The 144,179-nt window shown below is 35.2% G+C and overlaps 2 protein-coding genes across 3 annotated transcripts; one reads left to right on the top strand and one right to left on the bottom strand.

Annotated features, from left to right (window-relative positions):
- The first annotated feature begins 28,815 nt into the window (after positions 1-28,815).
- Positions 28,816-110,815, top strand: LOC149551075 (protein ARABIDILLO 1-like). Of its 2 annotated transcripts, XM_089786657.1 has the most exons (12): positions 28,816-31,083; positions 31,206-31,364; positions 31,468-31,548; positions 31,673-31,804; positions 41,429-41,556; positions 44,299-44,386; positions 57,882-57,976; positions 69,690-69,753; positions 73,798-73,973; positions 88,256-88,477; positions 110,163-110,247; positions 110,343-110,815. In XM_089786657.1, exons 1-12 carry the CDS (start codon positions 29,647-29,649, stop codon positions 110,517-110,519), a joined length of 2,844 nt encoding a protein of 947 aa, XP_089642783.1. In that variant the 5' UTR covers positions 28,816-29,646; the 3' UTR covers positions 110,520-110,815. The 2 variants fall into 2 exon arrangements, with proteins under 2 accessions (XP_089642783.1, XP_089642784.1); XM_089786658.1 differs by lacking the exon at positions 88,256-88,477 and having other exon boundaries at positions 29,135-31,083.
- A 29,903-nt stretch (positions 110,816-140,718) lies between these two features.
- Positions 140,719-142,383, bottom strand: LOC149551076 (uncharacterized). The gene has a single exon (XM_089786659.1). The coding sequence runs from the start codon at positions 142,054-142,056 to the stop codon at positions 140,821-140,823; it is 1,236 nt and encodes a 411-aa protein (XP_089642785.1). The 5' UTR covers positions 142,057-142,383; the 3' UTR covers positions 140,719-140,820.
- Positions 142,384-144,179: the final 1,796 nt, after the last annotated feature.

Raw genomic sequence — 144,179 nt, forward strand, 5'->3', positions numbered from 1 at the left:
TACGAAATTTTCCATGATGGTTTCCTTGTTTCAGTCTATGATGGCATTAACAATGGTGGCATGGCCAGGTTGGTTCATGAAAGCATCAATGTCTATGGAGGAACCTGTTTCTTCGGGGATTTGTGGTTATGGATCTGGTGGCATCATGGAAACTACGGGGTATGGTTGAGCTCGAGATGTGTTATTACTATGACTAGGATCCATGTCCTTTTTCCTTGTGTTCTACCAAAATAAGTGGTGGGTGGCATGAAAGGATGACTTTCCTAATGATGAAAATGCAAAGAGGGATGGATGATGCTAAGTGTATATGATACTTTTAGGAATCTAGATGATATGGTGTTACATGGAGGAGATTGTGTTTCCCTTAAGTGTGAACTTGAATATGTGGTAGCGATATCAAACCCTAAGGTAGCCTTGTGATCATTGGGAAGAAAAATGGGATCAAGTGTGTAGCCCAACCTTTTGCTTAAGGTGATGTGGGACACAAATGATAGTTTATCCTAAACAATGCTTAGTTTAAGTACAACTATGATGGTGAGATGGATGGAGATTTCTTTAGGGAGACAAAGCTTAATGAGGTGATGCAATAAATGTTTCTAAGTGTGGAGCAACTAATGGAGGATTCTAGGGTTTAGTGATGCTTGATTTGGAGGATTTCTAAAAAACTAAGGTTTGATGACAAAAAGTGGAGGAGATGATTATACCAAATGTTTAAATGGGATGATGAATTAACAGAGAGACTAAACCTACAAGGAGACAAGTGCATAAGTGTGTGTGGAAAAAGATGGACCTAATCAAAGTAGTTAACATGAGAGTTATTAATAAAGCGATGGTTGACACCTCGTCGAAGAGTTAGGTTTTGAATCTTGTAATCCCATTTGGTTTGTAATGCAACATCTGCTCTGTCTTTCTTAATTTGGTCTAGCTTGGAAATCCTTGGGTTGGGGGTATGTTTTTGATGTTCGACTTCTATCTCTGTGTAAACTGGTATTTGTGGAAGTTTAGCCTTTTTGAACTTAGCCTTAGGTTGGCCTGACATGAGATATTTCCAAGGGATTTTGATCACAACTATGGGGTTTTGGAGGTAGTGACTATGCTAATTATACCTTCTAGACCTTGGGTTGGAACATAAATCAATTAAGAAATAGCAAGTTTTGGATTCTTTCAAGATTAATTTGGCTAACTATCTTCTAGTCAGGGAAAACAATATGTCATTTTTAGTCAAGTAGATTGGTAGCAAAAAGGTATTTTGAAAAGAGCAACTTTTGGATCTTTTTAGAGAAAAAAAGGGTTTGTTGGTAACTAGACTTTTGTGGGGTATTTTCTAGGTAATAAGTGTAGGTGAAAGGTAAACTAAAAGTACGGTGTTGCGAGTGGGCTTGCTAACAACCGTTTCTTATATATTGAAGGTAAGGTCTCTCAAAGATAAGATTTGTGATATTTTTCGATCAAGTAGGGTAAATGGCAAAGTATTTTGAAAAAGAACAAGACTTTGGGCCAACAAAGGATTTATAACTTTAGGTTCTGCTTAGTGATTCTTGTGTTTTTTAGGGAATAAGTCAATCACTTTGAGACAAATGGACAAATTGGACCAGCGAGACAAGCAGTTGTTGCAAATGGACTTGCTAACAACCGTTTTTTTGAGATGACAAAGGTGAAACTTTCTTTCTTCTGATACGGGGATAAATGAGCAAACAATTTCTCAAAGGACAAAGCAACTTTGAGAAATACAAATAGTTGATATCTTTAGCAAAAGGATTTTTTTGATAGTAACCACTGAATTGTGTATGTTCAACAAATGTTTTTCACAAGTCTTGAGCATAATTTAAGACAGTTCAAACACACACTTTATCCCTACAGTCAGAATTTGATTGTCATATGCTATTCAATGACCCATAGCTTGATGTCTCCTGGTTCTAGTGCAATATTTCCCTCTAATTGAAGAGGTGAGTCGATACAAGAGTCGATTGACAAAGGATACACATCAGAGAACCTTCAAGGCATGACAAATAGAAGTTCCCTTTCTGCGAGAACAATGGCCCTTGGAGATGAAACCCAAGTGGCCTTATGCCTCTACCAGTGGAGCACAATGGTGAGTAATCTTGAGGGATGCTATTTCCCTTACACCGTGAATAACATACCATGAAAGAAAAGCAAGATACTTTAGACTAAGAGGGTTGTAAATGGGTCTGTGGAGTCTCCGCAACAGTTTAAAACTGTGGGAAAGTTTTCCCACCTCAGGCTACCCTTAGAAACATGTTGCCCAAACTAAAGAGATGGAGCAAGAAGGTTTACCCTTCCCCTCATTTATATACCGGCCAGACCATTTACCGATTTGAGCTTCTCACTAATGGGGACGCGCTTCCTAGAGGTGGATGCAGATGATCTTGCTAACAACTTTCAGTACATGCGTCACGTATTTTAATGGTCTTACTTTGCATGAAAAGAGAGAAGTCTAAGATGCGCTAAAATGCACAATCTCAAAACACACAAGACATGGGGTTCATTTCTATTTTGACACTTTAATGCTCTATTTTATGACTTTTTGAAAACAAACGTGTTTAGAATATAAGATTCATTCCAACTTCACAACGTCATCAACAAAAGTAAATCGAGTCAACAAAGGGAAATTGAGCGCCAAAGCTTTAAAGAGGAGGGAATAAGAACAAATTTGTCTTTAAAGCATTCGAGATTTGATGAATTTATTTTAAGCTCCAAAATTGAAGTGTTTGCACATAATGTTCATTTGCACCTTAAATAAAGTGTTCATCGCAATCATTCTTTTTAATCTTTAGCATTCAAGAGTTGTGTTTATCATGCATTCCATTGAAAATGTTTAGATTTTAGTCCATGGCATTCAAGATTGATTTTAGCGACATGCATTCAAACACAAGTGTTTAAACATTCAAGTTCATTTTCCAAGAGCATTAAACCATGTAAGGAGAACCTGCAAGAAACATGGTTAGTGGTTTCATAGATGCTCCAATCTACAAAGCTACAAAAGCCAATTTGATTAGTCACCAAAAATCCCAAAAATCAAAGCTTAACTATGGGAAAAATAAAATCAAATTTTTTTGTTCTTTTTCATAGGCGTAAAAATGCTTAGAAAAACCTCTACTCTATGGAACCACCAAAAGTTAAAATTTGATCTATACTCTTTTTTTTTCTTTTTCTTTTTTAAATAAAAATAAATAAAAAAATTCAAACGACAATTAACAGGCGTAGATGCCAAAACTCAGAATTATTAAAAAAAGGGCAGGGATTACCAAATCGTAGCGGAGACGACAAATGCGGAGACGCTAAACTTCAGAGACGCTAAACTGCAGAGACGTCAAAATTGTAGAAACAACAGAGACACCAAAATTGTGGAGACATCAAACTATTGAGATGCCAAAACTGTGGAGACAATAGAGATGCTAAAATTGTGGAGATGCCAACTACAAAGGTGTTAAACTACGGAGACGCCAAAATTGCGAAAACAACAAAAACAGTCAGAGACAACACTGCGCGCAAACAAAACATATGAGAGCGGTTTTTTTTTTCAAATTTTTTTTTATTCTTTTGGTATTTCAGGATATGCTTTTTTCCTAAATGCGTCCTTCAACTTGCACAAACAAGCAAAACGCCTTGCAACACCCTCAAATAACAACAAACGTTAGATCGTTCATTTGTAAAAAACAAAAATGAATTGAATATGGATTGAAATGGATGAATGAATGACCCATAGTAGGGTCCCACCGGGCATGCCAAAATGTATCACCTAATTTAGCGTTGTAATATGAATACTAACTATTAAATGAAAGCATTAACAATACTAAGCAAGCTAACACTTAAGATAGGACCGAGGGTTATCACCACAAAAGGAAGCAAACCAAGAATGGTAGGCTCCTAATGGCATAACACATGATACGAAGGATTTGTCCCTAATTAAGATATGTATGCTCACATGTACACTCAAGTTTTAGATGGATGGATGGAGTGGATGAGGCAAGGTTTCAACAATGGATTCATGGAGGTATTTCAACATTATAATAGTATTTTGGTAGTTTTTAGGCTCTCAAAATAGCATTATAAGTTTGCTTGAAAAGTGGATGATGTTTGTGAAGGGAGAGGCTTCTATTTATAGGCCAAGGGGTAGAGGGATGGATGGTCAAGATGCAAGGATGGCAAGATGATGAGGGAAGGCTAGGATGCACTCAAAGGGGAGCACATGGATTGTGCTTGTTTGAAGCCAATTAGGAGGTGACACATGTCACAGGGTGATTGAATGTGAGAGGGTAGGATATGGGTTGGTCAAAGGAGTAATGAAGGAGGTTGAGCCATAAATGGGGATGGTTGGGTCATAAATAGAGATGGTTGGGAGGAGAATGAGATTGTTGACTTTGGCTTGGGTCATAAATGTTGGAGGGTGAGGGGAGAATGAGATTGTTGACTTTGGCTTGGGTTAGAAAGTCTTAACCCATGTTTATGATTGTGCACATGATTAGTAGAGGATTAGGTTTGGATTAGAGGGGGATTAGGGGGTAAGTGGCTTAGATTTGATGGGATGGGTTAGTTAGGTGGCTAAGTGAGGTTAGTATGTGTGAATGGGTTGGAGTAGGGGTTAGGACAGGGTTTAGGGAGGCTCTTAGCATTTTAGATATTTTATTAAATGATTTATTTAATAAAATGGGGATATAGAATTAAATTGAATAGATTTGAGGATTTATTCAATTTAATAGAGGAATAGGGATTTAATTGATAAATTGATTTTGGGTGATCTTTTAATTTTATCAATTGGACTATAGTTAATTAAATTAACTAATTAACTAGGGGATGACAATAGATTAATTGAATATTAAATACTTAATTAATGATGCCTTAGGAGATGACTAAATAGGATTACTTAAGTGATGTAATCAGATTTAGGTGTCTACAATAAGTACATTATGTTATTTGTTGATGGCTATTTTAGGCTGATGATAGTTATGTTTCTAAAACAAAAATCTGATGCTTTTCAAATGTTTAAGTTAGCAAGAGTTGAGAAGGAAACGTGTAAAAGTTTGAAATGTTTGAGATCTGACAAAGGAGGAGAATTTACATCAAATGAGTTTAAAATGCTTTTTAATGACAGAGGAATCAAAAGACATACATCTGCCCCTGGAACCCCTCCACAAAATGGAATTGTTGAAAGGAGGAACAGATCTATAATGGATTGTGCTAGGACACTCATGATGGAGAAAAATATTGCTTCGAAATATTGGAGAGAGGTTGTAAGTACAATTTTATATACCTTGAATCGTGTGCAAGTTAAGAAAGGTAGTCATTCAACACCTTTTGAAGTATGGTATGGATACTCACCCAATGTAAAATATTTTAAGGTATTTAGAAGCAAGTGTTATATTCTCAAACATTTCAGGAATGGTAAATTAGATGCAAAAAGTGAAGAAGGTATATTCCTTGGGTATTCCACAAGAAGTAAAGCTTGTAAGTGTTTAAATACTAACACTAACAAAGTTGTGAAAAGTGCAAATGTGAAATTTGATGAATATATAGAAGTGCACGAGGCTGAACCTATGAAGAAACCAAAGGAATACAAATCATTTGTATACTTTTACGAAGGTATGCTTATTGATGAAGATGTTGTAAATCAAGTTGCAAATCAACAAGTTTTAGTGACTGTCGAGTTACATACAATGAATGTCGAGTTGCATTCATAAACTGAGGTACAATCAGGTGCTGAGTTACAAAATGAAGTTGAGGCAAATTATGATTATGAGATTAATATATACGAAAGATATGTTGAGTTGCCTGATAGAGAAGTACATAGTGATTCAAAAGTTGAGAGATCAAATGAGGAAAACATAGCAAAACCAAGATTAACAAATTATGTCAAGAGACATCACCCTGCTACACAAATTATTGGAGATACAAATGCAAGACCAATGACAAAGAATAAGTTGAGAAATGATACATGTTTGCTTAGCATGCATGAACCTAAAATAGTGAAAGACGCCTTACAAGATGTGGACTAGAGTAGAGCTATGAGATAAGAGATTGAACGGATTGAGAAAAATAAGACATGGACTCTAGTTCCTAGACTAGAAGATAAATGTGATTGGCACCAAGTGGGTGTACAAAAACAAGTTAGATGAAAATGGTGAAATCACAAGGAATAAGGAAAGATTAGTCTACAAGGGGTATGTACACGAAGAAGGGATAGACTATGGAGAAACATTTGCTCCTGTTGCAAGATTGGAAGGAGTAAGAACTTTGCTTGCTTACTCTGCATACAAAGGTTTCAAAGTTTATCAAATGGATGTTAAATATGCATTTCTCAATGACATATTGGTTGAAGAGGTCTATATAGAACAACCAGAAGGATTTGTTGATGCTAACAATAAAAACATGGTATGTAGACTACACAAAGCTTTATATGGTTTGAAGCAAGCACCAAGAGCATGGTATGAAAGGCTTCACAATTATCTTGTGGAGATTGGATTTGAGAGAATTTATGATAACAACAATCTGTACTTGAAGATAGAGAAAGGGAAAGGTATTTTACTATCTAAATTTTTTGTTGATGATATCATATTTGGAGGTGAATATACTATTAATCTCATATTAGTTTTGACATATGAGTGACAACATATGTAAGTCATTTACTTAGTTCATGTTGAACAATTAATACATCTGAGCATAAGTTATCAGATGGTATATGCCGAGCAACAAATATTTAGTATGAGTCGAGTAACTAGTAAGTGTTGAGTCACTCAAGTGTCGAGAAGATGGTATGTGTCGAGTTATTTAGATGTTGGGTGATCAGTGGATGTCGAGTTGTTCAGAGGTCAAATTATAGCATTGAAGTTGTAGTTGATGCCGAGCATCAAGGACTTCAAGTACCGAGTTGCACAGTTTTGACATAGATGTTTGTAATGGCACGAACTTCTATGTAAACCATTTTTGGGCTGACTTAAAGACTATTTTATGATCTTAGATGATAAGGATGAATCTTAATTATGAATCCCTATGCATTACATGCATCCAATTAGAAAAAGAGAAGGATTAAGTGACAATGTGGGTGAATCACTATTGTTGATTCATACATAACCCTAAGTCACTTAGGTCTTCTTAAGGAAGACAAACCATAAACTTTTTATGAATGCTTAAGGAGAATTGAAGAGAGTTTGCATGCACAAACAGAGTATTCATGGTGAGTAAGGTGTTATGATTTGAGTTACATTGCAAAATCAGTTAAAGGAGAACGGAGGAGAGGAATCAAAAGACAATAGATATACATCTAATCAGAAAGGATCAAGTATACATTAGGATAGAGGTGATTTGACATCAAGCAATAGAGTGCTAACCAAAGTATCATTGTTGAGACATTCTAATAGGTGAATCAGTTAAATCTCTTATTAGAGTAGTCTTGACAAGCTGTTGCAAATCTTTTAAGGGTGTTCACTTCATTATAAGTTAAAGTCCTTTTACCAGGCACACTTCTAATAGGGTGTTCAAATCCTTTAATAGGGTAAGATCTAACAATCTTGTAAGCCTTTAACATGGTAGACCTTTCATAGGGTAGATCACGTTTCATGATCAAACATTGTAACCTTCATTGGATAAACTTTATTACTACAGTAATGAAGATTTGTGGGTGTCATCCCCACCCTAGTTTTACCTTCTCCTTGGAGGGTTTCTGGGTAACCAAGTATCTTGTGTCATACATGTGTTGAATATTTTACTTTCATGTTATGGATTTATATGCTTAATTTTGTATTTCAGTTTATATGCATAGATTGTGAGATGGATGTGCGGTGAATAGTTTTTGAGGTTGAAAGTTTTAAGTGCTAATTCACCCTCCCCCCTCCCGCCACCCTCCAAGTTTACTTCCCTATTGTATTTAAAACAATTAGTATCAAAGTTGAGTTCTCTAGAAAGTAAAGCTTTGTGGCTTTGAGGAAAGATTTTGGAGACGACAGTCTACAAGTTGGGAAAGACTATTGAGAACTAGAAGATTGAAATACAACTTGCCCTACAATAGCTAAATGAAGCAAGAAATGAGTTAAAGCAATTATTGAAAAGAAGGAAGGAAATTGATATTGAAGATAATGACACACAATACCAGGGGATAAATACTACTAAATTGTTTGCAGATGGAAACACCAATAAATTTGATGCAACATTTGCAGATCTAATGGAAAAGAATGGAACCCTAACTGAAGAGGTAAACAATCTCAAGAGAGAACAAGAAGTCCAATCAATATTGATATGTGAGGTGACTAAGCAAAAGAAGAAAGTTGAAGAGGACAAAGTCACAATTGAAAATGACAAAAGGATTTTGACCAACAAACTAGAAGAGAAAACATCAAAGGTAACTAGGATTGCTAACATGCAATTCGAAACTTTGAGTCAAATGATAATTACAAATCATGAACTGAATGTAGAGGATATTGAGATCAGAACACTACAAATTTATCTAAAAAGAGAAAATGAGTTTGTTAAAAGTTTCAATGAACCTAGTGAAGCCATCAAGTGCTTTGAACAATTGATGAGATCTTGTAGGTCCAACAGTGACACTTCTAGATTGGGTTACACTAGTACTAAAGAAGGAGAATCATCCAAAAGTGGTGAAGAAAGAAATAACAAAGGTAAGAACTCCAAACCTATTTTTCATAATTGTGGTAAGATAGGTCATACTACTAATGTTTGTAAGAGCAAGAGTGCAAATTAGAATCCTAAGTAGAAGTTCATGGGTAATTGCCACAAATGCAACAAACAAGGAAATCGGGCACATGAATGCAAAATTAAGACCATAAGTACACAAAGATTTGAAGGATGCTGCTATAATTGTTAGAAGTATGGACATAGAGTATATGAGTGCAGATCCAAGTCTAAATGGTCATCAAACAAGTAGACAAAGGTAAAACACAATGAAAACTATTATAATTGGGATTATAATACTAGGTATAGGTGTGACTACTATCAAGAGTATGGAAATGTTGCTGAAAATTGCATAATAACACATTTTAGAAGTAACTACAAAAGATGGTTGGGTTAAACCACATGTTTGAGTTGTTTGAAGACTGGTCACATAAGTAGAAATTGTCCAACAAGGTCAAAGGCACTGAGCAGTGAGTTCAACAAAGAAAAAGGAAAGCAAATGTTGAAAATGTCAGAGATAAGATGAACAAGACATGGAAGAGAAAGGAAGATTACAGCACATCAAGTGCAGATGGGATCATTTCTCCCAATGGGTTAGGTGATCACACCACCTCCAACTAAGAAATCAAGAAGTATGTGGGACTGATATTTAAAAAGATATACTATACATCAGTTTGAAGGATTTAGTTCTGAAAAGATTACATATGCATGAATAAAGATGTAAGGTGTTGATTATTACCTGGAAGAAATCTTTAAGTTTTGTTAGTTTTCATGTCATTGTTGGGTATGAAAAGTTACACTATGGTTGTCGAGTGAAATGTTAAGTTGATGCCGAGCTATCAAAGGTGATAGTGTTAACCAATCTCCTAGTGGTTGCTGAGTTGAAAAGGAAACTTCATGGAAACCGAGGAAGTCAAAATCCTTATTGAAGTCAAGCCTACAACTGTGTAAGCACTAAGCATTAAATGTGAGGTTTTAAGGTCTATATGATCGATTTCTACTCATCTAACATCATTTGAATTTGAAGGAGAGCACGAAGAGTGAAAGGTGAATTGAAGAAATCATTCCAGTGTTTGCAAGCAGGATTCAACAGTCACTTAACACCATACAACAAATTTACAAAGGTATTTATCATGTTTTGAGCTACGCAACTTGAATTTTTGCAAACCTTGGTTTACATAATGGTGTCTAGTTCTTCAGCTCTTGAGGTTGAAGAGGGTAAAGAAGTTTTGAATTTGCAATTGATAAGCAAGGAGATCAGACAACCAAACTTTAGAACTATTCCTAATATTGCTTACAAGCAAGATCCATCTGGTGCATTGTTGATGATACCACCTCGAGTTTTGATGATTCAAGATGTAAGATGTTGCTACACATGTAAGGTGGGTGGCATAGGAGACATGGAGATTAGGGAAACCTATGGAAAATTATGTGAAACTAGAGCATTGAAGGATGAATTCAAAATCGTAGAGAGAAAAGGGTTGACCTATGCCCTAGATTTTCCAAATGTTTTCAAGATTGAATGGAAAAGGATAGTTTTGAGTAGAATTCATGATAATTCTATATGGTTGGATAATGGATCGGTGAAAATCATAAAGAAAATTATACATAGAGTAACAAGGTATCCAACACTTGACTGACCTAAAACCATGAGGAGTGAATCTAAAGAGGTCATTAAGAAGAATACGGGGGCAATGTGGAATAAATGAGGCATGACAATTGATACTATCTTAGATCCTCTAATTGTATTTGTAATTTGAGGATAATAGCACATAAATTCTACCAATCAAGCATGCTCAACAATGTACTATGTATTGTTGTTGACATGGACTATAAGATAGTTAAGAAGGATCATACCTATGACCTTGTCGAGTTGTAGATGCAAAAATTGTCAGAAAATTTGGGAGCAATAAGGCAGACCAAAAGTGTACAATATAAATTTGGTTCAATTCTTGTATGCATATTCTTTATATACAAAATACATTCCCTACATTTGGTAAAGTTGCCTGGAAAACAAACAAATCCATTGCAATACATATAGGTGAATTTATTGAGCAACTTGGAAACAATTTTGAGTCAGTTATAACCAGCTACTTTGAGGATTTCAAACAGTCAATGAAGAAAAGATTGAGGATACCAATTTCACTAGTTGATAAACATTTCAATGATGTTTTCTTTCTAGTTGACACTGATTTTACATATGTTCAAGCTGTTGTTCCAAGGGTAAGGTGGTTAAGACCACTAGGCTATGAGATTAATGTTGATGAAGCCTTTGCAACAATAACAACACTACTTGCAGAAGATGTAGATGCAAAGGTTACTACCTTTGGGAACTATGATGTGGCTAAATCTAAGATAACTATGGATTTGAAGACATCCTCAGTCATTAGAGAGAATAACACAATTGTTAAGAAGCTAAAGCATAAATTTGGTGAAGGAGCGGATGAAGAAGAAGAAGAGGAAGATGATGATGATGAAGAAGAAGATATACCTGTTCAGGCACCACTGGCCTTAACTCAAGGTCAAGGAGAAAATCAAGAAGAAGAAGTAGAAATTTAAGAAGGTGTCGAGGGAGAAGAAGCTAGTGAAGCACCTGAGAAAAAGAAGAAGAAAGCTAGGACCCTAATTATTAGCAAACCAAGGAAGGTTGCAAAACCTAAGCCTATTGTTCCCTCTACAAAAGCGAGCACAAGGGCTACTACCAAGAAGGCTTAAGAAGTAGTTAAGCCAAAAGAGAAGAGGGCTAGATCAGCTAGCAATGAAGAGGAGCTTGAGAAGAGATCAAGGAGAGAGTACATAGCTCCAATTGAATTTGATGAAGAGAGGACTAAATTTGATGAGAAAAGCCAATTTCAAGTGGTAAGTCACCATCCTTCTCCAAATATAGACAATATATGTAAGAACATAAGGAATAATGCTGATTTATCTGGTCTCGCACATATTGAATTTGATAAACTTGGAAACGTTGAAATGAACCAAGTAGAGGAGTCAATATATGTCATGATGGCAACATTCAAACAAACTCCAATTGAGATTGCCAACTCTTTACCAAAGGAATTATCTAATAGAGTTGAACAAAAGTGGCAATATAGTCTCAATATAGAAAGACAAATCAAAGAGACTACACTTGTACAAGTGATGCCAAAATTGGATAGGGAAACAATGGCTAAGGCATTGAAGAAGCATACTGGAAAATTTGTACTAAAATACATGGCATTCAAAATATTGTAGAACAAGGCTGAGGATGTTGTCCAAAAGACCACTTTGATTTGGAAATCATTATATGGTTTGACAACACCCAAGGCAACAATGTGGGCACCTATTGAGGCCGGTGAGGATGAAGATGAGAAACAATAGGTAACTAAGGTAATCACAATTGACATTGAGATAGTTACATAGGAGGAAGGCGCTAAAACACATGAAGATACGCAAGCACCAGCTCAGGATGTACAACAGATAGAACAAAGTGTACTAGATACACTAATGTTAAGTGTCAATCCTCAATATGAGGTGAATATAGAAAGTGATATTGTAAAGATTAAGGATGTTTCTGATACAATCACTCGAAACATCAATCCCCTTACAGAGGATGACTTGAAGAACATACTGGTATAATCCACTACCCAGACTAAAGTTTGTGAAAATCCTATACTGGTGAGTATTGATGAGATTGAGAAGGCAGACAAGGTATCTGCAGGGGAGGAAGTACAGAAACAAGTGACATCTACAACCCCTCCTCAATTTACCTCGATACAACCTACATTACCCCTTGTGGTGTATCAAAGGAAGGAAACAACAATTTCTACCATTAGTATATTGGCATAAAGTACTCCAGTCTCAGTCAATATAATGGAAAATGAAAATGATAAGGATGAGATTGTTAGAGAGCATAAATCTGAGATAGAAAAGAATGAAGAAAGAAAAGTTCCAATAGGTCAGGTAGATACTCCTGCATCTACAACACAAGATCAAGGTGGAAGGCAAAGGATAAGACTGAAGAGCTAGGTATGACTACCAAACCTGAGGAGAAATTAGCAATACAAACACTGGTGACTTTACTAGAAACTGCTACTCCTCCTAGTTAAGTTCTTTATAGGCCAAGTATAAAAGCTATACTCCTATAATCATCATGGTTGAGTCCAAGAACATCTAAGGTAGATTAAGTCACATCATTTGTTAATGTGAACTTGGATGAAGTGATTGAGTTGCCCAAGTTTGATTTTGCAACCATCACTATTGAATAGATGAGCATACTCTAGGATGCTCTTACAAAGAAGAAGAATCAAGAAATGCTCAAACATGAGCATAGGAAAAAACAAGCTTTGATAGATATCAAGGACATTTTTCTTGATGCATTTAGCCTGCCAGCACCAGAAGCAAAAAAAGCCAATCATAGAGCATCTAACCAGCTTAGTGGAGAAGCTAAATGACACAGACCTAGATTCAAATGTGAAATTACTTAAATGGCCTGAAAGGAAGTTTCAAACTAAGTTTGAAGAAAAGATATCAAGTGTTATTACACTATCACAGGTTGAGTTAGCAACCAAAATTGATAGTGTGAAGAAGGTACTAGAGAATATTTTCCCTTTGTACACCAAATTGTGTAATCTCACACTCTTCACACAAGAAATAAGAAGTCACATACTAAATTTGGAGAGTCATATACAGTCATCTGGTATAACTCTGCCAAAGTCTCCAGCCCAGAGTGAGAAGCATTTAAGGAATTTCCTGAACTCCTAGAGTTAGTTAGTAGTATTACATACAGATGAAGTAAATATCAAGGCTAAATTGATCAGCATCCAATCTATTTTGACTCCACATATGGAGATATTGCACAAAGAACTAGCCTTTGTTGAAACATGCATGAAGAAAGATCTAAATCTTTCTACACATGACAACTTAGTTCACCTTGTTGCCAAGCTAGCCATCTAGATCAAATCATGGGAGGTCGCTTGTGATAATTGGGATGCTACTTTGAAAATCATGCTTGAGGTCCACAAATTATTTTTGGATAAACACATTATAAGTGGATAACCCTTTGACATACTTGTATCAAAATGGGGGAACAATAAGAGATACAGGGGGAGATAAGTATGGGGGAAGATATGATGGAGAGATAATCTTTTAAGAGGAGATACCATTTTTGAGAAAACTTTAGCTATGACAGAAATAGAGTACACAGATCAACTAATACAAATCTACTCAACAGGAGGAATCATTTTGATTCAGATAGAAAATAGTACAATCAACTCAGAGGGAGTTATTGAATTTTGAGGTATGACTGATGAGTCATAAGCTTTTGCAAAATTTTGAAGCTTTTAAAATTTGGTAAGTGGATATTATCTGAGTTATGCATGAAAGGCTAAAGGTTATTCATACATGACCAAGTATTTTTCCACTCATGTCAAAGGGGGAGATTGTTAATCTCAAATTGGTTTTGACATATGAGTGACAATATAGTTAAGTCATTTACTTAGTTCATGCCAAACAAGTAATACATGCCAAGCATAAGTTATCAAATAGTATATGTCGAGCGACAAATATTTAGTATGAGTCAAGTAACTAGTAAGTGTCAAGTCACTCAAGTGTTGAGAAAATGGTATGTGGCGAGCTATTCAGATGCTGAGTGATCAGTGGATGTCAAGTCATTTAGAGGTCGAGTTACAGTATTGAAATTGTAGTTGATGCCGAGCATCAAGGACTTCAAGTGCTGAGTTACACTATTTTGACATAGATGTTTGTAATAGCACAAAATTCTATGTAAACCATTTTTTGGGCCGACTTAAGGACTATTTTACGATCTTAGATGATAAGGACCTATCTTAATTGTGAATCCCTATGCATTACATGCATCCAATTAGAAAAAAGGGAAGGATTAACCAGCAATATGGGTGAATTACTACCGTTGATTCATACCTAACCCTAAGTCACCTAGGTCTTCTTAAGGAAGACAGACCCTAAAATTTTTATGAATGCTTAAGGAGAATTGAAGAGAATTTGCATGTACAAACAGAGTATTCATGGTGACTAAGGTGTTATGATTTGAGTTACATTGCACAATCAGTTAATGGAGAATAAAGGAAAGGAATCAAAAGACAACAAATATACATATGATCATAAAGGATGAAGTATACATTAGGATAGAGGTGATCTAACATCAAGAAACAGAGTGCTAACCAAAAGATCATTGCTGAGACATTCTACTAGTAGAATTAGTTAAATCTCTTAACAAAGTAGTCTTGATAGGTTGTTGTAAATCCTTTAACAAGGTTCTTACTTCATTATAAGCTAAAGTCCTTTTACCATGCACACTTTTAATAGGGTGTTGAAATCCTTTAACAAGGTAAGATCTAACAATCTTGTAAACCTTTAACAGGGCAGACCTTTCATAGGCTAGATCATGTTTCATGTTCAAACATTGTAACCTTCATTGGATACACTTTATTACTGCAGTAGTGAAGATTTGTGGGTGTCACCCCCACCCCAATTTTACCTTCTCCTCAGAGGGTTTCTAGGTAACCAAATATCTTGTGTCATATATGTGTTGAATATTTTACTTTTATGTTATGGATGTATATGCTTAATTTGGTATTTCAGTTTATATGCATAGATTGTGAGATGGGTGTGTGGTTAATAGTTTTTGAGGTGAAAGTTTTAAGTGTTGGTTCACAAACCCACCCCACCAACCCCCCCCCCCCCCCCCCCGCCTCCTTCCCTCAATCTCAAAGTTTACTTCCATATTGTATTTACAACAGATACTCTATGTAAATGAAGATTTTGCAAATGAAATGAAGAAAGAATTTGAGAAATCTATATTTGAGAGATCAAGTTCTTTGTGGGTTTGCAAAAACATTAGATGAAATATGGTATATTCATCACTCAGTCAAAATATGTAAAGGAGATACTGAAATTTTTTTGATTGGAAGATTCCAAGGCAATAAGCACATCTATGGTGACAAGACATAAATTGTCAAAGAATGATGATTCAGCTAAGGTGAATCAAACATTGTACATGTCTATGATTGACAAATTATAATATGTAGTACATAACAGACCTGATATTGTATTATTTGATGGGATATTGCAAGATTATCTGCTTATCCTAGGGAGAATCATTTGATGGTTGTTAAAAGAATAATGAGATGTCTCAAAGGAACAAAGGACTATGGTCTATACTACGAGAAAAATGAAAATTTTGACTTGAGAGCCTACACTGATGTTGATTGGATGACAGAAAGAGCACTAGTGGAGGAGCATTTTTTTTTAGGAAAAAGGCTAGTTACATGGACTAGCAAGAAACAAAACTGCATATCTCAATCTACTACTGAAGCTAAATATGTTACTACTATAGTAAATTGTACAAACATTGTATGGATTAAACCGCTACTCAAAGGTATTGAGGAAATCACTGAACCTATGATACTTTATTGTGATAACCCAAGTGCTATAAATATATCAAAGAACCCTATGATGCATACAAAGACAAAGCACATTGCAATCAATTATCATTACTTGAGAGATTAGTTCAAGACAATGATGTGAAGATGGAATATGTGAATACAAAAAAGCAAATAGTTGATATCTTCACAAAAGAATTACCTAGGGATGCTCATGAGTATCTAAGAGGTAAACTAGGGGTGATACCCCTATTTGAGGCTATTTAAGAAGAATGAGAAGTGCCCTACATCAACTGAGATAATTGACATATGTTACACATTGATGCAGTGGATCTTACTTTAGGGGCTCCCTAAAGTAATCAAAGAGTTAGAGCTATGAATCAATCAAAAGTTAGGTGACAGAGGGAGAAACTGAAAATGTTCATATCTACATATTAAGATGACAAGTCTTTGGCTTTGTTGTCAAAGAGGGAGAAATATAGAAAGAAATAGAAGGAATAAACATGGAATATCTACTCAGAGGGAGATAGTGTACCTGATGATTACTATAGAGAGAGAGAGAGAGAGAGAGAGAGAGAGAGAGAGAGAGAGAGAGAGAGAGAGAGAGAGAAATGATTACATCTACCTAGTAAGAGGGAGATGAGGGAGATAGTACTGAGGAAGAGATAAGAACTGAATAGACAGAGACAAATACTTGAATAAAGAGAAAGTGATCAAGAGGGAGTCATAAGGATGAGTTGATTTTCTATTGATCAGAACAAAATTTTGTAACCTATATAGAAGATGAAAGCTGGTAGAGGGAGAGATTTCAATAGAAGGAATTATTTTCTTTTTCGTGTTGTTGTTGGTACTGGTTTGCCATCAATGCCAAAGAGGGAGATTGTTGAAAATAAATTGCTACAAGTATGAGAATGTGTTTCAATCATTGTTTTGTCGCTGATGTCAAACCTGCTACTTGTTGGTAAGACAACTGCTTAGTTGATTTATCATTTATTTGATTGATGATGAGGATTTGATCAAATGAGATAACAAAAGCACTTATAGAAAAGGTTGAATTATGGTATGTAAAAGAAAGTACAATGATTAGTTAAGAAAATGATGATATAGTGCATTGATTATCTACTTAAGGTTACAAAGGTTGGATACACTGACATAGTCTACAAGAACAAGTAAGAAGAATTGAGTCTGCCAAGCTTGACCAAGTTAACAGTAGGTCTCGAGCAAAGTTAGTGCAAGTCAATCATACAATTAATTGGAGTTGAGCAAAGTAAAATTTTAGTGTATGTTGAGTACTATAGTGTAAGCCGAGTAAAGTTTAGTTGATTCCGAGCACCACTAAACTTTAGTGTTTGCCAAGCGATCTAGTTGAAGACAAGTGGAAAAATAGTATGGAAGCCAAGTGACAACATATTAATGTTGAGTGCTAGCATTCATTCTAAATCATGGATTTGATGAATTTGAGCTAACTATTTTATTTTCTTGAATTTTGTGAAGCACATAGAAGATAACTATGATGAGTTGGTGGCACAAAATTCATGGTAAATCATTTTGAGGCGAATTCAAAGAGGATTGAAGAAGTTTCTAGAAGGGACTAAAATGAAAAGGTGGGTAGATTCATTGAATCCTACATAATCCTACCTAACCCTAAAATGGACGATAAAGATCTTAATTTTCTCTTTATAGAAATGGTTGGTCAGAAGCAAGTTTGATCTATATTGGAGAACTTGGTTAGATAAGAGGTCTAAGGTATTGCTTCATCAGAGACCGAACAAAAGAGACTGCTATTGGAAAGAAAAGCAAGAAGGATTAAGAGTATGAATGCTTGAAGGGTGAACAAGCTATCAAAGTTGAAGTGTGTGAAAGCCAAGCAGAATGAAGGACTGAAATAAAGATTTGTAATCTCCAAGTGTGTTGTAAGTTGTTATTAGATAAAGCCTTACTATTACTTTCAAATCATTGTACTAGTCTAGGGTAAATCCTTTGGATTAAGGTTGACTTAGTAGTCATTTTTAAATCCTTTAACTATGTGACATTCCAAGTGAATGATCTAAAGTCCTCTAAAAAGGCCCACTTCTAACATGGTGATTGAAATCCTCTAACCAGGTCACATTTAATAGTGTATATTGTAACCTTTAATAGGGTTTGCCTTTCACAAGGCATCACTTCATAAGAGTGAGAATGAGTGGCATGTTACTTGTGGTTTTTCCCAAATTGGGTTTCCATGTAAAATCATTGTGTCAAATGTGTTATTGATTATGTTATGTTTCATGCTTACATTTCTGTAAAGTTGATTTGACAATAACCTACAAGTTTAAGTGATTGTATGATCCAATGGATGCATGTATGAATATGTTTTATGGATATGGATTCACTTAGTTGTGAAAAGTTTTATTTGTACATCTAGACCTTAGATAACTAATTCAAACCTCCCCCAATTATTCTAAAGAATTCCAACAACAGAGATGCTAAATAGATGGTAAATAAACATAGTTGACAACATTCAAAAAATTTAGACTAATAAAAAAATAAAAAAATGTTATAGTCACTTGAAATAAGATCCAAAATACTCTACTAAATTATAGTTTAAATTTGAAGTGATTTTATTGGGTACAAATTAAAGCAGACATTTTGTTCTTTGAAACAATTTTCAAAATTTTCTTGTGTTTCATATTTTTTTGCTTGGAGTTTCAATAGTCACTTTGATATGACCCAAACTTTTAATAATAGTTCCACCTATTGTGCCACCTATTCCCACACATAAAAAATTGGAAAAGGTTGCGAAAGTTGGTTTACATTGGGAAAATCCTATTTGGGAATCAACCTTGAAAATGAAATGGAATTACATAAAGGAAAGTAAATATAAAATAAAATATTAGAGCTACCGTGTAAACATCTTCATGGATGGATATTGAGATCACAAATATTCATGAAGGTGGTTGTATGTTTCTTAAATTGCAGTTGTTAACCTTGGAACTTACAAAGGAATCAAGGATGCCCTCATACATTCATTAATCCATGAATGTCACTTGTAGATCGTCAATATTGTTATGCTCGATGAACATTTTCCATGAATGAAGAATTCATACATGTAGATGAATGGTCTTATTTCTTGGTCAATGACCCCTCTATTTGGCCATAATGGTAGAGAATCTTGTTATAATGGAGAGGATTGCCTTCAAAATGCCCTAGACATTCAGAGAACTACTAGATCTCGGATGCTTTTCTTCAAATCTTAACTTTGTTGGATTTGTTTATGGATGTAAAGTAATACTCAATTTTCATTACCAAAATGAATTGAAATAGGGCATTAATATAATTCTCACACATTCGAGGATTCAAAATTAACCCAAACTGATCACAATAACTAATTTCCAACTAAACTATTTTAAGAGGGCCATAATCTCAATTTGAGGTCAAACCTAAGGGGAATACAATGCCTTGGTCGTTATGTTCCTACGAACACAATGCCCAAGGCATTATGTACCTAGGAGAAAGAACCAAAATAAAATGGCGAGCTAGTAAGAAAGGACATGTGTAAGACGAGTAGGTAGATCAAGCATAATAGATATGGAATCTCAAAATTGCCAAAATGGTGTCTAAGCGAGCATCCAATTATGAGTGCTAACTTGTTAGGGCGGTATATAAACATATCTCTAATTATCAAGCTGAATAGAGGATGTATTATGTATAACAATAATGAAATTCCCCTAACTAGCTTCCAACATCATCAACAATACTCTTAACTTGGCATCAAAATTGAACCAAGACCAATACTAAGTTTGAAAACATACTATATCTCAATAAAGGTTAAAAAACATCTATTAAAAGTAATAACCACTACCTTTTTTTGTTAGAGTAATAAAGTATTTTCTTATTAATTAAATCATATTGATTTAATTATTAAGTCACTTATTATCTCTAGTTTACTTAACTCAAACTTTGGGCATATAATAATTAATTGTTTTATTAATTATTATCATGCAACCTAGGTTAGTTACCTGTTAGGGTTTTGATCTCTTTTTTAAGGATTGAACTCTTTGTAATTTATTCAATTCACTTTTGATAATAACAATTTCTCTTTTTCCTCATCAAGAATGTCTCACACGTGTATTTGGGAATTCCAACCTCTATAGTTTTTGCTTCCTTCTTTCTATGACATGTGTTTGCATGCAGGTGATTCTTAGGAGTTGTGGGTTGAGCTTTCGTCAACTTCAATATATATTTTATAACATGTATTTATATGGGTAAAATGAACCTAGAGTATATAAACCTTGAAAATTAATTATTTCCTTCTAAGTTATCATCACTATAATCCTTAATTCATCATCTTTTTTTGTCTAGTTTCAACATGAATAAACTAAAAACCACTCCAAAGGGAAGTGACTAAGTCTCTGAGTTTACACACTATTTCAGAACATTGATGTGGCTTGACATAAGGTATAGTTCTTCATATATTGATTATAGCTGATAACAACTTAAAACCATAGCAAAAAAACATCTTACTAAAAGCAAATGATATGCACAATATTTAATGATTTCAAACCTTATCTCAACTTCTTCTAACATAAAATGTATGGTGCAACTAATAATAACCCACTACAAGCACTTTTTCCAAACAATCCAAAAATACTCCAAAACTATCTCACCTAAAAAAATGCATATCAAAATACTTCAAAATCTTATTTCTAAAATTCTAGAAATATATGTTTGTTGAATCACAATGATGATTTCTGATTAGAACCATCCAAACTAGCTAGAGATTGTATTCCGAAATTTAAACTAGTAATCAAATGAGGGCCTAACAAGATTGAAGAGAGAACCTACGAGTTTTATCCCAAATCGTAATGAAATATGTAATCTTCTAAATATCTAAAATCAGATCCCAAACATTCTTTTGTACACATGAAGGATATCAGAGAATTCAAAGCCTTCAATTAATTAATTTCCCAAGAAAAATATATTTTCAAATATATTTAAAATGACATTCACGTGAAGTCCTCTTTTGATAGGGATCTATTTGAGGGGATATATTATGGCTTATAAAATATATAGTTAAGAATATAGTATCACTGAACTTAAAATTTAATTGTATATTTAAATACTTCTATTCAAGTTGCAAAAGCCATTACCAAGGCATTAGAAACCAAATATGAGCACAACAAGATGTAATTGAAGTTGTAAGATAATGAATAACCAAATCAAATAATTACAAATAAATAGATGCACTCTCCAAGAAGTTTAGAGAATAACCAAGTGTGAAAATAATTTGGGAAGTGTTAGAACAATCCATAATTCCAATTAAGATATGTTAGCATTGTGATTTGTATTGTCATTAATGTCAACCACCTCTATTGTGGCATTAATGTTAGTCTACAAAGTATTTACCTGTTGAGGTTATGATTGATTAAGAATATTTGTAAAGAGGATCTAGAAAGTTATTGAGGCTATGCCATTGATTAATTAAGGAGATTAAATATGGAAGAACGACATGTGTAAGAAAGAGTATTTGGAGATTTTATTAAATAATGCATTTAAATGATGGATTCTTATGGCTCTAGAATCAATGAATGATTTTTGCAAACATTGCATTATCATGTGTACAAGTACCCAAGCTAATTATTTGCTCAAGATACAACGTACTATTTGGCTAATAGTAAGCTTTTCTATCAAGATAGTTTAAAGAAAATTGAAGAATAAGTTTCATTGTTTCGCATAGGAATTTTAGGGTATGCAATTTAATGAACTTAGTTAGATGGTTTATTTGGTGTTTCAATTCAAATATCTTTCGTTAATTTTCTCTGCATGAGTACAAATTCATTGATACATGCACTATTTTGTTTTTTGTGGTGGCTCAACTATTTGTGGTGATTTGATTCATGTTAGTTAGGTATATATATATAGGTCTAGGAAAATATAAGAGTATTAAGATGCTTTTTTTGGTGCGTCGTGCTTTAGATGACATTTCATCCATTGGACAACATTTTTGGTGTCAATGAATAACCTATTTGTAATGCATTTTCACATGTTGCCTTTGGGTATGACTTAATAAGTAGTTGCAGTGCTTATGGATTGATTATATTATTTGAAAAAAGTTTTTTTGGGATATAATTGGGTCCTCTCTACTTGAAGTGAACTACATTGAACAAAGTGTTTGACCTTGTACTAATAATGCCTTTTTTTTTTTTTTTTTTGTGGTCAGTCTTAGTAATATTTAAGATGGATAAATAACTATGTATTTTGATGAAAATGATTGCAAATGATATGAGGCCATGTGAGAAAAATGTAACGTCCCACCAAGGGATCCAAAAGAATTAACCTAAAGTTTTACTAAGTTTGCCAAACACTTTTTTTTTTTGGAAAGAATAACATACACATCAAACATAAAGTAGCGGAAGCAATAACATACAATCATACAAGCAAACATAACATATTACATTCCTTAAGGATCCAAAGACGTTGAATTACACTTAAATTTAATTAATACTAAGTCTAACAATTACCACATCCACATGAAAGAATAATTAAAAGTCCAAAGTTCATTTAAATAATATACATTTGTTCTGAATGCCACTTGGCAATAAAATTTAGAATGCTCAATCATCCACTATACATGTCACAGGGTATGAAAAGCTAAAAGAATATACATTTATAAAAATAGACTCATCATCCTTTTCGGATCCATGAAACAAAGTATAATACAATAAATGAAATCATCCATCATAAAGATATAACCATCCATCATAATACACAAGAATAGAATGAAAGGAAATGTAGACAAAGAACTCCAGCCACAACAACAACAGGTGAATCTCAATGGTAAGAGTAAAAAGAACTACCATCCAACCACATGGTAACCCAAAAAGGCCCACTCCCACTGCGTTAAGGAGATAGTCTCAAGTCCTAAACATGATATCAATCCAAAAAAATTAAAAGTAATATCTAAGTCCAGGAAACCCTAGAAGTAATCTAGCTCAAAGGTTCCAAGATAAATCAACATCTAGACCCAGAGGCAAACACACACACACACACACACATAGGAAATCTATATAGCTAGTGGGCAAGTGTCATTGCACGAACCAACTCTAGGGTTACCTAGCTAGTCTTTTAATCCTCCAACCCCCTAATGCGGCACTAGTATCCTTTCGTACTAACAAGGCATACTAATAAGTCAACTCTAAGGTTACCCGGCTAGTCTTTTAATCCTCTAGCCCCTTAGTGACTTTTTATGGTACTAATATCTTGTTAATTTATTTTAAACCCATTTAATGAAATGTTATCATTTATTAAACAACTTACAATGGGTTACCGTGGCAGCCACTTTGGGCCCTGGCCTCCGTTGCAAGCGACTTCCCAACTTAACATACAGATTACGTACCTTAGGCTCATAAAAGTACAAATCAAAGAATCACAAATTTCACCTCAACCCTATACAAGTGACTGGAAAGCATCAAAAGATAATTCACAATAACACATAAGTTCTCTACGAGCAACTAGAAAGCATCCCAAAAATACTGATCAAAGACTCAAAATGGTTAAGTCAAATATGTCATAACATTCACCTCAGCTTCACTCAAGAACACTAGAAAGTGATAACAAACAATAACTACAACCTCATCACAGAGCTTACTAGACACATTATCATGGTTGAGTTTAAAAGATCAAGATCAATTCATCATAACATCATAATCACATAACTCCCAAGCCTCTAGTAGACGTCCTAGAACTGGTCAACACTCTAGTCAACCCAAACCTAAAACAGAGACAACACACAGAAGACAGAGTGGTCTTATAGTTTGGTTTGATTTGAAAACACGTAGTTGAGTTAAACAATATGGTTTCCAGTTTCCAATTTAATATATGTTTCAAGTAAATAAGTTTCATAGTTCACCCTTACAATTAACCCATTCTTATGTTCGAATAAAAATATAAAATTACCCCTATTTGAATTTAAGTCAATTTTCTAAAATAATCCAGGGGTAATTATTTATTTAAATTATTAAAATAATACTTGTTGATTTTCAAATAAAATAATCTACAATTTTATTAAAATTAGTATTATAATAATTAAATAAATTTAAAACTTCATTTAATAGTATTCATTATTTATTACATTTAATTAAACTAAATTTAATTAAATTAATTGATAAAAAATATATTAATAAATTAATAATTAATTAAAACTTATTATTAATAGTATTAATAATTAATATTTAAATGTTATTAAATTAATATTTAATTAAAACTTATTATTAAAATTATTAATAATCAATATTTAAATTTTATTAAATTAATAATTAATTAAAACTTATTATTGAAATTATTAATAATAAATATTTAAATTTTTGTAATAATAAAATAAAATAAAAAAACAAAAAAAACAAAACTCCATTTGCAATTAAGCTCGCAAGCTATCTTGCTACCACGACAGCCCTGCTACTGTGATAGCCTTGCTATCCACGACAACAGGTCTGTTGTGGTAGCCGTGGGTCTGCCATGTAGACCTTTGATGGCTACTGGCATTCGAACGTTGGCCATGGGAAGAAAGGTGGGGGGGGCGGGGGGGGTGGGGGTGTCACAACCTCGCCTCCCCTCCAAAATTATTTTTTTCTTTTATAAATAAATAACAAAAAGATGTTTTATTAAACAACTCTCCTCAAAGTTTATTTTTTATTATATATATATATATATATATATATATATAGTTTTATAAACATTGCAAATACAGTCAGATAAGAAAAGCACGATCAACCATTCACATTTCCAAATTAAAATTTTCTTTTCTTTCAAAACCCCTCCTAATTTAATTTCCAAATTTTGATTCTACTCAAGGAGGATTGTAATGATATTTTAATCTTCCCATATATAGACGAAATCAACATGCATACCAAAATTTTTAAAATAAAATATTATAAGATTCATCGTAATGAAATTTGGATGAATGATTCATCAACCACAAAGAAGACATGATTCAACAATCACGAAGAAGACAAAAAAGAAGAAATAACATAATTATTTATGTGAATCAAAACATAAAAAATCTACTTGAATTTTGATGATAAAATTGCACACACCAAAAAGATTTGTGAGAGAGATTTCTTCTCTCGAGACCACCTCTCTTCCAAAATTCCTTCTCCCCAAAATTTGCGGTTCCTTCCCAAAACTTTGGTACTTTGAAAATGAACCCTCTAATGTTGGTAAGGAGTTCTCTCCTAAGTTCGAGGCACTAATTGTGCGATCACCCGAGAGGACTCCTTGCTTACAACTCCCTAACTCTTTATTAACTTTTCTTTTATGTTTTCATGCAAGTTTATAAAATATAAAATAACTTTATTTAATTTCACTAGACTTCTTTTTTATTTAATTAATTTATTAAATTTTAATCTCATGCACACTTTATGCAATCTTAAAACTTTTAATAAATTAATATCTTTTCACTTTTTAATTTATTTTCAAAACATTAATTGATAAAATATTTATTAACTTGAATAATAATAGTATTTAGCATTTGTTTAAAAATAAACTCTAAATTTATTATTATTAAATTAAATAAATATTATCACATACTAAAATTAAACTTATAACTTTTATCTTTAAATTTAATTATTTTTATTTAATTAATTTTCCAATTAATTAAATATTAAAAATACCATAAATTTTTCTATTAAATTAAGTCATTTAATTTGACTTAATTAATAAAAAAATACCAAAGACTTAAAGGACGAAATACGAAAACCCATCAAGAAAAAAACACATACAAGATCAAACTAAAGGGTTATAATCATGAACTTACATCATATGATGCATTTAGAAGGTACTCAACTCATATAGTTGTCCTAATTTTCTAGGACAAATGGGCTTAAAGGCTAGGATTTGGACTTAAGAATTTATCTCCTCTCTCTTACCATTAAGATAATGCGATAGGGTATGCTCATCCTGGCAATTTAGGGAAGTCGATACCCAGTCTCTGCAATCTGCATAAAATCCACGCATGTACAAACACATATATACTAAGCTAAATAGGCAATGGCAGGAAGTGATGCATCATGTAGACCAGCAGGTGACTACAACTCCCTTCCTTAACCACATCAGAAACGTCATACATAAAGAAAATATACATGCACACCATACACATGTAGTATGGGGTAAGTATCCATAAGAAAACACATATGATAATCTATCTAACTAATCATCATCAATAACTGAAATCACTATAATAATCATCATGCATTCATGAAGTATAGAGTACTAAGTAGTCTCATCATAAAATCAACTGAATATGAAACAATATTTGATAATCTCAAAATTAATGCTACTAATCATCAAGCATAAAATTGGCCTAAAAGAGTTCGGCAATAATAATAAAATGTAAACTAGGGGTAGGCACTACAAAAAACTTTAATGTTTGTGTGATTCAAGTGCAAAGATACGATTGACCAGACTAGGAAAAACTAAGAAGTTGTTTGCAGGATTAGATTGGAGGTCATTACTGTAGATAAGAAGATTAGTTATATCACGTTGAATCAATGAGTTCCCATTTTTTCTTATTAAGGATTAGTATAATCCTTAGCAGTGTGCCTAATTGGTAGGAACAATGAGTTCCTTGGCATATGACCTAAAATAGTATAATTGTATGTTTGGATATAGTGAGTACATTTATTTTTTCCATATTCAGCTTTCCACATAAATTAGGTATTATTATGTGTTCATGTGTATATGAAATTTCCAATTTATCTTTTGCTAATTGTCATTCAAGTTATTTAAGATATGGGATAATATTGTTAAAATTTTATTTGTGTTGATTCACCCCTTTCTCAGCACTGAATTGTGCTCAACAAGTTCAATGCCATCAATAGAAACCAAGAAAGACTTAGATGGCACACTCTTATATTTGCAAAGTCCCATTACAAAAGAAGATTAACCTACATGAACTTATGAAATGGAGGATCAACCATGTTGAACAAACATAAGAAGGGAACATTACATTAATATGTTACTAGATTTTCATCATAAATTTATGTGTTCTTAGTTTTTTCCTTTTTGTTTATTTATTTAAAAATTATCATTATCTCAATATTGTCACCATTCGCTAATATTTAGAAGTTATACCATTGTAATTTGACCATCTAATTGCAAGGAAACCATCTCATGCCCATCAAAAGATTGTGAGGTGAAATAACTTATCAAGCACAACATCCCTTTTAAAATGGGTGGTTAAGAGATGCTTAGCCACAAAACATATATCAAGAAAAATATTTCCAAATTTTCAACATCACAAAACCCAAATTAAGTTAGAGAACCACTTATAGAAGTCTATAAAATCCAAACTAAAATTTCATAATTCAATTATATTAAAATCAAGAATAAACCACCTACTGATGTATTCCACATAAGGATACCTAATTCCACAATCCTAAAAAATGACCTACATGCACAATTATTTAGATTTCTATAAATTTCTATTACCTTGTTTGTCAAACTTAGAAATATTTAACAAAATTATAAGTGACAACATCTACTTTGGTGGTAGGGATCACGATGGTTAGAAGCATTCCTTTTCTTGCTTGTCAACCAAAGCTTCAAATGATGCCACAAGGTTCCAAATATTGATTTGAGAGAATTAAATAGACAATCACAAGCCAAGGCACTTCTATGGCATACATAATTGACATACATCAATAAAATCAACACCACACTTGATTAAAGACATGTGAGAACTGAAGAGAGTACAACATGAATTCTCAACAAGAAAGAATGAAGACAAGATTCTATCATAGAAAACCACTCACACACTCATGCAGGAAACATCCACTAGAAAATAAGCTTCCACATGTCTTTGTGACTACTAATCAAAGTTATAAAGGGTTTTTGAGTCATACCAAAATTCACTTAAAAAATCAACAATCCACTACATTCTTGAAAGTATGAGAAGAAGCTAATGTAAAGATTTTTTTTTTGATGAATAGTCCGTTCCTTATATTAAAAAAATACAATAAAGTTACATATTCACAAAAAAAGAAGCTAATGTAAAGAATTTTGGAATACAAGCTCTAGCTTTATCTAACAAACTAATCAACCAATTTGTACACGATCAACAAGAAAGACTTTTGATGATAAGTGATAATTTTCTTCAAACTAAAACAATAAGTTTCTTTATGATACAATCAATAAAAGGCCACAAATAACTATCGCCCATTCCACTACATTACTTATTTTATCACGGAAGAAGATATTTCCTTTAACAAATTACTCCTCAAAATCATAAACCCACATATAGTCTCAAATCATATAATTGAAATTTAATTCGAAGAAATCTTTGAAAAGAACAATCCACTCAATTGATGCAGTCACAACCATGAAATTTAATTCGAAGAAATCTTTGAAAAGAACAATCCACTCAATTGATGCAGTCACAACCATTATTAAAACCTATGTCAAATTTCTCCTTAAAATTGCAAACTACAGACCCACACATTATCCCATAACGCCATTTATTTTTTATTTTTTGGAAAAAGTCTTCAAAAGAACTTAAAAAACTATTTGTCAAAATCACAATCTAAAAACCTTGATATTATCCCAAACCATCCAACACAAGTTTAATTTAGAAAAATCAACCATTGATCTAATTCGTAGCGATCACTCTTATAACGGTATCAAAAAGTCAAAGAAACCAAACGCATCACTTTTTTATTAATTATTAATTATTATTAATACATTTATGTGGTTGAATTTATTAAATTTAGGTATACATAGCTTTTAAATTCATCGACCTTTTTTGTGCTACTTATCAACATTAGAAAAATGAAATTATAAAAAATGAATAAAATAGAACCCAATTCATTGTCCACGATAATACTTAAGCATAAATTAATTAAATAGAAAAATTTCGTATTCCAGGGATCTGATATAACACAGAGTTTTACAAGCCTAAGATTTTCCTCTTGCAATGTAAATTTTTTGTTGTCTTAATAAGAAATAACGAGTAAATTAATCGTAAAGAAATAATAAAAAAAAATTTATGAATCCAGCGCAGTAAAAACATATGAACAACAGTGTTTTCAGGCGACGTATCGCGTAATTCCAAAACACAAAAACGCAATTCTAAACGAACAAAATCTAAATTTCCAATATCCCGACAGAAAATCCACATAACCTAAATTGTAATTTACACCCTTCTAAAATCTAAGAAACGCAGAACTTTTAAATGCTTTTACAGACATTTCTGATCTAAGCAGAATTTATTTGTACTACGCCACATGCTACGAAGTTTCTTATAATTCTGCCGTCCGGCTCTGCAATTTTAAAAAATTGCATTGTCTCTTTCGACACGAAATTCACCTTACCTCGACCCATGAATTTGCAGGTTTCCTACGTCCTCATATAAAATTGGAGTGAATTGCATCAAAATCTCAGGTCCTGAACTGCTCACCCACAGGTACCTCAAATTGCTTCTCAATTTAGTTGCCCTCGTTTGCTGTTTTTTAGTTGGAGAGAAAATGTAAATATATATGGATGGCGGCGTCAAATAGGGTTTTTACATTGGTTCTTCCCTTAGGGTTTGAGCATTAGGGTTTGTTGGCTGTAAATAATTTAATCCAAGGAAAGCGCAATGATTCGGACGGTTCGGAGAAAGGCTGTACATGTGAAGGAGAAGAAAAAGGGGAAGGCTATACATAGCAATTGCGTTGGTAATAGTGCTAATGATAATAATGAGGTATTTGATGAGGAGGAGGTTGTTTACGTTGATAGAAAACAGGAGGAGGTTGATTGGACAACTCTCCCAGATGACACTGTAGTCGCGGTTTTTCATCTTTTGAATTACAGGGATAGGGCAAGCCTTGCTTCTGTGTGTAAGACATTTAGAGCAGTAGGGCATTATCCATGCCTATGGAATTCACTGGATGTGAGGGCTCACAAATTGGATGAGCAAGCCGCTGCTTCCCTGGCTGGTCGTTGTGGGGAATTGCAGCGGCTAAGGTTTCGAGGTGCCGATACGGCTAGCGTGATTGTGAACCTTGAGGCTAGGAATCTTAGGGATTTGAGCGGGGATGTGTGCAGAGAACTTACCGATGCAACGCTTTCTATGGTGGCCGCCCGGCACGGGGGCCTGGAGAGCCTTCAGCTGGGGCCAGATTATTGTGATAGGATTACAAGTGATGCGATCAGGGTTGTGGCTCTGTGTTGCCCCAGGCTAAAGAGGCTTAGGCTGTCTGGGGTTAGGGATGTTGATGGGGAAGCCATCGGTGCACTTGTGAAGTATTGCTCAGAGCTGGTGGAGCTTGGGCTGTTGGATTGCATGAGTATTGATGAGGGGGCGCTGGGGAATGCAGTGTCATTGAGGTTTCTGTCTGTTGCTGGATCGAGAAATATTAAGTGGAGCACTGTGTTGCAGCTCTGGAGTAAGTTGCCGAAATTGGTTGCATTGGATGTTTCTCGGACAGATGTGACACCTAGTGCAGCATTTCGGTTGCTTTCATCGCAGAGTTTGAGGGTCTTATGTGCATTGCATTGTCCTCTGCTGGAGGAGAACCGCAGTTATGCAAATTACAATTCAAAGGCAAAGCTGCTGTTGGCCCGGTTCACTGATGTTCTTGCAGGGCTTGATTCAATGAATCAATTGAATTTGTTTTCAAGGGGCTTTAAGAAGCAGACATTGTCTGCTGTAACAATTGAGAAGGAGGAAATGATTAAGTTTTGGAACAGGCAGAACCTGAGAAGTGGGGATAAGAGTCTTATAGAGTTGACTGAATGGCTTGAATGGGTCCTTTCTCATGCACTGCTGCGGATTGCTGAGACTAATCCCCCTGGGTTAGATAGTTTTTGGCTTAAACAGGGAACCCCAATATTATTGAGTTTATTGAGAAGCTTGCAGGAAGAGGTCCAGGAAAGGGCGGCAACTGGTCTTGCAACATTTGTTGTTGTTGATGATGAAAATGCAACTGTTGACCCATCAAGGGCAGAAGCAGTGATGCGTGGTGGTGGGATTCAGTTCCTTTTGGGAATTGCAAAGTCTTGTTGTGAGGGTGTACAATCAGAAGCCGCTAAGGTGAAATTTTAGTTGGAACGGTGCTTGACTATATTATAAAAGCTGGCATCACATGGCCATGATCAGTTTTATCTTCACTTAATTCACTTAATATAACCAAAATGTATAATCTGGTAGTGCAGGCTATAGCAAACTTGTCTGTCAATGCCGATGTTGCAAAATCAGTGGCAATAGAAGGAGGAATTGGCATTTTGGCATCCCTTGCAAGGTCCCCAAACAGATTGGTTGCTGAGGAGGCTGCAGGTGGTTTATGGAATCTATCTGTTGGTGAAGAACACAAGGTTATGGTTGTAACATATTCAGTTCTAGCTTGCATTTTGTAGATTACAAGGTTTTAATTTCAGAATTGTGATGACTTTTGGGTTGTAATTTTTTAAATTTCAGAGCGCCATTGCAGTAGCAGGTGGTGTAAAGGCACTTGTGGATCTTATATTTAAGTGGGCCTCTGGTGGTGACGGAGTTTTGGTAATGCAATCCAGTATAGCTAACAAATTGTCTTAGCCTTACTCATGGTATTTTAATATTGAAGCTCTAAACTCTTTGTAAAGAAAGGTATTGCCATTTAACTAGCTTTGATTTGCGGTTGCAGGAACGTGCTGCAGGCGCACTTGCTAACTTGGCTGCTGATGACAAGTGCAGTATGGAAGTTGCACTGGCTGGTGGCGTTCATGCTTTAGTCATGCTTGCTTGTTCCTGCAAAGTGGAGGGTGTCCAAGAACAGGTACCTGAAAATTTTGTATCTTCTTAGGTTTCCATAAGTTTGAACTCAAGTGTTTGGCAGCAGTGAAAAGCTCCTTTAAACTCAGGTTTCAATCACGAAAAGGTCTTCAATTTTGAGAAGTGTAATTCTTTAGCACAAGGAAATAAAGGTCACAATCCATAAGAAATAATGGGATCAAACAATAGGGAAAGTTTTGTAATAAATATAATTAATTGAAATTATTGCTTCTTGCTGTTAAGTTATGTAAACTCTAAATGAGAATGAAGCATGAAAGCAATCCTGCAAAGATCACTGTATTCATAATCCCAAGTGTCCTGTTCCAAGCCATCTTGGAAGTCCATGGTTGTTTCAGAGCCATTCTGAAGGGTATTGCCATGGTTGTTGTTTGAATGATCAGTACTAGAGGCTTTCATTGTCTGTTGAGGCTGACAGGGGCCACCCTGTTTCCAAACTTTTTGCTCTCGATGCTCCCAATTTGAACCAATTTGAAGGAACTGAAATTACCTGCTGAGCTGGTTATTGCAGGCAGTTGTGATCATTTGCTAAATGGAGAGATCAAGTATTCAGAGAAGTTGGAGGAGTATGAGAAACAGATGGAGTTGGTTGTGTATGAGGGGAAGCAACAAGGTTTCTTTTCACTTACGCCCAATTCCCCTGCTTCCAATGATCTCATGGACCAGATTATTGCTTATGGAGGCCCATCAGTAGCTTGTGTGAGGCTATTTTTTATGCCAGGACTCATGGTCTGCAAAGTGGAGTTCGGGCCCTCAGAGGGAAGTTTCTTTATAATAAATTTCTAGTGAGAATACGAAGGAATAACCTAACCAGATTTTCTGATTCTGTCTTGCTTCCAGTTTCTAGAAATCTGAACTTATACTTTGTTCTAGTTCAAATTATATTTGCCTTGTGATGCATAGGTTAGTTTTCTAATTTGGGTTGCAAGAGGGCAAATGAAGTGGAACAAATTCTGCTCATTTCTGGATAGAGACATTTGTGGGAAATAATATTGAAAAATCAAACAATTAAGATCTGTGTACAACGGCTCTTTCATTGGTGGCTTCAAATCTGAATGACATTTAAAATTAAATCAAATTTTCTCCTGCTGCGTGGGAGCAGGCAACGGAAGGAAGTACAAGTTCATTGAAATATCTGTACATGCTGGCTTCATCAATGCCATGTGTGGTTGAATCACTTGATTTAACCATATGCGGCTTCTCATTTCCTCATGTGAATGGTGAGTAATGTTTGTAATGTTTGGCAAGGATGCTGGCCATTGCTGTAAGAATGGACAGGGATTTTGCAGATGATTGCTTTAGTTCTGGTTCGTGTCATATGTGTTGCTATCAAGTCCAACAATGTGGCACAGATTTCAAATTCGACAAATGAACTTCATATAAGATTAGTTGAGTTGAATGATTAGAGCTACTTGTAGACTCACTGGAACATGTTTAAGAATCTATGTATACGATTCACTTAGTTTACTGATCTTGGCTCTCTAAAGGAATATAAAGCTTCAATTCAATCTTTGATTCTTTATCATCCAATCGAACAGGTTGAGTCTATAAGTTGCTGCTGGTGTCAGTGTGATGCAGAGCATCAGAGAGCTCCAGATCTGCATATTTGAACGCCATTCTTTGTTAATATCATTTGATTAGAGGCAAAAGAAAACATTCTTCCACTTAACATCCCAGACACAATTGGCTAACTAGTCACTTAGAATTCTGGGTCCAATTTATTCTTCTATCATATTAATGCCTCAATCATTAAAATTTGCTAATGATCCTTCATAAACAATGACTTGTATTTCTACCTATCGGTCACTTTCAGAACACAGTTATCATTTTAACACCAAATCCTTTTTCAAAAACAAACTGATGGTACATTCCAACTGGAATCCCAAGTTCGAATCCAACTTAACAAATGCCAAGCTTTAATTGGTTCTTTCCAGATTAAATGTTCATATGCATTCAATGTTTTACAAAGTTTCAAAGTGGGTTAATTCCATTACACTCAATAACCCATATCAAATTGGTCGAAAGAGATAATTGAGCGATTTCCGACTCTAATCCATCACAGAACAAATTCACCAGTGTTTGCATTATTGCCTGGACATAATCATTTTGAATCCATTGTCACAATGTTAAAATGTTGATCTCTTTCATACTGTTAATACTTCCTTTAAAAAAAACCCGACAGAACATGATAAAATCAGACTATTAAAAGGGATAAGTCATTTCATAATCAGAGAATTAGGATCGGAAGCAAATCGGGGTCTCTTCCAAACCCAAAAACATTAAGCATGAATACAACAAGAGTCCTAAACTTACGTAACCGATTCTTGAAATCAGGTCTGTCGCAGACAAGAACTGATTACACATTAAAGATCCAATACTATGAGATATTAAAAACACCCCAAAATGTAGTTTTCTAATGGGAATAATAAATCAATTTGGAACTGCATCTTCCAGCCCAATACCATATTTGCTTAAATCAACCAAATGCAAACATATTGAATCTTGTGTCTTCCCATAACCGATGATTCATGTTCGGTTTGAAATCCTATTACAAACAGTAGTTACATTAGAAATAGGCAATAAATCAATAACAAATCAGCATTCATATTTGCTAAATCCAAATAATATTGAAAAAAAAACTATGCATTTGAACCCAATACACCAAATTGCATCTAATTAAGTCTCTTGATCTGTACCTGCAGGACAGACAGAGGCTTTTCATTCATTACATTTCCTCTCCTCGGCTGTGCTCTTCAAATCATTCCAGCCCCTTTTTAAACAATTAGTGGACAGTTACCAATCTGTTCAACTACTATGACTCATCGAATTCCTTATAGCATAATTTTACAACTTGCAAAATGTTTTACTTACATTTAAGTATAACACAATTTTTTGACATTTGGCCATAATACAAATAAATGACCAAAATTACATGGTATGTGATATATTCGTCTGATGTTAAGGTGCATCTACACCACAGTGGAGTTTTATGAAGTCTGGAGGATGCTCTGTATTTCAAATTGGCTGAAACTCCACATACAGATATTCAGAGGCTGTATGACCAATAAAGTTGTGATTTGGAAGGGCTCTAGAGCGAAGGAAATGAAGTGACTGGATCTTATTTGAGCTGCTTACTAATTCAACTGTGCAAATACTCTGCAACGACTCATCCTTCATATCGGGTTAGAGATTCAGAGGGAGTTTGAGGGGCAGATGGATAATGCCGAGTCCTTCGTAGAGGATCAACAAGCTCGTGAAGTAGTGTGGCTTTGAATGCTCTTTGTTTGGTCAAACATTGGAGTCGACTGTAATTTAATTTGATAATCTAATCTGTGAGAATGCTGCCTTTGCTGAGAGGGAGTCTTAGCATCAATTGCTCATATTGCTTGCTAATAATGCATTTTTCTCTGAGATGGAGAAATTTGAGGGGAAAGCCTTTGTAATGTATTTTTCTGTGAGATGGAGAAATTTGAGGTGAAAGCCCTTGCAATGCATTTTTATCTAGAGGTAAATTTGAGGTGAAAATTCTTGTAATGCATTTTTCTCTAAGAATGAGAAATTTGAGATGAAAACCCTTATTTGCATCTGAAACAGAGGTATTGCTTTTTCCACTCATGAGAGTAGCTATAGTGGATGTCATGTTGAGAGACTCCAGAACATCATATTCAGTGAAATTTTGATGAGAGCTTGTGTTTACATTTATTGCAGTAGCTATGGTGAACATCATGTTGAGTGACTCCATCATGCTATCAAGTTGAGAGATTCTGTGATATGTTTTTTTCTGCAAATGAGCTGAGTAGTGTTGAAGATTGGTATTTGCATGAGCTATCCTATATATACTTGCGATGGTTGCATCAGCGCACAAGTGACTTAAGACTGTGAAGAGTCCACAACACTGTACTGTTTTTTGTATGAATAATCACACCCTTTGAAGAGTCAAGACAATGAAAAGTCAAGACAACAAAATGATCTTTACTTTATAACAACAAGATATTTGAAGGTCAAGCCTATTGTTAGGTGGAGCCTAATCAGACTCAAAGTTTAATGTTTCCCACTTCATTTGGCGCGGCTTCCCCCCAGATTTCTTCTACGGGGGTTTGGGGGCAGCGCCCAAGGCGGGGTCCTAGGGTAGTGCCCTAGGCACACTCCTTGTCGTGATATAGGGTGGGGTTGATAGGAAGCATCCTTGAAGCCAAAAATGAATTTACTATTGTAAAAGGCATAGAGAGTTATTTTTCTATTGGACAACATATTCTAGTCCTAATTTTGTAAGCGACATAATTCTTGTATAAAATGGCTTAGGGTTAGGGATTTTATGATAGATGATGATTTAGTAGCTTCTTATGGCGGTATTGAGTTGCAAGGGATTGTAGATTGTAATCAGGTTGAAAGCACTAGATAATAATATTGGACTGGCTGTTTGGTGGATGTAGCCAGGGATTGGGTAAACCATGATCTTTGTGTCTTCCATCTCTTATGTGTGCTTTATTCCTTTCTGTCTTTTGTCTCTCTAATCCTAACAAAGGCATTTTTATATATTCTTCAAGAGGAATTCATATTGTGGGGATTTTGTATTTATATTTTGTGTTTCTAAATATCACTTTAGTTTGAGCGTTGTGTTTGGGCATATTGTATTTCAGACTTCTGCTTATCCATTAGTAAAGAGATTTTTTTGTGTGGCTGGGTTTTTCTTCCTCATGTTGGAGGGTTTTCCTAGGACAAATTGTTGTGTCTTAGTATTCAGTGTTTTGTTTTTGTTGTTTATCTTCATGTCTTGTCAAATCGTTAACACAAATTGCCATTGTTATTTCCCTATTTTTGCCCTTATTCAACCATACAAAAATGCCTGAGGTCTCTTTGGAGTTCCCTTTGAAAGCTTTGCTGAAGCTTTCCTTTGCTGTTGCTTTGCAGACTGCAGTTAAATTCATGCATTGGGCCTGGGTGTGCACTAAAGACAGTTCAATGCTTTTAAAACATAGTTTTTAATTTAAATCTTTACTTCCAACTTAATTTTATATCAATAGTAAATTGCATGATATGATATGATATGATAGATTTTAATGACGTCCACGAGACTAAAGTAGTCTATGGGATCCATGCAATCGCCCTCCCGAGTCAGGAGCCAAACTAGTCAGTTGCAAAGTTTTGGTTAACTTGTCTCTTCTTCTCTGAATTTTGATAATCAACTCCGCTGTTCTCTTCACTTGATCTTCCTCAAATAAATAGTTGAAGTCCTTGTTCTGCAGAATTTTTGTATAATCAGATCTGATGTCGTTGTAAGCCAAAGCATTCCATGACAAAGTGTTGCTCTGTCTCCACTGTTCCCATATTGCAAAATAAACATGTTCTGTCTGCCCACTCTTCCTTTGGAACTTGCCATCTACCAGTTTCACATCGCAGCTGATGTGAACTAGTTCTAATTTGTGCCATCAACATTTTTGCTTTCCAGTTAATAGGTGCCCTTATATAGGCCTTTTCATCATGACTAGAAGTGGGATTAAATTCTTTAATGTAATAAGATTTTTTCCTCCCTATGTGTCTTGTCCACAGAATATTGCGAAATTTTTCATTGACAAACTTTTTTATTTCTTTAATGTTATCCGGGCAAGCTTGGATGTTGATATCCCATTTTTGCATCCATTTGTCATTTTGTTTCATCCATGTGCTTTTCCGCCTCACAAGTTTTTCCTCTATTACCAACTTGGGCCAACGATGTGTTTCTAGACCTTGGGTTTTCTTTAAATAGCTTAGCATTCGGGTCAATGCGACGGCTTCTAATGGAAAGGAACCCACCTCCGCCAAAAGGATTTCATACGGAACTGTGGTCTTGACTTTAAGATTGCATGTGATAAAGTGTTTTTGAATTCTTTCTACTTGCCGCCATTTCTGTTTGGACATACTACCGCCCCACACTTCACATCCGTATAGAATAACCGGAGTGACCAGCAAACCAAACAGAGTTTTCATGGTCGTCCAATCCCATAATTCTGCGTTCCTGCACTTGTTTTGTAAAGAGTATAATGCCTTCCAGCCCCCTTGGATTCTTTTCGATCTACAAGTATCCCAGTTGAGTTTGTTATGAAAATCGATGCCCAAGTATTTGTACTCTTCCACAATCTCAAGGGGGCTATTTTCAAACAGGAACTTGTCTTGTATGCCCCTATTCTTCTTTAGTGAGAAGATCATAATTTTGGTTTTGCTAGTGTTAACTTGCATTCCTACATCATGGCAAAAAAATTCTAGTGCTTTCAAGTGCTCTTTCAAACCTTTAGCTGTTCTAGCAAGAATTATGAGATCATCTGCATATAAGAGCAATCTTATCACGAAGTGGGCCAGCTGCACCCCCTCACCATTGGTCTTGTTTATCCACTCTTCTAACTTGTCAATATAAAGCCCGAATAGTGTGGGAGAAAGCGGACATCCTTGCTTAACCCCGATGTTGCTATCAAAATCTTCTAATAACCCTTCTGTCGTTCTGATTTTAGCTTTGACCTGCTCATATAATCTGTAAACCGCTGACGTAAGTTCTTTAGGGACATCCAGCTCTACCATTCTATCCCATAGTTTATTACGTGGCACTGTGTCGAAAGCTTTTTTAAAGTCCACGAAACAACAAAAAGCCTCGTTCCCCGGAGTGTCCCAAACTTTCTCTATCAAATGCCTGAGAGTGATGCCGTGATCTATAGTAGAGTGTTTTGGTCTAAAGCCTGCTTGCCCTTTTGCACGTTTGCCTTCTGTTTCAGCCCAGTTGCTGATTTTTTGTTCTACCAAACTACCAAATAACTTGCCAAATAGTGGATTGATCATGATGGTTCGGTAATTAGAAGGATTGTTTATATCTCCACTTTTGTGGAGTGGGATCACCACACTTGTAGTCCATTTTACAGGGAAACCCTCTCTATTGACACTGTTGAAAATCTTAGTGATGTGTGGTGTGAGGATTTCAGCACCCCATTTTAAGTATTCCGCTTGTAGCCCATCTATATCTTGCGCTTTACCAACAGCTAACATTTTGATGCCTTGAATAATATCATTTTCACTGAATAACTCCCCTGTAGTCTCTGTTTCCATGATACTATGCTCTCTTAGATCACATTCGTAGAGAGTCTTGGCATATTCCAGCCATTTGGTTCCTGTTATGTTATTCACTATCTGAGTTTTTCTCTGCTGAAGCTCTTTCCAAAATTTTCTGGGGTTGTTTTTACCAAGATTTTGATATAGACATTTTGATCTTTCTAATAAAAATGATCACGTAACATATAAACCAATGACGTAAAAATAAAAAATGAAAAGTATAAATAGGTAACACAATTGCATATATGTAAGTCAATCATTGACCATCATAACTATAAACAACATTGAAAACATGATGCACACTTTACCATGTATCCATGAGAAAGCAAAATGACACCCACTTTAAACTATGTATCCACGATAACCCAAAATATAATAAATCATTTGGAATGCAGAAAGAATGTATCTTTGTGAGCGTGTGCATCAGTTTCCATCATATAAATCTTCTCCAGGCGGATAGAACATCTCCACATTAACCATGCTCTTGTCTTCAACTTGTTCCCACATTTGCATTTGGTTTTTCATCAATACGTTAGTCTATAAAACCATAATCCCAATCATAAGTCTTCACAACCTTTAAATTCATTATTTTTTAAATTTTAATATCATGTATCGTAGATTATCTAATTACCATGTACGTGTCACACTTTTCTATAATCAAACAATCATAAGATAATTGACCAATAATGTTAACCAGCTTGTGGTATTATCAAAGAAAGCATAATTTGATCAATTTTTATTTTACTTACTTCTTTGTTCATTCTTGTGCATGATCTGTAGATGTTGATCAATTTTTATTTTACTTACTTCCTTGTTCATTCTTGTGCATGATCTGTGGGTGCCTTCTTATTTATTTTATTCATGCGAGGTATATAGATGCCTCCTTGTTTATTTAGTTGCTATTTTCAAATTTCTTAAGTCATGAGCAAGATGCTATTGTACTCTATTACAATTGCAGTTTTCATCTTATTTTTAGATAAAACTCATCACATGAAATGTATTTCACTTTCCACGTTTAAACAGTACTCCAAACATGCAAAAGATGACATTCTAAGAGTAAGAAGTATCAGATAACATTCTCAGGTTCTAACCTTGTCAGTATTTCTCAATGTTTTTATTTTTCTTGCTTCTTCTAGAGGAAATTTGATTGGATGGATATATGATCACACGTCAAATTTCTACATTACATGATATATGTTAATGATAATAAAATTAACTTTTTTTATTGGATAATTTTCTTCATTTATTACTGTATATGTTAGTACTCTATTCTAATCGAGCACTAGAGGTTGTAAGGATGGGAATGATATCTTGCTTACTATATGGTGTTTTCCCGTTTAAACTATTTATTGTTTGAATATTTTTTGGATAGAAGCTGTACCTTTTCTTAACTCGTTAGGAAGCCCAAGTGTTTGTAGGAAGTAAGCTAAACACGAAGAAGACCCATAAAATATTCTCGAAGGACATATCTATGTTATTTCTGAAGAGATAGAATTTCAAAAAATTGTTCAGGTGATTTTTGTAAGTTGGAGTATTCCAAGCAAGTGCTACACTATCTTTCAGTTCCCAACTTAGTGGTTGTTATGGATGACAACTCAAGTTTAGGGGGATAAACATATGGAAAGGAAAAATGATGAAGGTTAGAATAAGAAAGTGGTTATGTTTGAGAAGAAAGATGTCCAGAATTTGATGTCAATAATTATGTTCATGTGGTTTGTGTGATGGTGATATTTATCCCAATTGTTGCGCCTCTTTATTTGGGAGTACTATATATTACACTGTTCCTCCGTGCTTGAGGTCATCACCTCTATATTTTATTGGATAATTTTAGTCAATGATTTATTGTATGCAGAAGTACAAAAGTAAATCTTAAAGAAGAGAAAAAAAATCTCTTTTGTTGCAACATTATGTGCTTATCATTTGATGTGTGTTTTTCCTAAATTACATTTGTGCACATTTTTTGAGGATTTGTGTGATGATTGGGCAATGTGCCTCTTAAGACAACAAAGCAAGCAAGGAATGCCCAGCCACAAGCGAAAAATATCTGATCTAACAGCATGGCATTATCTAAGGCATTTTGATACTTTATTTGTGCTCTTCGAAAGAGTTGACCTTGTGAATAAGAGGTCCATAAAATTTCTTTACTAAATAAAGTCTGGTGCATATGGTCTCTTTGTGAGTTTGAGACAAAATCAAGCCTTATAGACTAACCAAATTATTAACCACTTGAGATAATGTGTGCTGTGATGGAACTGATCAACTGAGGTAGGCCTAGCAAATTATTATTTTTATTCATTGGATGTTTGGAGTCTGATTTTCATCCGAAAATATATGGTGTTGTTATGATCATCTGGGAGCTACATTACGTTCTCCAGAGTAGCTTTTTCTGAAAGCAATAATAGGTTCATTGATTGCATGAATGCAATTCATGGTTGCATATTTGGATTCAATGGCCAATTTTTGTGTTTAATGATTCTGCATTAGCTAATTTAGCAGCTGAATTCTTTAAAGCTTAATTTATCTGTGTGTTATGCAGGCTGCACGTGCTTTAGCTAATTTGGCTGCTCATGGGGACAGCAATGGTAACAATGCTGCTGTAGGCCAAGAAGCAGGTGCTCTTGAAGCATTGGTGCAGCTGACATTCTCTCAAAATGAAGGTGTCAGGTACTTAAACGTCATTTTATAGGTTTGTTTTACTGAATAGAGGACATTTTATTTCTCTCAATTTTTGTCTTCAAAAAATTATATTATCCGGAAGGAATAACTGGCAGCTTATTGCCTGGTTGAGGGAGGTTGGCATGTTGGTTATCATGTGTTGCATGAATGCTCTTATGACTTGTATGTTTGTAACGAAAAGCTGTAAATAGCAAAACACAACAATTAATTGATGGAAGTGCAGTGCTTTTTATTATTTCCAAAAATGAGCTTTTTGTGCTGAAACAATTAACTGTGAGTGTTCATGTGAATTAACTAAAATGAATGCATGAGTAGTTGATCTTACCAGGTGTAACATATCTGTTTTTACTTTTACACATAAAAAATTAGCTACCAAGCAACAAAATGGAAACAAAATTGAAGCAGGTAGGAGATTAGGAAGAGATTATTGAGTGAGGAAGAGACAAGATACCTAGTTTTTACACTTAACTTTATGAAATATTTTATCCTAGCAATGTAAGAACTCTTCTTGAATGGAGGATTTACGAGAAAGCCCACTAGAATCACCAATCCCCTGGAGACCCAGAATGGATTTTAGGCTTTACAAACCTAAGGAGCTCAAATTTGAGCAAGTGAAGATTGAATTCAGACGTTGGTTATAAACAACACTGAAGAAGAAAGGGGCTACAAGATTTTGAACCATTTCTGCTGCCAGTCCATAAGGATCAGGACCCAAACAAAAATACTAATGAGAGATCAAGGTCCACACTTGGCCACATGCAGGAAATGAAAAACAATACAAACAAGTACCAAGAGGAGACATTAACAGCATTATATAATGACAAACGTAATATGTTGTTGGGTATTAAACAACATCATAATGATTAAAGTAAACTGCCATCTTACTGTGTAACACTCAAAGCAGCCTTAAGAATGACTAAACATGGGTGATGGATTGTAAATGAGAAATGGAAGAAGTTATAAAATCCTTCTGATGGATATGGCAAAGCCGCAAATGGGACCTACTAATATATAGGTCCCCAAAAAGCAGAAGAATTAAGTAGGCAAGCCCAAGATCAAAGTATTTACTAAACCAACCTAGGCCTGAACATAATCTGCCACCAAACATGAAAAAGGAGTTAAGTCTACATCATTATTAGCTAGCAGGTTCACTGCCTTGTTGCATTCTTGAAACGAGTGGAAAAAAAGTCCTTGAACTCATCATGAATAACAAGAGCCTCTTCTAACCATGCTTTTGCCTCTAAGCTAGGACAATGTTTTTTAGACAAGCCTTGAATGACAATTGAAGAGTCCTCTTCTAAATGCAGCTTCCTGCATCCCATCTCCTGTTCAAGGTTGAGACCCTCTAATAAAGCGTTCCCTTCTTTTTTTTTGTTGGAATGAATGTGTAAGAAATGTGAACCACATTTGACAAAGGTACCTCGGTCATTCCTTATGATCACACCAGCACTTACTGTGCTAAGATTTTCCTCTGACACACCATCACAGGAATACTCAATTGTTCATCTACATGTATGATAAACTCATGCATTTCTTGGGATTAATATATTCAAGCATACTCATTATTAATATTGTCATATCCAGCGTTGTTGCAGCTTGGCTGAAACATTCTAGTAGGAAATCTTTTAGAGCTGAGGTGTCAGTTTAGCTGTGAATGTTGAATATCCTTACTATAAGGCAACTCGGTAATGTGATCTTCAAAAGCTTTTCATCTGTTAATGAGAAAGCATAATATTATAGATTTAGTAGTTGCAAACAAAAAACAGTGGAAATTTAACAAAATGATTTTCAATTTGGAGTTTTTGATTTTATTTTTTAGGAAAACTCATCATATGAAATGTATTTCTGCTTTCAAACAGTACTCCAAACATGCAAAAGATGGCATTCTAAGAGTAAGAATTCCCAGGAAACCTTCTCAGGTTGAACCTCGTCAGCATTGTTCAATGTTTTTATTTAGGGGCATCCTTACTATAAGGCAACTTGGAAATGTTTAAAAAGCTTTCTATCTGTTAATGAGAAAGCATAATGTTATAGATTTGGTAGTTGAAAACAAAAACAATGCAAATTTGACAAAATGATTTTCAATTTGGAGTTTTCGATTTTATTTTTTTAGGAAAACTCATCATATGAAATGCATTTCTGTTTTCAAACAGTCTCTAAACATGCAAAAGATGACATTATAAGAGTAAGAATTACCAGAAAACCTCTCAGGTTTAATCTCCTCACTATTGTTCAATGTTTTTATTTTTCTTGCTTCTTCCAGAGAAAATTTGATTGGACATATATGATTACACGTCAATTTTTTTACAGTTCATAATATATGTTAATGATAACAAAATTAGGTATTAACTGCATGGATTATGTTTATCTGGTGAATGGTGTAGCAAAATGTGTTGTGTATCCTTATTGAGAAATGGAGCTCAAGTTAAGTTGCCTATTGACCTTGCTATCTTTATATACCCTTCTGGCAAGGTATTGAAAGAGTCATCTACTGGATTTCTCCTAATAATAATTGATAAGTTGTTAATGATCCCCAGAACATTAAACATTTATTTTTTAGGCTTTGTTCATAGTGCATCTTTTTTTGGTTTGTGCATTACCATGTAAAACAGGGGACCATATTCTGATCTTTGATTTACATGATGTATGCAGATTTTAAAGCTGTCGCATTTTCAGTAAAATGTCATTTATACCAGAGTCTTACATTAATATGTTATCCTTGTTCTTCAGGCAGGAGGCAGCTGGAGCATTGTGGAACTTGTCATTTGACGATAGAAACCGTGAAGCAATTGCTGCTGCTCGTGGTGTGGAAGCTTTGGTATCTTACCAAACACTGCTTGTTTACTTTTTCATTTATTTTCAGTAATTTTATATTCTTTGCATTAATTTATCCGATTCATAGTTGGACACTGGAATTATCAAGTTAATTTTAAAAGATTACTGGGGAAAGTTTACACTTATCATAATATTAGATTTGATAGACATATAACAAGCATACAAGAAGATATTTGTATGCTTATATTAATACTGAGATATTGAAATCCAAAGTAAATCTATAATTCATAAATAACTTGTATAAAGGGGCAACTCCTGCTGTAGACAAACAAGAATCTATAAAAGTGATATTTGTTTCAAGAACCTGTAATAAAGAAACATATTGGATACAAAGTGGTACAATCATTTCAGCCAGACCATATATAGGCTGGTAAACACTAAATACGAATGACATTGCTATTTTCATATTTGAGAGAACAACAGGTTCTATTCCATGCTTCAGAGATATCTGTTAAATTATCGTGATGCATTTCTTTGGGGCATGGCCAAGATATATGTGACCTTGTGCCATAGTCCTTATGTACTGTGTCTTAGGTGATGCTGTATATGGAGGTTTGAGTAACTCCAGTGCTCTTCTGAGCTTTGAATTCAATAACATCTGCTCAGTAGTTTGGGTCTAAGGGCAATCTTTAGTACAACCATAAAATTCAAGTTTAAAATGAGTTATGTCGTGTTATGGTTTCAAGCTATGCCAATAGCTTTTGACGCTATGATTGGAACAATTCAATGTGAAGTGCACCTGAAAGTAAGTAAGCCTGAGGGTAACAAAAGTATAAAGAAAGAAGTAGTATTAATGTCCATAAATGAAGAGTAGGTTTCTGGGAGTTGAGAATACAACAGTTTAAAATAGAAAATTCTAGGAAGAGAAACCTAGTAAGGCTACATGAAGGGATGAACGTAAGCAAAAATATTCGAAAAACAAGGGAGCACCAGCACAATTGGTTGAGAACCCCAAAGAGTAAATGCTGCACAGATCTGGAGATCGCCATGCATCATTGTTTGGACTTGAAATTGTTAAGTCATTAGTGTCTTCATTGATCACTTTGAAGGGAAGTGATAGAATATATAATAATGCTCATTGGAGATTATCAAGGTCTGGGAGGGTCAAGCATGGTACTCCTCCAAGTAGCGGATCAAACTCAAAGGCTAATCTAGAGCTACACCAATGACAAGAAGCTGATTTGTGCTGTTGGGAAGAAAGAAGACTATGATGTTGAGGCTAATATTTCGAGGCTAAAGCTATGAGAGCCGTTGTCTCAAAGGTATATCCATTTAAATAAGTGAAGAGGTTGTATCTTAAGGCCATTTATAGCTTCTAGTCTCTTGAATGTGTTGAAAGAAGGCAGTGATTGACATGTGGGCTCTTCAATTGTAATGTCCCTGCTAGGTTTAGGTCTGTTATAACCAGAATTCACCCATTTTAATATTCTTATGGCCTAATCTGATTGGACTAAGTTGCATTGAGTCAACTCTATGATATGCCATTATTCAGAGTAAGGAAAGTTATACGTTCATCAAACATAGTAAGAAATCTCACTATTAATGATCCGTAATGTCCATACTACTCTTATTATCATTTTGGTCAAAGAAGAAGCAGCTTTGGACGTAACCAAGTTGCTTAGATACCAATCATAATAGGTTCCCGCAAAGTTTGCAGATCCAAGCCCTTATCCTGCCTTTAGGCTAGCCCCTCAAGGTTTTGAAGGGACGCTGATCTCTCTCTTAGGAACCAACCTATTGGCTGGATTTAGACAGGCCTCTCCCTGGAAACACTTCAGTCCCTTACTCTTCAGGTACTAGTAGTAATAGGATCTGACCATAGGTTTATATGTTTAGTAATTATTTATATTAGATATTACTTATAGTTCATATATCTATTAAATCTTTTTGGTATATCTTATAGATCATTCAGATATATATGTTTGATCTTTCAGATATATAATCCAAACCCGTTATTATTAACTATATATATATATAACGTGACTGAGTATATCATTCTGATTTTATTATTATAAACCTCTATCTCTGTAATATATAGACATATATTAGATCATTCTCATTATATATGCATAATTCTGGTTATTATTATTATTATTTTTGGTCGGTGATAGGTTGTATTTATTACAAGGTAATTGGTAAATACTTGCTTATTAATAACAGAGACCGAAAGGTCAATTTATACAAAAGGAAGAGACGATGTTTCCTTAGGAAACGATCGTAAAGAATAGAAACATTCTATTCCAGAGAAAGCAAAAAACGAAAGCAAACTAAAGCTAAAGATATTTACAAGATAACCATTAACTAATAATAGACGTCTTATCTATTATTGTAATACCCTCCCTTAATGGTTAATCTATCTAACACACCAAGCTGTCCTCTGAATTTGACAAACTTATCAGGACCAAGAGGCTTGGTGAGAATGTCTGCAGTCTGATCTGAGGTAGGAACATACTGCAGATCTATAGTCCCGTCTTCAACCAGCTGTTGTATGTAATGACAATGAACATCCACATGTTTGGTTCGTTCATGGAAGACTGGATTCCGTGCTAACTTGATAACGCCTTCGTTATCAACAAACAGAGTAGTCGGTCCTGCTGGTGACATCTGCATATCCCCAAGCATCCGACGAAGCCAGACAGCTTCACATCCTGCCTTAACAGTCCCTCTATATTCAGCCTCTGTAGAAGAGAGAGAAACTGCCTGCTGCTTCTTGCTGGTCCATGTGACTGCACCGGATCCCAAACTGAACACATATCCAGATGTTGACTTTTTATCATCAACAGAGCCTGCCCAATCTGAATCTGTGAACCCACTAAGTTTAGGATTAGAACTCCGAGAATACAGAAGTTCATAATCAGAAGTGCCCTTCACATAACGAAGCACACGCTTTGCTGGCATCCAATGATCAGCCTTAGGAGCTGTCATAAAGCGTGAAATATAGCTGACTGCGGAGCTGATATCAGGCCTAGTAGCAGATAGGTAGATGAGGCTGCCTACTAGTTGCCTATACGTAGTATCATCAACGGAAGGAGAATCAGACTTGGCTGATAACTTGAGACCTTTCTCCATAGGTGTAGATGCAGGTTTGCAATCCTGCATTCGGAATTTGTCTAACAAGGCTCTGGCATATTTGGACTGAGAGATGAATATACCAGAAGACTGTTGCCAAACTTCAACACCTAAGCAATAATGCATGAGCCCAAGGTCAGTCATATCAAAAGACTGGCATAAGTGTTGTTTGATTCCCTGAATCAAAGATGCCGAACTGCCAGTGATGATCAGATCATCCACATAGATAACCAGAAGGATGATGTCATTGTCAGTAGTCTTGATGTACAGATTTGAGTCTGAAGAACTCCTGTTGAAGCCTTGATCACTGAGGTACGTATCAATCTTGATGTACCATGCCCGAGGGGCCTGCTTCAAACCATAGAGAGCTTTTACCAATCTGAGAACCTGATGGTCTTTACCAGCAACCTTAAAACCAGGAGGCTGCGTCATGTAGACCTCTTCATGGAGATCACCATTCAGGATAGCACTCTTTACGTCCATCTGATGGACCTTCCAGCCAAACTGTGCTGCCATGGCTAAGACTAATCTGATGGTGCTCATCTTTGCAGTAGGAGCAAAGGTCTCCTCATAATCAATGCCCTGATGCTGAGAAAAGCCCTTTGCCACTAAACGAGCTTTGTACTTATCCAAAGTACCATCTGATTTGTATTTGATTTTGTAGACCCATTTGCAGCTAATGGGTTTCTTCCCTGGGGGAAGATCAGAAAGGACCCAAGTGTTGTTCTTCAGCAGGCTCTGGTGTTCAGATTGCATGGCCTGTTCCCACTCTGGAATTCCTTTAGCCTCGGAATATGTTTGAGGTTCAAACACACTGTGAATGTTGGCCATAAGAGAAAAGTTAACAGAATCTATAGTTTTGCTCTTTTTTCGAGTAGTTCTCCCATCAATGAGCTCATCATCATGAAGATCAGCAAGTGTCTTAGCCCACCACTTAGGCCGGAGAGGAGAATGACCAACAGTAGTACTAGGAGATGCTTGATCAGCAGGATCCTGATCAGAAGAATCTGGATCAAACTAAGGTGAAGCATCTTCAAAACGAGGTGATCTTGCAGGAGAAGCCGGAGGTGGCTGTACAGGTATCACTGGTAGGACTGGAGCTGTAGGAGCTACTGGAGCCCTCCCATTAGGTGGACCTAATGGAAACCGAACTCCCAAATCATGAACCTGCATAGGCTGGTCTGCTGGATCAGGAACAGGAGAAACAGGCATGAATGGTCCTCGCTGCTCATCAAAGACTACATCGCGGCTGTATATGAGACGAGATGTCTCAACATCAATAAGGCGGTAGGCTTTGTGAAGACTGTTATATCTAGCAAGCATCAGTTTCTGACTCTTGGCATCCAACTTGGTGCGTGAAGCATCAGGGATCCAAACAAAAGCAAGAGAGCCAAAAACCTTCAGGTGACTGATTCTGGGCTTGCGACCTGACCAGGCCTCTTCCGGAGTTTTACCTTTGACCGCCACTGTGGGTGACCGGTTCAACAGATAAACTGCAGTGTTAACTGCTTCTGCCCAAAAACGCTTCGGAACATGTCTGTGTTCGAGCATGGAACGAGCCATCTCGGTGATTGTCCTGTTCCGACGTTCAACTACACTTCTCTGTTGTGGCGTGTGGGGTGTGGCGAACTGGCGTTGGATGCCATGTGTATCCAAGAAGCTGGAGAAAACATTAGAACAAAATTACCCCCCATTGTCTGATCTAAGAGTAATAATAGATTTCCCAGACTCTTTTTCAACGAAGGGTTTAAACTTCTGAAATACAATAAATGCATCGAATTTCTTTTTAAGGAAATACACCCACATTTTTCTATTGAAATCATCTACAAACAACAGAAAATACTTGTACCCAAGAACAGAAGGAGTGGCCATAGGGCCGCAGATATCAGCATGAACAAGCTGAAGTACTTGAGAAGCTCGCCAAGAATCGCCACTGGGGAAAGATGTGCGATGTTGCTTCTCAGCCTGACATGCGTCACAAACTCCAAGGTGTTGGGTTTGAATCTCTGGCAAACCAAGAACAAGCTCATCCCGAGCAAGTTGTGAGAGATAATGCACATTTAAGTGCCCATATCGCTGATGCCAAAGTGTGCTGATGGAAGATCGCAGAGCAGCCATAGCTAAGTCCTGAGAATCACCAGAATCAGTAAGTCTGAAAAGACCATGATCCTCAAGACCAACTGCAATAGTAGACTTAGTCGCCCGATCAGTGATGGTGCACTGATGTGAACTGAAGGTGACTGCCAAGTGTGGAGAATGTCGCAGCAACTGACTGATCGAGAGTAGATTTAGTTCCATCCCTGGAATGCAGTACACATCAAGGAATATGAGCTTCCTCCCAACAGACTGAATTTGAATGTTGCCTTTACCAACAACCGTGTACTCTTCTCCACCACCAAAGATAACAGAATCTGAATAAGGCTAGTAGTCAGTAAACCAGTCTCTGCGGTGAGTGAAATGTCGAGAGGCACCTGAATCAATGTACCAGGCAGATGACTGTACATGATCTGCAGGTCTTTTAGCCATGAAGGCATAAAAGGCAGATTCCACCTGCTCAGTGTGCTTTGCACTGTTCGCTTTGGGTTGCGAACCTGATTGCTTAGACTGGGCAGCTAAGCGTTTCCGACATGCAACCTTCATGTGACCATACTTGTGGCAATAGTTGCATTGAATGTTCTTCTTTTTGGTACCATCGGATGCTAGAGCAAAAGACTTCTGCTGAGATGGTTGCTGAAACTTGCCCTTATCCTTCTGAAAGGATTTCGCAGCAAAGGCTTGCTCAGTGGAGGTGGAACTGGAGCTGCTACCGAACTGTTGTTTCCACCGATCTTGCTGAAGTAGCAGGGTGCAGAGATCAGTGAACTTTAGATCAACACCAGTAGATGTGATGTTGAGAGTCTCGATAAAATGCTCATAGGAATTTGGTAAACTCCGAAGAGTGATTACCACAATATCCTCTTCCTCCATCTTGCGACCGATGGCAAGTAACTGATCACGGATTTCCTGAATCCGATTCAGGTGTGCCTGGAGCGAGGTGCGCTCATCCATGACAATAGAAAACAGAGTGTTTTTCAGAAAGAAGGCTCTGTTCTTGTCGGAAGTCTCATGAAGACCTTTTAGATGTGTCCAGATTTCAGCCGCTGTCTTGCCGGATGGAATCTGAGAAAGCTGGTCATCAGCTACGGAGAGTTTGAGAAGCATTACCGCGTCTCGATTGTTCAGATCCCATGTATCTTGATCAGGACTCGGAGAAGTCGGACGCTGCTTAACACTAAGAACAAGTTGATCGGTGTTTCGATATTCGAAGATTGCGATGATGCGCTGCTTCCAGGTTCCATAATTGCGACCATTGAATTTGGAATTATGCTCGAGCAGAATATTTGTCAGAGATGCCATGGCACGTTTTTCAATGAAAAACTGTGAAAATCTGTGAAGGCACGTTCTTTGAGGCAAAAATACGGAAGACCCAGAAGAATCAGAAAATGACCCGAAAGAGAGCTCGGAAAACCCAAAAGGAATCTGCTGGCTCGAAAATCAAGGCACAAAAATCGAGGCACCCAGAAAAAACGAACGACAACCCAGTTGAGCTCTCGAAAAACCCACCAAGAATCTGCAAACAAAAAATTTTTTCGACCCCAAAAATTAGGGTTTCGAAAAAAAACGGCCCTAGCTGAAAAAAGCTTGAAAAAACTTCAGATTTCTTGATGAAAAATGGTCGAATCTGCTTCCCAGAGCACAATGACAGACTGAGACGGCTAAGAGCATGAAGATTTGATACAAAAACATGCAGATTTTCACCCCAAAAACGCGAGTCTTCAAAAAATGGCCACGATTTCCACGCGATTTGCAGACCCGTAATTCGGGAATTTCTCCAAGCAGAAAAACCCTAGGTGGGTTTTGGAGAAATTAGCTGAAATAATTTTGGAAAAATTTAAACAAATAATTTCAAGAAGAAATTATAATTTTTTCCGAAAAAATTTAAGTATTTAGCTTTGATACCATATTACAAGGTAATTGGTAAATACTTGCTTATTAATAACAGAGACCGAAAGGTCAATTTATACAAAAGGAAGAGACGATGTTTCCTTAGGAAACGATTGTAAAGAATAGAAACATTCTATTCCAGAGAAAGCAAAAAACGAAAGCAAACTAAAGCTAAAGATATTTACAAGATAACCATTAACTAATAATAGACGTCTTATCTATTATTGTAATAGTATTTTATTAGTCCAATCGAGTTAAAGCCTGGCCCGAACCAGGGATTACTACATCTAGGAAAGCCATCTTTCCAAATAAAGAAAAAGCATAAAAATATCCAATAACATGTAGACATCAAGAGCTTCAAAACCAAATGTAGCCATGACAAATTACCCTTAACTCCTCCCTTTTTCTGAGAGTGGAGGACCATATCAAATGATTTGTTTTCACATTTCCCTTTTCTCCCTCTCACAATCTCCCAGCCGTCTTCCAACCTGGCTGCCTTCTCTTGCCATGCCATTTGATTTTTCTTTGAGCTACATCCATCATCCAAATGATCCCCATCATGCATCTGCAAATTTCTGTCTGGTTGCTCATGCTCGTTTACGTGAGATCCTACTGGTCTTTTCTTTTCCTTACCCTTCGGCGTAGCAGCAGCCTTGTTCACATTCTCCTGCACAGCAGTGATGGCTTCCTTTGTAACCAAAGGATCGTCTTGATGTTGATTTTCAGATTTCTGTTGTGAAGCCTCATCCAGCATAACTTGACAATAACTCTTTTGTTGCTTCCCTTTCTTCTCTACTGTATAGTGATGGTGTGCTACATTTTCCACCACAAGGCTGACTTAGTCAATCTGTTCCTGGAGCAATGATCTGCTCCATCCCCTGTTTGAAAGCACCACCTACATCAGAAAGGCACCCCTTCATAATCTATAGGCTGTGTCAAACACCCTTTTGCAGTTTTAAGCAAAATTTCTTCTAGAAGGCCATCATAAATATCCATCTCCACTAATATGCCCACATAAGTAGAATGGAGAAGATAGGAAGACCCTTCATCAATCATTAAAAAGTTTCCCAAAGAATTACCAATAGCTTCAAGGCAAGAATGAAACCAGTAATGTAGAGGAAGATTTGGAAGCCGCACCCATGGTGGAATCAAGTCAAAAGCTTCTGTAGTTGGGCAGAAAGCAGGGTGCCATGGTTTCAGCATTAATGGGTACATTTGCTCCAACCTCCAAATGCTGTCACAGAAAATTTTGGTTCTATCATGTGCATGTTCAAAAACTACAATAAAGATCCTCCTGCACATGGATAAATCTGGACATAGCCTTCCAAAAAAAGGTTCCCAATTTTCTGAAATACATTTGTGGAGCTCGCCAAGACTTGGCCAAAGGTCTCTAAAGTGCCCTATCAGACCTAAACCAGAAAAAACTTCAACATTGTAATTTACCTCCTCCATTTCATCTGCTATCTCCACCGTTATAGACATTGTATATGAAATCTGATTGAATCTTCCACACTCCCTCTGTCCAAGTATATCATCTTTGAAGCTCTAGTCTTTTGGTGAAGATTCACCCCACCATCAGACTCTGCAAGCATAACCCCCACTGGGGCCTTACTTCCGCCTGTCTGCGGTTCAGACCCTGCAGTAAACTGTGTTTTCTTTAACATTTTGTTTACAATGCATTAAGTCGGTCAAAAAAATTTGAGAACCAATATTGTTTTGAAATTGTAGAATGAAAGCATTAGCAAGGGGTTGAAAGGAATAAATAGAATAAGGAGGTAAAGAGCAATACCATTGCAAAGATTTGTCTGTAAAAGTACACGTGGACAACTTAGCCATGAGCCTATAGTCGTGAGCAAAATCACTACATATTGTTTGGAAAATCCTAACATGAATCACCCTTACCATTATGTCTCAAGACTGGGTATCTCAACATGTTGTGGGATAACACCATGAAGGATATCGAAGGAAAAGGGATTAACAATGTCACATGTAGGGATCTTGTATTTAGATTGGGTAAATTGAGCCACTTGTTGTTGCAAAGCGGTGACGCTTTGTACCAAGCTACTAATTGTGGGATTAGAAGACACAAAGAGGAGACATAGATATATTGGATGTACTAGCAAAGTTGTAGGAACCAGAAGGAAAATGTAAGGATGTTGATGCAGGATTGGAAGGAATGGGAAGAGGATCGGAATGTGTGAAAGGAATGACATTGTACGAGGGTAATGAAGAAGGTATGGAGGTAGGAGGAACACTCGAGGGAAGTGAAGGGTTAGGAAGACCACCACTTAGAGATTGGAGACTTGTGTGAAAGTTGTCATGAGGGGTGGTGCATTTGTAGGAATGCTAGGTATAGTAGTGGAAATAGGAATAGGATGCTCAACGGTTGTGGGAGGAGGAGTGTATTCTAACTCTTGAGCACATTCTGTCAAAGGCTTAGCATGAGTATTGGTAAGGTGAGATAGACTATGCAAGTCTTGCATAGTCTATCTCACCTTATCAATAATAGCATCTTGTCGTTTATCGGCTGTGAAGTTCGTTATAGTCATGTAAGTAAGAATGAAGTTCATAAGTAAGCTTCTTTTCCCAGGTCGAGACAAGTGAATAGTCTCCTATTTTTTGTGCTTGTTTTAGTTTATTCAACTATTTAGTATCTTGAATTTATACATTAGAAAAATAGAAAAATCAGTATTTACAAAACAAATAGAGACAATAGAGACAATGACATCAATTTAGTTAATGAAAATGATCCAATTAGAAATAGTTAAATTGTAACAACTAACTAATCATAAAATGATAGAAAAAAAAAAAGTTTTTTCCATATCAAGCGATACAAAAATCAATAAAAACTTAGATTATCGTTATCGAAAACTTACGGCAGCTTGCCAAGCAAAGGCTAATAAAAAAAAGAACAGTCTCTATCTTGCATAGTCTATCTCACCTTATCAATAATAGCATCTCTATCTTGCATAGTCTATCTCACCTTATCAATACTCATGCTAAGCCTTAATTTAACAATGTCAGTTAGATGTGATAAATTCATTACACAACCACTTTTACAATAAGCCATTCAATACAAGAGAAAGAGGCGCTTCCATACATAACTCTCAATATAATTTATGCTAGATTAGCACAATCCAAGGAGATAAAGGGATGCTATTGCCAAATCCAAATTACATCAAGGAAGTATGCAAGCAAGTCCTCATTCATGCAATGCAAATTTGATTAAAGATGTGTAAAGGTAAATGTGCAGTTGATTTAATTGATTAATGAGAAGTGTAAGATTGGTCTAAGTACAAAATGTAATTAATCAGCCCAGTTAAGATATGAAAATCAGTCTAGACTAAAGGATGAAATGAATGATAAAGTACTTGCCTTGAAATATGTAGAGAAATATGCTTTTTTGATCCAAAAATCATAGTTTCGGGACTATGAAAGAACTTCTAATTGCAGATTTGCAATCACAAAACATAAAACCCAGAAAATGGTACTTTTCTAGGGTCTCAGGAAGACACTGTGTTCCTGGAAGCATTATGACGAAGTCACTGTGTTCTCGAGAGATTATAAGAGCTTTGACCCAACTTCTTCGGAAATGGTTCGATGAATATTTTTTAGACCTGTTGTCGCAATTCGACTATCTTGCTCCGGCACACATAAAATCTTGTTTTTGTTTTGGGTGGATGAGGGCTTGCCTTGGTCAAGCCCTAGAGTGAGGAATCAACCTTGAAACTGAAATGTAAATATGTAAAGGAAAGCAAGACAATTGTAAGTATTCACTTTACTTGTAGAAACCCTTGTTAATAAGGATTTGCGATACTTGTATGTTGAACTTGCAATAAAGGATGTAGGAAATCTCTACAAATGCAATGGAACCACCAAAACCACATTGCAGAGCAATGGATGTAAATGTGCATCAATGAAGAAGATAACGAATGGCTCAATGTAGATCTCGTCTCTTGATGAGCAACAAAATGCTAGATCTTGAAGAGGAAATGCTCCCAAAGGATTCTTGAATCCTTGAATGCATTAAAATGCTTGAAGGAAATTTGCTTGAATGCTTGAGCTTGCACGTGAGATTGCTATAGTAATTGTAGATAGCTTGTGGATGTGAAAATTAGGTTGCCTAGGCTTCCTTTATACTAAATTTTGAGCACCAAAACAAAGCAAGCCCATGGAATCACTTGATTATCAAATTTAAAACCTCGAGACAAAATTGGCCTTGAGACCCAAAATACCCAAGGAAGAAGTTGACATGGTCGACGTATTCTCGGAATAGGTCGACCGGGTTGACATGTTCCTAGAATAGGTCGACCTGGGTCAAAATGTTCCATGGACGGCCCACAAGGAGCTAACCTTGAGGTTTTAGGTACCGCATTTGAGAAAGTGAAAGATATAAGGTAGAACAAGAGAATGAGGTGATTGGGCACGAATCCATCCATGGTAAATAAGGTCGCTAAAGGAAGGGAGCTAAAAGATCTTGAACGGGTGCGTCCTTTTTAAGATGGTACATGTTCTTGCAATATTCTCATTATATCTCCATGAAGGAACCATGGTTGAAAAATTGTTAGTGTGGTAGAAGAGGGGTTTGGAGCTTCGAGAGACAAGTGCAAGCACTATAAGAGGAGCTGATAATCGGGCAAGAAATGAAAGTGAGGATGAATCTAAAGAAGGATGGTTTAAAGAAGAGAAAAAAAGCCAAGAAAGTTTGACGAGGCGAAGTTTTCGAGGGCTCTTTCCACAATTGGAAAGAGACCAAAAATTGAAGTGCCCACATTTTTGAGAAATCTTAATCTAGAAGAGTTGATTGATTGGTTATCAGTGTCACAATTCCAGTTTGGGTACCATATGTTTTGGTGCATATACTTGTTTGGTGTGGGTGGGAGTCGAGATTTAGTGAGAATCCACAAAGAATTTTGACATTATTTCAGAATACCTTCATAGTAATGACACTACTTTGAATCCCTTGGTTGGGCAGCCATCATCTGAGTTCTGCATTCAAATTTTGAAGAAAAGGTTTGAATGGCGTGCCTGGGCTGGCATCACAGTTTGGGGTAACAATCAAGGAGAAGAATAATGTTGTAACTTGTGATCACCTTAGGGAGGCAATGCTTGAAATTAGATAGAATGTTTCAGTTTCCTCCTATTCCATTAGCTTGACTCTACAATTTTGGTATCAATCAATCATATATTAATACTTAACTTATTTAAAAATATGTCAATACAGACATACTCACTTTTTGTTTGACAGACAAATACACGCCCACGCCCACGCCCACGCCCACACCCACACGCACACCCACACCCACACCCACACCCACGCACACACCCACACACATGCGCACAAATGGGTAAATTATATCAACAAATCAATAGAATATCTATGTGTGTGCATTTGCATCTATGAATATGTATGTATATGTACATATATCTATATATGCTCATAGGCACACATAATGAGTATCTATCCAGCCATCGGAAACTTAAATAAACTAAGTTCCTCCTTGGTAAGATTCAGGTTTCTGATGGCTGGACAGACTTTTCACACACACATACATATTTTATTTGTATTTCTATAAATCATTATTAGATATAATTTTAAATTTTACTATGTCCATAAATTATTAATTGAAGAAAAGCCTTTTATATGTAATTTCTATACATTTTTGTATGGATGAACTCAATACAAACCCAACACCCCAAATTTCTGGCAGAACATGTGAACCAAACTGGTGAATCAGTAGCCGAACGTGTCAAAGGACTGGAAACTTAGTTTATTCTGCTGGATTTCTAATGGATTTCTTTCATTATTAATCTATATATTTTGAGCTGTTTAAAAAAACGCAAATGTCATCTCATGGAATTTGCAAGCTTTTGAGTAAAAAAAGTTCCCATGGCATTTTCTTCTTTAGAGCTTTATATGTTAATGAGGACATAAATTAGCTTAGTGGTTCAACCTTCACATGTTTTAAGTAAATGCTTTTCTTGACTTCTTCTATTCAGCTTGTATATTATTATTGTCTTGATCAATGGCAACTCCCAACAGCACAAATATAATAAGATTAGGTGTTCTCTTGCACTTTTGTAAGACTTTGTGTGAGAGGAGATGGTTCTAGATGTTTTTTCGTGATTATTTTGAAGCTGAATTTTTCTTACAGCGTCAATCTTTCTGTTCACACACCTCTGTACCTTGTCTGCTTCTCTTGCAGACATGTATATGTTCTAGTGTAAAATAGGACAGGTACAGATTGATCAACTTGTCCTGTGCATTTTGGAGCCTAGTTTAGACTGTTTTCTGTAGAGAGCATTCTATATTTGTTATTTGTACTTGCATTCAATCATTACCATTTTAAGAGTACATTTGTTATTTATGATATGTTAAACTCCACAATCCTGTTTTTGCTGATTTATTATTTCACATTTTGTAGGTTGCTCTTGCACAAAACTGTGCTACTGCATCTCAAGGTCTTCAGGAAAGGGCAGCAGGTGCATTATGGGGTTTGTCGGTATCTGAAGCTAATAGGTATATTTTGACATCTTAAAATAATCTCTTTCCTGTGATAATGCTTGTCTACTGGAGTTTTCTCCTAGATTTTTGGTGGCATATTGCAATATCTATTATAATGTGTAGTATGAAGACAACTGCTACGTATTTATATAAATACTCAAGATATGCTTTTAATTTAATTATAAAAAAAAATATTAGAGTAATATCTTATAATATCATTATTTTTCCTTATTTAATGGTCAATATTGTAGATTGTATAGATTAGAAACTTTCTAATTCACCAATTGTTTGCCTCTTTGTAATCAATAAATGATCGCTTTGATAATTCATTAATTCATTCAATGTTTTACCAATTACTTCGTAATATGGTATTAGAGCCAAAATTCAAATTTGGTTTTTTTTAAAAGCAAATTTCAGATGTAAATTTTCTAAGATTTTTGCAACGTTTTCATTTTCATCTTTTTTGGGTGGAATCCTTTCTCTTGGTTTCTGATGATGGTGTTTTTCTCTTTATTTTTTGCACAAGACAAGATTTTTTAATGTCATCAATGTCATTTTTCCTCTGTTTGTGACTCAGTTTGTAAGGGGTTTTGTTGCATGCACCTCCAATCATTATGGTTATTTTTCGACAATCATTCTGGTCATTTCTGCTAAAAACGACAAAAAATTCCAGCTTCAAAGTCTGATTCGACGTTTCGGATCAGCTAGGTTTTCGTTTCTGAATCATTTATGATATTTTATCTGAATTTCTAATCTTCTTCATACTCAAGTAGGGTTTTTTCATCACCTATGATCTGTGATTCTCCATTTCCTGCCATTGTTGGAGAGGTTGCAGACAACAGACAAGGTTTTCTTCAAAATCCTTTCTTGTTTTAGTCAGAGTCAAGTTTTGTATATATATCACTTTTGGGTTTTAGGCAAAGATTTATGGGTCTTTGACCAAACTTTATCAAAATCTGCCTCAGGATTTGTGCTAGATGCATTATGTCTTTCTTGAAGTCTGTACTTGAATCTGCCTTTGTGCATTGGATCTATGCCTCAGGTTCCCCACTATATTTGTTGTCTTTTTAAATTTTATCATTTTTGGTGCCTTGGAAAACATGCAGATGGTGTTTTTCAACAATATAATATTGGAAGGCAATCAAGGATTCAATGACAAAAATACAACACATGGAAGCAAAGGATGATGACTATTTTCGAGTATCGTCAACTTGATGAACATGTTTGAGGCACATAGTCTAATCCTATTGGAGCTGGACAAGGTTAGGATAAGTTTGACAAGTGTAATTGAGAAGTGGTCATGCTTAGGAAGTATTTTGTTACTGATGATCTGGACTATATTGAAGGATCTCCATGAGACATACAATAAGAGCCATGTGTTCTATTTGAAAAGCAGCTATTTTCTATCATGATGGATAAGTGTATGCCCTTACAAGAGCATCTGACAAAGATTAAGGACATCAAAGATCAGCTTGAGGTCATTGGTTGACAAATGGAGAAAGAGGATATGGTAGTCATAACTTAATAGAATCACTCAACAGTACTGTAACTAATGTTAACTTTAATGAATGATGCGAAACTAACATTGATGGCTATAAATGGATTACTAGATTCATGGGAAACATTCGCCCAAGGAGTAAGTACTAGAGAGTCTTCCTCACTTCAATAGGCTTAAGGGAGATTGCTTTCAGGAAGAATCTATAAAACTAATGAAACGAGGAAAATTGAAAATGAAAGATGAAGAACTTCATGTTCTTAATACAAATTCCTATAAATGCAAGAAGAAGCATTTCAAGAAGAAAAGGGGTAATCAATAGAATGACAAACCTAAGAAAGATCTATCCAAAATAAAATGCTTCAAATGTGAAAAGTTTGGACACTACAGATCTAATTACTCTAAGATTTCTAAACAAGTGAATTGTACAAATATTACTAGGGAAGAAGATAACTATGATCTTGAGAATCGAGTCTTGTATTCTGCACTATCAAATGAAGTCTCAAGTAAAACATGGGAGATTGATAGTGGATCATTTCGTCACATTACAGGGTACAAAGAAGCACTAGACTCTATATTAGAAAAGGTTAGTGGTGAAGTCACCATCGGTGATAATTTAGCACATTCCGTCAAAGGAATTGGAAATTGCACTTTGAAACTAAAGTCGGGTAGTTCTCTTCTTCTCAAAGGAGTACTCTATGTACTAGGAATAAAAATGAATCTAATTTCGGTTACAACACTTGAAGATGATGGACATAATGTTGCATTCATGGATGGTGAAGTCATAACCTGGGCTAAGGACTCCTCAATTAAGAAAACAAAATTGATTGGTCAAAGAAAAGGGTATTTGTATGAATCAAATTCAGAACCTAGTCGACCTATTCAAGCCTTAATTCATGAAGTTGCGGATATAAATGAAATATGACACAGAAGGTTAGGACATCGAAATTTTAAAACTTTGTCAACTATGGAGAAGATGGTTACTGGTTTACCTAAACTGAATAAAGATCACTCAAGCATATGCAAAGGATGCGCTTTGGGTAATAACACCAAAAGTCCATTTCATTATAGCACTAGAAAAACTAACAATGTTTTGAAATTAATCCACTCAGATTTATGTGGACCTATGTCTGTTCCTTCTCTTAGAGGATTCTGGTACTATATACTTTTTATAGATGACTTCTCTAGAAAACTTGGATTTACTTCTTAAAATGCAAAGAATCAGAAGAAATCCTGATGAGATTTAAACAATTTAAAACCTTAATTGATAACTTATTAGGACATAAAATTAAAACTCTTAGGACTGATAATGGGGGGAATATACCTCAGATTTGTTTAAAAGGTTTTGTAAAGAAACATGAATTAAGAGGGAGTATACCGTTCCTTATAACCTGCAACAAAACAGGGTAGCAGAAAGGAAGTATAGAACAATCATAGAAGCTGCAAGAGCTATGATATTTGATCAAAATCTAGAATATTATCTTTAGGCAGAAGCATCTTGTACTACTGTCTATATTCAAAATAGGAGTCCTCACTCCTACCTTAGAGATAAAACTCTTGAAAAAGTTTTTACTAAGGTTAAACTCAATATAAGTCATCTTAGGATTTTTGGGTGCCCAATATATATACATGTTTCAAAAGAAAAGAGAACTAAGTTAGAACCCTCCGAGAGGAAAGGTATTTGTGTAGGATATAGTGAAACATCTAAAGCATATAGGATTTTCATACCTGGTTAAAAAAATATTGAACTTAGTAGGGATGTAATTTTTGACGAAGATTTGGCATTCAAAAGAGCCATAAGTTTTGAAGAACCCTCTCATTTACCTAGTTCTGAAAGAAATATTGAATTTGAGTCTTAGAGGAAGAACATTGAAGAAATTGAAGATGAAATTCAAAATCTTAATCTTGGAGAAACTCAAAATTCTAAGAAAAGACTACTTTGGGCCATTAAGACAGTAGAGGAAATACAAGAGTTCACTGCACCATCTGGAACAATCAGAGAAAGCAAAAGACCCAAAAGATTTTCTAGTTATACAACAAACATGAATGATTTGTCTAAATCAGAACCAACCAATGTTTTTGATGCTATTTAACATACAGCTTGGAAGGGTGCTATGACAGAAGAATACTAATCTATTATGAAGAATAATGTTTAGGAAATTGTTCCTAGACCTGAAGGAAAATCTGTTGTTTCTTCCAAGTGGATATTTAAAATAAAGCATGCTGCTGACGGTAGCATTGAAAAATATAAAGCTAGATTTGTAGCCAGGGGATTCTCTGAAAAAGAAGTGATTGATTATGAAGAAACCTTTGCTCTTGTTGCCAGATACACTTTTGTAAGAGTAGTCCTAGCTATTGCAACATCGGAAGGATGGAAAGTACACCAGATGGATGTAAAAACAACATTCCTGAATGGAAAGATTACAGAAGAGGTATATTTGGAGCAACCTGAAGGTTTTAAAACTCATGATCCTAACATTTTTGTTTGCAAGCTCAAGAAAGCTCTCTATGGGCTTAAACAGGCTCCAAGGGTGTGGTATGAAAGAATTGATAAGTATTTCACTGGCTTAGGACTCTCCAAAAATGAAGCCGTTCCAAATCTATATTATAAAAGGGATAAATATGATATTGTAATTTTGATACTGTATGTTGATGATTTACTAATAGCAGGTGATGATTATCTCATAGATCAAGGCAAGAAAGATCTAATCAGAGAATTCAAGATGAAATATTTGGGACTCTTTCATTACTTCGAATTCTGACATCATTATACTTAATCAAGGGAAGTATACATTAGATATCTTGAGGAGATTTGGAATGTGGAACTACAAGTCTATGTCTTCTCTAGTGGAGACTAATCTACATAAACTTAAAAGAAGCAGCAACAAAATCACCTTCCATAGATTCCACCCTCTACAAATAGATGATTGGGACCCTTATGTACTTGGTAAATACAAGACTTGATATTTGCTATGCTGTTAATGCCCTAAGTCAGTTTATGTGTGAGCCAAAAGAGATTCACCTAGTTGAAGTCAAACACATTACGAGATACTTACAAGGCACTCTTAACCTTGGGCTCAAATATGAGAAAGTTGGGTTGGATTTACATGGATTCTCTGACTCAAATTGGGGTGGAAGTGTTAAAGATAGAAAAAGTACTTCAGGATGTTGTTTCAGTTTAGGATCAGCAATGATATCTTGGATATGCAGAAAACAATCTTCAGTAGCACAAAGTTCCATAGAAGCTGAATACATTGTAGCAACGATGGCCTCTCGGGAAGCAGTTTGGCTTAGAAAGTTTCTTGTGGGATTATTTGGTCAAGCCATGAATCCTACGATTATTCATTGTGATAATCAGAGTTCCATCAAGCTTTTGATGAATCCAGTTTTTCATGACACATCCAAGCATATTGAAAATCCTTACCATTATGTAAGAGATATGGTAGACAGGAATACTGTAAAATTGGAATACATTTGCACTGCAGATCAGATAGTAGATATTCTCACTAAACCTCTCTCTAGAGTGAAGATAGATTACTTTAGGAAAAGACTTGATATGGTTGAATTGTAATTCATTTGTATTCTTTAAATTATTAATAAAATAATTTTATTGTCATGCTATTGATTGTTATGGGCTCCACCATTTGTATTCATTATTTTAGAAGTGATTGATCTTTGAGATAATGAATACTTGTATAAAAAGGACATTATGAGAGACGACAATTTATCAAATAATGTGTTGAACAATAGAGAACTACTGTTAGATCTAGGCGAGTTCAAGATCATTTGTGACAAACATTTCTATGCCTATGTATCACAACTTGGATAAAGGAAGAATTTATTCCTCAGACTTTATCCTGTGTTCTTGTAGATCTTAACTCGGGATCAAGTTGTGATATATGATTGCCAGTACCTATTAGTCACAACTTGGATAAATGAAGAATTTAATCATTCTTTAGATTTTATCTTGTGTGTATTGCATTACATGCAATACTGACATCACTAGTATAAGCGATAAGTCATATCACAAGATGGTCATATGACTCAGTATCATGTGTTTCATGATACCACTTGCTCAAAAGATTCAGATAGATATAGAGTATCAATCTATGCTTATTCATCGTAAGTGGTGATGCTAGATATGTTATCTCTCAGTATGATTATCAAGTTAAGAGGGAGTGTTAAATTTCTAATAGTGATATTCATACTGGTCTGAGTGTGCAGACTGCACGTTAATCTTCTCTCCCTGTATACCAATCTAAGGCATTATATGCATTACAATTGGCAAATAGAATGGGCAATCCTTGGCAATTACCTTGTTAAAGCACTAACTATAACTATTTAGTTATGTTAGCTAATACAATAGTTATCTCATTTTAGGCGCCGATTTCTATAAGTGAAGTATGGGCCGACCTAGAGAGGGTCATGTCCCTTTGCCCTTTGGTCATGGCATAAGAGGTGGGTGTGATTGTAGTTTAAGGACACACAATACAATGAAGTCTGCTCCTTAAATCAATTCTGCCCTAAGACAAATTGTAGAAGTTATAAGCATTTCCAGAATCATATTATTTCATTCAAACAAGACTGCAGCAGACCTAAAGGGTACAATATAAGTTCGATTCACTTAAGAATTTGCAGAAACTTTACATTATTAACAGTAAAATATAGATAATCCAAAATTTGCATAGCGCATCATCCCTTCTAAACTATTGATTTCCTGGCAACTCATTACCAACCATCTGCCCTCCCAAAAATGGCCATTTCCTGACCTCAAGTTTTACTTCCCCCACCCCCTGGCAAAAACCTGCTATCTTGAGTACGTCTGATATCGACCAATTAACAGTCGTGACTTTGCTGAGTATAAACAAAATGCTATTACTTATGGTAATTAGAGTACTTTGATCAACAAACAAAAAACTGGACTAAGCATATCCTGCAAGTACTCCAGCAGACACTCCCATCCAACCTCCACTTCTGATCTGCAGTCCTCTTGAAACCCCTTCGCTCTACCTCTCTACAAAAAAAACCATTGATTCAAATTCCTTTGCCTGGAACAACACAATTCATCAGATAATTCACTCCCTCCATTCTTCTGCTAAGCATTTTTCTGCCATCTAGTTGACCTCTGCCATGGCCATGATATTGGCATTAACTTGATATTTGTGGTCAGTTTTCATATATTCATGTCCCAGAATTAAACCCACAATCTGTAGAAACAGAGAATCATGGATTTAAAACACAAACTTCGGCTGCTTCTCTTTAGTTTCACCTCTAAATGCCAATTATCGCTTGGTTGGTGAAACAACAAAGTTTGCATCCATTTGGCCTAAACACCTTCAAACACCCACACTTCTTGAAATGTAGACAATCTAGAAAAATGACTCCATGTCTCCTTTTAAGGTGGGAAATTTGGGATTTTTACTGGCCGCAATAAATGCAAATCCCCTACCTAATGTCACTTCAATTACTGACGTGCCAAGGAATGATGAAAAGCTTATTACGAAGTAATTGGAAAATATTTGTTTGATATTAACAGTGATCGAGAGGTCAATATATACAAAGGAATGCAATAATGTTTCCTTAGGAAACAATCAGAAAGAATAAACTTTCTATTCTAGCTGGTAGAAAACAAACAATTATCTACAGCCTAACTAAATATTAGAAACATTCTAATATTTACAATAAATTACAAATAGATAATTATTAACTAATAATATAAGCTATCTATTATTGTAATACCCTCCCTTAATGGTTAATCTATCCACAACACCAAGCTGTCCTCTGAATTTGACAAACTTATCAAAACCAAGAGGCTTGGTGAGACAGTCTGATCTATTGTAGAAACATATTGCAAGTCTATTGTTCCATCTTCAACCAGCTGTCGTATGTAGTGACAATGAACATTGACATGCTTGGTTCATTCATAGAAGACAGGATTACATGCTAATTTGATAACGCCTTTGTTGGCAAAAAAACAAAGTGGTCGATCTTGTTGGTGGCATCTGCATATACCCAAGCATCCAATGAAGCCAAACAACTTCACAACCTGCCTTAATTGCCCCTCTGTATTCAACCTCTGTGGAGGAGAGAGAAACGACGCGCTGCTTCTTACTGGACCATTTAACAGCATCGGATCCCAAACTAAACACATCCAAAGCCTGCCCAAACTGATTGTCAACATAGCTTTCCCAATCTGAATCTGTGAACCCAGTGAGTCTAGGATTAGAACTCCGAGAGTAAAAAAGTCCATAATTTGTAGTGCCCTTCACATAACGAAGCACACACTTTGTTGCCATCCAATGATCAGTCTTGAGAGTCGTCATAAAGCGTGAGATGTAGTTGATTGCGAAGCTAATATCAGGCCCAGTAGCAGAGAGGTCAATGAGGTTGCCTACTAGTTGCTTGTATGTCGTATCGTCAACTAGAGGAGAATCAAACTTGGCTGATAACTTGAGACCTTTCTCCATGGGTGTAGATGCAGGCTTGCAATCCCGCATACGGAATTTGTCTAACGAAGCCCTAGCATATTTGGACCGAGAGATGAATATACCAGAAGGCTGTTGCCAAACCTAAACACCTAGGCAATAATGCATGAGCCCAAGGTCTCAGTCATATCAAAAGATTGGCATAAACTCTGTTTGATGCCCTAAATTGAAGATGTCGAACTGGCAGTGATGATCAAATCATCCACATAAATAACCTGAAGGATGATGTCACTATTAGTAGTCTTGATGTATAAATATGAGTTCAAAGAGCTCCTCTAAAAGCCTTGATCACTGAGGTACTTATCAATTTTCATGTACCATGCCCGAGGGGCCTGCTTCAAGCCATAGAGAGCTTTCTCTAATCTGAGAACCTGACGTTCTTTACCGACAACATTGAAACTAGGAGGTTGCGTCATGTAGACCTCTTCATAGAGATCATCATTCAGGAAAGCACTCTTGACGTCCATTTGATGGACCTTCCAACCAAACTGTGTTGCATGGCTAGGACTAATCTGATTATGCTCATCTTTGTAGTAGGAGTAAAGGTCACATAATCAATGCTCTGATGCTGTGAAAAGCCCTTTGCAACTAAACGAGTTATGTACTTAACCAAAGTACCATCAGATTTGTATTTGATTTTGTAAGCCCATTTGCAGCCAATGGGTTTCTTCTCTTGTGGAAGATCAGAAAGGACTGAGGTGTTATTCTTCAGTAAGCTCTGGTGTTTAGATGTCATGGTTTGTTCCCACTCTGTAATTCCTTTAGTGTCAGAATATGTTTTAGGTTCAAACACATTGTGAATGTTGACCATGAGAGCAAAGTTAACGGACTTTGTAGGTTTGCTATTTTTTCGAGCAGTTCTCCCATCAATGAGCTCATCATCATGAAAATCAGCAAGTGTCTTAGCCCCCCTCTTAGGCCAGAGAGGAGAATGACCAGCATTAGTATCATGAGATGCTCTACGATCAGGTTCCTCAGTTGAAGAATTTGGATTAAAGTCAGGTGAAGCATCTACAAATTTGGGTGAATATGCAGGAGAAGTTGAAGGTGTTTGTACAGGGATCACTGGTATAATTGGAGCTGTAGGAGCTACTAGAGCCCTCCCATCAGGTGGAACTAATGGAAGTCTAACTCCCAAATCATAAGTCGTCATAGGTTGGTTTGTTGGATCAGGATTAGGAGAAACAGGCATGAATGGTCCTTGTTGCTCATCAAAGACTACATCACGATTGTATAGGAGATGAGATGGCTCAGTGTTAATCAAGCAGTAGGCTTTGTGAAGACTACTGTATCTAGTAAGCATGAGTTTCTGACTCTTGGCATCCAACTTGGTGCGTGACGCATTACGGATCCAAACAAAAGCAAGAGAGCCAAAAACCTTCATGTGACTGATTTTGGGCTTGTGACTTAGACCATGCCTCTTTTGGAGCTTGACCTTTGATAGCCACTGTGGCTGACCGGTTCAAAAGATGAACTTCAGTGTTAATTGCTTCTGCCCTGATCTTCCTCAGAACATGTTTGTGTTTGAGCATGGATCGAGCCATCTCGGTGATTGTTCTATTCCATCGTTCAACTACATTGTTCTGTTGTGGGGTGTGGTTAACTGGCACTTGATGCCATGAGTATCCAAGAAGCCAGAGAACTCATTAGAACAAAATTGCCCCCCCTCCCCAATTGTTTGACCTAAGAGTAATAATAGGTTTCCTAGATTCTTTTTCAACTAAAGGTTTAAACTTATGATATACAATAAATGCATTTGAGATATACAGTAAATGCATCTGATTTATTTTTAAGAAAATATACCCATATTTTTCTACTGAAATCATCAACAAACAACAAAAAATACCTTGACCCAAGAACAGAAGGAGTGGCCATAGGGCTGCAGATATCGGCATGAACAAGCTGAAGTACCTAAGAAGCTTGCCATGAATCGCCACTGGTGAAAGGTGTCCGATGTTGCTTCCCAGCATGGCATGCATCACAGTTTCTAAGCTGCTGAGTTTGAATATCTGGCAAACTAAGGACAAGCTCTTCCCGAGCAAGCTGAGAGAGATAATGCACATTTAAGTGCCCATATCGCTTATGCCAAAGTGTATTAACAAAAGACTGCCGAGCAGCCATAGCTAAGTCTTGAGAATCACCAAAATCAATAAGTTTGAAAAAACCATGATCCTCAAGGCCTACTGCAACACTAGACTGAGTCGCCCTATTAGTGATGGTACACTGATGTGAACTGAAGGTGACATCCAATTGTGGAGAATGTCGCAGCAATTGACTGACTAAGAGTAGATTAAGTTCCATCCCTAGAACATAGTACACATCGAGGAAGATGAGGGTCCTCCCAATAGTCCGCCTTTGCCGACAACGTGTACTCTTCTCTGCCACCAAAAATAGTAGAATCTGAATAAGGTTAGTAGTTAGTGAACTAGTCTTTGCGGTGGGTGAAATGATAGAATATTGTGGCCCTATCTATTATCGTAATAAAGCTTAGGTCTAAGATGTACTTGACAGCATATCATCTCGCTTAAAATCATTGACTCGTATGCATGGGCTTGCAGATATATTGTCATCAAAAGATATTGTCCATTTTGATAAACTATCTACCTTCTCATGGCCTGTTCAGTAATTGTGGGAGATTTTAAAATCCTTCAAAGAATAATTTTTTTTACAAATTGGTAAAATATTTTTATTAATGTTCCACGCCAGGCCTTTCTTCTGTATAAGTACATTTACAATAATCTTTAATCCCCCTCCAAACATATCATTTTGATGCCCAACATCTTCACCATTGAGACACCTTCGAGTGCAGCTTGTGCTTTGGCCATGTTATTTGTTCCATCTTGCAATTTCTTGGCTCCTATAGCAATGATATTGCTGTTTGAGTCTTCTGCCATGTAACCCGACTCTGACAGATTCAGGTTTCCCTTCAACGACCTGTCAAATTTAACCTTGAATCACCTCTCCTCATCTGAACTCCCTTCTCCATTTACTCCTTGGATTTAATGGGACTTGTATTCTTCCATACACAGTGTTGATTAGTGGAAATAACTTTCATTATCATTGATTTAAAAAGAGTGAGATTTCAAAATCTATCTATTCACAGCGGCTGCTTCACCAGACGCTCTTTAGGAAATTTTACCCTTTTAATTTCCATGCCAGGGATACTACCATCTGGCTAACTTGTATAGATTAGCAAAAATTCTGTGAAATGTCACAGTTATTTAAATATGGAAATTAGATATTGGTGGTGTTCTAATTATGGTTGCAATAGTGTACCTGAAGTTGAAGGCATGGAAAAGTGTGTGGATTTTAATTTCCAGTGAAGATCAGTTATGCAAACTAGCTGTTGAGTTATTTGTCTAGATTAAATCCTTATTTCAAGCTTTGAGCTCTTTTGATTTGTTGTCCGACACTTTGTGTAAACTCCTAAACTTGTACGCAAAATCCATTGCTATAAAAGTATTATAATTACAGAAAGCCAAATTGGAAATAATATTCTCTATCAAGGAACTCTATGTATTTCTAACCGGACTATTGCATACGATGTGGTCTACATAGCAAATCTTCAATTTTGTGTGCAGTTATAATTGCAACAGTTAATGCACTTATATGTTTTAGTTTGTATTCAATTTGATGCAATTTGCATTCCATGCTAACTAGTAACCATGCTTTTTGCAGTTTTCTAATACTAAATTTATATTCTCTTTTATTTTATTTTATTTATTTTGGTTTGTTTTGGGTTCTCCAGTATTGCTATTGGACGAGAAGGCGGCATTGCACCACTGATATCATTGGCCCGTTCAGATGTTGAAGTAAGTTTCTTCCAAGTTGACAAGACACTTTATTTGAATTAAAATTTTTATTGCAATGTCAAATAATATGTCTCAGGTATGACCTGCCAACTCTTGGAAGTTCAAGCCTGCCCATCTTTATGTTATCAAGCCATCCAAAGTAAACTAATCATTTCATCATTCATATGCAGTCTGCCTTGTTTATATTCATGTGTAATACAAATGTCAATAATTTTTTAATAAGAAAAAGAAATAACTGTAAAAGGAATAAAAATGTCAAATTTTTACCATTCCATGCCTACCTTCTACTTGATCTATTTAATATTTACCTTAATTTGAGATCATAACTGTGGGAAAGAACTTAATTTGGCTTGCTTTTTAAGATACTACCCATGTTTTTGACCAACCCAGAAGATTTCCAATCAAGTTGTGGGAAGACAAAATGAAAGGAAAGAGGATCAAAATAAATTATAACAATGGCTGTTAATAACTAGAATAAGTTAATGAGATCAGAAAGTGAAATCAGTAAAAAGTAGAGTAAGTTGATGAGTGTTTTGACTCTCTATTGTTGGAGTTTTTTCCATCATTATTGCATTTTCCTATAAACATAGTAGTAATGTGTGTTTTGATACCCTATTGTTGGAGTTTTCTCCTCATTTTTGTGGCATGCATTTGTTTTGATTCTCTGTAATTTAATTCTGCGACAATGCACAACACTTGGTGAAGGTTTTGCAAATGGGGTTGCAAGTAGAGTGGGTTTAACTATGGAGGAAAATTCCGTAGTTAATTGCGCTCATGCTGGGCTTGTATTGGGATGGGTGACTTTCTAGGAAGTCCCGGTGCTTCACTTCTGTGAGGATCACCTAGATCCAATGAATGCTAAGTGTTCCATTTATTCTCATGAGAGATGGATTTGTGTGAACCACTACTTATGAAATGTGGGTCAATGAGTCTGACTCAAAAACTACACAATTGAATCTTGATAGCAATATCGCAATTTGACTTGCTGTGGGAAATATCTCCTACTTATCAATTGACAAGCTTTAGGCTCTTTCCAATGAATGGTTCATTATGCACAACACTTGCTGAAGGTTTTGAAAATGGGGTTGCAAGCAGAGTGGGTTTAACCATGGTGGAAAACTCCGTGGTTAAGCACATTCGTGTTGGAGTAGTATTGGGATGGGTGACCTCCTAGGAAGTCCCAATGCTTCAGCCCTGTGAGCATCACCTAGATCCAATAAGTGCTAAGTTTTCCATTCATTTTTATAAGAGATGGGTTCGTGCGAATCACTATGCATGAAATATGGGTCAATGAGTTTGACTCAAAAATTACACAGTTGAATCCTGATAGCAATATCACAATTTGACTTGCTGTGGAAAATATCTAGGTACAGCTCATTTAATTTTTCCTAAGATATAATGATATTTGACAAGCAGCAAAACATAGCTTTCTCTAGTTTAAGGATGAAAAAGTTCTGAATAAAGGAAGTTAAAGCGAGAGTTATTAAATATATAAATCTCAAGCAAGGAGGCATAATATGGACATAAATTTATGCCCTGCAAGGAATAAACTGAAAAGAAACTTGAAGCTCCTGAAGATCTAGCAGGAGACTTTGATTTGAGACTTGTACTGCAACATGCCTGCAACAAGGCTTGGATGTGTTAAAGATTGGTAGCTGCAGGAGCTATCAGCTATACCTGTGATGGTTGTGTCATTTGTTTGCTGGCTGAAAGTCTTCATTCTTTTCAGTCTGGTCTTTATATTTGAGGTACTCACAGGATGATCGGAGAGTCATTGGAAAGCCAGTTGTGTGCATGGCTGTTGGCCTTGTCCTGCATGGCTTTTGGTAAGCCAAGAGTTTTCCTTCATGATCGGTCACCTACATGAAGACTCACAGTAGTCACATGACCCCTTGCTGCATAAATCTTGGTAATTGAGGAGGCACATGTACACGGCTGTTGAGTCAGACATGTCAGTTATTGTGTCACTGTTTAGGTATATTCAAGAGTCACATCTTTTGGGTGATCATTAAATACATGGAGAGTCTTCAACTCAAGCTTATGTAACAACACTTAATTGATAACTGCCATCGTCACGTGTTGCAGCAGTCAGAATTCAAGAGGTCCTTCAATCTTGTACATTGGCATTCACAAAATGGCTTTATCCTCTAGTGGTACACAATTCTGGAATGTGTTCCCATTCATTTTTGGTGGCCTGATATTAGTGACTGATTATTATCGTGAATTTCATTTTTCAGGGTGGTGTTTTCTTGTAGTGTTGGATTCTCAGCTCTATGTATTCCTTGGCATTGAGCGAGTGTGGCTGGTATGTCAAGGCATTGTATATGGTGTTGCTCATTCTGTGTCTAAAGTGGATGAGTTTCTTAGTGCCTAACATGAATGACTATCAGTATATGCAGCCTGCATGCATAGTGCTGAGCCTAGGGTGAGTTCAGTTTAGCATCATTATTCTGCGTGAGACAATAATTTCATTCATAAAGGGGTGTGTATTCTAGTATTTGTGTGAATTGTAGTTGAACTCATTCATTTTTTATAAAGTGATATTGTTAGTGGCTGGGTTTTTCCCTCGAGGAGGGTTGTTACAGGGTATCTTTGGTCTTATTGTGTTTTCTTATAGCTGCTATTTACTTTTATGTTATTCTGGTAAAACCCTCAACAGGATGCACAGAATCAACAACATTGTAGTCTCTCACCATGATAGGACCTAGCAGAAGCTGAATGCATACCCGAGAATGTCTCCTAACCTGTGTAGCAGAGAGAATACTAGTATTGGGCTAAAATAAATAAAAGAGATAAAAAAACTATTGTATCGAGTTACACCTTAAGCATACGAGGTTATTGTTGGCATTTAAGCCCCCACTAGAGTTTAATAAGATTGTCACAGGGGTTGAAACATAGTGCATATCATTTAGGAACATATCAGTTGACATATTATACAACACTATTTAAAAGTGCCCTAAAGAGTAGGCCACCTCAGTCCACATTAAGGCATTTTTTTCTTTTGTTTTCTTGGCAAGTTTACATCGGGATTTAACTATGTAGTTTTCGAGTCAAACTCATTGACCAATGTTTCATGAGGCCAACTTCATAACACCAAATTTACGCAATAATATTTTGCCGAGGGAACGGTTATGAGGGAGTTGCATCACTCATCTTTTTGGTAATTGGAATAGACTGTTGCTGATGGAAATTACTGATTTTTTAAAACTCTTTATAGGAGGTTATGCTTTGAACCCAAGTGTAATATAACTAGCGAAGGGATATGTTCTAGGGACATTATCCCTTGAATAGTTACATAACAAGGGCTTACACCTTTTTGTATGTGTAGCCCTATTCATATGCTATGTATATCTATATCTGTATCCACATATATATCTTTTTATATATCATTGTTGTATTCTTATTTCATAGCTGATGTTTGTAGATTTATTTTTCGTAATATTGATATGTAAATCTCGTGCATATTTTCCTGACTTATCTTGTCTACCTCACACCTTCAATATAAGTTTTTTTGTTCACTGCTTAGTAGCATTTTGATCGTTTTTATTAACATGTTCAATCATGGCAGTTGTCCATTATTTTTTGATACCTATTAAATCCTGCTTTGTTGTGACAATATTCTAGATCTTGTCATTAAGATCACATTGAAAATTAGCCATCTCACAACTGTAGTTTATTTAGACATAATAACATTTAAAACTCCTAGATGTAATAACAAATACATTACATAGCCTACTCTGCCAAAAGGAAGGAAAAAATATTTTTGCTTAACGTCCACTGCTGACCAAATTAATATAGTTAGACTCAAACTTTGCAATTCACCATAGCTCATGAGGAGTCCTGGAAGGAACTCAAAAACTGGCATATAGTTTCTTAAAATAAAACTAGCGAACAATCAAACTAAATAACACTTCTGTAGTAACTGGTTCTGGTAAATGACATGGCAGAGGCATTTTGGACCTTGTTCATCATACTATCTTATAGATACTTATTATATGGACAGGAATTTGTAACGACTCTTGATGATGCGTTTTCTGATCTCAGGATGTACACGAGACTGCTGCTGGTGCACTATGGAATTTAGCATTTAATCCTGGTAATGCTTGGCGAATTGTTGAAGAGGGAGGAGTTCCTGCTCTTGTACACCTTTGTTCATCTTCTGGCTCAAAAATGGCACGCTTTATGGCTGCATTAGCACTTGCATATATGTTCGATGGAAGGTACAATAATGCTCAATTATTTTTCGCTTCTTAGGAATGCTCTTGTACAGAATGAAGCTACCAAAAACTATTTAATAACTTACAAGAAAAGCTATATATAGTGACATTTGCGTGTCTTTAATCAAAGCTGCAGAGCTCTATATAGCGATATCTTGCCTTTAATCAATCGCTGCAAGCTAGTTCTGGATTGCTGGTTTCATGATCATCAATTTTTGAGACTGAATAGTGAAAAATAGAATGGAAAGTTGTTGGAATAAGTATATGTAAGATATAATAATAATCCTTTGTAGTAAAGTCAATCTTGAAAAATTGGGAGGGGGGAAAAATCAGCAAGAATTATAACAGATATCATGATGTTTTCAAAATTTAATTGGCTCTAAATTTAAGATAACATACATCTATTTTTTAAAGAAAAGTTTAATATATTATTATTTTAGATTACAGATTTTTATATTAATATGATACCTATAAATTTATTATAATTTCAATTCAGTGTTTGATAAACTTGTTTTGAATTATCATTACTGAATTCATATCTAAGTATCATTTAGTTTTTAATGTTCAATTGAGGCTTGAGGAATATTCTTTTATTCATTTAGTTTTCTTAACCTTTTGTTTTCCTTGGTGGCGCTGTTTTTCCTTTTTGGATAATACCTTTATAATTGTTGTAAGGAGACTTTCATTCCTCAATTAATTACAAAATATCTTGGTAAGCAATCTCGTTTTTATAATAATATGGTATTAGACACATTTTCAAAAAAATGTCGAGATGAGTGAATGCCTGAGATCTATGACCTATTTTAGTGACAACCCATGCATATGACACCAAAGTACCGAATGGATTTTGTATCATACAATACAACATCATATGGAATTAGTTTGTTTTTACATCTGAAAAAGGTGATCTTTGTTTGTGTAAATTGTGGAATTTTGTTTTGCAAAGCTCTTGAATTTCTTTTTCTTGAGAGCTTTGGGAGTCCTACCATTGTTCACGTAGATGTTTACAAACCAATGAATATGACACACTGGTGTCAGGTACTTTCTTTTGTTTGCTGATGATTTAAGTGGGAAAATTTAGGCGTTTTTCTTGAAGTCAAATTTTATCAAATGTCAGAAGTTAAAATTATTTGTAGAGAAAGAGTTGGGATACTCTTAGATTTGACAATAGAGGTGAGTTCTATTCAAACTTTTGTGCTGAACATGGTATCAAATGATAATACACAATTTAATGTCCCCCTTTTGGGATGAACTTGGATCTTGCCTATAAATCACAAATTCAACTGAAATAAGGACTATAACAAAGTAATCGACTTAAATCTTTGTTTAGGTTCTCCAACCATGGTAGATAGTGTTTGAAATAATTCATAAGGTTATTCATTTCTATTAGAGTCAGGGATTCAACAATAAATATAAATACATACACATATATGTCCACTTATATATACTGTGCAACTTGTTGATCATAGAAATTAAGCACCAAGGGCTTTGTTTTACTAAATCAACCATAGTAGGGTTTGGAGAGGAAAGCCATAAAGGGTGCTTGGTGATTGTTCAACCCAATAAGTCCAAGACCACACAATGTCTCGCCAAGATAACTCATCCCTTGGGCCACAAGCGATAGGAGCATTCCTTGATCATTTTACCCCTTGGGGTGGCTAGGGATAAGAGATTGTTCAACCGAGTCAAGCCCAAGAGCATGGAGCATATAACAAGACAACTATCCCGTTAGCCCCCAAGTCGCAGGAACCTCCACCTTGATGACTCCATCCCTTGGGAGTGCCTACTTAATTTGGGGGAACCCATATCGACCACTTCTCCCTAATGTATTTCCCTCCATTCTTGTATGATTGATTGTGGTAATTAAGAATACATAACTATTTAATTAAAGAAGCATAATCAAGTTTATTAACATCTTGATGAGAGATATTTAAAGAGTGCACACACATATATGACAGTAGTCATCTAGAGTGTATACACTAAGCATACATATGAACTAAGTTGCCACTTCTGATTTGGGTACGGATTCTGGTTCGAGATGCGTTCAATTTTTTGGAGGTTGGGTTTGGATTCGTTTTGGGTTCGTCTGTGCAATAGTGTATATATATATATATATATATATATATATATATATATATGCAGCAAATAAGTTATACACCACTATGCTAATATTAGAGCAACATAGTGACTTTGGATTCATTTTGGGGTTTGTCTGTCCAATTTGAGCACCCATTGATAGTGACAGTAAAGGGGAGTAGGAGTTGCTTGAGATATCTCCATGTCTGAAAGGATCCTTCAAAGCCAAATTGCCTCACAAGATGCCTTAACCATTCCTCGATACTCAGCTTCTGTCGAGGAAAGATACACTGCTTGCTTCTTCTTGCTAGCACCCTTCTCATGAAATTAGAAGTGACCTTCACATAAAGTAGCACACGCTTTTCTGCTACCCAGTGATCAGCCATGGGGGTTGTCGTGAAGCATGAAATGACTTCACTGCAAAACTGAGATAAGGAATAGTAGTAGTAAGGTAGATGAGATTGCCCACCAATTGCCTGAATGTTGATCCGTTTACCACTGGTGAATATGATTTGATTGTCAGCTTTAGCCCTTTCTCCATAGTTGTGGATGCAGGTTTGCAATTGTTAAAGTAAAGCGATCAGATTAGAGATGGAGAATTTTAATTTTAATTTCTTCTTTCAATAGATAGTGACAAAATTACTTTTTAATTTGGTCTTCCTTCAAACTTAGTGAATGCACTTTTGCAGAGTTACATGGGAGAACAGGGCTGCCAATTTTGTAAGTATTTTGGTTGCTTGAAGGTAAACACAATATATGTATTGATTATTGCTGTACTTGTAATGGCACTGATGTATTGTCTGTGATTCTCAGAATAATATTCAATATATATCCTCCATAGGGACATGTCTCACATAGAGACATGTCTCTTCATGAACATTGTTCTTTTAGGGACATGTCCTTACGTGAGACATGACCTATCATTTGCTGGTGCCGTTTCATAACACAACATATAATGCAATATGATCTATCTCCTAATCACCACCGGTTATGACGATTCCACCAAGGAAACACACACATCCTTTTTATAATTCGATACTCATCATCAGTTGCAAAGTATCTTGTTTGATTTACTTCTCATATGTTAATGTTGTAGCTTTGGTCATATTGAATTGACCTAGAGATTATACCTACAAACCCTCATATATCTACTTATATATATTAATCAGAATTATTATTACATTTGCAGAATTCGATCATATAAAATTAACATGGTATCAGAGCCAGTTAGGGAGGAGATGTGTGATTCCCTACAAATTGATAGATGATGCAACATTGCTATAACCCTGAATTGGGTGTTGCATTTGGAAATCATTATCAGGTCATGGTTGTGACAGTTTCAACACCGTTCCAGGTCCATTCATTGTCAATGATCTATACTTGAACACCATTTGTCAAGAACGGTTTAATACTGGGTGATTAATTAAGAGGGTTTGATCTGCAAATTAAACAGACTGCTGAAGCTTGGACACTTTGTCATCTGAGTTGGTCACCATTGTTTACCTTACCTGTGGTGCAGTTGATCCAAGTCTTGGACAACATTATAAACCCTAGCAGTATCTGAATTAAATCGCCTAGTTTAGCGACCATTACAAGTGCATTTTACAATGGTTGGTGCTTGGTCGGACCTTTGTTTTGGATGCTACTGTTTGAGGGGTAGAAATTGATGTCTCTGATTTGGCATTTTGTCTTGCCATCTCATCACATGCCCGCGTTTAAGATTTGGGAAGAAACAACCTTAATAAGAAAGGAGGCACCCATGTGGAGCATCTTGTTGTTGCAGGTGTATAGGACACCTAGGATCTGATTGAAGTCGTTTCATGTGATAATAAAAGCTCACTCAACTCGCCAGTGATGTGACTATCAGCGGGTGCACTCTAAAAACTAATTGTGGTCTACTTATTTGGAGGTAGAAGCCCGGACTTTAAAATTCCAGCACGCGAGCAAAGATTGTGGGAGAAAAGAGTTTGAAATATGATTATTGTTGGTGAGACGACTCACAAGAAGAGAACTTAAAATCCTTTACATTAATTGACGATTCAAATCAGGCATAAGGTGGGAGTTCTTAATCACTCTCCAAAGCACACCACATGAATAAGTCAGAGTTTTGAATTGATTATGAAATCAGAGAAGAATGTTTAGTTGGGCGAATACCAAAGCATGCCACTTGAATATAGTAAGACCAAATTTAATGGCTCTCGATCATACAGTCCAGATATACCCAAAAACAAGCTCTCGTGGATATCGGGACTCCCAATCTTATTATGGTGTCAAAATGTGACATTTGGCATGGAACTCGATAATAAATATAACTAAAAGGATATTTAAATCATATTTAATGTAAATGGTAAGGGTGTGTCATTCGGAGAAAGGCGAGTGTATAAAACAAACTTATTTACCTTGATGTGGGAGGTCTTTACATGTGGACTGATCACCAAGGATTGAGAAAGAATAATATTGTGACATGGATAAAGTAAGATCCAAAATAGTCATTCTCGGTCAACCAAGACAATCATTCCTCGTGCATATCGAGAATCTCAGATCTTAGGATAGTTAAGAAGTGATGCAATGCATGGAACTGCAAAGACATATTTTTAAATATGATAAGGGAAATTTCAGCCATGATTTGTTAAGTAAGGAGATTTAAGGATGTAAATAAATTCCCCTCCTTGACGGGGATTATAATTGAGATCAAAAGATATAATTTATTTCTAAGAGAGGTATGACTTTTGTATTTGAAAAGTCACAATCATCATATGAAAAGTTAAAGTGAAGAGTAGAATATAGATGGAAGGATAGAAGCGTATAGAACAAAAAGTGAATATATGCAAATACAAAATATAAAAGGAATTTTGTGAAGATATATTTATATTTATATAAAGAAGTTGAAATAAAATGTATATGGAAAGCCAGTGAGAAAATTTAGAGCATTCAAAGGGAGGTGGATTACATTCTTCAAAGTTATTATTCAAACTCTAACCCTTAACCATTCATCTTTGGATCATTTGGCATCAATAAGATAGCTGTAAACATTTTGTGAAGATTGGGATCCCTTAATCCAGCATGGACAAAGATGTTTCCAAACATACAAAGGTAACTATGTAAAGCTTCAAAGTATTATCTTTGAGGAAGATTATGAGATGTCTCACATACCATTGATGGTTGATCCAAAATTGTTTTCGAAAGAGGAGACCCAATTTCATAATATTGGGATGATGAGTGGTAAAATGCTTTAGGGTTATGCATTTCATCAAAAGACACTTCATTGCTAAGACACCTATAGTGTTATGATGGATGTAAAAAACAACCCTTGTGGAATATCATGATAATGTAGGAGGATCCAAGTTTGAGATATTTTTCAAATTTGACTATGCTCAAACTATAAAAGTATGTTATATGTGAACCACCAAATGATATGTGTTGGAGGACAAAGTTCAAACTCCTCTCATTTATTAGGGGTTGTGAGAGATTAGAGATGTTTCATCCAATCTACAATAATGATGTGAAAGTGTTTCATCAAACTATAAAAGTATGTTATATGTGAACCACCAAATGATATGTGTTGGAGGACAGAGTTCAAGCTCCTCTCATTTATCAGGGGTTGTGAGAGATTAGAGGTGTTTCATCCAATCTACAATAATGATGTGAAAGTGCTTCTATGGATGGAGGGCGTCTCTCTACTACAAGAATTCAAGCCAAGTTGGCCTTTTGAGGAGGCAATAACGGATTCTACATGGAATTTATTGGATAATGGGATGATGCTTTGCAATGAAGAAAAGAACAAAAAGAAGTTTTCCCACAATTGATGTGATGCAAACTTATTTGATGATATAAGAGTGAAAATTTTACATTGTGAGGGGGAAATAATAAACAATGTTCCATTCTCACTTAAACTATCTTTAGACGGGAGATGTTCCATTAACAAATAATCTAAGAAGGCGAATCTCTTATTAAATGTCTATGCATCCTCATGTGCAAATAAGTATTCTTATCCCTAAGTATTGCATTTATCTAATCATTGTATCCCCTTTCTTATTTGTAATTCCATACATACTATGAGAGTTATTTGCCATGATCTTTTCCATGTCCGAGAATGTTCTTGTAGGAACTTTACACATGTTGCTAAAGTGAGGCTGGATAAAGTGAGGCTCTTGAAGTGAACATCCTTGATGGTCGAGATTGTGAAGTATTCTTCTATATCGAGAGGGAGTCTAACAGTTCATTAGAGGCAACCTTGGACAAAGAGATGAAGCAGATAGAAGATATGATTCAGTCAAACTTTTGGTGATTTTGATCGTATTGATTTAGACAAAGTATACCATTTCGAGATGGATTCTCTAGTGAGTATACCATTTCAAGATGGATTCTCTAGTGATCTTAGATGCAGGCTTGAAGGCTTTATGCTATTAGGATACTTGTTGAACTAGGGAAGCATGACACAACTTGCTGCCAGGACATTAGAAGGATGATATCAGAGTCAAAGGGAGTCTGACACTTAATTAGAGACAACCTTGTACAAGGAAGTCAGAAGGTTGATATTAGTTTCAAAGGAAGTCTGACATTAACTTAGAAGCAACCTTGGACTAGAAAAAAAACCTACATAGTGAGAGGGAGAAGTTCAAGGTGAAATCAGGAAAGAAAACCATCGGTTGCAAATAGGGTTACAAAGTCAATATAGAGTTTATGGTACTTTAGATAAGTACAAGGGTCATGTTGTTTCCAAAGGCATCTCTCAGTGGGAAGTAATTGACTCTTAAAACACCATTGCTCCCATGGTTCGATTGCAGAAATGAGCACCATTAGATTAGCCTTTGCCAAGGCAATTTTGTATGACTTGAAGGTCTGTCAAATAGACGACAAGAGTGCGTTCCTAAATGGTGAGTTATATAAAGAAGTGTACATGACACAAGCTTCTAGAGTCAAGGTTGAACAGGTACTCAAATTGGTGAAAGCACACTATGTCCCCAATCAAACTCATTGGTAATTTACTGAACAGGGGTTTCCAAAGGAGCCCTTTTGACTCAAATTTGTATGTTGACGATTTGATTATCATTAACAATTTTCTGAATCGTTGATTCAAGGATTCAAACAAAATCTCTTCCAAATTTTTGACATATCTGACCATGAACTTCTTCATTTTTTCCTAGGTGTCAAGGTTTGGCAACAATCACATGGCATGTTCATCTCCCAGTCTACGTATGCACGGGCTCTGTTGGACAATTTCAGAATTTAGGATTGTAAACTTGCACCTACACCAATGGAGTTTGGTCTCAAGTTATCAGCCAAATTTGGTTCTCCTATTGAAAATGAATCCACATTTACATAGCTAGTGGGCAGTTTGATATATCTCACTGTCGCTAGACATGATCTCAACTTTGCAATGAGTTACATATGTCAGTTCATGACAGCTCCCAATTCAGATCATTGGGCTGCAGCAAAGTGCATCCCATGCTATGTCAAGGTAACTCCTGATTTTGGTCTCATCTATGGACGAACCAAAGATGCTCGAGTTTTCAGTTACAGAGACTCGGATTGGGGAGGCTAAGTTGATGACAAAAAGTCTACTTCTGGGTATGTCTTCCATTTCGGCACGTGTTACTTGGACTAGTAAGAAGAAGCTTGTCGTATCTCTGTCCTCAACATAAGCTGAATATAGGGGAACAATCAAAACAGGTTTTGAGACAATTTGGCTTTGTAGGACGCTTTCAAACATCCATAAGCCTCAGGAAAGCCCTTCAGCCTTCTTTTGTGACAATCTAGGGGTCCTCAAACTTGTCGAAAATCTACTCTTCCACGAGTGTACTAATCATTTTGACATTCATTGTCATTTTCTGTTGTCTGGTTCTACAGCTGACCAGACTGCTGATATTCTCACCAGGTCCGTACTGCCACAGAAGTTTGTCAAATTTAGGGGGCAGCTTGGTGCCATTGATAATTTGACAATAGAGGGAGGGTATTAAAATAATGTTTGCTAAGTTATTCTATTTCTATTCAAATGGTCACTTCTAAATATTATAAATATCTTGTATAATAGATTCTTTATATTATTAATATTTCTCAAACCATCACTATTTACAGTGGTGTTCCTAGATCCTTACGCTTGACTTTGGTTTTATTACCATATTGTGAAAATTGAACACAATGATTATTGAGATATTCAGTATTTGAATGAAGGGGCCAAAATATCCTTAAATAAGGTTACATACACTTCATCCAAAGAGTATAAGAGCTACATAAGAGGAAAGATTGACAATTAGTGAAGCCAAAAGAAAAATCTATAATAAAGCCTAATTGACGATTATGATATAACATTACTTTAATCCATAGGGTGGGTTTATTTGACTATACATCTACTACTATGTTCTTTTTCCTTGAACAGATTCAATGTCAAATTCATAAGCCTTATGCTATTCATGCATTTTTATTCTCTTTCATTCAAGTTCTAATGACTGAAAGTGTGTAAAGTTGTGGGCTGTTTCCACTGCAAATTTTGTGTTCACTAGACACTGCCTGAACCTGGCCAGTGCATGTATGGTGGCACCCTGTCATTGATTGAGAACTTTCTTTCTGCTTATCTGAGTTTGTGGCTTTAAAATGCTATTGGATGCAGAACTAGATCATAGGTCAGGACGAGTAGTTTAGCCATTCTCTAAATGCCATTGCGTTTTTTCTGGGAATAATTGTTGTTTTTGCTTGTTGAAGTTGTAATTTATGGGATTACACAGGAAACAAAATTATTAATTGTTGTTTGAGTGGTCTCTCAACAAGTGTTACTATGTCAGAGCTTCTTGATAAATAGTTTTCTTTTTCTTGATTTTCTCTCTATGATGCTTTCACTTTTTCTCAAGATTAATATAAGATATGGTAAGAAAGCATTGTTCCTTGTCTTGTTTTTTTTTCCAGCAGTTTTTTTCCTTACCACCTTTCTTCTTAACCTTACAAATAATATCACCAAATTGGATTTTTTTTAATATTATGAACTTGCTAATCTACAATCTCTTTTTTCGTAGTTTTTAGACGTTCCAACCAGAAATTGGATTTGGTTCTTGTGAAGTTTCTGCAAATTCTGTAATAATCAGACTGAGTTACTTCTTTTAGTAATGCTGAAGATGAATCTTAATATATCGATCTATATAGGAAGTATAATAATAAGTAAGTATAATAATATGTATTATTATATTCTGAATTTCTGTATGTCCAAGCAACTCGCATAAGGCAGTGTTAGAGAGAAGCAGACTTATCAAATTTATGTGTTCTCTACCCTCACACTTGTCTTATATTTATAAGGCAACCAAAGGGCATGTCCCTTCAAGGGACATGATCCTATCTAGGTCGGCCCTTGATTGTCTTCGAAAATCGGCACCTAGTATAGGAAAAGATTTAGTTAGTGATAAACTAACTAAACTTGTTCAAGATCAAACTTTAAACAAATTTCTTAAGTGAGTCGTCGATCTTGACTGAAGACTAAGCACAATCAGATCCGAATGCTCTGTATCATCAGACTAGGATGATTTCGAAGTTATAGAATTAACACTCCCTCCTAACTTGATAATGATACTGAGAGATAACATATCTAGCATCATCAGTGGAAGATGAATAAGCATAGATTGATACTCTATATCTATCTGAATCTTTTAAGTATGTGGTATCATTAGAACACATGATACTATGACATATTACTATACTTGTGATATAACTTATCACTGATACTAGTGATAACAATATTGCAAAGAATACAATATATAGGATAAAATCCAAAAAATTCTTAAATTCTTCATTTATCCAGGTTGTGACTCATAGGTACTGGCATTCCTATATCACAACATGATCTTGAGTTAAGATCTACCAGAACACAGGATAAACTTCAGAGAATAATTAAATTCTTCCTTTATCCAAGTTGTGACTCATAGGCATTGAAATGTCTACATAACAAATGATCTTGAACTCATCTAGATCTGAGTGTAGTTCTCTATTGTTCAACACATTATCTAAGAGATCGTCATCTCTGATAATATCTTTTATACAAGTGGTCATTATCTCAGAGATCGTCACCTCTCAAATAATGAATACAAATGGTGAAGCCCATAACAATCAATAGACTGACAATAAAAATTATAAATAATAATTTAAAGAATACAAAATGTTTCATAATTCAACCATACCAAGTCTTTTTCTAAAGTGATCTATCTTCACTCAATAGAGGGGTTTGGTAACAATATTTGTTGTCTGATTTGTTGTACAAATGTATTCTAATTTTACAGTATTCCAGTCTACCATATCTCTAACATAATGGTAAGGAATTTCAATATGCTTGGACCTATCATGAAAAATTGGAATCACAGAAAGCTTGATGGAACTTTGATTATCACAATGAATAATCGTAGGACTCATGGCTTGACCAAATAATCCCACAAGAAACTTTCTAACCCAAACTACTTCCCGATAGGCCATTGCTGCTGCAAGGTATTTGGCTTCTGTGGAACCTTGTGCTACTAATGACTGCTTTTTGCATATCCATGATATCATCTCTGATCCTAAACTGAAACAACATCCTGAAGTACTTTTTCAGTGCTTAACACTTCCACCCCAATCTAAGTCCATGAATCCATGTAAATCCAAGTCAACTTTCTCATATTTGAGCCCAAGCTAAGAGTGTGTTGTAAGTATCTCATAATGTGTTTGACTACAACTAGGTGAATCTCCTTTAGCTCACACATAAAATGACTTAAGGATGGATTGGTATTCTTCTGTCATAGCATCCTTCCAAGTTGTATGTTTAATAGCATCAGAAACATTGGTTGGTTCTGATTTAGATAAATCACTCATGCTTGCTGCATAACTAGAAAAACTTTTGGGTCTTTTGCTTTCTCAGAAAGTTCCAGATGGTGCAGCAAAGTCTTGTGCTTCCTCTATTGTCTTAATGGCCCAAAGTGGTCTTTTCTTTTGAGATTCCTCAAGATTAAGAAACTCAAATTTAGTATTTTCTTGAGAACTAAGTAAGGGAGAGGGATCTTCAAAATTTAGGGCTCTTTTGAATGTTAAATCTTCTTCAAATATTACATCCCTATTAAGTTCATTGTTTTTTTGATCAAGTATGAAAATCCTATATGCTTTAGATGTTTCACTATACCCGACAAAATACCTTTCCTCCCAGAGGGTTCTAGCTTGGTTCTTTTTTCTTTAGGAGCATGTATATATACAGGGCATCCAAAAATCCTAAGATTACTTATATTGGGTTTAACCTTAGTAAAAACTTCTTCAGGAGTTTTATCTTCAAGGTAGGAGTGAGGACTCCTGTTTTGAATATAGACAGCAGCACAAGAGGCTTCCGCCCAAAGATAATATTCTAAATTTTGATCAAATATCATAGCTCTTGCTGCTTTTATAATTTTTCTATTTTTCCTTTCTACTACCCCATTTTGTCGAGGGTCCCTCTTAATTACTATTTCTTTACAAAACTCTTTAAACAAATCTGAAGTATATTCCCCTCCATTATCACTCCTAAGAATTTTAATTTTATGTTCTCATAAGTTTTCAGCTAAGGTTTTGAACTCTTTAAATCTCTTAAGAATTTCTTCTAATTCTTTACACTTTAAGAAGTAAATCCAAGTTTTCCTAGAGAAGTCATCTATAAAGAGTATATAGTACTAGAATCTTCCAAGAGAAGGAACCGACATAGGTCCACATAAATCTGAGTGGATTAATTCCAAAACATTGTTAGTTTTTCTAGTGCTATCCAAAAATGGACTTTTGGTGTTCTTACTAGAGTGCATCCTTTGCATATGCTTGAATGATCTTTATTTAACTTAGGTAAACCAATAACCATCTTCTCCATAGTCGATAAGGTTTTGAAATTTAGATGTCCTCACTTTCTGTGCCATATTTTTTTTTATATCAGCAGCTTCATGAGTTAAGGCTTGAATAGGTCGATTAGGTTCTGTATTAATTCATACAAGTATCGCTTTCTTTGACCAATCAACTTTAATTTCTTAAATGAAGAGTTCTTAGACCAGGTCAATACTTTACCGTCCATGAATGCACCATTATGTCCATCTTCAAGTGCTGTGACTGAGATTAGATTCCTCTTTATTCCTGGTACATAGAGTACTCCTTTGAGATGTAGAGAACTACCTAACTTCAGTTTGAAGGTGCAATTTCCAATTCCTTTGACTGAATGAGTGGAATGATCACCGATAATAACTTCGCCATCAACTTCTTCAGATATAGAGACTAGTGCTTCTTTGCATCCTGTAATATGTGATGATCCACTATCAATCACCCATGCCTTGTTTGATACTTCATTTGATAGTGCCGAGTACAATACACAATTCTCAGGATCATAGCTATCTTCTTTCTTAGTAATGTCTGTACAATTTCCTTGCTATTTAGAATTCTCAGGGCAATTAGATCTGTAGTGTCCAAACTTTTCGCATTTGAAGCATTTTATTTTGGATAGATCTTTCTTAGGTTTGTCATTCTGTTGATTACCCTTCTACTTGAAATACTTCTTCTTACCTTTATAGAAATTTGTGTTGAGGACACGAAGTTCTTCATCTTTAGTTTTCAACTTTCCCCCTTTCTTAAGTTTTTTTGGATTCTTCCTGAAGACAATCTCCCTTAAGTCTATTGAAGTCAGGAAGATTGTCTCCAACAATTACTCCTTGTGCGAATGTTTCCCATGAATTTGGTAATCCATCTATAGCCATTGGTGTTAGTTCCGTGTCATCAATTATGGTTCCTATACTTGCAAGTTCATCTCTTAGACTGTCAACCCTTAGGAAGTAAGAATCCATCGATATTCCCTTCTTTATCTGTATATGATTTAGTTGCTTTTTTAGTGTGAGGACTCTAGTTGCATTGTTGACCTCATATGCATTTATCATATTAAATGTTGTTTGATGTTTCATTAGCATGGGTACTATTTCATTTTTCACTCCATCTAATATGATATACATGGCTTTTTTGTTTCCTTTACTCCAAATAGTTTTGTTAGGTTCAACAACAGGTTGTTTGGATGCTGAATCAACAAACTGTTTTACATCATTTTCTTCAAGAATTATCATGATTCTGAATTTCCAAGCATCGAAGTTATCTTTCCCATCAAACCTGTCCTCGGGTCTGATTGTGTATGCGATTGAAGATAGAAGAATGATGCTAGATATATTAAGTCTGATTGTTTAATTTGCAGTGCCTAGGTTCGACTAACAAAGCTCTGATACCATGTAAAGTTTCTGCAAATTCTGTAATAATCAGACTGAGTTACTTCTTGTAGCAATACTGAAGATGAATCTTAATAAATTGATCTATATAGGAAGTACAATAATAAGTATTTTTATATTCTGAATTTTTGTATGTCCAAACAACTTGCACAAGGCAGTGTTATAGAGAAGCAGATTTATCAAATTTGTGTGTTCTCTATCCTCACACTTATATTTATAAGGTAACCAAAGGGCATGCCCCTTCAATGGACATGACCCTATCTAGGTCAGCCCTTGATTCTCTTCCAAAGTTGGCACCTAGTATAGGAAAAGATTTAGTTAGTGATTAACTAACTAAACTTGTTCAAGCTTTAAACAAATTTCCTAAGTGAGTCGTCGATCTTGACTGAAGACTAAGCACAATCAGATCCGAATAATCTGCATCATCAGACCAGGATGATTTCGAAGTTATAGAATTAACAGTTCTCTCTATGATCCTTCACTTTTTCTCAGGATTACTATATACTATGGTAAAAAAGCATTGTTCATTGTCTTGACCCCTTTTTTTAATCCAGCAATTGTTTTCCCCTACTGCCTTTGCTTGTTCTTATGTATTCACAACCTTACAAGTAATAATCACCAAATGTGAATGTTTAAATATTATGAACTTGCTGATCAACAATCTCTTTTTCCCTAGTTTTAGACATTCCTTCCAGAAGTTGGATTTGGAATGCTTTGTTGTATTTATAATCTGTAGCAATAGATTTGGTCTTTCCAGTATTAGACCTTAATTGCTCCTTTTATTCTGCATTTTAGAGCATATTGCAAGAAATTGGTGTGCTTGGTGCAGTAAGATTCCCGGTTTTATCTAAGTTTATTTCTGTTGCATGGATTTCTTGTTTGCTACTGGGTTTTCAGACTTGGGTGGTTTAAACATTAACATTTTTGTAGGTTAGGATTTTCATGTCATTTGGATGATTGCATCCTATTGTGTTTATTTTCTATGAACAGGATGGAGGAAGCCGCGGCAGCCGGTATGGTTTTTGATAGTGCTCCAAAGAATGGAAACTTAGATGGCGCAAGGCGTATGGCACTAAGACATATAGAAGCTTTCATCATGACATTTTCAGATCATCAGACATTCTCAGTAGCAACTTCTTCTTGTGCACCTGCTGCTCTTGCACAAGTTGCAGAGACAGCACGGATACAAGAAGCAGGACATCTTCGGTGCAGGTGGAGTTATATAACCTCAGCAAATATTTTTTACTGGGTTTTACGAATTCATAAAAAAGCATTTTAGGTGAATGCTGGGGATTCCATGTCTCCCTTTGCACAACTATGATTTTTTCATCTGAACAACTATTATGTGCTAGATTTTTTTTGTATGTGGTTGGGATAGTCATTCCTTATGCCACTTCTCAATCTTACAAATCAGATTTAGTAACAGATTCAATGGAATGCCTCATTAATGACATATTGAAACTTTTACAATGGCAAAATGGTAATGTGCTCTTATTTTTTGCGTAAGTTATGAAATGTTTATTATCAAAAAACTGAGACCACAACTTGCATTGGAAGATTTGGAGCTTTTGTTTGGGTATTCAGATGAGGGCTCTGATATCTGTTTTGTGCATCTTTACCCAAATTTTCTTAGTGCAGATTATGGATGCCATCTGGGATCTTGCAAGCAAACTAATAAATTCCTTCAGATCAGATAAAGATTCTATTCTTTAGAGAGGTTCCTGATTTATGAATGAAGGAACCCTGTTTATATGATCAAGCTATCTTTTATCCCGTGTTCATCATGTAGATATGCATATATAAATTAGATCCATGCTATGGAAGCCAAGAATCACTAGGAAGTGAAAGCTTTCCTTGTTTGACTTGTCATCCCACAGTGTTTGTGGAAACTGGAATGTAACCATTTGTTGGTAGATGACGGCTGGGTTGGAGGATGACTTGACATAATGTGAGCCTCGAGAGTGGCACTCATGTTGCTGTGTAGTCATTCAAAATTTGTAAATTGATGCTTAGAATTATGTGGTAAGAATCTTTGAGATTCAGGCCTTGTGTTTTCTCTTGGAGGTGTATTTGGACCCAATTGAAGCAATACTGGAGATCACAATGTTTGATCTGACGGAGAGTGCTCTGTTCCATTGCTATAATATATGTGTTACTTGTTGGAGATGGACGGGTAATCACAAGAATTCGGGAGATGCTTTGGCGACCGCAAACCAATGAAGTATTTGCACAATTACAGGCACACTGCAGTCAATGAAATTGTATCATTTCTGTTGAATCCATCAGGGTCAGTTTCCCCTTCTTGTAAAGCAATAGTCCTGATTGCATTGAGTCTAGGAAGTGGGTGTGGAGCTTCAATTTCAGTTGCTGCTTGGTGAACTACTTGGCTTGTGGGGGCTGACCCTTTTTCAGATCTCCATATACAGGTGTAGGATAGGTTTGGGTAATCATTTTGTCCAAAGTCTGATCTAATTTTTCTGCAGTCTGATGTGAGGTGCAGAATGTTGAGTATGCATAGCTGCCTGGTATGCTGTTCTTTGGAACCAGAGTGGCACATTATTGATACAATTATATTTTGTAAACTCTGGAGTTTGTACAAGTTCAACTTGCAAGTTTTTATAGACACATTGAGAACACAGTCAAATGCATAAGAGGGTAAAATACTGGTTAAAACACATTTATCACAATTTGTTTTTGACTATAAAACTACACATTCTTTCTTGAGATGTCAATTTTAAATTTAATACATTTTGTAATTGAATTTTGCAAAAAATAAATTATTTCAGACATTTAAATTTTTAGTACTTTTTAGGCCGAGTAGCTGATCCTGGGTTTGGTTCAGATTTGGATTCGGGGATTCGGCGAACTTTTTTGGGCCAGATTCCAGTTCTGCAGGTGTATGTATAGACATTTAAAAAAATACATCTATGTATCTATGTATATTCATAGATTCATACATGTGACATGTGAATGCTCATCCATCATTAGTTCAGAACTTCAAGGTTCAAACATAATGATAATAATTAGAAGTTGAAACACAACTCTAATAAAATGATAAATCCATAATTATCGATAGATTATTATATCATATTCATACTTTGCAAAAGTCTCAAAATGTAATGACATGCTGAAAATTTAAATCACAGGCCATATTTAAAAGATAAACAATGTAATGTCCCCAAATTTTAAAAAAGTATTTTAATCAATCAATGGTCCTAGAATTTAAATAATATTATAAATGGATCTTTACTCATTTAATAAACGGGGCCCATTTTTATTTTAATTGTTTGTAGGTGTTTGTCGTGTCTGCACTTTTGTAAACCCTTGGGAATTTCTTGGGAGGGGTATTTATGACCGGTATGTAGGAAGTTTTTAGTATGCAATTTGAAATATTTTGTTTGTATTGCGAATTCTAGTTGGAGTTCTTGTCAGCCATTTCGGAAGTGAAAGATCCTCCCTACTCTACTTTGCTCTTTGTTCGAAACTATTGTAATCTGAACTACTATCATTGTTAATCTGAACATCTCTGACACGTGCATTCCAATCCATTATGTAGTATTGATTTTCTTGCTATTTGACATTAGTGTTTTTGGCATATATGTGGTGGGCGATTATTTGTTTATGCAAATATCAAAACCAAGACACTTCAACATGTTGCCATAACTACCATACAATCCTAGTATGAAACTAGTGGGTAAGGCCATAATAATGGTTTCCACTTTTCATCACAAAGAAATCGGAGGAAAAGTGGGAAAATCGTCCTCTAGGGGCTTCGTTCGAAGCCCCTTGTTCCAACCACAATGAGGGGCTTTGTACTAAAATTTCTAAAATGGACTTAAATTTCTATCAAATTTTCCCCTTTTGAGGGCTTAAACAAAGGCTAGACAAGTCCATATTCTGAAACTAAATATAAAGAATTGATGTACTCTGAATAAGCTTTCCAATCACTATATTTTTAGTATATAATATATATTGTGTTTGTCATGATGTTTAATTTTAATTTTATTAAATATAGGTTGTTTGGCAATTTCACAAATCTCGATTTGGAGCTTCAAGAAAAATAGAAAAATAGAAAATAGAAAATTTCAAAAATATGTCCATTAAAGGTATGTGTGTTACCTTTCTAGAAAATCAAGAAAAATTTAATTTCGATCAATACAAATCAAATTATATTGATAAAAAACAACCTATGTCTAAATTAATGTTAGCATCACTTTGCCACTAATTAAACTCTATAATTTCTAATGAAATTGAATGAAACCAACTAAACTTGCTAGATATTGATGCTACTATTCTATCCTTGAAAGAATTTTGTCATTATCATTTTAAAAAAAAGTTATCTTGATCAAATGACCCGTGACTCTTTGAAAATGCTGATATTCATATAAACCACTTCTCAAAGAAGATGGAAAAATGGACTTCAAATGAATTAAAAAAAAAACATTAAAAAATATTGTTGGAAACTAGAAAGAAAATGCCAAAAATCTCTAGTTTACATCATCTTCAAATTCTTTACGGTTTTTTAGTAATACGCACCTTAAAATGAAGTTTGTTTTAAAAATATCTATTTCAATGTCAAAAAATGGGAATCATTACTATGGCCTGACCCTAGTACAAAAGTAGTATGAAGCTAGTACAAAGGTAGTACTGAGCTAGCAAGCTACCGCTGAAGGCGAAGGAGTCTTACAAAGTTGGCATTGGTCGTCATACAAGTGAGGAGGCCTTCGAGGCATTGTTGTGGTATTAGTGTCAGTGATCTTACTAGCGTGGTGGAATGATTGAGAGATTTTGGAATTTGGATCACATTATGACACCCAACAATGATGGAGACTGGTGGTTGAAGGCACTACAAAAGACTAGCAAAGAGCTCAGTGATGTTATATATCTTCCATCACATATATTGGACGCTTGTTTGTGTAGGGTGGACCAATCACCTTCAAGATTTATATAGAGGATTCTTACTCCGATCGAGATCCCCTTAAGACAACCCAATTTGTTGAAACACACTGACAAGGTAATTATGTTGGTAGTTGCAACATGTCTAAGTGGGATTTTGAGAATCTTGACTCCTCGAGTACCATATGCTAATGCCACCATGATAGAGATATTGCACTTGATCCTTGACAACTTTCAGAGCCTTGATGACATCGGTGGTGATCCATTTGGCAAGAGATTTATAATAATGGAGAATTGTACAGATATCAAAATAACTAACTTCCTCTTTGATCTTGAGTTGCAAGATTTGATCTGTGGTATCTTTCATCACTTCTTGGTCACAATCTAGGAATCCCATAATACTAGGGCTTTGGTTGCTAGGGAGAGCCTTATGGTTTCTTGAATTGAGGAGATGGAAGAAATACCCCAACCTATCATGTCTATTCTATGGGCCGTTTGCAATCTAGAATGTGTTCCTTATATTGCAACATGTAAATTGGTCAATAACATATTCAAGCATTGTGAAGTGAAACAAGTGTGAGGAAATTGGTGACGACAACAAGAGTGATGCACTACTTGAGGAAGATAAAGAGCCACACAAGGATATGCAAGAATCTAGTGCTACCCATAGAAGTGGAGAAAACCTAAGCCTACATGACAAAAGCAAGGTTGAAGAAAATACTTGCACGAAGCTTGTCTTGAAGGAAACATTGATCAATCAGTTGCATGGAGAAATAGATACTATAAGTGTTTGTTTTTATGGTAATGACCGCATGAAGATTTTGGGTTAGAACACCGATGAGTTTTATGATTCACTTTTGTGGGATGCTGATGACTCTAGGCATGACAATGTTTGTATTAGAGAGGAGCAATGCAAACTTGATAGAGAGTTATTCTCCATTGGTACAGTGGCAATGTTTACTTATACAATGGCAGTGTCGATTGACATCATGGCAGTGCCCGATTGGTACAATAGAGGTGTTGATGGGCATGGTGGCAGTGTTAATGCAATAGGATCTCTGATAGAATAAACTGTATTTCAGACTGTAATGAAATATGTAACCTACTTGCTCTTAGATTTGTATGTTGCAGATCTCAATTCAGAATAGTGCTTTGGTGCTTGAAGAATCTTCTAGTTGAATTATAATGTATAATAATCTGCAAGAGAAACAGATCGCTGGGACTGCATATATGACTTGTAATTGATATATGATCAGTCCCACCGATGCCAATAGACATATCCAATGAAGAGTTGCATTCTTGTATTGAACTACCTTTAACAAAACAATATTAATCAAGATCGCGACAGCATTTACCTTGCCGAATACTATTCATATAATCAATGTATAATACCTGATGTGAGATCGGTGAAAGAGAATGCATTAGTAACATGAGAAGCTTGATATAATTCGAAGGTAATGATGTCTAAATTCATATGCAGATATATGTCTATATATATGTATATGCACATATGTGTATATACATATATATAGGCATATGTCTGTCTAGCATAACCATAGAATTAGATTTAATTTGTTCATAATTACTTCGACAAAAGCTATATTTCAACACTCCCTCTTAGCGAGGGAGAAGTAATACATTTCTCAAAAGAATACAGAATGTCTATATATAACCCATTCTCTGACTTTTAACACTTTGAAATAGTGACTAGTCAAATAATTAAAATCACCATGCTATGAACACTATCATAACATATATTATGATCTCTAATTGTCCAAAACATTATCTAGAGTAATCATAATGCATTCGTTATCAATGACTTTCGGCATAACCGAAACAAACATCATGATAGCAGGCCTATCATTTGCAAGATCGTCACCTTGTAAAGGATTATCTTCTGAATATATATGTCCATGAAAGATCGTCACCTTTCATTACATATCTAATGCAACTAAACAACCATAGAAGCATAAACACATAAATTGAAAATTTTAAATTTAATATTCAATATTACAATTTAATCATACCAAGTTTTCTTCTAAAGTATTCCAACTTCACTTTAGCAAGAGGCTTGGTAAAGATATCCACTGTTTGCTCATTAGTACTAATATATTCTAGTTTTATAACACCTCAATCCATCATATCTCTAATGTGGTAATAAGGAATTTCAATATGCTTAGAATAATTGTGAAAAATTGGATTTACTGAAAGCTTGTTACAACTCTGATTGTTGCAATGAATCACAGTGGGCTTCAAAGGCCTTTTGAACAAATCAACTAGCAACTTCCGTAACCATACAGCTTCTCTAGCTCCCAAAGAAGAGGCAATGTATTTTGCTTTAGTAGAATTAATGCAACAGAGGATTGTTTTCTACTAAACCAAGAGACCATTCCAGATCCAAGATTGAAGCAACATCCAAAAGTACTCTTACATTCAGTAGAGCTGCCTGCTCAGTCAGAATTTGAATATCCATGAAGATTGATGTCTACTTGATCATATCTGATTCTCATGCCAATAGTGCCTTTTAGATATCTCAAAATGTATTTAGTTGCATGTAGATGTATTTTTTTTGGTGCACACATAAACTGACTTAAGGTATTAGTAGCATAACATATGTTGGGACAAGTATTCACTAAATACATTAAAGATCCAATAATCTGCCTGTAGTAAGTAGGATCCATAGATTCAGATTTGATCATATCATGCTTCAACTTATGTAAATTGACTTCCATAGGAGTAGTAGCTGGTTTACATTCCATCATTTCAAATTTTGTCAAAATATCGATAGTATATTTTCCCTAATTTAGAAAAATATAGTCACCCTTTTGCCAAACTTCTAGTTCTAGAAAGTAGTGAAGAAGACCTAGATCTTTCATATCAAATTCTGCTGTTCATGTTTGCATTTCTTTATAAGATGTTCTTCACCCGTTATCAACAAATCATCAACATATAATAGAAGAATAATCATATCATTACCATCTATCTTGAAGTATAATTTAGAATCAGCTTCATTTTTAGAGTATTCTAACTTTGTTAGATATTTGTCTATTCTTTCGTATCACGCTTTGGGAGCCTGTTTGAGGCCATACAGTGCTTTCTTAAACTTACATACGTGAAATTTTCTGTCATGAGCGTAGAACCCTTCTGGTTGCTCAATATAACCTTCTTCTTCAATTTTACCATTTAGGAATGTTGTTTTAACATCCATTTGATGAACTTTCCATCCTTTGGATGCTATGATAGCCAAGATAGTTCTAACTAAAGTGTATCTAGCAACTAGAGCAAATGTTTCTTCATAATCAATACCTTCTTTCTGAGAGAAACCTTGTGTTACAAATCTGGCTTTGTACTTTTCAAAGCTGTCGTTAGGTGCATGCTTGATTTTGAACAACCACTTAGAAGAAACAACTGATTTTTTTAGGTTTGGGTACAATATCCCAGACATCATTTTTTAATATAGAGTTATATTTTTCAGTCATTGCTTGTTTCCAAGGTTGGCTTGATAAGGCTTCTTCAACATTTGAAGGTTCTATTTTTATAAATTCAGTTAATAATGCAACATAACATGATCGGTTTCTTGTTTTTTTACTTTCTCGAATTACTTCATTAGGTTCAACATTATTCTCTTCAATCATTTTTCTAGCCCAAAGTGGTCTCTTTTTATTGTTAACATTTTTAGAATCCTCAGGATTTGATGTAGTGGTAGACAAGGGTTCAATATCACTCTCCCTCTCAATTTCTACCGTGCAATTTTCTTCTATTTCAGAGACAGGTTCTGTAGGTGATTCATCACTGTTTTTAGAAAGATTGAATGTGACATCTTCAAATTTCACATCTCTACTTATTTCAATTGTTCTTTGACTCGGAATAAAAACCATGTAGCCTATGGTTGTTTCACTGTATCCAATGAGTATCCCCATCTTTCCAGATGGTTCTAGTTTTGTTCTTTTCTCTTTAGGAATGTGAATACAAACATGACACCCAAATATCCTCAGATGACTTAAATCCGGTTTAATACTCGTAAATACTTCTTCAAGAGCGGTGTTCAATAATATTGAGCGTGGACATCTGTTTTGAGTATAAACTGCAGTGTCAGATGCTTTAGCCTAGAAATAAGTATGAAGGTTTTGATTGTGCATCATTGCTTTGGTTGATTCAATAATTGATCTATTCTTACGTTTTGCAACTTCATTCTGTTGAGGATTATATGGAACATAAAACTCCCGCTTAATCCCAACAGCAATGCAAAAGTCTTTAAAAATTTCAGATATGTATTCACCTCCATTGTTTGATCTTAGTATTTTTATTTTCTTTCTTATCTGGTTTCAACTAGAGCTTTGAATTCCTTGAATTTTGATAATACTGCAATTGATTCCTTCTGTTTTAGGAAGTATATCCAAGTTCTTTTAGAATAGTCATCAATAAAAATTACATAGAAGACACACCCATTCAAAGAAGCTACAAACATAAGACCACAAAGGTCAGTGTGGAAAAGTTCAAGAATAGATTTTGATTTGTGAGCACTTTTAGGAAATGATTGCTTAATATTTTTTCCTAGGGCACATCCTTTGCAGATACTTTAGTGATAAGTTTTGAGACTAGGTAATCCTTTTACAATTTTTCCTATAGATGATAATGCACGATAGTGAACATGACCTAGCCTTCTATGCCAAATTTCGGTAGAATTTGAAGTTTCAGGACTTAGGGTTAAATTTTGATTATTACAAAGTTTATATAGACCTCCGTCTCTAAATCCAATAGAAATAGCTTTCTTGATATTAGATTTCTTTGGCCAAGATAGAACTTTGTCCTTTTGAAAGGTGACTCTGAATCCTTGATCAACAAGACTAGAAATAGAGACCAAATTCCTTTTTATAGCAGGTACATATAAAACATTTTTTAGTTGGAGAGTAATTCCTGAATTTAGGTGAATTGAGCACAAGCCAATACCTTTGATCAGATGAGTAGAATTATCTCCAATGGTGACTTCTTTTGAAGAGTATTATGAAAAAACTATCAAATTTGTCTCTAAAACCTGTTATATATCGAGATGCTCCACTGTCTATAATCCAAGTGTTTTTATTTAAGTTTAATTCACTTGAAAGAGCTAAATAAAATGCATTGTTTTTTTTTTCTTCTTTCTCTACTTTCTCTTCTTTGATTTCTATTAGGGCTGCTTGAATTCTCTTTCATTTAGGGCAGAAGTTGTGTGAGTGACCAATTTTGTCACATTTGAAACATTTTACTTTAGACAAATCTTGTTTCTTATATGGTTTGTCAAATTCCTTATTATTATGTTTTAATTTTCTTGTTAAAATTTGCATAAAGAGCTTGAATGTCTCCCTGTTTATTTATACTTAGTCCTCTTGAGACTAATCTTGATTCTTTCTGTGTGCATTCATTTTTTAATAATTCAACAAGATAACTGGGGGGGGGGGGGGGGCGTGTGAATCAGTTATTCAACAATTAAAACATTTATCGTCTTTAAATAAACTTAACCATTCAACTAAAGTAAACAACAATCATAATAAAATTCGCATAGACAATTACACCAGAAATGTTGACTAGGGAAACCCTTGATCAGAGGGAAAACCCCAGTGGGAATGATGCCCCCAAGATGATGTACTAATATAAATATTTTTTGTTAGAGAATGGACCCTGTTAGGAGTCTATTACAACTTTTAGTACATAGAGTCCTTGTTAAGAGACTTTGAATTCCTGTTAGGAGATTCCAAACCTGTTAGGAGTTGCACTACAATGTATGAAAGAAGAGTCCACTGCCCGAACATGCAATTTCAACTAGAAGAGCTCACTGCTCAAACAAGTAATTTACTGTTATCTTCTTCTTTCCTTTGTTTTGTCAACCGAACCAATCATTGTCAGACCTTGTAGACTAGGTCACGAACCTCGGATCCAAATACCAAACCTCGGATCACTCAGCAAAACCTCGGCGATGAAGTTTCCTTCACTTCCACACTACTCTGCTCAACTTCGCATTCCGCTCTTGCTGCTGCTTATCATCAAATATATAACCATATTATTCCATACCATCAAATATATAACCATATTATTCCATACCATGATAAAGTAAAATGTCCTTCCTTTATATCTAGTCCTCAAAACAATTTCTTGAGTCGGCTATTAGACCTTCTTAATTAATTATTGTAGGATCACATTAAGAACACATTACACTTAGCGATAACATAAGTCTTCCGCCTTGTAACTTGAATAACTTTCCGTACACGCAGTGTTATGATGAGTGAGCATAGCCATGTCATCACCAACATATCTTCTTCATGTCCTCAACCTTGATTCTTAGAATAACAACTTTGCTAAGAGATATAACAAGTTTACCAGAACATGCCTTTTTAAACTCTATCTCATAACAAACATGACCAAAGCTTTCATAACTTCTTCTATACTTATCCTTTCTTCTTTCGATGTTAATTGCATATACTAGATACTCAAAACTATCTCCCATAACCTCAAATAGTGTAAACACTCAACTAGCCGTTCGTACCACCTTGATCTTTTCGCTGTTTTTCTGTCAAATAGTACAAAAAAATGCTATGTTGACATCAATGACAAACTCAGTAATGAATGTAACATATCATCATAGTAACATATCTACAATACTCCATAGGAATATTATCAACATTCATGCTTGCAACAAATCTTCTAACAATCTCCCCCTTTGGCATTGACGGTAACATAGATGAAAAACATCTAGTTCCAAGAATACCAACAAAAGACTGATAATCTTCTTTTTCAAATCCTCTTCATTAATCATTCTCTCCCATTGATATACCTCAATGCGCTTTCTATCAAACTGTCATTCCATGCTGTTTTTCATGCAATTTTTCTTCTTCAACATAATGTTTTGCATGCAATATTCTCCCCCATTGATATCAATGTCAAAGGTTTCATCAACCAACTTTATTGCATCAAACTCTACAACAACTGATTTTTTCTAGCTCAAGTGTCAAGAGACACTGTTCAAAACAATATCCAACAAGAGTCCTAGATGACTCTGTCCATCACAAATACTCCCCCATACAGGAAGCATCAACATTCATTTAAGAAAAACAATGGTGCTCTATTACCCTGGACTGATGCACTCTTGCATCTTTTACTCTGATGTAGGAAAGGGCATAACCCCAAGCATATCTCACACATACTCAAAAGTCTCTTTGGGAAGAGGCTTAGTGAATATATCTGCAATTTGCACTTTAGTGCTCACATATTCCAATCTGATTTCCTTATCTGCAACTTTCTCTCTCAACATGTGATACTTGATAGAAATGTGCTTAGTCTTCGAATGCAACACTAGATTCTTAGACATATTTACCGTGCTTGTGTTGTCACAATGTATGACAACAAGTTCATTGATTTCTATCCTTCTATCCTTCAACATTTGCTTCATCCAAATAACTTGATTGCAATTGTTTGCTGCTGCAACATATTCTGCTTCAGCTGTACTTTGAGATGTACAATCTTGCTTCTTGCTTAACCAAGAAACCAATCTTCCTCCAAGAAAGAAAGCTCCACCACTGGTGCTCTTATGGTCATCCATACTGCCTACCCAATCTGCATCAATATAAGCACTTAGAGTAAAATCATTAGATCTGTCATACCACAATCCAAACTCTGATGTTTCTTTCAGATATCTAAATATCCTTTTTACTGCTGCATAATGTGCTTTTCTGGGATCAACTTGAAATCTTGCAACAATTCCAACTGCATTTGCTACATCCGGCCTTGTTTGAGTCAGATATTGCAAACCTCCGATCATAGATCTAGACTTTTTTTGCTCAACAGTAGGTGTCTTCATCCTTTGTAGATAACTTGTGTTCAGTTACCATAGGTGTTCCAACGGGTTTACATGCTTCCAATCCAAACCCTTTTAGGGAATCCTTAAAGTACTTGGTCTGAGAAATAAAGATTCCTTCTTTATTCTGTACAATTTGCAATCCTAGGAAATATTTCATCTCTCCTATCATACTCATCTCGAATTCTTTCTTCATCTCATCAGTAAACTTTTTGCTTTCCTCATCATTACCTCCAAATATGATATCATCAACAAATATTACCAAAATCATCAAATCATCATCAGTTTCTTTCCAATACAGATTACTATCTACCATACCTTTACTATATCCAAGCTTTGGCAAATGTTTGTCCAACCTTGCATACCAGGTTTTGGGTGCTTGCTTTAATCCATACAATGCTTTTCTTAGTCTGCATACTATGTCCTTGTCATTTGTCAAAGGACATCCTTCAGGCTGCTCAATATATACTTCTTCTAGTTCTCCATTCAGAAATGCTGACTTGACATCCATTTGATATACTTTGAATTTCTTCTGTGCTACACAGGCTAAGAATAATCTTATTGCCTCTATTGTAGCCATTGGAGCATAAGTCTCCTCATAATCTATTCCTTCTTGCTGTGAGTAACCTTTACATATTAGTCTTGCTTTGTCCCTTATGACTTCTCTTTGCTCATTCATCTTGTTCCTGAATACCCATTTAGTTCCTATCACATTCTTGTCTACTGGTCTAGGGACCAATTCCCATGTCTCATTCTTTACTATCTGATCCAATTCCTCTTTCATAGCTTGTTTCCAGTAATCATCTTTACATGCTTCATTTGCATTCTTAGGCTCAACTTGAGATATCAAGTATAGTTCATTGACTCTACTTCTTTTCATCACTCCTTTATCGTTGCTTCCGATGATCTGCTTAGATGGGTGCTTTTTTATCATATTCTTTGTTGAAGTAGGAGTTGATATCTCAACTCTTGGCTCTACTGAAGGTTCTGAGCTTTGTTCCTACCTTGGCTCCCCTTCATTCTGCACATCATTGTTAGTCTCAAGAAATACTTCATCATTCCTTGGCTTAGTAACAACATCATCATTTGAATTGTAATAAACTATTCTCTCTTGTATTCTCAATTTCTCATCAATTCTCACATTTGCACTTTTCATAATAGTCTTAGTTCTTTGATTATAACATCTATAAGCCTTGCTTTTCAATGAATAGCCAAGAAACATACCTTTATCACTTCTAGCATCAAACTTACCAATATCATCATCTCTTTTGATATAACACTTATTACCAAAAATTCTGAAATGCTTAACTGTAGGTGAGTGACCAAACCATAGTTCATAAGTGGTCTTCTTTGTGTCTTTCCTGACTTGCACTTTGTTCATAGTGTAGACTGCTGTGTTCATAGCTTCTGTCCAAAATGTTTTGGATACATCATTCTTTGCTAACATAGCTCTTGCAGCTTCTATAACTAACTTGTTCCTTCTCTTTGCAACGCCATTCTGTTTAGGGGTTTTTGGAGCTAATAACTGTCTTTTAATTCCATTTTTTTCACAAAACATGTTAAACTCATTTGAAATAAATTATCCTCCTCTATCTGATCTTAAACATTTGATCTTTATACCAGATTCATTCTCAACCCTTTTCTTAAATATCTTAAACTTATCATATGCCTCATATTTTTCTTTAAGAAATGTAACCCACATCATTCTAGAAAAGCCATCAACTAGAATCATAAAATACCTCTCACCATATAATCCTTTAGTCTTTGTAGGACTGCTGAGATCTGTGTGTACAATGTACAATCTCCAACTTTGTTGTAGTGGTAAACTTCTTGCTAGGAAAAGAAATCTTTTTATGTTTAGCCAAAACATAGTCCTTGCAAATTGTGTTAGTAGGCTTTACAATCTTCAGCAAATCTCTAATTGCAAACATTCTACTAGTCTTCACAATACTATCAAAGTTTATGTGACAAAATCTCTTATGCCATAACCAACTGTCATCTACCTTTGCAACCAAACATGTCATTTCAGTAGGATTCAATTGAAATACATTACCTCGAGATCTGGTTCCTGTTCTAGCTACCTTTCCATCTTTGTCTTTGGTCATGCATGTCTTTTGTGTGAACTGCAACTGATAACCTTTATCTACTAATTGCCTAACACTCAAAAGATTGTGCTTTAAACCATCAACAAAGTATACATCCTCAGTGTCAGTTTTACCATCAAGAGTTATAGATCCAATACCTTTAACTTCGCATGTTGCATTGTTTCCAACTCTGACAATTCCTCCATTTTGACTTTTGAAGTCAACAAACTTGTTCATGTCACGAGTCCATATGATGTGAACAACCATTGTCAATTATACAATTAGATTTCTCCTCAACTTGTGACACCAAAGCTACCTTCTCTGGACTTTCTTCTTTAATTGCCACAAATCCAATTTCATCATCACTAGCACTTAATGCTTGTTCATTAGAATCATTATCTTCATTTGCATACAAACACTCTCTATTCTTTCTAGGTTTGTGATTTCCCTTATTCTTTTTCTTTCTTTTAGGACACTTAGATGCATATTGACCATATTCATCACAAGTCCATTTAAAAAATTTCTTACCTCCCTTTTCTCTTCTTACGAGAAGGGCCACTCCTTCCTCAATCTTTCTGTCCTCAGATCTGCTATTGCTAGCAAAATCTCCTCTAGCACTTGTGCTCCTTGATAAATTAGGTCGAATATTCAAGGCACTGAAAGCTATCTCTGTTCTGGTTAATTCTCCAGATTGTCTAAGTTCATTCTCAACTGCTTCGAGTCTTCCAAGCAATGTCTCCTTTGTGAAATCTTTGGTACAAGATATTAACAATTGTATCATCTGAACTGCTGACTTAAATGGTGGTGTTAGAGTCTTCAGTATCTACCATATAATCTCATCATCTTCTTTGGTTCCTCCTTGAGCTTTGATACCTACAGTAATTTCTGATATCCTGCCTATATATGTTCTTACAGATTCATCGTCCATCATTTTAGCATCTTGAAACACACAAATCTAACTTTGTAGTCTCAACTTCTTAGAATGTGCATCTCCTTTAATACTATTTTCCAAAGCTTTCCAAATCAAATGTGAAGCGGCAAGTGATGTTACCTGATTGTACTCATTTTCAGGAAGTATAATCAATAGTGCTTCTCAAGCTCTCATGTCGCACATAAAAAGATCTCTTTCTGCCTCGGTGCAAGTTTCCAAGTCCTCTTCAACAATGATTGTCTTTTCTGATTTTGTCAAGATCCAATATCCCGGAACCATACACAACAAATGTGTCTTCATCTTTTCTTTCCAGATGTCATAATTTGTTCCATCAAACTTTAGACTATCTTTCCTGAACATATTCGCCATGAATCTCCCAAAGTTGTTAAACTTTATCTTCAAGGACCTGATGCTCTAATACCAATTGTTGGAAACAATAGTCCACCAAGATAATTGAGGAGAGGGGGGGCGGGGGCGTGAATTAGTTATCCAACAATTAAAACATTTATCTTCTTTAAACAAACTTAACCATTCAACCAAAGTAAACAACAACCATAATAAAATACACATAGACAATTACACCAGATATGTTGACTAGGGAAACCCTTGATCAGAGGGAAAACCCCGGTGGGAATGATGCCCACAAGATGATGTACTAATATAAATATTCCTTGTTAGAGGATGGACTTTGTTAGGAGTCTATTATAACATTTAGTACATAAGGTCCCTGTTAAGAGACTTTGAATTCCTGTTAGGAGACTCCAACCTTATTAGGAGTTGTAGTGTAATGTATGCAAGAAGAGCCCACTGCCCAAACATGCAATTTCAATTACAAGAAGAGCTCACTACTCAAACAAGTAATTTACTGTTATCTTCTTCTTTCCTTTGTTTTGTCAATCAAACCAATCATTGTCAGACCTTGTAGACCAGGTCACGAACCTCAGATCCAAATACAAAACCTCGGTAATGAAGTTTCCTTCACTTTCGCACTGCTCTTCTCAACTTCGCATTCCGCTCTTGCTGCTGCTTATCATCAAATATATAACCATATTATTCCATACCATGATAAAGGAAAATGTCCCTCCTTTATATCGAGTCCTCAAAACAATTCCTGAGTTGGCTGTTAGACCTTCCCAATTAATTATTATAGGACCACATTAAGAACACGTTACACTTAGCGATAACATAAGTCTTCTGCCTTGTAACTTGAATAACTTTCCATACACACAGTATTATGACGAGCGAGCTTAGCCACGTCATCACCAACATGTCTTCTTCATGTCCTCAACCTCAATTCTCAGAATAACAACTCTGCTAAGAGATATAACAAGTTTACTAGAACATGCCTTTGTAAACTCTATCTCAGAACAAATATCACCAAAACTCTCATAACTTCTATACTTATCCTTTCTTCTTCCGACGTTCACTGCATATACTAGACACTCAGAAGTATCTCCCATAACCTCGGATAGTGTAAACACTCAACTAGCCGTCTGTACCAACTTGATCTTTCCATTGTTCTTCTGTCAGATACCACAGATAACTACTGTTGACATCAATGACAAACTCAGTCATGAATGTAACATATCATCATAGTAACATATCTACAATACTCCTCCATAGGAATATCATCAGCATTCATGCTTGCAACCAATCTTCTAACAAGAGGAAGTCATTTTACTTCTATCATGAGAAGTTCTTTGTCATCAACTCGATTTTCAATTGCTGCAAGTTGATTTTTTAATTTAGAAATTCTTAGAAAATAGGACGTAATTGATTCTCAATTATTCATCTTTATGTATAGTAGATCTTGTTTTAGAGTTAACAGTCTACTAGTATTGTTGATTTCAAATGTGTCTCTAATAGTAGAGAACATCTCAAATGCAATCTTAAGATTGGATATCGAAGGAAGGATGTGATCTTTCATAGAGTCTATAATAATCTTCATAGCTTTGTTATCTTTTCCATGTTTTATTTGGATTATTTTCAGGCATGGATTTATTTGATTCTATGTATTCTTCTAATTCCATTTCCTTTAATATTATCATGACTCGAATTTTCCATGATGAAAAGTTTGATGCTCACTCAACTCTATCCTCTAATCTTACGCGATTAACCATTTTGAGGGTATAATTTAAATTTTATAAATCTGAGATTTTAAATTTAATTCCAAATAATAGAGTTTCTTATTAGAATGACTCTGATACCATGTTAATGCAATAGGATCTATGATAGAATAAACTGTATTTCACTGTAATGAAATATGTAACTTGCTCTCAGATTTGTATGTTGCAGATCTTCAATTTAGAACAATGCTTTGGTGCTTAAAGAATCTTCTAGTTGAATTATAATGTATAATAATCTGCAAGAGAAACAGATCGTTATGACTTGTAATTGATAAATGATAAGTCCCATCAATGCCAATATATATATCCAATGAAGAGTTGCATCCCCGTAGGGGCATGACTCTACGTGGCCGGGTCATGACCCTACATTGACACAACTATTGAATTACCTTTAACAAAACAATATTAATCAAGATCGGCGATAGTATTTACCTTGCCCAATACTATTCATATAATCAATGTATTATACCCAATGTGAGATTGGTGAAAGAGAATGCTTTAATAACATGAGAAGCGTGATATAATTCAAAGGTAATGATGTCTAAATTCATATGCAAATATATATGTATATGCACATGTGTATATACATATATACAGGCATATATGTCTGTCTAGCATAACCACAGAATTGGATTTAATCTGTTCAGGCTTACTTTGACATAAGCTATATTTCAATAGGCAGTGTTAACGGGTATGGATATAGTGGCAATGCCAACCGGTACGATGGAAGTGTCATTTGGCTTGGTGTAGTGATGACTAGTGTAGGTATGGTGGCAATGCCAACTGGTACGGTGGCAATGTTGACTAGCATGGTGACAAGTAGTACTGATTGACATGGTGGGAGCATTGATTAGCACAGTGGCAATATTGAATAATATAGTGTTAGTGCTAATTGGTATTAGTGATAGTGCTGGAGTGCGATCTGTTTGGTGAAAGCCTTGGAGTTGTGTTGATGCAAGATCATCCTCATTGGAAGCAACAAGATTTACCTAAGTAATGAGATTCTATAAGATATTGGTGTGCATGATTGCATGAAGGTTTAGGGACAGAGCACTGATGTGTTTTATTATTGGGTTCCATGGGATCCTTGTGCTTTTGCATATAACAATGTTTACAGCAAAGTGGCGCAACAAAGTCTCAGTAGCCATCCACTCATTTTGAGTGAATCCAATTATGCACATGTGATCTAAAGCAACATGGAGCTTCCAATGCATATAGCTATCAATATCATTGTAGGGCTTGGGATCTTGGAGTTTGTGGATTGCTCGAGGACAAGCAATCTTTGGGCGATGAGGATTTCTAATGTCTTCAAATCTTAATAATTTTTTAAAATTAATTTATTGTCCCAAATTTTAAATAATATTATAAATAGACTTTGATTAGTTAATAAAGAGGGCCCTTTCTATTTTAATTGTTTGTAGGTGTTTTTGCATGTCGAAACTTTTTGTAAACCCTCGAGAGTTTCTTTGAAGGGGTATTTATGATCGGCATATAGAAAATTGTTGGTATGCAATTTGGAATATTTCGTTTGTATTGCGAATTCCACTTGGAGTTCTTGTTTGTCATTTCAGAGTTGAAAGTTGCTCCCTATTTGGTCTTCTGTAGTTTTAGTGGGAGTGGCTCCACACCCTACTTTGTTTTGCTTGTCGTCGAAAACTATTGTAATCTGAAGTACTATCATTATTAATTTGAACATCTCTTGCATGTGCATTCCAATCCATTCTATATTGTTGATTTTCTTGCAATCTAGCATAGTGTTTTTTTGCATATATGCGATGGATGATTATTTGTTTGTGTGAATACAAAACCAAGATACTTTAGCAGTTTCTCATAACTACCGTATATGTCTACAGAGCTAGTATAGAGCTAGTGCGAAGCTAGTACAGAGCTAGTATGAAGCTAGTACAATCTAGTATGGAGGTAGTACAGGGCTATCAAGCTACCACTGAAGGCAAATGAGTTGTAGGAAGTTGGAATGTTATATGACTGAGGAGGCCTTCGGGACATTACAAATAGTAAACTTAATATCCAATTCCATATTCTTCTTCATCTTCATCGATATCAAGGTCAACGTTTGGTTCCTCTTCAACTTCATTTGGACCAAGAGTTGTGGCACTTGCCATGTCATTTGAAACAATTGTGTCTTAATCATCTAAAAAACTTGGGCAAGTTGTGCAGTCGTGGTGTCTAAATAGAAAAACACAGGGACTAGATCCCAATTCTTTGTCGAACTGTCATTGTAGTCTTTTTTCTTGTGTGACAATAGGCAAAGGTTGTAGTGTATGAGACCAAATCCTCTACTTTTTTGGAACCCAAGCGATAGTGCTTAATCAAGTGGGTGGGCGAGTATGTACTCCAATTCTGCTCAGCTGAAGAAAAACTTGCAATCTGTTTGAGTTAGCAAACAACATTTACGCTTAGTATTTTGTTTCAATATGATGGCATCATGATTAAATGAAAATTCAAAATTGAAGAATGATTAAGAATTTTTTTCAGAAAAAGTCGAGAAAATTGACCATGCACATAACACCATTCATCAGAATCATCCTATATTGAGCATGAAGAGCAGAAACATCATGATATTTGGTAGATGCAAATTGGGCAAATTCAGTGAGGACTATGTTTCAAGTTTTATCATCATACTACATCTTTGAAAATGCAGCCTTGTAAACAGCAGCAACTTTTGCATCTCTATATGGTGCCACCTTGTTTGGTTGTGAAACCATCTCTTGGCTATAAAACCTTGGCGACAAAGCTTACACCAAGAGATGTATGGAGGTGGTCATCTTGTTCCAATGATCAACAAATGTTTTTCCCACTTATTTGAAAAAGAAATATCTGTATGTTCTTTGCCCACTATTATTGTTTTAATGTGCTCCACCATGGTCTCCATGCCATCATAAATTTCACCCAAACATGGCCAATCAGTATCGGCAGATCTAATCATGCTCATGATGGTCTCGGTGAATTCCTAAAGATATTCTGCACGTTCCCACCATTCATCATCAAGGATCAATGCTTTTACTTTTTGAGCTTTTTCTGTGTTTAATTGCCTCCATACACACCATAAAGTGTTGATAGCTATAGCACTCAAGGCTTCTCGCACCTTCACAAGTCATCTTAGGATGATAATGTGTGATGCAAATCATGTTTCAGCAACCTATGGTGGCATAAAAGTTAAAACATACATGTCATATCAAGTTCATTGATAAACGAATCTGATTTGGGCACGTGAATTGGATCCGTGGATTCATGATTTTTTCCCCCAATTATGATTTGTGTGTGTGTGTGAGAGAGAGAGAGAGAAATATACATAATTCTAAAACTTAATCATTTCATAGTATGAATCTATGGATCAAAGCCATTATGATTACAAGAAAATAATCGGAAAAAAAACTAAAAAAAAAACTGGAAGAATCCAGATGAATCCATGCGCGGATCTGGATCGGATCCGAATCTGGATCCGGATCCGGCCTCTAGGGCACGAATCCTGTAAGATAAAATTTAAAACTAAAAACTAAAATATAATAACAAAATTAAGTTACCTTCAACAACTCTATAAGAGAAGGTCCTGAATATGGCCTGTGTTATGGGATGATTAGTCACAAACATTTGCATCTCCTCAGCCTCTGTGTAAATTTTATTGACCCATTCAATTTGCGTGCCAATGTTGCACTATTAAATTGAGTGAGTGGACTGTACATGGTTTCCAGAAAGTGTGATTATATGTGGCCTCTACTATAGGCCCAGCTGCCCTACAGTGTTTAGCATTGTCCGTTATGGCTTGTAACATAGCAGTGCTTGCACTGTGGCAACATATGGTCAATGAGAACATACAAAGAGGCAATAAAAAGGCTATGCACCCTTAGACAAATGCCACAAAATGCCTGCAACAGAAATGGCTTTTAATTTCCAACAATGGAGAAATTTCTACGATATAATCACAAAACAAAACCTGCAAATGGCCGATAGGCCACAATTCTTTTGCAAAGAGTCTGATTAGCACGCCAAAATTTCTACAAAAAATAATTATCCATCAAAAATGGCAGATGGAGGGGGTAAATTTGCCCTCTATGAAAAAATATAAAATTTTCCCTTTTCTAGAACAGCCTCATGCCTAGAGATTCACCAGTTATGTGTACTTCAGATATGTGGCCCAGAGGATCTAGGTTCATAGGGGACCCCTTCTTGATATGTCTTTATTATTGTGTGTTACTCTCTCCATTTCCTCTCCTTTCTCACTTACATTTATGGGGACCCCTACTTGGACCTCTTTATAGAGATTTCCAAATTCCTCGTAGTATTTTGGGTGACTCTAACACCAATGCTGGGACCCACTAGACGCTCATTTATGATTTTACAAAGGAAGAGCTATGTGTTTTTGGGATGGATTAGAGGAGTTTGGTTTTCAAAGAGTTTCTGTTAGTGCTAATATTGCTGTTTCAGGTTACAAGAGAAATTTCAAATTAGGGGATCCCCAAAGCCTCCATATTCTCGATGGGTTCCCTCGCTTCCTCGATTCTAATGGTTTCACTTTCTTTTCTCATGTTGCTGATGTAACTGTCATGGACTAGATTCTTACCTACAGGTCTCTCATCCCCCACATTTGTGATTTTATTATTACCCCTTGGTTTGCACTTTTTGATCACGACATTAGGATCTCCACCCTTAATTGCCAATTAACTACTACCCCTCTGGTTACATCTATATTTCTAGATGCACGGGTATGTGGCTATACCTTTGACTACTCTATTCGTCTCTCCCTTTTCTGATTAATTTCCACTCACTCCCTGTTCCCATCATCAATTCTATCATGCTAATTGGTGAAATTCCCGGACAAAATTGATTCAACTTTTTTTATACTTGTAATAATAACAATTTTAAGAGAAAATTCCGAATCAAAGAGGAAGTTATTGTAACTGGTTTTGGAAATATGAATTCAAATTTAACAGTATTAAAACATGTTTTGATTTCATAGTGGTAGCTTTCTTTATGTTCAGGATAATAATCTCTGCTAACCTGAATTTTGCAGTGGTGCTGAGGTTGGTAGGTTTGTAACCATGATACGGAATACTTCCCCAGTTTTGAGGGCATGTGCTGCATTTGCACTTTTACAGGTATTTAGGGGCACACTTTTCTGAGATGCTAACATGTAAATGATTTGAAATTAAATAGTTTAACATTTTTGCCTAATTTCATTTTGCGAGTGCAGTTCACCATGCCTGGAGGGAGGCATACCATGCATCATGCAGGTCTTCTGCAAAAAGCAGGAGCTGGGCGTGTTCTTCGGTCTGCAGCTGCAGCAGCAACGGCACCACTTCAGGCTAAAGTTTTTGCGAGGATTGTTTTAAGAAATCTTGAGCATTGTTCTCTGGTAACTAAAATGTAGAATAACATAGATTCATGTCTAGTTTCTGTTACCAGACTGTCTCTGTATTGAAGGTTTCATCTCCAAAGATGCATTTGGTTGTATTTGTATTCCCAAAACTCTTGCTTTTATTGATTCCTTCTTCCTTTCACTGTAGTCATTGATTAATTTACAAGGGAGAGGTTGATGCATATAGTCTTCAGTTTTCCACCCATCAAGAAAGCTCCCTTACATCAATTTCACCCGTACTATATGGTATTTGTTCATTGTACAGTAAGGTATAAATTCAAGTTAACTTTATATGTTGTGCATCTAAATTGCTTCAGTAAAATAATATTTTACCAGTTATTACAAATACCATGATACTCCCCTATTGTTTCTTCAATATAAAAAGTGACCTTCAGTGCAGGAATTCTACTGCAGTTCTACTTTTTGTTATTGAAGTAATAGCTTCGGTTGGATCTGATGGAATAGATTCTCATATACATATGTATATGTGTATATGTATATGTATATACAGATATATGCATACAGATACATACCTATATGTAATAACTCCATCTACTGCCAATTTATATTCTATGATCAGATCGGACTGGATGTATTCACATACATATACTGTGATTCTTCCTCATCATATTAAGTAATGATGCACATCATATTGTCATCAGATGGTTAATTGTATTGCACAAAATAACAGTAGTATGACTGTCACCAATAACACTATCGGGCTGGAAATCATATGATAAATCAAATAGATTATCGGGCTTGCTTTTGCATTATCGAACCAGCTTATAAGGATCGCCCAGTTTGATTGGGGCCTAACAATAGAATTATAATGTGTTTAGTTACAAGACATGTTCCTGAGAGACATGTCTCTATGGACATAACTAAGTTATGTCCCATAGAGACATGTGTCGCATAAGCACATGTCTCTACAGACATAACTAAGTTATGTCCTGAAGAGACATGTCCCAACTGAACATCACTATTCAGTAATATATATTCATTTCATTCAGTGGAGAACATATCAATCACAAACACATTAGTATTTATCGAATCTGAAGTCTACAATGATCTTCTTCTATCTGCATTCATTCAATTAGACATAGTCAGTAATTTACTGTGAACTATACTCGTGGCACGCGCGCACACACACACACAGATGTCACCAATTCAGGAGCCAGCCCTATTAAAGGTTACAAAACACATTGTTAAATGTGACCTTGTTAAATGATTCAATTTCCCTATTAGAAGTGGCTTTATTACAGGACTTAAGAACATTCAATTAGAATGCCACATTTTAAAGGATTTCAACACTGGTACAATGGTTAGAAACTAACAATAGAGTGATTTAACAAATAAAACTTACTTTGCATATACAAATCATAATTTTGTCCACATGTTGATCCACTGACTAGCCTCAATTGTCATCTTTGTCTCTCATCTTCTTGACAACCCTTCAAGCAATTGACTTCACCTCTTCACAACTCTTCCCAACCTCTTGCTTATGTTTTTCAATCAATAGCATCAACAACTATTCCAACCTTACTAGATCTTCACTAGCTCTGCTAGCCTTTTTAAGCTTAGCCCGTGTACCTCCTTAAATAGGCAATTTTGATCTTTTTCCACTTAAACATCACTATAGATCTTAGGGTTAGGTTATATTATCTTAGAAATAGAAATATTAAGAGGAGGGTGAATCAGTATTCTACAATCTTTAGCCCAAAACTAAAGAGTGTGTGTGTGTGTTTGTGTGTGACACACACACACACACACACACACACACACACACTCTTTAGTTTTGGGCTAAAGATTGTAGAATACTGATTCACCCTCCTCTTAATATTTCTATTTCTAAGATAATATAACCTAACCCTAAGATCTACACACACACACACACACACACACACAATCAAATCAGAACTACATTATAAGTATCTGATAACTAAAATTGAAATAATTCAAACTTTATCTTTGAACCTAGATTCCTTAACATGCTGTCGAAGCCTAGTTGTTAGATAGAGATTAAAACAAAATTTGAAAACTCTTTCAAAAGTTCTTGAACTACTTAATCCTACTCATAAGAGAAATCATGGTGAACGGAGTCAAGCTAATAGACAGACTTGATGGAGCATCAAATTTCGTATCCTGGAAAATATTAATCATGATTGTTCTTAGAGAGCTCGAATTGGAGCAATACATTGAAGAGAACAAACCCATGCTTGAAAATGAGCCTGACAAAACTGTATGGAAAAGACATAGCAACAAGGCCATGAAGATTATAATTGATTCTATAAAAGATCACATTCTTCCATATATAGCAAAATCTTCAAACCGCATATGAGATGTTTATGATTATTCAAAATTTATATGAATTCAATAGCACTAGTAGATTGCTTACTCTAAAAACTCAACTCCTTCACATCAAGATGAACAAAGGAGAAATTGTCACATCATACTTCTTGAGGATATCATAATTAAGAGACCAACTTTCTACTCTCAAAAATATTGTAAACGATGAAGAATTATCTTTGATAGCTCTTAAAGGGCTACCTATTGCATGCAAACCTTTCATTCAAGGGAGTGCTCATCTTACTCTAACTAAATTTGACCAACTAAGAAATGGTTGTACACATGAGTTACAATTAATTACAAGAGGAATTATACCAAATAAAGAAGAGGAAGCTCAAGCCTTAAATGTGAACTCAAACAATAAAAGGAACAAACATTTTAAGAAAAGAGCCAAGAAAAATCAAAATTATAAGAAAAGAGATTTCTTTGAAGTTAAATGTTTCAAATGTGACAAATTTGGACATACATAGGAATTGTCTAGAAAGAAAGAAAGCTCTTGTCAACGTATTTGAAGCCAAGGATTTTGAAAACTCACTATTTTTTCTTGCCTTATCAAGTGAGCTAAAAATTCCAACAAAAATGCCTAGATAATTGATAGTGGAGCATCTAAACACATAACAAGATTCAGAGATCAATTTGAAACCTTTGAAGGACACTCCATTGAAGAAGTGACAATTGGGGATAACTTCCCTTACCTTGTGAGGGGAATTGAGACCTGCTCAGTTCAACTAAAAACTAGAGTTACTTTACATTTAAAAGATGTCCTATATGTACTAGTTATCAAAATAAATCTCAGGTTTAGCAGATCAAGTGTATCACATTACCTTCCAAGAAGATACGCTCCCATCTCTGCCTAAAATTTCAAATATTAAGAATACAATCTCTATTGGATTTAGAGACAAAAGTCTATATAAACTATGTAACACTCAAAATTTAGCCTTAAGTCATGAAGTCATAAAGAACAATGAGCTCTGGCACAGGAGACTAGGTCACTTACACTTCCGAGCCCTACCTCCCATACATAAAATTGTGAAAGGTATACTCACCCTAAAATTTGAACATGAAGGAACATGTAAAGGTTGTGCATGAAGAAAGAACTCCAAAACATCATTTCCTCATAGTGAGCACAAATCTAAGATTGTACTTGAACTCATTCATACATACTTATGTGGACCTATGTCAGTACCTTCTCTAGGATGATACTTATATCTTTTGTTTATGATTATCCCAGATACCTTGATCTACTTCCTGAAACTAAAAGAGTCAAATGAAGTTTTGTCTAAATTCAAAGAATTCAAATGCCTAGTCGAAAATCAAATAGGGAAGAAAGTTAAAATCCTAAAATTTGACAATGGAGGAGAATACATTTTTGAAAACTTCAAAGAATTTTGCATATTTGTTGGGATTAAGAGGGAGTAGATTGTACCATATAATCCTCAACATAATGGAATAGCTGAAAGAAAGAACATAACTATTATTGAAGCAACCAAGGCTATGATGCATCAAAATCTTCACGTAACGCTTTGGGTTGAAGCTTCTAATATTGTAGTATAGATTCAAAAAATGTGCCTATTCATTTCTAGAAAATAAAACATCCTGAAGAAGTCTCCTTAGGAATCAAATTTGATCCAAGTCAACTTAGAATCTTTGGGTGTCTTGTAAACATTCATATACCTAAAGATAAAAGGACTAAACTAGAATCCTCATGAAATAAAGGTATATTTGTTGGTTATAGTGAGTCTTCCAAAGCTTACAGAATATACATACCAAGGTCATAGACAATTGAAATCAGTAGAGATGTTAAGTTAGAAGAAGATGATGCATATAAACACTCTAAAAATATAGAAGAATCAAATGATGAACCTATTCCAAAATTAGATAAAAGTTCTATGGTTGAGAGGGAGACTATGATTGAGAGGGAGAGTTGTACAAGAGATGATAAACCCACAATCTCTAACCCTAAGAATGACTCAAATCCACTCAGCAAGAAATGACCATTATGGGAAAGATAAGTCTATTAATGTCTAACAAAAGACCACAAAGGCTCTAAGGGACTGAGAGCATACAACCAAAGAAGTAGTGGACAACAAGACACCAAACGATATTTGGAAAAGAGCAAGAGAAAAACAAAAGAAACAAAGCAACAAAGGAGCCAACAAAGAGGCAAGAACTAGGGATCCTTCCTCTACTGAAAGAAATCCAACACAAAATGAGACAGTTCTAGGCAAGAAGGAACTTTGGTTCGTCGTTGCAAGTTGTGGGAGTGGTGCCGCTGAAGAGTAAGAACAAACTTGGTGTAGGGTCTCACTGATATGGAGTGGCTAGCCATGGGGCTACAAGAGGTATTGGAGGTCTGCTTCACGCCTTGCGTTAGAGACAAGGGAGAGAAGAAGGTGGTGATGAGGAGCTGATCCTAGGCCTTTAGGGGAGTCAAGCGCTATAAAGTGTAGTCCCGAAACTGCATCGCTTCCCTGAGATATTGCGCTAGACACCTCTGATCCATGTACAATAAGAAAGATGTGGGGGAACTACACTTTCTGAATAGACAATAGAATCTCCCTCTGAGTTCATAGTAGGATAGGCTATGGAAGATGAAATGGGTCTCAGTCGCAACGTTAGACAAGAGCACAAGCAACATATCTGGTCCTCTCTGCCCATATGATGATCAGCCTGGATCCGTAACCAATGGGAGCCAACTCTAAAAGATCGAAGGGAGATGTATAAGGCATGACACCAATGTTGTGACAAGTAGCTAGGTCGTCTAATAATCCCATCAGTGATAATCGGAAGTGCTTAGCGTAAAAGGCCATCATAGGAAATAACCCTCCAATCGGGTTATTCCAGGTCGCAGTAATATACTCTCTATAAATGTTCGTCCTGACATGCCCATTTGGCTCTTGTTGTGATGGGAGGTGATGAGCGGGAGCATCTAGTGAAAACTGGAAGGGAGGGGGTGGTCAATATCAATCCTTATAGAGCTCAATAGAGAGGTCACATGAGCGTACCAACATCGACCGATCTCTAGGGGAGGGATTTGAGGAAAAATGACAACAAAGGAGCAATAGACCAAGTAAGCCTATTTGTGACGACCATGCGTGGAATTGACAAAGCCACGAAGTCAATGAAGAAACCAAACCAGATAAAAAATGACACCTAGTCTGAATGGATGAGCCCCAAATTTTTCCATAAAAATGCCATGGGGGATGAATCTATGGCATCTGATAATGTGTTAGAGAAGCATAGTCTGAACACGATCAATAGAGGCCTAGTCTGACTCAAGAAGAGATGGTCCACATACCACTGAACCATAAAGCATTGTCGGTGTAACCAAGGAGTCCAAAAGGGACAACTTGGACATCGTGTCCTGGAAGTGGTGTTTGAAGCATTGTCTCTCGAGCATATTAAGGGAGCACGTCCCCTTGTTATCTCAGGGTTGGATGGCCGAACTCATACAAAAGTGATTTCCCTAGAACTTGACACTAAGGTATGTGTAACAAGAGGCGATCTCAATCTCTTCTCCTTGAAAGTAAAAGTGTAGATCAGAGCTCTTCAGTCGGTTGAATAAAATAAGAAAACAAGGAAAGAAATATAATTGAAGAGAATAATGTGACTCCTGATGAAATCTTTACATAAAATAAGAAAACAAGAAGTCACTCATGTTATGTCACTCATATAAATGAGCCCACTAAATCAGAACCCTTAGATGTTGAAGAAGCCTTAAAATCTCAAGCTTGGAAAGATTCCATGATTGAAGAATATCAATCTATACTAAAAATGATGTTTGGGACATAGTACCAAGACCCAAAGACAAATCCATTGTCTCTTCAAAGTGGCTATTTAAAATCAAGCAAACACTTAATGACAACATTGAAAAACATAACGCTTGATTTATGGCTAGAGGATTCTCCTAAAACGTTGGAATTGATTATGAGGAAACATTTGCTCATGTTGCTCGATATACATCTATCAGAACCATCATTGCAATTATTGCTTCCAAAAGGTGGAAGATACATTAGATGGATCTAAAGATGACATTTCTAAATGGTGTCATTGAAGAGGAAGTATGCTTGGAACAACTAGAAGGGTTTGTTATTCATGACAAGAACTCACATGTATGTAAACTAAAGAAAACTCTTTATGGTCTTAGACAAGCCCCCAAGGGGAGGTATGGGAGAATTGACAGTTAGCATATCAAATTGGGGTACTCAAGGAATGAAGCGGACCCTAATATATATTTCAAAGAATCAAAGGGTGATATGATAATACTTGTTCTTTATGTTGATGATATTCTAATAACAGGTGAAGACCACCTTACTGTGAAATGTAAACAATATCTTACATCTAAATTTGAAATGAAAGATTCAGGTCTACTTCACTATTTTTTGGGGTTAGAAGTATGGCAAAAGGAAGACTATATCTTCTCGAATCAAGGCAAGTATACTATTGATAAATTAAACAAATTTGGCATGATGGATTGTAAAGCATTGTCTACTCCAATGGAGACAAATCTTCTTAAGCTCAAGAGTGAAGCGTCTGAATTTGAAGCTGTTGATCCTACATACTACAACTAGGTTACTAGGTGTCTAATGTACTTAGTGAATACTTGTCTTAATATTTGTTATGCTACAAACACAGTAAGTCAATTCATGTGTGAACCTAAGAAGTTCCATAGCATGGTAGCTAAGCACATTTTGAGGTACTTACAAGGCACTATTGGACTTGGTCTAAAATATGACCATGTTGAGTTATAACTTCTTGGATTTTTTGATTCTAACTGGGCCATGAGTTCTACTGATCGAAAGAGCACTACAAGATGTTGTTTTAGTCTATGATCTGTGATGGGATCTTGGTTTAACAAGAAACAATATGTAGTTGCTCAAAGTACTACTATGGGAGCTCAACTAGTAGTGTGGTTACTAAAGTTATTGGTTGAACTATTTAGAAAACTCCTCAATCCCACAATTATCCATTGTGATAATCAAAGTTGCATCAAACTCTCTACGAATCCAGTATTCCATAATAGATCCAAGCGTACAAAAATTTCATATCACAAGGGATGTAGTGCTTGCCCCTAGTTTACATTTTCCTAGTTTACTTTTTTGCTATCAGTGCCGAACTCTTTCAGGCCAGTTTTATGTTTGATGATTAGTAGCATTATCTTGAGATTATCATATATAGTTTCAGATTCAGTTGATATATGATGAGATTACTTGGTAATCCATACTTCATGTATGCATGATGATTATTACAGTGTTTTTCAATTATTGATGATGTTTAGTTAGATGAATCATTATGTATGTGTTTTTTTATGAATACTTACCCTATACTGCATGTGTATGGTGTGTGTGTTTGTTTTCTTTATGTATGGCGTTTCTTATGTTGTTAAAGAAGGGAGTCGTAGTCACCTGTTAGTCGAGATCTACACGATGCACCACTTCCTGCCATTGCTTGTTTAGCTTAGTATATATTGTATTTGTACATGCGTGAATTTTATGTAGGTTGTAGGTACTGGGTATCGACTTCCTTGAATTGCCAAGATGAACGTACTCTATCGCATTATCTCAATGGTAAGAGAGGGAAGATAAATTCTTAAGTCCAATCCTAAACCTTTGAGCCATTTGTTCTAAAAAATTAGGACAAGTATCTGAGTTGTGTACCCTCCGAATGCGTCGAATGACGTTAATTCATGATTATAATCTTTTAGTCTGATTTTGTGTATGTTTTTCTATGATGGGTTTTTGTATTTCACTTTATGAGTCTTTGGTGAATTTTCTATTAATTAAGTCTAATTAGAAGATTAAATTAATGATTTAATTTAATAGAATTTTTTAATGATATTGTAATATTTAATTATATTTAATTAATTGAGAAATTGATTAAATAAAAGAATTAAATTTCAAGATAAAATGTTATAAGTATAAATTTGGAACATGATCATATTTATTTAATTTAATAATAATATATATTTAGAGTTCTTTTTTAAATAAATGCTAAATAATAATATTATTTAAGTTAATAAATAGTTATCAAATTTAATGTTCGAAAATAAATTTAGAAGTGGGAAAAGAAATAATTTAATTAAAGTTTTATGATTGCATGATACATACATGAGATTAAATTTAATAAACTAATTTAAAAAGAGTCAAGTGAAAATTAAATAAAGTAATTTAATTAATGAATGAATGTGTATGGAAAAGATAAAAGAAAGATAAATAAAAGTTAATATTGAGTTAAGGGCTGTGAGCAAGGAGTTCTCTGGGGTGAACGCACAATTAGTGCCCCAATTTTTGGGAGAGAACTCCATATCACAACTTGGGGGTTCATTTTTGAATCATTGCAAATTTTGGAGAAGGAAGAAATTTTCGAAAAGGAGAAGGTTTTGAGAGAAGGAATTTTCTCTATAGTCTTCTGGGGTGTAGCGATTAGCATTAGTGTCCGAGTAGACGCTTGTGATTTTCGCATATTTTAATACGCTTTTTCTTTCCTGTCTTCATCGTGTTTGTTTAATGGATGCCTGGATAATTCTTGTAACGAAATTTATCATATTATGATTCTCTGGTGCCTGTGTTAAATCTTCTGTGTATGGGAAATTTTAAATGTTCAATATAATATTTCTTTTCATAGATCTTGAATTTGGAAAAAGAATGGGATAGGGTTGTGCAATAAAATTGAAGATCTCATTCAAAGTTCAACTGATTGGTCATAGTAACTCTATTAGATCTAGGCTAAGATTTTGTTAAAAAAAAAATTAAAAAATTATGATTTTAAATACAATTATATGGTTCAATTCTATTTATTGAGAAATTGTTAAAAAAAAAAAATTAAATTGTTAAAAAAGGGTGTTTTATGGGGAATGTTATTTTTATAAAATATAAATTAGAGGGGGAGGGAATTACCTTATACCCCCTACCGTTGGTTGCACGCAAGGTACCTGGCGTCACACGTACTGCGTCGACCGGGGTACACTGTACCTACTGTCGCTACAGGCCGCAGGCCTTTTTATAAGCTAGCGGGCTATAATCGCTAGTTTAATATTTTTTTTTGAAAGTTTTTAAATTTTATTAAAAATTTAATTTAATTAAAGTTTTTAATAATATTTATTATAATTTATTTTTAAATATTATTTTTAAAAATAAAGTTTAATAAAAGATTTTAATTTATGATAATTAATAAATGATATTTAATATAGTTATTAATTTATTTAAAATAAATTAAATAAAAAAGAAAAATTTATTAAATATTATTTAATAGACATCAGTTTATTTAAAATAAAATTTAATTTAAATTATTATGAGCATTAGTTAGTAAGATAGGAGATCTTTTAAATTTGTTAATCCGACTCTAGGAGAATTACTAATATTCTATCAAAACCAATGGGAATCTTACCTTAGCAAACTCAAACAAATGTAATATTTACCCTTAGTAAATTTTAGAAAATTGATTTCAAAATATGGGGGGTAAATCTTTTTTTTTTTATCTAAACAAATTCGTGGGTTGACTATAGGGTGAACGGGGAATCCTTTTTAACTTGAATCATACACTGGAACAAAAATGGAGATCTCGTAGTTAACCCAACCATGTGAATCAAAACAAACTAAAACATGTACTTGAAATTTGTTTCTATATGTTGTCTGTATTTTGGGTTTAGGGTTGACTAGATTGTTGACCAGTTTTAGGACATCTACCAGAGGCTTGGGAGTTTTGTGAATGTGGTATCATGCTGACTAGATCTTGATTACTTAACCATGGTATGTGATGGTATGCTCTATGTCGAGTGTGTTTATATTGTTGATTAATGTCTTCCGTGTCTTTGTGGGATAGCAAGATTTATGCTATGAGATACTTGATTTAACCATTTTGTGTCATTGATCAGTATTGTTGGGATACTTTCCGGTTGCTCGTTGAGAACCGATGAATATTGTGATTTATCTTTGATGCTTTCTAGTTGCTTGCAGAGAATTGATGTGATTATTATGATTATCTTTATGAGGCTTTCTAGTTAGTTGCATAGGGTTGAGGTGATTTTACTATGATTCTTTGATTTGTGATTTCATGAGCCTAGGGTAGGAAATCTATATTAGTGTCAGGAAGTGTCTTGCAATGGGGGCCGGGGCCCTAAGTGGCTGCCAGGTTAACTCATTGTAAGTTGTTTAATAAGTGAAAACATTACACTAAATGAGAGTAAAATGAACCTAAAAAGAGTATTTGTATGTTCTTGCCCATACCTGGAGTGCTAGTACAAACTAGGATGGGAGTAGAGAGAATGCTTGGTTGCGACCTTACATTTCGTAGTATGCCTTGTCAGTACGAGAAGATACTAGTGGCCGCATAGGAATCACTAGGGGGCTAGGGTCCTAAGAGGCTACTAGGGTAACTCTAGCGTGATTTGTGAGATGACACTTGCCCACTTACATAGTAGGTTTCCTACGTGTCTTGTGTGCCTCTGGGTATAGATGTTGACCTATCTTGGAAGCCGTTTGAGTTAGATTATTTTTAAGATTTCCTGGACTTAGAGAGTATTCTGATATTTGGTTTGATATCCTTTTTGGGACTTGAGACTATCTCCTTAGTGCGGTGGGAGTGGGCCATTTAGGTTCCATGCAGTCGAGTGGTAGTGCTTTTTCACTCTTACCATTGAGATCCATCCATAGTCACCGTGGCTAGAGCTTCTTTGTCTACATTTACTTTCATTCTTTCTATGTATTATTATGATGGATGGTTATATTTCAGGATGGATGTTATATCTTTTATGATGGATGGATTTATCATGTATGGTGGATGGTTTCATTTATTTTTATTGTACTTTATATCATGGATCCGAAGAGGATGATGTATTTCTATTTCTACATATGTATATATTCTTTTAAGCCTTTCATACCCTGTGACATGTACAGTGGATGATTGAACATTCTGAATTTAATTTGCCAAGGGGCAATCAGAACAAATGTATATTATTTAAATGGACATTGGAATTTTCACTATTCTTTCATATGGATGTGGTTTTGATGGACTTAGTATTAGATTAAATTAATATGTGATTCAACATCTTGGGATCCTTAAGAAATATAACCTGTTATGTATGCTTTTAGTTGATTGTATGTTATTGCTTCCACTACTATGTGTTTGATATGTATGTTATTCTTTCTTGTTTCAAAAAAAATAAAATGTTGGCAAACTTAGTAATACTTTAGGTCATTTCTTTTGGGTCCCTTGGCGAGGTGTTACAAGGGATATGGTAGACATAAATGTTATCAAGTTGGCAAATATCAGCATTAAAGGGCAGATTGCTGACATATTTACCAAACCTCTTGCAAAATTAAAAGAGAAATATTTTAGAGGTAAACTTGGTATGGTGAAAATGTAAATATAACTCCTGAGATTAAAATCTCAATTTTCTTTAATTCAGATATATATATATATATATATATATATATGTATGTATGTATGTATGTATGTATGTATGTATACTTCAGTTGTGATTACTATTGTGCACATGTGCAATGTAAGATGATTTTTCTTTGAGTGTGAGGTCTTTATAGTAAGGTGACGACCTTCACAATAGATTGACTTGTTATCATATGACTTCATTAAGTTGTTCCTGGAATGACCCGAAAATCATGACGCTACTTGTGTTGTTTATATTTTGAGTGTTTAATTCATTGTCATGATAGACTACATTAACTTGCTATCCCAAATTGTGTCGAAATCATGACAATAAAATTAATCATGACATATTAATTCAGTCTTGGAGTAAGTGGAAGATCATGATATAATTATAATGTGTTTAGTTACAACATCTCTAAAGGACATGACTTTTTAGTAACTTGTATATATATATATATATATATATATATATATTTCATTCGGTGGAGAACATTCAATCACAAACATATATTACTATCCATCGAATCTGAAGTCTACAATGATGATCTTCTATTTGCATTCATTCAATTAGATATAGTTAGTAAATTATTATGAACTATAACAATGGTTTACACACACGCACGCGCACGGACACACACACACACACACACATTTTATTCTAAGTGCCAATTGAAATAATTCAAACTTTATCATTGATTGGATATTCCTTAATAGTTATGTTGCACAAGATAATTCTGTGTCGACAACAAAGTTGTTTGTAAACATGTACGCAACCACTTCTCTTGTTTGCTAAATGCCAGGTGAAGATTGTTCTGAATTAATTCTTCTTTATAATGGAATTCCAATGAGGAGAATTCTCTAGTAATGGTCTTCTGCAAGAATGAATTTAATTTGCACATAATGGTGGCCCTAGTAGACCATAATGCTCATCGTGCATGCTATTCTTCATAAACTCATCACTATGTTTCTCCAATACGAACTCCTCATGTTTGATCAACTCTTCGGAGAACCAATAGTGAAGTTGGAGGATCTATTTGACCTAAATGGTGAGGATTGTGCATTGGAAGAAAGGAATATATTCAATCATGATTTTTTATTTATTTTTCTTCTGTCCTTTAAGTTCTAATAGATGAGTTATAAAAGCTCATTATAGTAGTTTAGTGGAAACTCAAATATGTATGATAACTTGGTAACATTGAACATCCATCACCTCCTGCTCCCACTACTTTCTTCTCTGTACAAGCCTGACTTGTTAGTAATATACAAACTATGAAATATTTGGATGCCAACTTCCTAAGGTCAACAAGTGCATATAGGGGAACAAAAGCAAAAATAATTGTTTAATAGTCTACGTTGCATCTATAACCATCTAAACGATTCTTTTTTCTTACAAGCACAATCATTTGTGCATCCCATTATGTTGTTTGTCTATTCTAAGATAGAATTATTATCATGATATAAATTGTGGGTAGGTTTAAGACATGGAGGGACTTGAAGCACATTCAATGCCTTATCAATGACTCCCTACTATCCCTTAAAACCTCAAAAGGGGTCATATCCTAAACACCAACAATATAAGGGGAACGTCATAGGGATGTATACCCTTTGTGGGGTGGTGTGGTGAGCAAGGGGACACTTCTTGTTTTTTGTATTCTCCAATACATTTTTTTGTGATTAGGTTGCATTTGTGTAGAGCATTGCAAAATATTATTCATTCTCTCTTAAAATTACATCCTTTGTATCAATGAGACTAACAATACATCCCCTTTATTGATACTAGCTCTTGATTATTTAAGTTCACATTCTTCCTATTAATTATAATCAATTCATTATATTTTTATTATTATTGATTAAATATATCTAGTTATTTAATTAATACATATTTTTAACTATTAATTAAATAGTTTTATTATTTAATTAATTATCTTTTTATTTTTGGTGGAGGTTAACCTTGAAATTGATTTACTCTAAGCAAGACTTGATGTTTGGTAGGGTCATTAAGAAAATTTAACTTTCCTAGATGATCCAAGACCCATTGCCACTAATTTTCTTTTAATTTATTATAATCAAACATTTATAAAATTTATCTAGTTAAGTATATATTTGAAATAAAATAAAATCACATAAGTTTTTTAATCTTATATTTCGAGTAAATACATTACTATATCTAAGTAGCATTATCAAGCAAACAAGTATTTTTAAGTATCAATCCTTCCTTGTGGGCATCTATTATGATACAAATATTTAGAACATTTATTTAAAGTATCTAAGTGTTTATCAAGGACTTATAGAGCAATTTAAGGTCTTTACTATTATTTATTAATTCTTGCCAAGGAAAAAATATTTGTATATTCATTAAGTTCATCTTTTTAATTAGTTGAACCAAGCATAACACAATTAAATTGCTTTGTCAAAAATATCGAAGTTTGTACTTCATTTTTATTTTTAAATTAGTAATTTTAAAATAACATTTTTCTAATTTTCTATTGATTATAGCATGTAGCAAATTCAAAATTTTAAGTAAAATTTAGAAATTTATGTATTTAATTTTTTGTACATAAGTACGAACATGAGACTTGCTACTCTCTAACTTTCATTTTTGGGGAAGATGGTAAGTTTTGTCTTCACCATTTTCCATCATATTCCTACACAATTTATTTTAAAATGCATCACCATGAAAACTAACATATTGTTTATAGGTAACATCCTTAGTGTCATATTCTTTTTAAGACTAGTAGGGGCCTACCTAAAATTTGGTACTTTCCTTGGGCAAATAAATTCACCTACACTAGTAGAATTGAATTTGAAATCTTAGAAATTATAATCATATTGAATTCATGAAAATTATAAAATTGAATTAAGTATTTAAGTTTATTTAGTTAAATATAAATTAAATTCCAAATACATCAATAGATAGACATTGAAGCCCTTAGAGAGAACATACCCTAACAAAAAAATATGCCTAGCTCTAGAGAAAATCCAGTCAATCGATAAGATACCAAATGAACAGGTTTTGGACACAAGGACCTAAACCCTAGAACCACAAACTGATGGTGAAGAAAAGTGAAGCAATCAAGCACCAACCGCCCATGGATGAGAAAAGTATTAGCCCTAAGATTTCCCCTTGGATCCCAACTTGTGAGATCTAAAGGTCATGTCAAAAGAAAGAGAAGGCTTCCTTGAATGTTTACCTTTGGTTGTAATCCATCCATCTTCAACCTTGGCTACCTCAATATGCCAAGCCATCAAATTTTTAGAGCCAGTAGAAGCAAAGCCAACTCCAACAGATGTAACATTCACAACACTAACATAGACAACAGTCACCCCATGGGGATCAAAACTAGCAACAACATAATCTGCACAAGTATCCCCAACCACTTGGGCAGTGGGAACATTAACAATACTCTAAACTGCAACAATTGGCTGAGAAATGTCCACCTCCTTACAGAGACTCTTGCACCATAACCAGCTCGGAGCAACCATGTAATACTTTTGAAGAATTCTCCTCTTCATGGGTGGAATATTTTAGTAACTATATAATGTTGCAATGTGGCGCCCTTCCACCATGATGATGGCTTCTTGGATTTCACCCATCACGATCACACTTTTTTGCCACATGACTTGTTTAAAAGAATTTTTTGCATCTAAAAGGGGTTCCCATCATAATCGAAAGGCTGAATCTAATACCCCTTTTGAGAACAAAGTTTAATCTCTACTGACAAGCCCTTGGAGGCATCATGTCAACCAAAATGCGAGAAAAGGTAGTGCGAAGAATATCAGAAGAATCAGAATCAACCATTAAAAAGTCTCCTAATGCCTCCCCAATTTCTTCAAGAACATAATCTATCTAAAGATGACAAGGAAAGTTAGGAAGGTGAACCCAAATTGGCATCTTACAAAAGGATTGTGAAGATGGATTGAAGTCCTAATGCCATGGCTTAATCAACAAGGGAAAACGATTTTTCCAAGTAAAAAAATGGTCATAAAAGATTACTCTTCTACCCTCTGGATTATCAAATATGGCAATAAAGAAGCCTTTAGCCAATGGGAACATATGGACAGAGTTAATGATATGAGGTTCCCAATACTTAGAAATCCAAGCATGGAGCCCCGGGAGTGTGGGTTAGAATCCCTTGAACCTACAAATGACCACATTCACAAGGAGGTGTTAGTCATTTGATCAATATCTGAAACAATCTTTTCATCCAGATTAATCATAATGGAGTGACGAATTGGGAAAGGATCAATCCTTCTAAGATAATCCCCAGAAACCTTACTCGAAATAAGGGTATGGGCATAAGAAGGAGCCAAATTATTTGTATACCTCTTAGAAGATTTTCCAACTACAAGAGCCTTCACCACTAAACCAACATGCCTAGGAAAACCTTCTACACTAGCAACTTGATGATCAGGACACATAGGAGCCACCATCACAGGATTTTGCAGAGGCAAAGAGCTATTGACAGTAGAGGACAACCGTCCAACGCCACCATCTACACGAGACACATAGACTCTCTTCAAGTGATGAGGTAGTCACATCTACACTCAATAGATGGACATGTACCTATGGGAGTTGAAACAATAGTGATATCTGATCCATAAGAAGGGCAAATAGGAACCACAGGAAGCACTTGCCCTACCTAGAAACCCACACTCAAACCATCCACATTTCATCCATCCATAGAATCTCCAAGACCACAACAGGAGACAAACTTGCCCACATTACTAGCACCACCAACATAAACGACCTGAAAAGAACCTTCAGAGACTCGATCCCTTCAAGCCCTCTTCCCTACAGAAGCACAACAATCTCACCCAATGTCATTTCAAATCTTGTTATGTGCGGGAGAACCCATAACCTTCAATCACAATAAGATGGATAACATGAGAAAAACATTGTTATTGTTTTGATTAAGTAAAAATAGGTTTTGAAAGGACCTAAAACCTTGTACATAGAGACAAGAAATATATAACAATGAAGGATCTTAATATAACTATGGAACACCACCCGAAAAACTAGAGGGACACACCAAAGTTCCCAACAAGAGGGCTAACAACCCAGAAAGAAAAAGACCATCAAGATTTACATTTTGGTCCAGTCTTTTGAGAACGTAAAGACATATCAAACATAGGTTTGGAGGATTTGACTTGATAAGCAGGAGATAATTTCCACAGCGAGTCCAATTGTGATATTGCTATTAGGATTTAACTGTGTGATTTTGAGTCAAACTCATTGACCCATGTTTCATTAGTACTGATTCAACATGAATCCGTCTCTCATGGGAATAAATGGAACACTTAGCACTCATTGGATCTAGGTGATGCTCCCACGGGTGAAGCACCAGGACTTCCTAGGAGGTCACCCATCCTAGTACTACTCCATCCGGAGTGCACTTAACTACAGAGTTTCCTCCATGGTTAAACCCAAAGCTTGCAACTCCATTTGCAAAACTTTCACCAAGTGTTGTGCCTTATGATCCATTCATTAGAAAGCCCCTTAATCTCATCAATTGATAAGTAGGAGATAATTTCCACAATGAGTCCAATTGTGATATTGCTATCAAGATTTAACTATGTGATTTTGAGTCAAACTCGTTGACCCATGTTTCATGAGTAGTAATTCAACATGAATCCATCTCTCATGAGAATAAGTGGAACACTTAGGTACTCATTGGTATCTTATTGAAGGATTCAGTAGCTGGATCAAAATCTTGATACCAAGGTTTGGCCATAAAGGGGAACTTCTCCTCCCAAGAGAAACAATGACATAGGATGGATTTTCTATCTACAACATTTGCAAATTTCACAAAAAAAAAATCCCTTGCCATAGTGTAAATTTGAACTAAATCCGAAATGATTGGTTCCCAATACTTGGAAATCCAAGCACGCAAATCCAAAAGAGAGGGCCAAAAATCCCTAATATGAAAAATAGCAACAATAGAAGAGTAATCCTCCATACATTTTGAAATCTCATCAATAATTTTTGAATCTAGATTAATCACAATAGGGTTACTTACAAAGATAGACACAACCAAATAGAGTCCCCTTCTCACAATAGGACCACCTAGACCTGCCTCAAAAGCAACCACATCCACATAAGATATTGCAGATCTCCTCATAGCAACTCGAGACTTAGGGTGATCCATCAGAGACGTCCCAAATGACCCACCAAGAGAAGCAACAGAAAGGGCAGGGAATTTCTCACGAGTAGCATCAGGATGACGACGATCATCCACAACTGCAACAGGATGACACACCTGAGCGGGAGCAGGAAATGCAATAGAGATCCAAGCCATAACAGGAGGACGGAGAGCATCCATAACAACAACTTGAGAATGATGAACATCCATAACAACAACTTGAGGACGATGGGTGGGAGAATTCGTAGTTTGAAAAGCAGCGTGAGTAGCATGGGTGAGAGTAGGAGCAGTAGCCATCGCATTCCTAAAAAATTTGCTATTGCTAGTATGACTATACATTTCTAATATTTTATTATAATTATAAATAAGACACATTATTATTTACACCAATATTGTTAAGTCTATGGTGTCCTACATTGCAGTACTTCATCAAACAAAATTGACAATACAATATCAAACTATTAATCCCACCTAATCATGACTTTAAATATAAATCATTATTATATATATTTTATTATATTTTCTATTAAAAATTTGACAAATATAAGATTTGCACTTTTTTCATCATAGTTTTAATAAAATGTCAATTGACTTCTTACTTTCAAATGCATTTCAGTTCTTATTTTAGATATTTTACTTGAAGTAGAATTAGAATCCATTTTTTTAAATTTATACAATGTACTACAAAATATATTAAGAAGTGTATTATGGGTGCCATATAATTAAATTAAAAATAAAATATTTTTTGTTTTAAAATTTAAATGCAAATGAAATTGATACAAACACTCTAAATGAACTCATGCTTGTGTTTTGTCTCTGCATTCCTTTCCTATGGTCCAAAATTTCCCTCTTCATTATTATCTCCAGTTGCTGCTAGATTCCTAGAAGCCACTATTAGCTTTATAATTTTTGGAGCTTTCGTATGATTCCCCTTCTTCCAGTGGGTAATACCAAGTGTGATCAAAATACCATCTTAGAAAACTATTTATTGGTCCTGCATAAAGCTCAAAGATTGCCTCTTCTACAATGTTTCCATTAATTGGCTTGATAAACCTATTCATGAGTTCTATGCTCCTCTCTCTCCACTCGAGAATGTCCACTCAATGGGCCCAAACAACCTCATGTATGTAGTCGTCACACCAATGCTTATCAAGATTGAGGGCAATGTCAATCATTTATACAATGCACTAGGAGTAGAACTAGAGTTCATTTTAAAAAAATTATACAATGCACTATAAAAATATATTATCTATGTAAATAGAATTACATTAAAAATTATAACTAGCACTTGCACCCGAAGGAGCAAGGGGTATGTCGATAGTGACTAAAGGTAAGTCTATATAATATGATTGCTCACATTTGTTTTTTTGTTAGACATTTAATATAATATAAAAGGAAGCTTAAAAGATTAAAAAAACAAATTAATTATTCTTAATTTGAACTAGTTAAATTTAATTATTTTTAAAGTCATATATATGTATTATAAAATGAAAATAAAGAATTCTAGAAGGGGAAAACAAAAATCAAGGATAGTTAAATTGGTATGTATTTTTCTCACAAGATAAACTATTTTCGAGGAAAATAGTAGAATCTTTTAGACACATTTTTGGTTGCAAGTTTACTATATTTTATATATTACAAGGTAATGAGTAGTTTATTTTTGGAACAAAAAGAAATGGATTTCTAAAAAATTGATTTGCATCACCACAAGGGACATCTTCTCATAATGCCTATAACACAACAACTTTATTCATTGGGGAAAAAGGATATTGAAATGCATAAACCTAGCCAATAAAAAAGTGACAAAGTATCACACATAGACTCATTTATATTAAGGGAGCACTAGTGAGAGTTATTACAATCAAGATTCTTCTTTTCTCCTAATAATTGTAATGGATTATTTTTCATTCTTGAACATCAATCAAAGGAGAATGTTGATTCTATATGAAAGTTGTCTAGTGATTCAATTCTTGATATAGTTGTAAAATTCAAACCCCGTCATTTTGCGTTACCACTATCAATTGTTATTATTTGAAGCATCAATCCTTGAGATTTATGTATGTTGAGTGCTTGTGACATGGATAGTGGTATTTGTGTACGATTACCCAAGGATCATATAGGTGTTATAGGTAAACTTTGTGGGTCATATTGGTTCCAAGGTAGGCCATTGTAATCATCAAATTAGATAACACATATAGGGGTGGTTTTGGTGGTTTGCAATTAGGTGTGTACGTAATATCTACCACCTCCCCAAGTGATCCATTTACAAGGCCTATTTGAGTCGAAAGGTTTGTCGTTAACATTGTTTATGTGCCTCTGCATAGCAAGAGTTCTTTTGGAAGTTGGTTGACATCACTATCAATACTTGGCTGTAGGTTTTTTTTAACCCCAATACTACATCCAACAAGAAGATTTAGCTATTTTCTAATGTTGATAAACAATATTTTATGATAGATTCATATGTATTATTTTTAGTATGTAATATTAAATATGTTTGTATAAATTATATTACATTTTCGCAGACTCTTCTAGCTCTTTGTTACTTTAACTTTCCAAGGTTTTCGCTCTATATTTATGCTCCAAAGTTTAATAATGTCACTTTAGTTCCCTTGTTACTCCACTTTTTGTGATAAGGTCCTCAATAGGTGACATGCTTTATATTCTTCAAACACCATTATATCATTATCATGATTTTGCGTAGAATTGGAAAGAAAGTATAAGGAGGAAATAATAGGCATACAAGATTTATATTAATAAACATGGAAGACAAGGTTGTGGTCAAATGTACTCATATGTTGTTTGATGAAGACAACATTTTCCAAAAAAGAAGAGAAAAAGGAGTGGGAGAAATTAAATCAATAAGAGATGCACTAACGTGGGTGTGGTTGAGCGTGGGAAAGATCAATTTATTGAGTGACAACAACTTTGATACATGACCACAAGAATTCCCAATGTGTTAGAGATAATGTATGGAGATAAATTTTTCAAATGAAATGAACAATAGGCTTGGGAAATAATGAAGTTTACAATTTTTTAAAGATATTGAGGGGATGTTGCATATTATGTCATGAAGTGCACAGAGTGAAAATCTCTACTTCTGATTGTATAGAGTGTCTCTTACTTTTGAATGTTGTTTTAACTTGATTATATGAAGCACAAATAGGAGAGAGAATGAGAATTTGATTTGAGGATCTTCTTGAACTTGGAAAATGTTCATAGACCCACGGGCACACGTTAAGACATATATTGTTTGAATATTTCAACTTTTTCAAACTTGTTTGAAGAATGGTGTGGAATGCATTGCTGGAGTGGGCACGTAGATGTGATACTTCTAACTACATGGTTTTTATTTTGAGCCTGTTGGTATCATTCAAGATAGTTGGTGAGTGTCTCAATAGTTATATTAGCTTTTAGATATCATCTTGGTTTACTTATCAATATGTTATATGGTGATATTTTACACTATCTATTGATATAATCTGCGTACAAGATGACTTTCATAATGATGTAGATTTCCCAAGTTTTTAATTATTTAAATAACAACAATGAATTCACATGAAGCTAGAACTTCAAGTATATCAATATTTTCATTATACTCTATTCTAGTGGCCCTAATAGAATGAATATCTTTAGCAATATACAAATTTAGATCCTATGACCAAGGAAATTAAGATGTCGTGAAGTCTTAACAATGTTGGAGCATATTAACTAAAAAAGTTGCCAGGATTGGCTATCTTAGGCTAGGAATGATCGTATGCATGCAATAAAATATATGAGAACAAACATAGGAGAAAGTGAAACTGAGGGTCAAAATAGAAACAACCATGATAGAAAAAGGATAAAATGGGCACATGAGAAAAATATAATAACTACTAAAGCTAACTATTTTATACAACTCAAATATGATCAAACGAATACCTAGCATCCAACAAGGCGATAGAGTAGAACCTAAAAAGAATGAAAAACAAAAAATAATCACAAAGGGTATTACAAAGACTACATTAAATGTTTTGTACATGCATTACCATAGATTCTAACACAATTCCCACCTTCTTTGACACGATTCAATTACCATCCAAAGCTATACATATCAAGCATGTCAATGTTAGTTGAAAATTTTAAAATTGATATAATATATGATATGAATCCACACAAAATTTATCGAAATGTATTAAAAATCCAGATATTTCAAATTTGATTAAGTATTATTGTAATTCAGACATGGCTCTTTTTTATTATATGCCCTACAACCATATTGCAAGTTCTCATAGATCGTAGCTTAGCCTAATTTTGCTGACCTAGACTCTTATAATATGTTTAACTTATCATATAACACAAAAACATTTAATTTAAGACCTCTCATTTGTTGTTGGGACAAGTCAACATTGAACAATGGTAATTGGTCTATTTGTATTTTTCAACATCAAATTTTTGAACTTTTAAACTCTTGAACAATCAGTCTACACTGGTAAACTAATGGCCAATTATGAAGTAATTTTCTTTTAAAATAAGTAACATAAAGAATAACTGTGTTCCATTTTATAGCTACTCTAAAACCCATCCTTGGATTATGTTTGTATGTTTTTTCATATTTTTGTTTTGTATTTATGCAAGTTGCTATGATTAAACAACATTTTGTGCCCTTTTTTGGTGGCTTCCATGAGCAGGTCCCATTCACTACTTTTGGCTTTCACTTAGGGTTGACTGGAAGATAAATTTTAATGCCAACTCGTTATGAATCATTGTTATTAGAAACCATTGATATGTGACCAAAATGATATTATTTTGGGAATATCTAATCAATTCATGGAATCTATAACATGTCATAAAAATGTTTGAATATCATTGTTCGAAGTGTAACTTGATACTGCGCAGGAAATATTATAGTTAATCATATAATACGTGAATACTATGAATGGTAGATTGACATTTGCATATAAACAAAACAAACTCAAATGTCCCCATATCTTCACCAATATTCAATTCGATTGAATTGTTATACCTTTATAAATTTAGGTTCAGCAACCAAACTTATGATTCAATTTGAAAACATTTCACTAGCAAAAGGATCTTGGCCAAAATGAAAATTTGGTTTAAATAGAAGATATTAAAATGGATGCCAATCCTCGGTTCATACAAAATTATATTGCCCAAATCATAAAATGTACACATTGCTAATTAAATTTGATAGTACTGCTGCATTCCTTATTAAATTAAAAACCTGTCATCATCTGAAATCCACATTTAATTGGGCTTGATCAAACAAACAACCAACTCCATACCATGTCGCACTAAAACTTATGAATGTTTAGGTAAAATTGCGATTGTAAAAGCTGTTCATTTCAACCCACTGAAATTAATCTTGAATTCAACTGAACACTATTTCAACCATTTTCTAGGCATCCCACTATAGCATATTGCGACAGTGGGAAGTGTGGAGAACACAAATATTTTGATATGCGGTAAAGATGGGTAGTGATTTGCAAATCCAATTTGATTTGAAGATCTTATTTGAAAATCTAATTTGATTTTTAAAACTCCAAACTGCTTAAAAAATAGAACAAGTTGTTTTGAAGCAGCAGACGGGTTTGGAGTGAAATGTTCACCTATAATAGCCTATTGGCTAAATAAGTTTTGTTTTGAAATTTAATTGCAAATATTTTTTTAGTACTAATGGATTGTATTTTATAATTATTAGTAAAATTGAGAATTTGAGAAGTATAATTATAGTTTTTGTGAAAAATTTTAACTATTCAAATAATTAAGAATTCTTCTTTTATTTTTTCAACAGATTTTATTTTATGTTAATGTTTTATGGATCATTTTTTGCAAATGTACTAACTTTGTCATTGTTATTGGTGTGTTCCAAATGCAAATTTGAGGACTTGGAAATATGAGAGGAGGAGACATGTCTCATGGTTAATCATCATTAGCTAGTAACAATATATTAACAATGATATAAAAAACCATATATATATAATGGTTTACCATCAACAATTTATCTCATGATCAAATCAATTCAACTGAAGCTACAAACTTAACACTCCCTCTTAGCTAGGGAGGATTGTTATAGAACACATTATGCTCTCAAGTATTAGAAGAGTTATCATCTTAGTATGATATTCTTGGAATGACATATTTAAGGATATCAACATATATCCATCAACTTAGATGTTATCTTTCAATATAATCCAAAGTAAGTTTCAACAAAAAATATTAATCATATGATATTCATCATATTTATATTCTTTTGGTATGTGCATTGGCATCAAATCCTTGATGCCTACCAAAAGAATATAATCTATCCTAGTAGGACATAAGTTTTTTGAGTTTTGGCACTCTGACACAATAACTTAATGAAGTTGATCGGATAACTGGTAGTCAACATGTCATGAACTCTATCGTAACAAGTATCATGATCTCCAACACTTTGGGACAAGAAGTTAATGTAGTTTGTCATGATAATAGGTCAAGCTATTGATAAGATTGTCACCTTACAATAGTAGCTCTCCACACACACACATATATATATGTATGTACGTATGTACGTATGTACATGTATTTGTATATATATATATACATACATACATATATGTGTCTCTCTCTCTCTCTCTCTCTCTATATATATATATATATATATATATATATATATATATATATATATATATACCTCGTAATTCTCCCTCTGAACAATGATCCTAGGAAGTTGGGTCCTTGTAGTTACTCCCTTATAGAATCTCTTTGCTCAAGAATGCCTATCAAACTCTCTCTCAATCTGATATCGATCTTTTGACTTCTAGGTGATAAGTCGTTACTTCCCTATGATGTACGTAGGAGTAGGCCCATAAAAATTAACCATAGATTGAGTCCTGCACTAATGCCTTGGTAGCATACCTAATGCACTATTCTTCTCTTCTTGCAAGAGCATCCCTGGAGACCACAGAATGGAACAAGATTATATCAAGGCACGTGATTCTTATTATTTATACATATAAGCAAGAGACTATTTTTTTAAAAAAAAGAGTGTAATACTCAAGGGTAATAAGTACTCATTTGTACATCAACATCCTTGATATAAATGCTTCCAATGAAGGTCCACATGCATCAAATCAAAAAATGCCTCCAATGGGGAATGAAACATTACTCTCACTTTGTACATCTGTTCATAGAACTATTATACAACTTATTCTAATCCTCTCATCCTTCCTATTTGAATGTATTTTATCTTGCTATTATATATCTCAACTAAAAGTTGGAATTCCTGCACATCTATAATAAATGACAACTATTCTTCTTGAAAGAATCATTTTTCTCTATTTACTTTAATATGTCTTTTCACTTTTATCAACTATTCTTGATTCTTTATGTGGAACAATTTGTAACTTATATGTGGGCTTCAATGCCTATTCATCCTGACTGTTTATCTCCCACTTCACTTATACTTGGAAGTTCAATTTATATATTGGTGCCACTTGGTATGCACAATATCTACTTGTCATTTGCTAATGACCAAACTTCATCTCTTGTCGTTATATGTGGTTATAACTTAGTGTTTACCTTTCAAAAACATTATGGGTACCATGAAATTGCTTGATCAATAGAATATGCTCCTATTGACTTGTCATTGGTGGGTTAATTTGTTCAATGCCCAATGTGTTAACTACTACATCATCTTTTCCTCATTTATTCATTCTCTTTCAATTAATATTCTCGATGGTGGGTCTAGTGGTGGAGAACTTGCACTCTTGAAAGAGAGGTCATAAGTTCAAATCCCACTGGGGGGTAGGGTATGTACGCCTCGTTTGTAGCACCAAGCACCTCTTGAAAAAGAGTACGAGGTAGTCCCATATCACTGTCACCATACGTAAACCCAAAAGCTATGGCATAGTGTTGTGGACTATAAAACCACCTTACCTTTTTTTTTTTTTTCTCATACTGATTTCGGTTATGTGTATATGTCCATTGGTTCCCACATAAGATGTAGATTTGGTATTTCATTTATTCCATTCTTCCATTCTATGGTAACCCCCTTTTCCAACTCGTTGCTGACGTGTACTCAACTATTGCTCCCTATTTAGGGTTTGCATTTTTCAATTCAAACCCTTCGATGGTGATTTATAAGAGGAGCCCATGGTCCAATAATTTATAAAACATGTTGACTGTAATATATCCCTTGATTTTCCTATCCTAATATGCAGAGTGGATGCCTTCTTCTTCCCTTGTTATTAAAGCTCGAAGTTTATGTTCAGCTCTGCATGCATTCCACGTGAGGTATCCCGCATGATTTGGTGAGTGTATTGTCTTACAGTGAAGACATTTATATGCACTTATTGTAATAATTCTTCCTTGTGTTTCATGCTACTACTTCTAGCAATTTTCCATTCCTATCTATGCATGTTTAGCAATGCGTTTGAGAATTACGAGAATGGTAACCATGAACAGAAACTCTAGGATTGCAGATGGTACCATTGACAATTGTAATGTTAAGTCCCGTAATCTCCTTACTATCCTTCCGTTCATGAATTTGTCGGTAAATTCTCCTCTAGGTAGAATTCCCTGACTATAATACTCTTGTTGTGAGTATGATGCTCTGCTTATATTATATCAGTGTTTGTGACTGGCTTTCTCGTTGGTCAAAGGTTTGTAATTTCCTTTCTTAATAATCTTTGTACTCCACATTCTTTTCTTTCCATTTGATGTCTGAAAAAACCTCTGATTATATAATCATGTTTTTATTCAATGCCATGTCCACAAACTGCTATTTTCTATTATCTAGTGTATATGAGGTGGCATGTGTATATGGTCACCATATTTGATTTATTAAATTGACATAGAAAATCGTATACTATATATTATGACGGACATCACATAGACTCATTTTAATATTATGATCATAGAAAGGGCACATGAATTGTTTCTCAGATTGCTTGGGAGGGACTTGGTTCTATCTGCAACTTAGCATGAAGTAAGGTTTCAAGTTGGTGATGTAGTTGTCTGCCTGTAGGGTAGTTCTTTTATTCAATGATTGTAGATTTTGTCGAACACACAATGCATAGCCCTTGAAATGCTTTTGTCAAAGACACAAAGTTATTTCCACGTTAATATGGATAACTCAATTGCAAATTTTGCAGATCAATCCAATCATATTAGATTTAAATCGAATGTGGATACAAGTTTAAATGTTCAATCTCTTTATACACTTACAGTTCGTCTTTGATATCATATTAATGTTTTAGGGATCATTTTTTGCAAATGTACTTACATTGTCATTGTTATTGGTGTGTTCCAAATGCAAATTTGAAGAACTATAAATATGAGAGGAGGAGACATCTCTCTTGGTTAATCATCATTAGATAAAAATAGTATATTAACAATTATATATATATATATATATATATTTGTCTAAATGATGATTTACAATCAACAATGTATCTCATGATCGAATCAATCCGACTGAAGCTACAAACTTAACATTTTATGTTTTGTTTTTTGCAAACTCAATAATGCAAGGATGTAAACTTTTAGTATTAACATTTTTATATAGTTTAATTTCTTTTACAATATTTTATTTCAAGTAGGTGCAATCTTTAATTTTTTTTTATTTTGAAAAATTGAGTCTATCTTTTACATTATTGATTGTTAAACCTCACAACTTTATACAAATTTTCGTTAGGTATTCATTATTCCTTTTTTCCTTCAGTAAGAAATTTGATTATGTCGTCATTAATAGTAGGACCCAAGAATCCTTTGTTAGTAGCCCCCATGTATAAATAATAGAAGTCCTTAACATGTTACCACATCAATTTATAGAATTTGATAGAAAGGCCATCACCACCCTAACTTTTGTAAAAGGCCACTATGAAAAAAGAACATTTTTGAGCTATTCTCATCTTAATATTCTACGTAAATAATGGTTGTAATGAGAATCTATTTGGTTAGGAATGAAATCTTTGACAATATCTTCAAGAAATTGTTGAATATTCTCTCTTGATCATCTTGTAAAATATTTTTGTAGAATTGTGTAAATACACTACAAACATCAAAAGATTAGACCGTAGGACATCAAATTCATCCCTTACCATATCAATTTTTAAATTTTTTAAAAAAATGTTTATAGTTGAGATAATATTTGGTACCTTTTTTGCTTTCTTTGATCTAACTAAGTCATGATATGATTTTAGCCCTTTGCTCTTTATAATTGTCTATTTTGCACGATTGAGCTTCTACGACAACAATGGACAATTTTCGGTCCATTAAATGGATCTTCCATGAAATTGAAGAGATTAAGTTCAGGATGCAGGGGCAGGAAAGGCCGGAAGGGGGGGACGGGAATGTCAAAATTAGGAAGCTGGATGCAAGGGTTTCTGAGATTGAAAAAAGAGTGGAAAGGATGGAGAGCTCTCTCCATAGCTCGGCTAACCAAAGCCTCAACATAATAAAAGGTCTTAATTATAACATCATTCAACTGCATGTGATGATGGAGGAAAGCAAAAAGGGGAAGGAGGAAAAGGACAGAGGAAATCAGGGTGGCTGATGAGGATGATTCTTTGTAGGGTGAGAGCCTGAGAAAAAGGAGGAGAACAAAAAAGAGGAAGAGGGAATAGGAGGTCTCTCCAAACGATAGCAAATCGAAGACTGACGAGGCTGAGGCCATGTGAGAGCTAGAGCTCAAGAAAGCAAAACTGGCTAAAGAATTGGTGCCTTGATCGTTGCTCCTGGTTTTTTGTCTATACTTTGGCTTTTGGCCATATGTTTTTTGTTTACGTCTGATGGCTGGGTATGACCTGTTGTTTTTTCTGTTGCTTAGTTGCTAGACCTGAACTTTTAGTAGTATTTTGTAGTTAACTAGTGGGTTTCAAGAGCCCTTGTAAAAAACATGTTTTACTTAATAAAAAACAATGGAAGATTGAATATAAGCATTACTAAGATGGTCATTAAGAAGCTTCCTAGCCAGAACAAGTTTGCCTTGAAAATATCTTTCCTTACGTTTACATTGTCATGCCATCTTTTTGCCAACAAAGCATAAGAAATTAGTACAATGTGAAATAACACCACACAACCATTCCATTCAAGATCCCCCTTCCATGAGAAATAGCAAAATATCTTAGTGGAGTTGAGTTTTTTCTATGTCATCTCAACTTTTGGAGGGATTAGCATTTAATATTTTGTAGGAGCTTGTTTTTCATTCTCATTGTTTGGTTGCCCATGTTGTTCTTCAATCTTTGTTAAGTTTATCTACTACTAAGATCCCCTCATTTTTTGAATCTCATTGGCTTTCATGATCAGTTTGTGCTTTCTCTTCCAACTATGATCTAGGCGGTGGGAATCTTTTGCGCATGCCCTCATCCTCTAAATGTTTGATCACTTCATCACTTTGGTTCAAGGTTCTGGATAGCATTGATCAAGTGTTTTATGTGGTTGTAGATTGGTCATTTTTTACCTTTAGTAGGTAGATTTCAATTTGTTTATCCTCTCGTTACATGGTTCAATATAGTTATTCATACTACATGTGTATGAAGCTATCTTAGAAGCTATCACCCCGATCCTATATTATCATATTGATGGGTGAATCTTCCACTTTTTTTTTCACCCGCTGTTGTCGACAATATTATTCCTTGACTAGGTCAGCATGGTGGGAAACAAGTTGGTTTCCAAGCCATATGGGCCTATGATTGCTAGAGCATTCAGTGTTATTATGTTGCTTTAATAAATGGCATGTTAGGCGAGATTTTGGACTTTGCAAAGGAAGATAAAGCTACAAAAAATCAAGAGGCTTGATCCATTTTCAAGCCTTGTATCATATATGATTTTGTAGCGATGTTTTTTTTTCTTTTTTTCCCATAATTCATGACTTATTTTCTCATCTCTTAGCCTAGTTCTTGTGTTGTACAAATGGTTCTTATTAGTCTAATTTTAGTCTAATAATGTTACATTACAAGTGAACATTGCTCCCATTTTGATCACAACCCTTATGTATTTCTCTTTTATTGTAGACTTTTGTGATCTGATATATTATTACATGAACAATATATTTTATCTAGAAAATATAAAATTTCATCTATCTAAATAACAAATGTCATTATGCATGTCTATAAATCAATAAATACTATTATCACAATACTATTAAAGCAAGTATTTTGACATGACACTTGTTATATTATATACATACAAATTACAAACCTATTACATAGAATATTATGAAATTGACTCCACATATATGCTGTCATCTTTGTAAAAATGTTGCATTTTAAATTTTGTTTATAATTTATGATTCAATAGTCTCCAAAAATAAATTAAAACAACCTTACCATAGATATAACTAGGTCATTTTGACACTCACCTACGCAATTTTCACATCAAATTTATTGACCCATATTTAATGAGTAGTGAAATAGGGAATCATCACATCACAATACAGTTCAAATCCTCCACCACAAAAATCATCAACATCCATATCTCTTCCACGAACGAAAATTAGCCCCATCACTCACCACCAAACCTATACCTTGTTGAGTTGTCATTTCCCCATTGACCTCCACTTTCCCAACCCCCAAATAATACATTCTAAAACTCCCATCTGGCATAGCCAAAACATAAGGAGTCCCCACAATCACATTGTCCCAAACATCTTCCCCAATCCTAGCTGTCAAGATTGGTCCACCCGGCTCCCTCCCGCACTCCACATCCTTTCGCCATGTCACCCCATCATTGGACAAAGCCAAGCCAATAGCAAACTCAAATCTAAAATTAGATCCCTCATAAAACATAACATACTCATCACCAACCCTTATGACATGGCGCACGGAAACCCCACCTTCATCCCACGACCCGGGCTGCCCGACCGACAAAATTTTCCCGACCTTCTCCCACCGCTGCCCGTCGTTAGAAACCGCCAAACCGGCTGAAAAAAACCCCATTCCGGCCAGTCCGCCACTCTCCCTTGTATGATACGTCATAAACAGCTTCCCGTCACCGGGAAACAACCTTGGCCAAGAAACACCATTCTCGTCCCAAGACCCTGGTTTTCCGACATCCAGAAGCGGGCCTTGGCGCTCGGAAAAGCGGAAACCATCGGACGAGGACGCGATTCCTGGCAGGAGTCGCAGGCCTCTGTATTTCTCGTCCGGTTTTCCGACGAGAGGAAGCTCCAGCATACCGCCGCCAAAGTAGTAAAGAAGCCATTTTTCGTCGGCATAGACGACGTCGCTGACGGCGACGTGGACGGAATCGAAGGCTGCCGGATCTTCTGAAGGATCGAAAATGGCGCCGTTCGGTAAATGGCCGCGGTAGCGTTTGAAGGATGTGCCGTCTGCGCTGACTGCCATGCCGATTCTGCCAGTGGGGAGGGAGTTGTTGAAGGGTTTTACTCCCATATTCCACATATCTGACGAACGCCCGTAGTAGTACATGCGGTAGGAATCGTCCTCGGGGCTAGGGTTAGGGTTCTCAGGGTTTCTAGGGTTAGGGTTTGGGACTCTTACGACGACGGCCCCGGAGAAGAGCCTTTTGTCCCACCAGTCGGAGTCTGCTGGCGCGGGGCCGAGTACGCGACCTGAGCTCCATTCCATTGCTCTAATGGAGGTGGAATTTGACAAGGGTTTTGATTTTGGGGTCGGATCTGCTGGGGAGGAAATGAGCGGATTGAAGAATTTTGTGCCGGGGAGTGTAATTATGGACATTGGAGTGAATCGTGAGCGAATGGAATTCCTGTGATTTGGAGAAAGGAGAAAAGTTACTTGCCGTCCAGGTGTTTTTTTTTTTGAAGATAATGTTGTTGATAGGAGCGATAGAGAGATATTTAAAGCTGGGACCCCTGATTACACGCTGTCCAGACAACAAGATTTCAAAACTTTATAGAATTTGTAGCTTCTGTATAATTTCTTGTCTAGATTTGCTCATTGGTAACACATCCTCCAAAGAAAGAAACACATTAAAAATCTCATAACATTTATAACATTTCTTTGATCTATTCTTCTTCTGCAGTAAATTTTGATCAATCCATTCATTGTTTTGTTGAATTTTGTTTTTCCAGTGTTTAAATTGAGCACTTTCAAGTGTCCTCACAGCTGGCATGAATGTGGACATTTTATGACAAAATGTCGCTGTAATCGTGTAGCTCATTAGATGTGATTGTTCTCCATATAAAATAGCACACCATCATACAGGTCTGATGGATTTTCACATAATTTTTACTCATTCGATTCTCATAATCTTCTTCTACAATCCTGTAAGAATTCAGAAAAATTGATGAAAATAAAATGTTCTCTGTTCTATTTGAATTGTTAGTCATGCCATTTATCGTGGAGAAAAACTAGAGCTTTGTATTATCTAGTTTTCCTTCTTAAAAGAAAATGTTTAAAATTGTTGATTTCAAAACATCTTTTTATAGCTGGCATGGATGTAACCGTATCTTGGGCGTTCCATGTTAAAATGTTACTCTCTCGAATGTTCTATATCGTAAAATTGGCATATTCTCTTTTTTCACTCTTCAACTCTTCAATGTTCTATATTGTAAAATTGGTATATTTTCTTTTCTCACTCTCAACTCTCCAATGATCTAATTCCACATTTTCTATAATGTAAGAAAAAAATTAAAGATAAGCAATAAGGCTCATGTTTTTAACTATAGACTGAAAAATAATCTTAATGAAGTTCATTTGGTTAGTAACTTTATTAAGGCTAAAAGTCTAATTGTAATATCTAATGATTTAGTGTGGTTATTATGGACCAATTTTAATATATTAGATTTTCTATTTATTTTTGTTTAAATCTTTTCACTATTTGATTAGATCAAGGTTTTCCTTAGATTTTGGATTTATGCTACATAAATTCTTTGAACAATAAATAGTGATATATTTTAAATAATATTAATAATTTTCAAATAACTTGGAAGCTTTTTTCAAGACATGAGTAGAATATGTTTTGAAGTTGAAGAAATAAGCTAACATGGCTCTCTCATTCTGATGATAATTCATAAGAGTTGAAAAATCAGCAAATAAATCTAAAAACTAAATAACAATCTTAATACACATGTATTTCTTTATTGACAGAGACCATTGCACCTCTTATTAATGTAGGAGCTAACAACATTTTATTGAGATGTTATTGATACTCTAGGAACAATTCTTTGCATTTTTGCACAATAGCTCAACTCACCTAAATTTATTCTTATGTTGGCAAATAAGTTACATGGAAATCACTAAATGAACTACTAGTACAATTATAGAGCACCCTAACAACCAATAAGTGGTTCTAGATTTGACTCTTAATAATCCATACAAATATTTGACATAATATCATAATCAAATAAGCAAAGATTAGCCAAAGTCAAGCATAGATTATTTTAGTGGTGAATCTTTGCCATTTGGTGATCTTGTCTCATCGGTCGATTGTCATTTGGCAATTAGAGCATGTAAAGTTGGTCAACTGCATCGCCAAAAATTTACAAGATTTGGGTCCAAAGCCCGTGTTGGTCACCCATTAGTTTTCATGTGATTGGTTGAAAATCTTGGTTCAATTGCCATTGTAATATACATTTTGGATAACATTAATTGAAAATTTTTGCCATCCTTTACATATTGTTTTCTTGTTGGACAACGTTATTTCACCATTAGTATAACTAATTAATTTTCCTTTGGGTTGGGCATCGCCTACCATTTTCTCGATGTGTGTTGCCCACCAGCCCTATTTAGCCAACTGTTTTATATTTTGGGCTTACATAGGAAGGTTTATTTCAGTTACATTTGACATTCCTGCTTGTTAATCTCGTGCAATTCTCCAACTTAGTTTGGTATATATACAT

The sequence above is a fragment of the Cupressus sempervirens genome, chromosome 6 (genome assembly GCF_028749045.1).
Source record: "Cupressus sempervirens isolate cs-2001-9-10 chromosome 6, ASM2874904v1, whole genome shotgun sequence".
Classification (NCBI taxonomy): domain Eukaryota; kingdom Viridiplantae; phylum Streptophyta; class Pinopsida; order Cupressales; family Cupressaceae; genus Cupressus; species Cupressus sempervirens.

Bases quoted from the DNA above. Each gene is read 5' to 3' on its own strand.
- LOC149551075 (XM_089786657.1), top strand. From the start codon at position 29,647: ATGATTCGGACGGTTCGGAGAAAGGCTGTACATGTGAAGGAGAAGAAA. The intron at 41,557-44,298 runs GTACTTAAACGT...CTTGTTCTTCAG, and splicing joins TCTCAAAATGAAGGTGTCAG to GCAGGAGGCAGCTGGAGCAT. The intron at 57,977-69,689 runs GTATATTTTGAC...TGGGTTCTCCAG, and splicing joins TCGGTATCTGAAGCTAATAG to TATTGCTATTGGACGAGAAG.
- LOC149551076 (XM_089786659.1), bottom strand. From the start codon at position 142,056: ATGTCCATAATTACACTCCCCGGCACAAAATTCTTCAATCCGCTCATT.